General features: G+C 37.3%; 1 protein-coding gene across 5 annotated transcripts; it reads right to left on the bottom strand.

Annotated features, from left to right (window-relative positions):
- Positions 1-27,639: 27,639 nt before the first annotated feature.
- Positions 27,640-80,807, bottom strand: UPL7 (ubiquitin-protein ligase 7). Of its 5 annotated transcripts, XM_090012141.1 has the most exons (14): positions 80,665-80,807; positions 80,299-80,421; positions 76,854-77,094; positions 74,550-75,175; positions 67,504-68,523; positions 67,039-67,373; positions 43,447-43,725; positions 43,102-43,354; positions 40,099-40,269; positions 39,924-40,016; positions 39,205-39,312; positions 38,323-38,439; positions 28,266-28,355; positions 27,640-28,186 (listed from the first exon to the last, which is right to left on the bottom strand). In XM_090012141.1, the coding sequence occupies exons 1-14, from the start codon at positions 80,686-80,688 to the stop codon at positions 28,103-28,105; spliced, it is 3,564 nt and encodes a 1,187-aa protein (XP_089868267.1). In that variant the 5' UTR covers positions 80,689-80,807; the 3' UTR covers positions 27,640-28,102. The 5 variants fall into 5 exon arrangements, 2 of the variants coding, with proteins under 2 accessions (XP_089868267.1, XP_089868265.1); XR_016433037.1 differs by lacking the exon at positions 80,665-80,807 and having other exon boundaries at positions 43,112-43,354; positions 80,299-80,555; XM_090012139.1 differs by lacking the exon at positions 80,665-80,807 and having other exon boundaries at positions 80,299-80,555.
- Positions 80,808-117,769: the final 36,962 nt, after the last annotated feature.

The following is a 117,769-nucleotide window of genomic DNA, read 5'->3' as shown; positions in this document are numbered from 1 at the left end:
ACAAGAATATAAAAAAAACCGATTTCAATCCCATTAGGCAACATTCGACTAGTCATCCCGTTAACGTCACTAGGTTTTTTCTTGGCTTAGCCCAAAAAAAAAAAAAAAAAAAAGTACGTACATTTGGTGCACTTTATTTCTAAATGAGAAAATACGCAACAGACCTTATTAAATGAGAAGTGGAATTCAATGAGGGTTCAGATAGCTGTCGGTGCATAAAAGATGATGAATTTAAGAATGTTCAAACAAGACAAGGAAAATCGAATTCTCTAGAGAAAAAATCTCTCATATGAAAGGGTCGAAAAAACCGGTTTTCTTACCTTGTATCGTTTTTCTTACATCTTTCCTACTTCCAAATGTGCCCTAAGTCAAACTTCACTGAAATGTCTTTTCATATTGTTGGCCAAGATGTCAAGAGATTGAGGATGGACGTCAAGCAGGATATCTCATAAGTGGTTTGATAAAGGAGCTGAGATTAGGAGTGCAAATGGATTGGATTCGGATCAGCTAAATAGATAGAAAAGTTGGATTCAGATGGGGGTTGCAACTACAAAAATCATAAAATATTCATACTAGATCTGGTCCATTTTCATCCCTACCTAAGATAGTTGTGTTTGAGCTCTGAAACCTGATTAGTGTCGGGCTTACATCAATCTTTTTAGTAAACATGTGAGGGTCCAAGTAGAGATAAACTAGAAAATGCATAAACCCATGCTTGGTGTTATGCATAATATATTCCATCTGAGCAAATCCAAATAGGGATAGCCTAATATAAACTGGGCCCAGTCTGATATGACCCCCAATTCATGATCTTTCTTTGGCAAGGGTTGTTCACTGTGATAAAGACGTTGGCCCTCTTCATTTGCAACCTTCGTCTTTTCTAGGGACTCCTTTTCCAATTACCAGAATGATTGGAAAGAGGCAGTTTCAGGCACTGAGGAAGGTTTTTTCCTCAAATAAAAAAGGCTGCTTGATGCGACACTCAGTTTCCTCACCAACCACATCAATTTTTTACAAGTGATTGCCAGCTACAACTATAGTGGGAAGCATGCTTCTCATTCGCTTATATATGTTTGTTACTTGTGCCTTGCTTTCTCATTGCTTCCACCTCACTTCCTATTTGTTTTTCATTCATTTTCACTTTGCTTTCTATTTTAACTTGTAGGTTCTTGTGTGTGATGTTTATAACACAAACACTTGTAAATGCTTTCACATCATTTCCTAGTTCCTACTTGCACATCGCTTCGTATTTATCTCCATGTTGTTTCTTCTTCAAATGGGGCTCCGCTTGTTTGGCATGAGATCTTAGTGTAAGTCACCATGTGTCGGGACGTTGAAGTTCAAAACCCAATGGTATGTTGTGTTACTGGTCGGGGTCTGCCTAACCGCATTAAAAAAAAATATATGCTTTAGGACATCCAAATTGAAAGTAGTTCAGTTTGTAGTCTCGCCTGAAGGGCAGATCAGGTTCAATGTGATTGCACACTTTTTGGTGTGCTAGCTGCTGCACCTGATCACCCACCATCTGCTGTTGAGCCCCCACAGCTGACAGGTAACATAACAAAGATGGTCGGTGATCAGGTGCAAAAGAACACCAAAAGTGTGCAATCACATTGCACCTTATCATATAGTGTGGGCGCCGACCCAAGGTCAATACAACAACAACTACGCCTTCATCCCAAAACAATTGGGGTCGGCGATATGAACCAAAAAAGAAAATCATTCTGGGTCTTCCACATGAATCCTTCTCCTCCAATCATTTTTATCCAATGCTATGTCATCGGTGAGGTTCAAAGCATTCATATCCTTTCCTATCACCTCCATCCATGTCTTCCTAGGCCTACCCCGACCTCTTTTAACTAATATATTTTCCCGTTTCTCCATCCTTCTAACTGGAGCATCATTAGGCCTTCGCCGAATATGTCCAAACCACCGTAAACGATTCTCTCTCATCTTATTTTCAATGGGTGCAACGCCTACCTTCTTATGTATCTCCTCGTTCCGAATCTTATCTTTTATTGTATTTCCACACATCCATCTCAGCATACGCATCTCAGCTACACTCATTTTTTGAATATGATGTCTCTTTGCAGCCCAACATTCCGTACCATATAGTAAAGTGGGCCTAATAGTCATCCTATAAAACTTTCCCTTCAACCGCAATGGCATTCTACGATCGCACAACACTTCGGTTGCACTTTTCCATTTCATCCACCCAACCTTTATCCTATGATTTACATCTCCATCAATTTCTTCATACTTTTGAATGATAGATCCCAAATATTTGAAACAATCATCCACCGGTATTTCTTGCTCACCAAGCTTCACTACACTTCCATCACTACTTCATTGCTTACTAAATCGACATTCCATGTATTCTGTCTTACTCTTACTCAACTTAAAACCTCTTGCTTCCAATGTCTGTCTCCATAATTCTAACTTAGCATTAACCCCAACTCTAGACTCATCAATCAAAACAATATCATCAATAAACAACATGCACCACGGCACATTTTCTTGAATTGATCTCGTAAGCTCATCCATCACTATAGCAAATAGGAAAGGGCTTAAAGCAGATCCTTGATGTAACCCAACCGTTATAGGAAAATTGGTTGTCACCCCTCCACAAGTGCGGACATTGGTTACTACTCCTTCATACATATCCTTAATTATACTAATGTACTTGAGAGAAACACCTTTTTTCATCATTGTCCACTAGAGAACGTCCCTAGGTACTCTATCGTATGCCTTTTCCAAATCAATAAAAACCATATGCAAATCTTTGTTCCTCTCTCTATTTCTCTCAATAAGTTGTCTAAGAAGATGTATAGCTTCCATAGTTGATCTTCCAGGCATAAAACCAAATTGATTCTCCGATATCATGACAATCTTCCTCAACCTAGACTCAATCACCCTCTCCCAAAGTTTCATAGTATGACTCATGAGTTTTATACCACAATAGTTTGTGCAATCTTGTATATCACCCTTATTCTTATATAGAGGCACTAAAGTACTCTTCCTCCACTCATTAGGCATCTTATTTGTCCGCCAAATCTTGTTAAAAAGATTTGTCAACCATTCTAAACCTTTCTCTCCCAAGCATTTCCAAGCCTCGATAGGTATACCATCTGGGCCAACTGCCCTTCTTGATTTCATTTTCTTCAAAGCCTCTGCAATTTCTTTCTTTTGAATCTTGCGCATGAAGTCACAATTCATCTCATGAAAAGGAATGGACAAGTCTCCAAGATCTTGAGCATGACTTTCATTAAATAGCTTATCAAAATAATCTTTCCATCTCTCCTTAATCTCCTCATCTTTGACTAAAACCCTTTGCGTTTCATCTTTGATACATCTAACCATACCCAGATCCGTCGATTTCCTATCTCTCATCTTTGCAAGCCTATAAATATCATTCTCGCCCTCTTTGGTATCCAACTTGTCATAAACCTCCTTATATACCTTATCCCTTGCGTTCTGAACTACTTTTTTAGCTTCCTTCTTTGCTATCATATACTTCTTCAAATTCTCATTATCACGACTCTCACTTAGATATCTATAACACTCTCTTTTAACCTTAATAGCTAATTTGACATCCTTATTCCACCACGATGTATCCTTACCTAGCGGTGCACCGCCTTTAGACTCACCCAATACCTCCTTAGCCACCTTTCTCATGCCACCCGCTATCTTATTCCACATTGATTCTGAATCCTCCTCGAGACACCAATCAACTTCCTTAACTACCTTCTCTACAAACATTTATTGTTTAGCTCCTTTCAGTGCCCACCACTTAATTCTAGGATCTATCATATGTCTATCCCTTTTGTGGCATTTTCTAATTCTAAGATCTAAAATTAAGACTCTATGTTGTGTAGCTACACTTTCTTCCGGTATAACCTTACAATCGATGCAACAACCCCTATCTCTCTTTCTAAGTAGGAAAAAATCTATCTGACTCGTATTAACCCCACTTTTAAATGTTACTAGGTGAGACTCTCTCTTCCTAAACCAAGTGTTTGCTAAGATCATATCATAGGACACACCAAAATCTAAAATCCTTTCTCCACTTTCGTTTCTTTCTCATATACCATAGCCTCCATGGATACTCTCAAATCCATCCCTACTAATGCCTACATGCCCATTAAGGTCACCGCCGATGCAAAGCCTTTCTCCATAAGATATCCCTTGTACTACTCCATCTAAATCTTCCCAAAATTGACGCTTAATGGAATCATCTAAACCTACTTGAGGTGCATAAACACTAATAATATTAATAATCTCCGAACCTAATACTAATTTAATAAGTAAAATCCTATCACCCTTCCTACGGACCTCAACTACATTATCTATAAACTCACGACTCATAACAATCCCTACTCCATTCCTATTCCTATTTATTCTTGTATACCAAACCTTATATCCCCAAGGTTCTATCACTTTTGCTTTCTCACCTACCCATTTGGTCTCTTGTAAACATAAAATATCAATCTTTCTCCTACACATAACATCTACTAACTCTACCAACTTACCAGTTAAAGATCCTATGTTCCAAGTGGCTAACCTAATTTTATGGTCTTGGACTAACTTCTTTACCCCCACCCGTCCAACAAAGTGAGGGAACCCTTGCCTTTTTGACACCACACCCGGGCGCCGGTGTGACGCGTCGCTTCCGGGCGACTACCTAGCAACCCTTGTCCATTTATCACTGCCTCCAAGCCTATAGAGTACAGCGTGTCGCTCAGTAGGGAATGCCCCAACGAAATTCTGATATTGGTTCATATTCATAGGGTATGACTAAGTTTTTATGCTGGCTGTCACAGGCCTACCGCAACCCTCCTTTATCCGGGCTTGAGACCGGCAATGGATAATGTCAAAAAAAAAACAAGGTCGTCAATGTATATGTGCATGCATCTTAGGTTGGATCGGGTAGGTGCCCAATGGATACAAGCAAATTGTTCTATTCCTTGATCGGATAAAAAATGCATTGATCCATATGTGGTCATTTTTTTATTTGGGTCTTCACTTTCCTTGTCATGCAGCTTAATTACTCAGATTTGTTGCCATAGGCTATATCGACCTTTCACTTCTGCTCAACCCTAGTATGAAATATTTTAATTTCTTTATTTTCTTAGGGTGCGTTTGAAACTAGGGATGCAAATGGATCAAATCCTGAACAACTAAATACATTGAGGAGTCATATCCGGATCAGGTCAGAATAGTCAAAGATCACAACACCTCTATCATGGATCTGGCCCATTTGCATACTTATTTGAAATACACAACAAATACAATGGGGAGAGAAATCCCCAATGCAAGTTGGCCCCATAGTGTCGGTCAAACACAAGACAAATACATCTCTTTTTCGCTCAAGCCTCCAACTCATAAATATTTTCTCAAAGTGTATCATTAGGCATTTCAAATGAAAATGCACCTAAAACTTTTATCCTTATGTACCAAAAGCAGTACCACATATTTATACATGTTTCTAGCAACTATGACACGAACAAATGTCATCAGTGTCTTGGTCTTCTCCTATAGTTTCTCAGTCTCACTCAGCATACATGATATGCCATCATCATAGATATCATCTAATTCTCAATTGTTTAAAACAAAATTAAAATTTATTGTATATATCACTTACTTTGCTTTCATGCATGCAATATTCATGTATTTTCAAGATTAACCATAAAAATATAATATTCATCATCATGCATACATCTCAAGCATAAATTACAAAGTCGAGCAACTTGTACATAGCTTTGTCATCTACCCTACAATGTTGAATGTTAATCACATTACGACGATGAAGATCCCTGACATACATGTGGTTTCACATCCTCTTTAGTGATCAACTGATCATGTACAACATTAATTGTTCATTAAAGTTGTTCATTGCTTGCATGTCAAACATTTATATTTTTTAATCAGTTCGGGCAAATGCATGCTTGAGCTCAATATTTATGACATTAATATCATTCACCGTTTGAGATAGTTGAATGTTCACCAAAAGATTGAGCTCGATAGATGGTATCTAAGATAGATGCACATTCTTCACAGGATTCCTATCATTTCATTCATCAACTGCTTCTTGTATATCACTTTTAATTGTTTTTTCAACTTTCTCTTTAACTTTTTGAGCAACTAAGTAAATGATATTACTAAATGACATCGATTCTACATCATCATCATCTAATCCATTTATGTTGCTTATCTAATTTTGGAGAACAACTATACCAGAGGATTATTAACTCTTGTTCATATCCGATTTTATGCAATATTAAAGCTATAAATTCTTTATAACTATTATTTTTGGAGACTATTATAGATCTTTAAATAAGGTGATCAATACTATGGTAGTATATTTTAACCCTTTCAGAGGCTATCATTAAATGTCAACACCAATCACATAACATATCATTTATCTAATAAAAATAACATGTGAGAAAGGTCATCCATATACATTTTATATTTTCAATCAATATAAATACCTACAACAATCACTTTGAAAACCAACTACCCACAATAACCCCCTAACTTCTATGCAATGCATATGCATAGTCAACCCTAGCCCCATTACACCAATATAAAACTATTAAATATTAGCTAAAGAACAAGCAAAAAATATAAAATCATCTACAACACAAACAAATATATATCTATGAAAAAAACTCTAAACATAATAAATCCTAAATTACAAATTGAGTGACAAATATTAAATCAAATATAGAAAAACATACAAAAACATCCATAGCAACAACCAAACACAAATACGTATGAGATTATTAATGCTCATATCTACAAAAAAAAGTTCAGAATGAAACAAAACAATATATATATATATATATATATATATATATATATATATATATATATATATATATATATATATATATATATATATTGTTTGTATGGAACTCACATCTCGATCTAACAGGAAAATCAATGAGAAAGATATTGCAACTTCTTTAGAAATACAATAAATTTTTTTTACGAGAATCACCGCAAGGGGAGAAGAAAATTGTTAAGGGTTAGGGTTCTTTTCAAAAACAAAGAAAAAAATAAAATGAACAAAATGACTGTATATATCATTCAATAAGCATGCAAATTTACAGAAATTTGCATGCTAGTACCTTATTTGCGATGGTAATTTCGAAGTGCAAACTTCAAAAAAAATCTCAATATATTATATGCATAGATCGCATATATTTGGTCATCTTCTTGAAGATTAGTTGTTGAAAGGAGGTTTGCATGGCATCTCATGAATATCGTACTATATATATGAATTTAGTACCATTTGTGATGGCTGTTTTGAAGTATGAACTTCACAAAAATTTATAATATATTACATATGCAAATTGCCACATATTTGCATATCTCCTTGAGGATCAGTTACTGAAAGAAAGTTTGCACGGTATCTCATAAATGTCATACTATATATGCGAATTTAGTCAGTATTTGTGAAGTTACGCATGTTTCACTTATATGAGGTTCACAAATTCGGTTATGTGAACTTCATGAGGTTCGCAAAACAAATCATGTGAATTTATATTTTAGTGAGAGCTTGTGATACTAGAAGAGCTTAACAATATATCATGCGAACCTTAGGAGGTTCACTCGTGTGAAGGGTAAAAAGGTCCTAAAGAAGTTGGTCATTTGTAAATTTGGACATGGGTGAATTTTGAAAATTATGGTGCATTTCTGAAAATGTCATTTTTGTCATACAGTACGACCATTTTCTATTGAATAAATGGTTTTTGTTGATTGAGACATAGAGCAACTACTTTTTTGTTGATTTACCTATAAATTTTGTAGCTAGTTTTCCATTGGAGAACCTCTTCATAGGAGATTGTGTGACAAAATCTCTTCTATAAAGTAGAAAATTAGCCTTAATAAGAGTGTAGAGGCTATTGTAGGTTCCCACATCAATTGTTGAGTCCCCAAATGTTATGATTGTAGGAACTAAAGCGAATAATGCACCACATAGAAAATAACGAGAGCAAGAATGAAATAATGTGAATACACAAAAAATTAATGTGGTTTGGTTCTTATATAAATATGTCCAGGGTTGCAACTCCTCACTTGATTTCTATTTCTCAATGACAACAATCAAAACCAATTATAACCATTTAAAAAGAGACTTAAGAGAGTCCTATCTCTTTTCTAACGTTTTACAATTGTTATCTTGAATGAAAGTTTCTTATTGAAGGACTTTCTTAAAACTTGGACTTTCTATTTCTTGTAGAAGTCTATCACAATAGCTTCTTAACTTTCCTTCTTGATTTGGTTTCCTTCCTTGATCATGCATGTGGCTTCTCAGCTTTTCTTGTTGATCATGGATTCTTTTGGATAGAATTTGTTTATGACAAGCTACCTCAAACTCATGTACTAGATATGGGTTGCTCCATCAAACTTGAATCTATTTGTTCATTAGAATTCACACTCCCCTACAAGCGAATGGGAAAGGTGGCCATATTCTTGTCATGAAAAAAGCAAAAAAAATGCATGGGCAGAGTGATCATGCACAAATTTATGCATATTATATACATGTTTATGTGCATGATTCATTTCGAAAAGAGGTTAATAACCCTTGTTTATCAACTTTTGGCAGGGTACTTTCTATTTTTTCAAATAAGAGAAAATAATGATTAAAGTGAGCCATTTGAGTGTTTTTGAGAATTCTAATTTTTACTAACCATGTTTTTGTAAATAGTTTTATTTTAAAGGTCTTTTGAAATAATTGGGGTTTTGGGAGTGTTTTAGAAATTTTCTTAAACACACCCCAAAACCTAATTCATCATTATAAATAGTAGTGAGTAGAGAGGGGTTGGCGTCTTCCCCCTTGGGATTCACGCCCCCTGCTCTCTCTCTCCTCTCTCTCTCTTCCCCAGCCGGTTTCCCCCTCTTCTTCTTCGTCTTCCATTTTTTCCTTCTCTCACCGGCTACTTCTTGGTACATGTGCGATCTCATAGGAGGACCGCTCTTTTCTCAACCCCTCCATCAAAAGCGGTTGTGAGGTATGCTTCTTCTCCCTTGTTTCTTTATTTGTTTTGCATTTAGTTTAGATTTATTTTGTTTCATCAAATGCATAAAGTCGTGTTCTAGCATCGCATATAGAGTAATTTATTCTCGAAAGTTTTTTGGCATATAGAATAGCATAAAAAATATTTCAGCATCATATAGTTAGTTTTTTTTAGTTTCATAGTGCATGTTGTTTGGAGTTTGTTTAAACACGCCACTGCAGTGTAATCTGCATGAAAGCTGAATCAAAATCGTCATCATGATAGATCTGATCGTTCTTTTGATTAACACATGTCTTTAAGTTTTTTTTAGCACTGAAAAAAAATAGCAAGATCAGATTGTTGATCAGATCGGACATAACACAACTCATTGATCTAATTATAAAGTTTTTTTCTGATCCACCCATTATCAGTTCATCTATTCTGTCCAAATCGAATTTGGACAGAATCGGTGTTTAAAATAACAGGTTAATCTGTGGTTGGGTCAGCCCAATGTAGATCCACCTGTTGTTTGGTGTGTGATCATGTTGATCACGCAGATCAGTTCGACACCTTAGAACTGACTGGCAACAGACCCGACACAATATTTTTTTTCTCTAGATTTGACAAACTCTTATCAGATCTGCCTTCTTTGGGAGATTTGATCAGATACTATTAATCCAAGTCTGATCTGGTCTAAGTAGGCCAAATTGAGCCCAGACCAGCGTGCTGGTCTATTCAGTCAGTGGCAACAAAGTGGATTTGATCGAATTTTTTTATTAACCTGCTGGCTGAGTTTGTCACGCAGACCAGACTTGTGAATAGGAATCAGCCTGATCAATGCTCAATCGGGCCAGACCTAATCGGTTAGCCGAATTCAGTCAGCAGACCTAGTGCTCTGATTGTCGAGCCAAATCCGAAATTATCTTTTTGAACCCTGATTGTTCTAGGTCTTGAGCGGTAGAAAAATATTTTTTTTTACCAAATCAGATCGTAATTTTTTCATTTTAACTTTGAATTCTGCAAGATTCAAATTGTGACTTCTTTAACACTGAAACATTATAAATATGAAATATAAACCAATGAAATACACTTAAATGCATGATTTATATAATAAAATGAATGTATATTCATGCCTTATCAAAACCGAAGAAACGAATGGGTATGTCAAGTTGTATTTTAACTGACGACCCATTCTACATGCTCTGGTCTTTAAAACCAAATCGAGCATCTTTCTTATGAAGGCGATCATCATCATTTATGTGATTTTCTTTTAATCATCATACATTTTCACACTATGAAGTTACCATAAACCTCTAGTCCAATCATCATAATACTAACAAGCAGTGCATGTCTAATAGTACCACTACAATGAGAAGGACATTAGTTTCTTAGAAAGAAACCCCAATATTTATTTAAAAATTTCAATGTTCCATGCTTTATATCAGAGAATATCCGAGTCATTTCGGATACCAAAGAGAAGGACCAGACATATGTAGCACCTAGGGCTACGTAGTTGTTGTCTTTTTGTTATGCAAGTTTGAGGGAAAAACTCAGTTGCGAATACGTAAACGTCAAATACTTGTTTTAGTTTTTCAAGACAACGAATAATACGAGCTTGAAATCTTGCATGTGAAATCCTTTTAAAAATAAAGACTTGTCGAGGATGTGCAAATCTTCATCTTTAAATGCATGCGTAATCTAAAGTAAGCAGGAGTATGTGAAACTGAATACCTTATAAAGTTATATATATATATATATATATATATATATATATATATATATATATATATATATATATATATATATATATATATATATATATATATATATATAGTAAAGCATAAGCCTGTGCACATTGTTGTGTGGTGGCAAAGTAAATGATATAAAGCAAGGCCTGATTTGTGAAACCACACATCGAGCTAAATAAATTATGTAAGTGATACACAATGTATGAAACTAAACATTGGCTAAATAAATTACGTAAGCGATGCAGGACATATGAAACCGTATATCGACTAAGTAAATTACATGAGCGATGCACGAAACCATACATTGGCTAAATAAATTACGTAAGCATGAGCCTATGCACATTACAACGTGGCGACAAAGTAAATGACATAACTTAAATGGACAAGAATATGCAAAATTGTGTTCTTAAGTTAAAAGCACACACACACACACACACACACACACACACACACACACATACACACACACACATATATATATATAAGTTAGAAGTATTACATCATTTGTCCTCGTATGCAAGTTTCCTTTATCTTAAAGATGGTTGGACTTGCTGACGATTTCAAGCGTAGGTTTTTAATGGCTTATAACTTGGTAAGCGTGTCTCATCCATTACACTGATGTGGTGCGCTAAAAGATATTTTATTGTGTTGCAAAAATAATGACACAACAAACTAAATTTAACAAAATAAGAAACATTTGTGTCACAAGGGTCAAACCCGAACCCAATTTAAGCTGACCGGACCGAGCCGGGCTCGGTTCTAGCCGATCTTAGCTTGGCAGCACCTGACCAGTCAGGCAGGGTCAACTGGTTGACAAGGCAAAATTGTGTCAACCTTGGTGCACACGAGTCAGCTCGAGGTACGGGGCTGACTCAGGCTACACTCAGTGATAGTCGAGCTCGACATGACTCGACCAGGCTCGAGACAAAAGCAACCCTAGAAGTTGTTGTTGCTTGAGTGCAACAAAAAGGATGGGGGAAAGAGAGGGCTCGACTACCAGGCTGAGCCGGGTCTGACCCCTAAACAGGACAGGACCGAGCCTAGGCTCAGTCCTTTTATTGAGAGAACCGAGCTGGGCTTGGTTCAAACTAAGCTCATCTCAATAGGCCAATCCAGGGGACAGCGGCAGCAGGATGCTGCTTCTGTCACCAAAAAAGAGGAGGGTCTCCAGCCATGCTACTGCTAGAGGCAGTGGCTATCGCAACTCTCGCAGCTGCCGAGAGCTGAAGGCCCCTGCTTGCCACAGGTGGTGCGGCAGGGCAACGAAACCCGAGCTTGACTCGGGTTTAAAAAGGCCCAAAACATCGACATGGGAAGAAAATCGAAGAGGGGAGGGTGCTCGACACCCTCCCTCCTAGCAAGTCAGAGCCACCATCGTAGGTGACTCTGGTCTGCCAACAACACAGAGAAGAAAAAAAAGGGGAGGGTGCCTTCTGGCAAGCCAAAGCACCATCGTAGGTGGCTTTGGTCTGCTGACAAAAATAGGGAAAGGGAACAGAGTGGAGGGTGCTTATCACCCTCCCTCCCAGCGACAAATAGGGAAGAAGTGGGAGGAGAGGATGGTCGGCACCCTCCCACCTAGTGGGGTCTGGTCTACCAATGACAGACAGGGAAGAAGAGGCGGCACCTAAGTGGTGCTACCACTCCTGAAAAAGGAGCAACAACACATGCATGGTGCTGCTGCTTCTGGCAGGGCAGCAGCATTGAGCAGTGCCACCATCATCAAGAAAAAAGAGGGAGGAGACAAATATAGTGATAGAGAGGGGGGAGAGAGACTTACAGGGAGTCGAGATGAGCTTATAGGTGAGAAGGGGCTTCAGCGTGCCTCCAACGAGGGAGGTTTTGTGACCCAGAGCCGGTCAGATCCAACCTAGATCTAAACATTCTTTTTTTTTTAAATTGAGTCTTACATCCTACCCCTCTTAAATTAATTTCATCCTCAAAATTTTACAAAAGTTAAAACTTAAATTACAAGTCAGGGTATTTCTCCCTAATGTTGGCTTCTGGTTTCCATGTGCATTCTTCAATTCCATGATGTTACCAATGAACCTTGACTAAGAAGTTAGTTTTTTAATATTAGCACTTGGTCTCGTTTATCCACGATCTCCACTGGTATTTCTTCAAAGGTTAAGTCTTCTCGAATATCTACATCATCATATTGAATGATATGTGACTGTCATGAACACACTTTCTTAGCATGGATACGTAAAAGACGTTGTGGATTTGCTTATACTAAGGAGGTAGTGTCACATGGTATGCTGCATCACCAATCCAATCCAAGATTTTGAAAGGTCTGATGTATCTAGGACTTAGCTTACCCTTTTTTCTTAATCAAAAAATACTTTTGGTTGGGGATACCTTGACAAAAACTCTATCTTTGATAAAAAAGAAGTGAGTTCTCTTCGTCGTTGATCAACAAAACTCTTTTGTTGACTCTGAGCAGTATACAACCTTTCTCGGATCAACATGACTTGTTGAGTATAGTATCGTAGTATAATTGGTGAATCTACCGTCCGCTCACCAATCTCATCCCAATAGACCGGCGATCGACAAGGCCTTCCATAAAATGCTTCGTATGGAGCCATCTCGATGCTAGCGTGGTAGCTGTTATTATATGCGAATTCTGCAAGACTTGTATGATAATCCAAATTCTCCTTTCAGTCCATCATGCATGCCCGAAGCATGTCTTTAAGAGTCTGTATTGTTCATTCTGATTGTCCATCGGTTTGGGGATAAAAGGCCATACTGAATTTTAACTTTGTACTCAATGCTAGTTGTAATTGTTTTCAGAACCTCGAAGTGAACTGTAGGTCACGATCAGAGATAATCGAGACCTAAACTTCATGCAATCTCACAATTTCACTAGCATAAAGGTCTTTCAGACTATCCAATGATTAGTTGATGCAGATCAACAGGAAATGGGTAGACTTGGTAAGTCTATCAATGACCACCCAAATCGCATCGTGCTGCTTTTGAGTTCTTAGCACGCCCACAATAAAATCCATAGTAATATCTTTCTACTTCCATTGTGAAATCTCTATTTGTTGCATCACTCTACCAGGCCTTTGGTGTTCTATATTGATCTATTGATAGGTCAAACATTTTGAGACATATGATATTATATCTCATTTCATATTATTTCACCAATACCTTCATTGAAGATCTTTGAACATTTTTGTGCCTCTTGAATGAATGGTGTACTTGGATTTGTGAGCTTCTAGAATTTTGTCTCTCAACTTAGGGTCATTTGGAACCTATAAATGATCTTTCAACCATATACGTTCTTCCTCTTCTGTAACTGATCGAACATATCCTCAATACGAGGTAGCGGGTACTTATTCTTGATTGTGGTTTGGTTGAGCATTTGGTAGTCTATACACAGTTTCAATGATCTAACTTTCTTTTTCATGAACAACACAGGTGCTCCCCAAGGCGATACACTAGGCCGAATGAACCCTTGGTCTATCAGCTCTTGCAACTGCTTCTTGAGCTCCTCAAGCTTAGTTGACGCCATTTGATATGTGCTTTAGAGATTGACGCGATTCTAGGTAATAACTCGATATTGAATTCTATTTCACGACGTGGAGAAAGTCTTGGTAGCTTTTTTGGGAATATATCAAGGAACTCTCGGACTACTTTTAGATCTCTGATTGGTATAAGCATTGGTTCTGATAGGATGACACTAACTAAGAAGGCAGTGCATCCATTCTACAAGTACTTTTGTGCTTTCATTGATGATACAATTCAGTCCATAAGAACAGGCTTAGAAAATTTAAATTTCACCTTAGGAACACTTGGCTGAGACAATACAACTTTTTCATTATGATATAAAACCTTGGTGTGATACTTATGCAACCAATTCATACCTAATATGACATCAAACTCTGTCATATCAAGTAGAATCACACATGCAGGCATATATTGGTCTACCAAAACTACGTCCAGATTTTGCACGTAGGTTACACAAACTATGTTCTTTTTGATCGGATTGTACACATCCAAGACGTTATTAAGAGGTTTTACAGGTATTTGCAATTGGTTAACAAATTTAACAACAATAAAGGAATGTATGGCACTATAATAAAAAAGTACTAAAGTCACTTGGTCAACAACTAGAATGGTACCTTGAATGAGTCCTCCCTTTGTCAATTATTCGACCGCGGTGGCATATACTCATCCTGCCACCCTCTTCTGGTTATTGAGTTATTGTTGTTGTTGAGGAGGTCAAGGGAGCTGGGGTACTTCAGCATCTCTCTTGAGGTCATATGCTTCCTTTTTGCGATATTCCTATATGTAATGGCCCATTTTGCCGCAATATAAACATCCTCTTATCTCACGGGGGCATGCTTGCCCGCTATGCATACGTCTACATTTGGGGCAGACATCATTAGACTGTTGTCGGGGTTGAGGACTGCCTTGTGGTCTCTGCCACTTGGTCAGAGGAAAGTACTTCTTTCCTCCGTTGTTCTGCCTTTGAAAAGGTGGACGCTTAACTTGGCCACTCGAGGGAGCCCTCTTATGATCGCCTCCAGCGGCAGGTGGTTTCTTGCTCAAGACATTCTCAGAACGCTCTCAGTCATTGTTTAAAAGACTGGCTGCTGCAATAGCCACAAAGAAGGTCGAAGGCATATAAGTCAGGACCTGATAACAGAGCCCTTTCTTCAGTCCTCGAATGAATTTTTTGGCCCACTCGTGATCATCTTCAAATAGGCTAGAACAATATCGTTCCAAGTTCTGAAATTTCGTGGTGTAATCCACCACACTTGAGTTATTTTGACATAACTCCAAAAATTCAACCTTCTTTTTGTCTTTTGCATGAGGGAGAAATAGTTTGCCAAAAAAACACCATGAAAAGTTTCCCAAGGAATAACTATTGCTCTCGGAAAATCGATACCTCGGGTCGCATCCCACAATTTGTGGGTGTTATCCTTAAGCCGATAAGTACAAAAAATTGTCCTTTTTTCTTCTGGCACCGACAATACTTGAAAAGCATGCTTGGTCTCCTCAACCCAATTCTTGGCGAGCTCAAGATCGACCTTGCCAGCGAAGGTCGGGGGATCAAGTTTCAAGAAATTTTCATAGGTGATGGAATTATTATAGTTCACATTAGGACCCAACCTGATCTCTTTCTACACGAACTTGAGAATTGCATTAGCCAGAGTGCTGAGGGAATCCATGTTGAATCCCTGTTGTTCAGACCATTCGTTAGTCGATTCAACATTCATGCTTTGCATCATCCTTTATTCATCACAAATGATGGTCAAGTTAGGATTCAAAGAACTCAAAGTAAAAATGACAAAATTCATATATATATTACGAAACATCATAAAAAAACCCCAGCAATGCTGGTTGATAATGCAGAAAGAAAAACTTATCGCATAAACAAAAAAAGTTCATAGACTCTGAAATAAAAACCACAAGTACCAACTCCCCTCAGCGACGGTTTGACTAGTGTCTAACATAATTCCTTGTGTTGCCAGTGCACCTACTTCTGCGTAGAGGAGAGGGGTGTAAATTTGTGTTGAGGGCTCCAGGCCCGTAGGGGGGTGTTGTTGGTGTATAATGTGGCGAGTCCGGTGAATAGAGGGATGAAACCAGGGTGTAGATTGGGCAGTCTTGCGAGTAGTTGCTTCACGTGCTCATTGAGTCCGGTGATACCTCAACATGCCCGAGTATTCTCAGAGCACCATAGACTGAGGAAGTTGCATCCTCAAGTTCCTGCACTGCCAGCTATCTTTTGTCATTACCTTCCTTAAGATGAATGGAATGCCCCAACTCTCCATAGTAAAGACACTCATTTTGGGTGTCTAGGGGACCTTTGATCTCTCGTGTGCCAGATGCAATCTGCTGATCGACCAGTACTTGTGGCGGAACATGGTTGCTCTCCCTAAAGTGCACTGCAGCCCATGCAATGACTAACGGTGCTTGGTAAGAAAAAGGGAGTATGAGCCCCCATAGATCTTTAAAGATGGGTGGGGTGGTATGTTTGTCCAATAATCCGACCAGGTCGTTGGGGTCCATTATTTTCCATAGCAGACCCCCTACCCCTCATTGAGTGATTGTGTGTCCTACGCGCTCCACCACCATGGGTTCTTCACACATTAGCTGGTGGATCCATGCCTTGCATGGGTGTCGTGTGTTCACTTCCAAGTTCATCATCAGATATAAGCTTCAAAAGAATGGAAATTCTTTTTAGTCTTATCCAAGCATAAAATGTATCATAATTTTTTTACTTCTTTGGAAAAAAAAACTTATACTCACAGCGCATTGCAGATGTCGGATGATCAAGAATCTCTATCTTCTCGGTCGCTCTGATAAAAAAGTTGTAACGCCTCAAAATCCCAAACTTGTAATCTTTTAAGAAAAATTTAAAAGTTTGGAAATCAATCATTTTTCAGAGTTTAAAATGGTAGTTCGGCAAAAAAATAGTGTTTGAAATAACAAGTCAATGGACATTGGGCTGATTACAGACAAACTTTCCATTACACAATAGATTTGTATCTCTATAAGCATTAAAAAACCATATAGATTAAAAACAATATCGTTGATAATTTAAAGTTTATACAAAAAAAGAATTTCAAAAAAAATCCTTATACAAAGTTATAAAACGTCCTCAGGAGCGACATAATAGAGAAAGAGTGAAATCTTGATATCATCACAACATTGCGCCATTGTTTGTCGTACCCACCTAATTATCACTTGTACCCCATAAAATGTGTTAGACTTATAAAAATTTGGTAGGTGCATAGATATCAAAATTCAGAACAAGACTAACATATATGTTGTTTCTTTCATGATGTGCAGTTCAGAATAAGCAAAATGAGCATGATAATCTTGTTTCGATAATTACTTGTTCTGAGGGTATGCAAAGAAAAAATATAAAAACAACTGAGACTGCCCGAGGGTTTTTTATTCTATATATTTTGATACTCCGGACAACTAGCTGAGTTTGTTCCTAAGGGAATGACCAAGAGAGAATTCTCTAGAGGCCACTTGTTCAAGGGAATGCATCTGAACTTCTATAGAAGTCATTGAGATATACCACCTAGGATCATTTTTGGTAGTCCAGTCCCCTAACTTCAATGACTGGGGATACCGAGTTATTACTACTCGAGAAGTATAGTTGTTAACAATTTATCCGTCAGAGATTTTATACCATCCTATCATCTCTCTTGACAAAACCAAAGAAACTAATGGGTATGTCAGGTTCTATTTTAACTGATGACTCATTCTACATGATCTAATCTTTTAAATCAAATCGTGCATCTTGCCTGTGAAGGCGATCATCACCATTTATGTAATTTTCTTTTAATTATCGTGCATTTTCACACTATGAGGTTATTGTAAACCTCCAGTCCAATCATCGTAGTACTAACATGTTGTGCATGTCTGATAGTATATTGTGATAAGAAAGACATTGGTTTCTCAGAATAAAAACTGTAATATTTATTTAAAAAAAAAAAATTCTTTAGACCAAAGAATATCCGAGTCATTTTGGATACCAAAGAGAAGGATTAAATGTACGTACCACCTAGGGCTACATAGTTGATGCCTTTCTGTTATGCAGGTTTGAGGAAAAAACTTAGTTGCAAATACATAAATCCCAAATACTTGTTTTATTTTTTTGAGACAATGAATAATACAAGCTTGAAATCTCGCATGCGAAATCCTTTTAAAAATAGAGACTTGGCGAGGATGCATAAATCTATCTTTAAATGCATGCATAATCTAAAGTAGGCAGGAGTATGTGAAACTGCATACCTTGTAAAGTTATATATATATATATATATATATATATATATATATATAGTAAAGCATAAGCCTGTGCACATTGCAATGCGACAACAAAGTAAATAACATAAAGAAAGGCCCAATGTGTGAAACCACACATCGAGCTAAATAAATTACGTAAGCGATGCATGACATACAAAATCGTACATCAGCAAAGTAAATTGCATAAGCGATGCACGATATACGAAACCATACATCAGCTAAATGAATTGTGTAAGCAGGAGTCTGTGCACATTACAGCGCGATGATAAAGTAAATAAAATAATTTAAATGGACAAGAATACGCAAAACTGCATTCTTGAGTTAAAAGAATATATATATAAGTTAGAAGTATTCCATCATTTGTCCTCGTATGCAACTTTTTCCTATCTCAAAGATGGTTTGACTCACTAACGATTTCGAGCATAGGTTTTTAAAGGCTTGTGCCTTGGTAAGTGTGTCTCATTAATTGTGTCGATGCGGTGCACTAAAAGATATTTTATTATGCTACAAAAAGAATGATGCAACAAACTTAGCTAGGCTCGGTGCTAGCCGCTCTCAGCTTGACAACACCTGACCAGGCAGGCAAGGCCAACTAGTTGACAAGGTGAAATCAAGTCAACCTTAGCACACACCAGTTAACTCGAGGTATGGGGCCGACTCGGGCTGTGCTCGGTGGTAGCCGAGCTCAGCATGGCTCGACCAGACTCGAGACAACAACAACACTAGAAGTTGTTGTTGCTCGAGTGCAGTAAAAAGGATTGGGGAAACAAAGGGATCAGCTACTGGGCCGAGCCGGGTCTGGCCCTCAAATAGGATAGGACCAAGCCTAGGCTCGGTCTTCCTATTGAGAGAACCGAGCTAGGCTCGGTTCAAACCGAGCTAGGCTCGGTTCAAACCGAGCTCAGCTCGGTAGCCCAACCCAGAGGATAGCTGCAGCAGAATGTTGTTGTTGTCACCAAAAAAGAGGAAGGTCGGCAGTCATGCTACTGCCCGAGGTAGTGGCTATCACGACTCCCTTGGACTACCGAGAGCCGAAGGCCCTTGGTCGCCACTGGTGACACGACAGAGCGGTGAAACTTGGGCTTGACTCGAGTTCAAAAAGGCCTACAAAGTTGGCAGGGAAAGAAAATCAAAGATGGGAGGGTGCTCGGCACCCTCCCTCCTGGTGAGGTCTGGTCTGTCGGTGACAGCAAAAAAAGCATTTGGTGGGATAGATAATTCACTGTAGTGGAAGGATCATGGCCCTCCTACTATCAGGTCAGATGTTTGGGATGCAATGTGCGACAAGTGGGCAAGGCATGAATTTTGAAATCGCTCAGTGAAGGCTGCATAAAACCAAGTGAAGATGCCTGATGCCTATCTACACATAGGTGGATCTAGGACTTTTGAGAGCCACCTGAAGAAAATGGTAACTCATCAATATATATTATCAATTTTATAAGTATTGTTGCATACCTGTTAAATAAATTTTTTATCATTTAACTTTGCAGGAAGCAGGAAAAGGAGGCATTGTGCCATACAAGGATGTGTTTGTTGAAACACATAAACGTAAGACCACGATAGAGTTCGTATCAGAGAAGGCAAGAACGATAATAATATGTATTTATTATATTAATAAACATTGTAATATATAAGTATCATAAATATTGTAATTATTAATCCGCATTATAATCATTACTTTGTAGGAGTCATACGAGCAACATATGGTAGAGAGATATGGCAATGACTCTACTCAACATTCGCCTTTTGAACCTGCAGCATGAGTGACTGCAACAAGTGAACCCAAAAAGGGTTGTGTTCGGGTTTGAGAGTAATATGAACATCTCACCAGTCATTGCCTCATCCAGTCACGACTCTCAGACTTCTCCTGCCAACATCAGCTCCAAGCATCCGACTGACCCGCCTAATTCTTGGGATGGTGTCCGTCAGCTTGTTAAGGACACAATCCATGACTATTTACATGAAGTAATTTATGACGTTGTCCGTAATGAGTTGTGCAACTTTTTTCGGGACAGAGAAACTTCGTCTGCAGGTGCCTCTCAGGTATGAAAGTTTCATGTGATTTTTTTATGTCGTTAGATTTCAAGCTAGTATATGCATGATTAGAACACATATTTGCATGATTGAATCATTATGATTTTTTTATGTCAACCTTAGAACACATCTGAATTTTGTTAATATCCTTTACTTTATTGCTAGCTAGATTATGTGTAATTCACTCATGTTACTTTGATTGCCTTAACTTAGGTGCATTGTATATAATTTATTTCATTATATTTTGTTTATCAATACTAACCTTTCTTTTCTCTTGTAGGATGCTGAAGATAATCAGCGTAGAGGAGCTGAAGGGGCAGATCGAGACAATAAAGAAGATCACGCACAAAATCTTGGCGATGATTAGATTCATGTATTGAATTTGTTGTACCTTCTTGTTGTTTCAAAAGAAAATCTTTGTAAATGTTCACTTGTAAATAATTAGAACTTGGCGAGGATTATAATGGATCGATAAATTATTTTAGTTGTTTTTTATATGTATTTTTTATGTGTACTTTATTTTTTATACACAGAAAATATAAATTGTATCACGAGAATTTTTTTCTTGATATTTATGTTTTAAACAATTTTTAAATTTTTTTTTATTGTTTGCGATGAATATTATTCGTCGCTATTTAGTATCAGCGTCTAATTTAGCAACGAATTAGGGGCGAATATTTATCCATCACAAAAGTGAATCGGCCAATATTTTTGCGATGAATTTTAATCTGTCACTACAATAGCAATGAAATTAGTGACGGATTAAAATCTGTCGCGAAACCAAATCTTTGCATATTAATGACGGTCTTGCGACGAATCATGGCATTCACTAATTTATCGCAAATTAGCGACAAAACTTGCGATAGATAGTTTCTATCGTTAATTAGCGACTAGAATTTTGTGATGAAAGTTATCCGTCACTAAATTGTTTAGCGACGGATTGAGGTCATCGTTGATCCACATATTTCTTGTAGTGAGGGAAGAAGAGGGAGGAGAGGGTGGTCGGCACCCTCCCTCCTGGTGGGGTTCGATCTGCTGACAACAGACAGGGAAGAAGAGGCGACACCCAAGTGGTGCCGCCACTCCTGAAAAAGGAACAACACCACCCGCATGGTGCTGCTGTTTTTGGCAAGGCGGCGGCACCAGGCGGTGCTGCCATCATCGAGAAAAAGGAGGGAGGAGACAAAGATAGTGGGAGAGAGGGGGGAGAGAGACTTACATGGAGTCGGGAAGAACTCGTAGGTGAGAAGGGGCTCCGACGTGCCTCCGACGAGGGAGGGTCAGGGCTGGTTGCGTCGATGAGACGAAGAACAAGACGAGGTGAGAGAATCTGAAGAAAGAGAGAGTCGAGTAGCGGGAAGGGGTTCTGACGTGTAAAAACAAATCCCAACAAGGGAAAGGAGCTTTGGCAGGGATGTCGGGAGGGTCGGGGTCGAGGTCTCCGGCAAGGGGTGTCAGGTGCCTCGGGGTGAGCAGGGAAGGCGTTGGGGGTTTTGGGTGTTTTAATTAAAAAAGAAAACCCCCTTGTGAGGGGTTTAAATAGAACACGGGGGGGGCTGCATCTTGGATCCGATCGGATCAAAACAATTTTTTTTTAAAAGCTCGAGTCTTACAGTGGATAACGGATAGAGGCATAGACCTTGGGTCGTCGAGTTCCATCCATCGAAGGAGTGACCATAGAGTGAGTGCAAGTGGGATTAGGATCAAGAGGAGCGTCAAGTTCAATGACAGGTATGACAACCGAATCAGAGGCTAAGATGACTGAGATGATAGGGGAGGTCGGTGTGGACTCGGGAGTCGATTCACTAGATAAAGACGCAGAGGGTTGACACATGACAACATAGGCAAACTGATAGCAGGGATTGGAGGACTGGACGTGGGAGGATGAGACTGGGGTGGCAGATTAGCAAAGAAAAAAATGCTCTCATTAAACACATGACGAATCGAGAAACAGGATCTATGCAATGATAAGCCTTGTGATAAAGACTATACCCAAGAAAAACACACTTGCAAGTTTTTCAGTCAAGATAGGGCCCTAAAAAGTGAAAACACAAGCAACCAAAACTATAGAAGCTTCCACCCATAAAAGCTTAGGGACAGAGGCCTCAGTCATTAAGGCCAAACCAATTTCAACGACATGCCTATATTTCCTTTCAATGAGGTTGTTTTGCTCCCGAGTGAGCACAAGAAAGACGATGGTGGATGCCTTTCTGGTGAAGATAACTCTCAAATTGTGTACTTATAAACTCACTTCCACCATCAGTTTGAAAGGCTTTAATGGTTAAAGAAAATTGATTCTCAACAAGTACTTTAAAATTTTGAAAACATGCAAAAGCATCCAGCTTGCGTACCAATGAGTATATCCATGTAAAGCGTGTAAAATCATCAACAAAAAATATAATATCTATATCCAGTATTAGATGACGACAAATATCATTGTAGACAAGCATCAACAACATAGTAGAATCATAAACAACATCATCAAAAGGGAGTTTATGAGTTTTTCCTAATTGGCAGCTCACAAAAAAATTATTGAGTTTAGAAGATCCAAGCACAAAAGAATCATTGGTATTTTTAAAAATATGAAAAATAGTGTCTTCCGGATAACCCATTCTGTTGTGCCAAACTTAGGCCGAAGCACGACAACTCACCAAGGCTTGCAGTATCTTTATTCCAACGCGAACAGGATAAATATTATCTTTAATCTTTCCACGGCATAGAACTCGACTCATGCTCAGATCCTTGATTTCATATCCCCATGGAAAGAATGCAAAAGAACGATTATTCTCTTTAGTAAAGCAAGCATCCGAAAGTAGCTTCTTAAGAATATCTAGCACAATTAACATATCATTTAACGAAAACTCATGATTGTTTAGGATAACCTTACCACTACCAAGTGAGAAATATGTAAGCCACTACCATTACCCACAATAACAAGATCATTACCTTGATACGCCAGTGTCTAGAAACCAATCATCGTCACCTAATGAATCCATTGACAAAGCAACAAAGGTCATCTAGTTGAAGAAACATATTATACTTGTCCTTACAATATAGAGCGGTGTGGCCAGTTAGACGATAAATTTGAACATGGATTTGGCGAAGAAAAATTTTGAGCTTGATTATTATTGTTATTTGAATGCGAATTTTGTTTACGATTTGTGGAACCTCCTTGATTTTGAGAACGACCCCAATTTAAGCCTCTTCCATGCTGGTTCGGACCTCAACCTCCAAACTGGCCCCTTCATTGATTGTTCTACCTCCACGATAAAAGTTTGGACCTGATCCTCTTCCTCTTGAAGAAAAGAATGTGAGTCCTTTTCATTATTAGAGGAATCTCCCTGCATCCTTTCTAGCCTGATTTCATGACTTGGAAGATAAGCTCTAAGTGCATCAAACTCTGGTATTTTATCATTAATAGTTAAATGAGTAACAAAGGATTCATATTCAGGAGGACCATCAAGAACATGATTAACTAGGTATTCTTTAGACATCAGTTTTTGTGAATGACAGCAAGACTATCAACTGTAGACTTAATCCGATTCAAGTACTCAGTTATGAAAGACGTATCTTTCTTGATATCTTGCAACTCTTTTAGTTGCATAAATCTTGATTGAGATTACTCTGCATAGGATCTCCTAAGAGACTCTCAAACTTCCTTAGACGATTCCAATCCAACAACTTTTGAGCTGATTGGTGTTAGGTGTAAGAAGGTAGGGAGAAAGAATTCAAAGAAGAAACATGGGGTGTTTAGAGGAAGTGGTCTTGATGAGGTGGAATAGTCCCATATTGCTTTTGCTTGAGTTTTCTGAGGGCTTTATAAGCAACTAGTGAACTCATACACTTGTTCTTGAGAACAAGGAAGTGGGATGACCACCACACACACATGCGCGCTCGCTTGTTGTGTTGTGTTGTGTCGTGTCGGGCTGGTTCGGGTTTGGGTAATTGGCCCTTTAGGGCCATATCCAATCAAGACAAAGTACCTTTTTACCCAAAGTTTCTTTGGATATTTGGATTCGGTAACAGGTTATGGGAATGGATAACGGGTCACGACTCCTCGGATTCCGTAACGGAGACCGTTAATGGAATCACGTCTCCTCAGAATCCGTAACGGGTCCTTCCTTCCACGTTTCATAACCGTTAGCCTGTTGCATAATCTAACCATGTGACTGTTGTTTTCTTTATGTTCTATGCTTCTGTTTTCTCTTATGCTGTCATCTGGATTTTGGTCTGATGCGGAAAATGCCATGCTTACTCCCTGTTTTTGTTTCGATTGTCTGTTGATCATGAATACACTATTGTATTTGCTGTTTTCTATCGTGTATTATATCATGATGACGATTGTGAAACTGTGTGATCCGAACAATGATCCAACAATTGGTTGAGTGAGGGTGGCGTCGATACAACACAGGATCATCTGGTTGATCTTTTCACTCTTTGAATATTCAGGATTGATAGTGGGAGCCGAGATGAAGCAGTAATCAAACCATCAATGAACCCAAACAGCCCATGAGTTTTCAGGATGGGTTGAGACCGATTCTTCCAAAGAAGATAGTTGTTTTCATCTAGTTTGATGGAAACAAGATTGTTAATATTAAATGTGGGAAACGCGAGGCTAGAGCCGATCGAAAAGCCATGATGGCATGCAACTCTGATATCATAAAGCAAATAATGCACCACACAGACAATAACGAGAGTAAGAAAGAAATAATGTGAACACATGAAAATTTAACGTGATTCGGTTCTTATGAACTACGTCCATGGCTACAACTCCTCACTTGATTTTTATTTCTCATTGGCAACAATCAAAACCAACTACAACTATTTAAAGAGAGACTTAAGAGAGTCATCTCTTTTCCAATGTTTTACAATTGTTATCTTGAAGGAAAGCTTTTTTTTGGACTTTCTTAAAATTTGGACTCCTATTTCTTGTAGAAGAAGTCTATCACCACAGCTTCTTGACTATCCTTCTTGATTTGGTTTCCTTCCTTGATCATGCATGTAGCTTCTCAGCTTTCCTTGTTGATCATTGATTCTTTTGGATAGAATTTGTTTGACAAGCTGCCTCAAACTCACGTCCCACTGAAATGGACTTAGGTTGCTCCATAAAACCCGGATCCATTTGTTCATTAGAATTCACAGGAACAAGTTGTCCATGCACTGGAAGGGCCAGCAAAAAAAACAAAGAAACCAACCCATTTTGCTTTGCAGTAAGCTTGGATTGAAGCTTGGAAAACGAGGGTGGTATGCTTAAAGATCAAACTTGCAGGGTTGAAAAAGTAGAGGTTGGCTATATGGTGCTGTGGATGAATGCATTACCAGACAGCTGAATGGATTTATGAGTAGAAGGTTGCTTGGGTGTGTTTGCTTTAGGGGATAAATGTCCAAGAGACGTACACATTTCCAGCTAACAAACTTGTTAGACACAGCTTTCGTGCTACATTAAATTGTCTACTGCAACAGTTTGTATTGATCACTACTACAGAAGTACAATGATCCATTAAGTTGGCTTCTTTAGTGATAATGAAGGTCACCCCTGTAATCTAAACGGATTTCCCCACATTAAGGTTTTCTAATGCAATGTCATAATGTGATGTGTGTGCGCGCGCGCGCGAGAGAGAGAGAGAGAGAGAGAGAGAGAGAGAGAGAGAGAGAGAGAGAGAGTAGAATAAAGCTTCAGAGTGAATGCTGCATCTTATAAGCAAAAAGATTGGTGGTTGTAGCTCTTATCAATGCATGGAAACGATGGATTTCTTTTGTGGGTCAAGTTCATTTCATTTTAGTAACACTGTTAGCGTAGTTGGTCAGCAAAATAATTCAGAGAAAGTAAGGTTGGGAGATGCAAATTATTCCAAGATATCGTCTGGCCTCACTTCCTTTATGTTGTGGGCTGACCCTTGGCCTTGTCAAGGCCAACTAACACCCAATTGTATTTTTAATGAGCTTGCACATGTAGAATGGCTACCTAAGATTGTACAAATTAACAAGGTGAAAATAGGCAACATGCCTTGCTGAACGAGAAACGAGAAAGAAGAGGAAATTCAATGAGATATGATCCAGTCCTCGACTAAATACCATGCAAAAGTACTCTGCCCAATGACTTGATACCACGCACCCTCTCATCCCTCCCAATGACCGGATTAATGGCATCCAGTGATTGGGCCAAATACCTTGCATTCGATCTTTTGCCAAATTCAATGAGGATTCAGATAGATGTCAATATATAAAAGGAGCTGGATTTAAGGATGTCAAAACCAGAGTTACCAGAAGCTTCTTAGATATGTGAAAAGCCAACTTCCCGAAAACTCGCTTCGAAAGTGTGATACTCTTTGCTTCTGAAACTTGATGAGAACATCGAGGAGCCCACACTTCATCTTTCTTCTTATATGTTCTCTTACTCAACTTTTCATGTTTTTTTATGTGTTTTCTCTTGTCACTCACTTCCATGTGCTTTCTTTAAATTGGTAGTCATCAGTTTTAGATTTTGATAAAAATTTAATTATTACACTAACAAATCACAAAATTTAATATTAGTCACTTTTATTTTAGTTTTTATTTGTATTTCATTTTGATTCTCATTCAATTATTATTATTATATATTATTTCTCGTTTCCCGCTTCCTATACATTTTAAAATGCATCTTCGCTTCCTATACATTTTAAAATGCATCTTGTTTCCACTTCCCATATCGTTTTGTGGCAACCTTGGTCTACACAAGCTAAGCCAAACTCAAGTGTCTTTCTAGTTAGCCAAGTTCCCCAAGTTTCGGTCATGGCTCCTGAGTTAAGTAGGTGTCTTGTGCTGCTTAGGGGTGGACATCAGGCCTGGTATCCGGATGGTAATCTGATACCAGACTTGAGATAGGCTGGGTTTGGACCGTTACAGCAGCCCGAAGCCTGATAAGTGTTGGGCAAACCCAGCCCTAGCCTGATTAGTAAACCTCTGGTTTAGATGCAGAATTGTTTGCCTTCTTCCTTCTCTTTTGGTTTCAGAACACGCTTTTTAATAGGGTATGTCAGGCAGCAGCAGCACAAAGTTCTTTTTTAAACCAATTGTTGCTTACAATGCCAACAGCCAAAAGAGAAAAAGAAAAGAAGGCCTAGAGAATTATAATGATATTCAATGCAGAATTACTTACAGATTAGTACAAAGTGAGAGGGCCCAAATTGAAGCATTGACTAATTCCATAGGTAATTGAAAGTATTTCCACCTTTCAAGCTTATACACACGCTTCATTCACAACATAGCTTGTTTCCAGTAAGAGGCATGACAAACTTGAATCCCATCAAACAAAGCCCTCATGCTTTGGCTAATACCGCAGTTGCTGGCTATGTTCATGCAATGCAAACTGCTGGAGTTGTCATGGTATATACAGTAACCTTATACTTACAAGAATGAATTATCAAGACAGAGCACATCAGACGAAATCCATCCCACGGAGTTGAGCATCACTTCAACAGGTTTTTTTCTTAGCCTTCTGTTTCTTCCAATGCAATACTGGGTTAAATTGAAATGTTGTCTCAATATCACAAACAACCAATACAATTGCTAAGAGAGTTCAAATCCAGCATTGGAACTGATCGCGTAAAGAAGCTTGTTCCTCAAAGTGCTCTGCCGTTTGTAGGTGGGAAGCTGGAGAAAACATTGACTCAAAGCAATCAATCAATATCACATGCAATATTGTATAAAGTGCAAAGAAATTGAAAGGCACCTTGAGCGTGTTGTAACATGTTGATGCAGAGGGTAGACGATCCACATCCTGTCCACCAATTACAGCCCATAGAGGCACATCACATGCAACCTGAATACAACCAGCATATCTCAAAACTCATTTTCCTACATCATATAATATTCATGGATTAAGATAACCAGCTGCAAAACAACCACCACTAACTAGTTATTAATTTTTGCTGATTTACCTGCTATCAAAAGTTTGATAAATTATTATTGAGATTAATTAACTTCTTCTAAGTTACCTGCTATCAAAAGTTTGATAAATTACTATTCAGATTGAAAAACTTTTTCTGAGTTACCTGTCACCAAAAGTTTGAAAAACTATTCTCGAGACTGATTAAATTTTTTGGAATTCCCGGATATCAAAAGTTTGATAAATTACTATCCAGATTGATTAACTTTTTCTGAGTTACCTGTTACCAAAAGTTCGATAAATTATTATCAAGACTAATTAACTTTTTTGCAGTTATATGCTATCAAAAGTATGATAAATTACTATCCAGATGTATTAACTTTTACTGAGTTACCTGTTTCCAAAAGTTTGATAAATTACCACCGAGGTGGTATCCCATGTGGTAAGTGGGGTTCTGTGTCAAGCTGAAGGCCCAGGATCGAATCCCTCTGCCACATGGGGCAGCTGTTATTCTGGTAGGGGTCCGCCTAACCCCAGGTTGCCTTTCCAAAAAAAAAAGTTTGATAAATTATTATCCGGACTGCTTAATGTTTTTGGAGTTACCTGTTACCAAAAGTTTGATAAATTATTATTGAGATTGATTTTTGTTTTTTTTAGTTACCTGTTATCAAAAGTTTGATAAATTATTATCAAGGTAAATTAACTTATTCTGAGTTACTTGTTCTGTTACCAAAATTTTTGTTTGAGAAAAAGGAGTATTTTTTAATCAGTAAGTAATTGGTAGTAGTATGGTTGATATCAAAAGTTGATAAATTATTATTGAGATTGATTAACTTTTCCAAGCTACCAGTAACCAAATAACATCTTCTATTGATTGCTTTTGCCACTCATGATAAAGCAAAAAAAAAAAGTCAAATAATGGGTCTTCTTTTCTAGAATCATTTTTTTCTCCCTATTCCTCCTCTATGTGCTTGATCTGTAGCCCCCAATACCAACGATATTTTGAAATTGCATTTTTGTGGTACATTCACAATAATTTGTGACAATATTTTTGAACATTTTTGAAATTTAAAATTTTTATACTATTATTTATTTAAAAGAACATTTTTCAGGAAAAACCACTTTTTAAAATTCCCCAAGGGAAACTCCTCACAAGATATTTCAAGATACCAATATTGTTGACTTTGTTTGAATCCTGCATGTTCATCATAATAAATGGAAAAGTTTTTTTCATGCTTTTCTTATAGTCAGTACAATAAATTTTATGTATATATAAAAAGTAAACATTTTCCAGTAAAGTTTTCAATTTCAAAAATTTAAAGAGAGCAATCCTGCTCAAGATACAATTATCATATCATGTGATACAGTATGATACACCGCTTTTCTGATACACTGATTTATCACAAAATATCATACAATAAAATGGAATCTTTATGATATACAAATATATGTAGTTATATACATGTGTGTACAGTTACACCTGCACATGCCTATGTCACATAGGTGCGAGTGTTGATACTGGTGCAAGTGCACGTGCGAAGGGCGTGACACGACAATTTAAAAAATCTTGGGTATGGGGGGTGCGGATACACATACATACATATATGTGTGTGTGTGCAATTTTAGACATGGTCAAAGTTGATCAAGTTCAAAATTGGACAAAAGCATCAGGTGTGGGGTTGATCGCACCTGGCACTTTTTGGGTGTTGCACCCGCACCGTGCTGTGTCAATGCAGGTGCTTCAGGGGTGCGGAAGCACTCATGTTACATACACACACACATATATAGAGTAGAGCGTCGGTGCTTAATAGATTTTTCAAGTTTTTTTCATTTTATTTTTAAATTCTGACTGTACAGATGTGATCTATGTACTTGATTTTATAGGGATCAGCTCTTGAAGTGTTTGATTCAGACACATGGGTGGGTTTTTATAAGGTTCGAAAAATCAAGGGTCTAAAATCTTTGTAAATTTTGGAGGCTCCAAATATCATTTTTTTCATCGAAAACACATGATTCAAGTGTGGATTCCTCGCAAATCGACCATGCCCAACACATTTATGGGGTTGAAACTGCAAAAAAAACACCGGAAGAGCAGAAAAGCCCATTAAGCACTTATCATAAAGCACCTACGCTCTGCTCTCTCTCTCTCTTATATATATATATATATATATATAGAGAGAGAGAGAGAGAGAGAGAGAGAGAAAACTAATAGCACCTAAACAGTTATATCTATCACTTACATGCATGTTTTGCTTTAATTTGAACTTGAAATTGTGTTTATCATCATTTATTTACTAACCCCCATTTGGATCACTTTATAAATTGCTCCTTGTCATTTATACTTATTTTAAAGAGCAAGTTTTGGTGTTTGGATCTTTTACTTTTATTTTTTTAATGACATTTTATAATTTTCAACCCTTTTGATAAAAATAAGGGGAGGCCTACTGGTTTTTTTTACTACTACTTATTTTCTTTCATTTCACCCCTATCATCCCCATCAAGTTTTGGTGTTTGAATCTTTTACTTTTTATTTTTTTTAATGACATTTTATAAATTTCAAATCCTTTTTACAAAAATAAGGGGAGACCTCCTGTCTTTTTTTTACAACTACTTATTTTATTTCAGTTCACCCCCATCATCCCCATCACCACCACCATTTCTCTATCATCACCATCACCATCACCATAGTCACAAATCTTGTTTTCGGGATATTCTCAGCAAAGGAATATCTCAGAATATTTTTGAAAAATGAGATTTTCTAGGAAAAAATCAGAAAAATCTCGGTAAGTTAAGAAAATAAGAATATAGGTACATATATTTTGAGAGAGGGGGAGAGCGATTACTTTTGGTTGAGAGAAAGAGAGGATTATTTTGAATGAAAAAGAATGAAAACTCATCTACATTTTTAGGAGGATGGAGAAGAGAAAGCTATGTCACAGGGATTCGGCCAACCAGGTGCCGCACCCGCGTCGACCCAACGTGATGCGGGTGCGGCATCCAGTGCGGTCAACCCGACCCTAGGTGCGGTCAACGCACCCAAGATCATTTATGTCCAACTTTTGGACTTTATATATATATATATATATATATATATATATATATATATATATATATATATATATATATATATATATATATATATATATATAATTTTTTATATTTTTGCCGCCCCGCACCCCCCACCCAAGTTTTTTGAAAGTGCCGCACCCGCACCAATATGACATAGAGAGAAAGTCATGGGGTTTAGTCCCATATCAAATAAAGTAGTAACTGCTGGCCCTCCTTTACTCTATAAAAAGGAGGGCCACTCTCTTTCACATCTCACTACTAAAACATGACTGTCATATCACGTGCACAGAGCAAGCATTTAATGCTTCCTTTTTCAAAGAAATGGAGGCACACAAAAAATTGCTTTCACGACTTCACATGAGTGAGCAGCCATTTTAATGTTTTTGTTTTTTTAAACAAGTGAGAAGCATGGTGCCATATTTATCGTGATTTTTAAAAAAGCGATAAATACACGAGATATTGAATATCTCGAGTTTTAAACAGAAATATCTCATTTTTTGGAAATATTGTGTTATTTTTATGATAATTGAAAAGAAAAGTCGATATTTGTTACTATAACCATCACTACCACTACCATCCATCATCATTGCCACCACCACCTCCATCTATCACCATTGTCACCACCATCTATCACCATTGTCATCACCATCATCACTACCATCATTATCATTACCATCATCACCATTACCACCACCATCATCATCACCATTGCCACCACCTCCATCCACCATCACCATCACCACTACCATCATCACCACCACCTACCACCACCAACATCATCCACCACTTCCACCACCACCATATTCCGCCACTGCCACCATTATCACTACTACCCATTAATCTTCTTTTCTTTTCCATTATAATTTATACAGTTGGTGATCCAAACATTCACTTAATTAAAAACAAAGATAAGATTTTTATTTATAAATAAATTATAGAATACATATGTAAGTTTAAATTAAGAAAACACCTATGGATATGCTTTTTTAAGCTGTTTAGTACAGTTTAGGAGACAGACTATTTAGGACCTACATCTCTCTCTCTCTCTCTCTCTATATATATATATATATATATATATATATGTTAAAATGTATCATTCAACCTTTGTAATCTTATATATATATTTTATATATATAAAGGATAATACATATTCATATATGGTATATATGCATATGTATTATCCTAATTATATATATATATATATAATATATTTCTCTATTTATAGGCATAGGGGTAGTTTAGTCATTTCACAGTTTTACGCATATTCCATTTGGAATATGTTTGTAATTTTTACTTTTATTTTTCTCCTTTTTTTGTGGTTTGCGCCACCTAGGAAGGCTCCCCAAAGAGTCGTTGGGGAGCCCCCAACAGTCACAAATGTGACTGTTGGGGGCGCCCAACGACTCCTTTGGGAGCCCCCTATGTGGCTCCTCTCTTGTATTATAAATAGGGGTTTTTCCCTTGTAATTCCTTGACTCCTTGGAGGAGCTTATGTTCCATTGTATAGGGTTTTTACCCTCTTCTTCCTATTTATTTAATAATATTCAACTTATGACTTTAAGTCATATTTATCCCTTTTATGGGTTTATGTATTAGCACTTGATGTACTTGTGTTGTTCCCTTAAGTGGGTATATTCGCACTTAATGTGCATGTGTATGGGTTCATTATCGAACTTAAAATATTCAAAGCCACTTTCTAACATGGTATCAGAGCCCGGTTACGATGGGGTTGTCTCTTGGCGCAACGGAAAGCGTGGTGCTCAAGAAATGGTGAAGTATTCATTGTTTCTTCTCTTTTTTAGAAGTTTTCGGTATGTATCTCTTTTCTTAACATATTATGCATTATGAAACTATTTTTCTTGCACATTTAGTGTTTTTTGATAGTTGAATCATTTTCTTTCACATTTCGTGTGTTCGTATATTTTAAAATATCTATTTTTAAATTTGGTGAACTTGTTTATTGTTCAAATATATAATTCTTGGCTATCGATTCCTCATCACATATATTCATGATTGACCTATAAATTACCTTTTAAAAAATATATATGATGTCTTGATTAATGATCGTTGTTTAAAACTCTTTTCTCTCATATAAAGTCTAATTTGTTTTGAGTTCCTCTCTTGTTTATGGATTTTAGTGCATGTTTTTTTGAAAAATCTTGATATAATTCTTATATAAGAATCTCTCACATCTTTATCTTTGTTATGAATCATAAGTAGTTCTTGTTAATGATAACTATTTATGAGAACTCCTAAAGATGTTTCAATGTTTTTGGTTTATTTAAGGGATGTTTTAAAAATTGTTTGTGATAAATAGGTTGTTCGAACCATTGTAAAAATCTTTTAAAAGAATTTCCCACACTATATAGAATGCATAGTGTATCTATTGCATCCTTTGGTATAAAAGATTTCATTTATTTTTTTATTTTCTTCTAATGATGCAAACGTATTTGTTTGTATTTTTCACATAAGGTTTCAAAAACCTCTTGATTGTATCTCTAAGGATGCCTACATTGGCCATAATATGGTTTTCTTTGTCTTAAATTGCATTAAAGCTTGAGAGTCTCAAGCATTTGTTCATTTTATGAAATACATGCATTATTGCATGTTTGCTATTTTTACGCTTTTTGCGTACTTTGTTCAAGTGTTGTGAGAGTGCCTTCGTGCACAGCTTTTCTAAAGTATTTATGCTCGTATGCGTATTGTCTTGTCATAGACAATTTTTTTGAAATATTTATGCTTGTATGTGTATTCATAGACATTTTCACATAGTACTCTCCTTTCAATAAAGAGATGTTCTTATTGCCTTCTTTAGGGCTTGTGTTTGTTTTTATCCCTTAATGGACTTGTAAGATTGTTTTTTTTAAAATGATTCCGTAATATCTTAGTACATGTCCTAAATTTGCACATTTAAGATTATTGCTATTTTGCATCTTGGTATACATATAATTGCAAATTATAAAGGCTTGATTTGTTTCTTGGATTATTCCAAATCCTTTCTCACACATGACATAGCTTAAATTATTTCATGTTGTGTTTATTAAAGTTTTTTTTTGTATAATGATCATGATTGAACATAATTTCGTATATATGCATCATTATTGTTATATGACATATTGTTGTGATTAATTATGTTGGACCTTTGAATCGGCCCTCTTTAATCACATATTTGGAAAATGTTTTCCCTAAGAATTCATTGCCTTTTTATGACATTTTATCTTCTATCCATCACATGTTATATGATGCATCAAATTCCTTTTTTATGGCCTTATTGTTATATTAGAGATGGTTGTTAAGGTGAGTTATGGGCACCTTGTGTTATGACATTTTAGATTATCCATTTGCCATATTATAGATGGTGGTTGAGGTGAGTTATGGGCACCTGAGACTCTAGAATGATTTGGTATATGATCTCTAATTATGAGTGTGACACTCTTTGTTATGTCATTTTAGATTGTCCACTTGCCATATTATAGATGGTGGTTGAGGTGAGTTATGGGCACCTTGGGACTCTAGAATGATTTGGTATATGAGTGTGTCACTAGTTTAATGTTGGCCATTGATCTTATGGATGCTCTTATTTATATATAAATGTGATGGATATATGATGTTTGAAACCTTAAAATGTCTTAAGGTATATTAAAATCGAGGTTTTGGGGATTATTGCCCAACCTTTTATTGTTTATGGATCTTATGAGTGCATTTGCACATTTGTGTTTTGTGCTTTTGTGCACAAGTGTTCTTAGTGTGTGTATATTCACACATTTATTTCAAAATATTGTTGTTATGGGTATTCTTTTTTAAGGATATCGTTCTTTTGATTCAAGGTTTTATTTATATGTTTGTCATTACAAGTTTTATTGTCTCAATAGCCTTCTCCTTTTATAACCCTTATCTAAGTGTCATCATATGTAGACAAGGATTTTATTACACCTTCGTGTGTTGGTAGCCCTTTGTTGGCTTTTGCTCTCTTGGTCTAGTAGCTGAACACACTTGTCTTGAGTGTTATTTTATGTAGACAAGGCACGTTGATTCACACCATGGTGTGTGATTTTAGTCCATGTTGGCGTTTGTGTCCTTGTTCTAGTCGCTGAGATGTATGCCCATGGTTGGCTTATTTCACTCATTTCAAGTGTCATCTTATGTAGACAAGAGATGTATTGTGTTTTAGCCCATGGTTGGCTTGTTACTCTTGTTCTAGTATCGGAACATACTTGGTTTTGAGTGTATTTTTACGTAGACAAGAGATGCTTTTGGTCCATGTTGGCGTGTATTCTCTTGTTCTTGTAGTAGATGCACTCATTTCAAGTATTATTATATGTAGACAAGAGGTTCTTTTGCACACCTTTGCACGTCTTTGGCCTTTAATGGCATTATATTTATATTCTTGATCTAGTAGCTTATACACTTGATTTATGAGTTTTGGAGGACTAATGAGGTAGTTGTTTGTAATGAATGAACTATTGTTGAAATTTGCAAAATTTCGTTCATGACTTGTGTTTTAAGATATTCAAGTGAATCATATTTTTGATATGCATATTTTAAAATCAAGTTGATTTTTTAGTATTTAATCTATATATTAAGTGCTTATGATTTTTTGGCCACTTTTGTATGCAACATGTGTTTTTTTTGTCAATTGAGTTTGATTTTCCTAAATGGGTAAGATTCTCTACTCAAATAACACTCTTCGTTTTGCCTCATAAATGGATTTAAAACCTTGTGAACTCTTGTGTTTATTTTGTCTAAAGTATGATTGGAGACTTCGTTTCTCTTGTTTGGCACTTCATTGCATGTTTGAAGCATGTTCATTAATGATTCCTTTAAGTATTAATTCATTTCATGATAATATATGCATATGCTCTTTATGGCCTTTTAGGATCTCATTCAATAAAGCATATTTAACTTATGCCTCTTCGTAGGCTTACTGTGGTGTCCCTTAGGGGACCATTGTGTTATTCCCCATTATGGGGCTATGTTTGTCCAATGTTGGACCTTATGAATGCATTATGCATTCTTGCAATTCATTTTCGCATAATTTGCTTCCGCTCACTCTTTAACATGATGTATGAATTTGAAACTTTGGTTTTCTAAATTTACTTTTCATGCTGAAATAATTATCCTATCATGTGCTTCAAATTTCTATGCATAAGTTATATTTTTGCACCATTGTTTTGCGGATGTGTCATCCGATATGGTTTCAATTAAGCTTGTTAGAAATATTTCATTTGAGTAAAGTGCAAATATATGTTTTACTTGTTTCTTTGTTGTTGTTCCACAGGATCTTGAAGATAAGAGGAAAAGAAGTACATTGGATAGATCATGGAAGGTGCTCATCGTTAATGACGTTGGAGGAAGACATTTGCAATGACATTCGTACTGAAGGCTCTTGAAGCCTTGAGATTCTTCCTCTTGCTTTCTTCAATCTTTTCGTTCCCCCACGCAAAGTTTGAGGGGGGGTGTTAAAATGTATCATTCAACCTTTGTAATCTTATATATATTTTATATATATAAAGGATAATACATATTCATATATGGTATATATGCATATGTATTATCCTAATTATATATATAAAATATATATTTCTCTATTTATAGGCATAGGAGTAGTTTAGTCATTTCACAGTTTTACGCATATTCCATTTGGAATATGTTTGTAATTTTTACTTTTATTTTTCTTTTTATTTTTCTCCTTTTTTGTGGTTTGCGCCACCTAGGGAGGCTCCCCAAAGAGTCGTTGGGGAGCCCCCAACAGTCACAAATGTGACCGTTGGGGGCTCCCAACGACTCCTTTGGGAGCCCCCTATGTGGCTCCTCTCTTGTATTATAAATAGGGGTTTTCCCCTTGTAATTCCTTGACTCCTTGGAGGAGCTTATGTTCCATTGTATAGGGTTTTTACCCTCTTCTTCCTATTTCTTTAATAATATTCAACTTATGACTTTAAGTCATATTTATCCCTTTTATGGGTTTATGTATTAGCACTTGATGTGCTTGTGTTGTTCTCTTAAGTGGGTATATTCGCACTTAATGTGCATGTGTATGGGTTCATTATCGAACCTAAAATATTCAAAGTCACTTTCTAACAATATATATATATATATATACTCGTTTGTAGGTATAGTTGACTTAGCTTTTTAGTGGGGATCAGCATTTGGAATGCTGTATTCCAACATGTGAGCATGGCTTTCTGACAATTCAAAAAAAATGACTGCAGATGCGCCAAAATTTTCATTTAAAACATTTTCTGTTAACAAAATATATGATCCAGTGGTTGAGCCAAGCATATTGACCATCTTGAGCACATTTAAGGTGTCAGATTGAATCAAAACTTGCACCTATGAGATCCCAAGACAATTGTACCTACAATCGAATATAGCAAATATATACATATTTATGCATGTATATGTCACAAGGATAAGACCAAAAGGATACAGGATATATTATTTTTGTGTGGTTTTTCATTAAGAATAATATATAAGACAACACTTACGTGGGGCGGAGGTGTAATTTCATAGTTTATCCAGGTTTCTGGGACAGGTGGACTGGAGATGGCTTTAACCTTCTACTATTTTATTTTGCAATCTCTCAAAACTCAAACCCACATTGTAACATCCTAAGCACGCACACACACAGAGTAATACAAAATAACAATTTTGTCCGATTTTAATGACCAATATGAATAGGTTATAATGGAACAACTACATTTCAAAAAGAACATAGATCTCCATAATGTGATGGCATTGACTCATTTTTAAAGAAAAAAAAAAGTCAAAAAGAGAATCTATGATGAAGCACAATTTTATCAATATCTGAGAACAACTAACAAACAGCTACCTTGTGAATGGTAAAGGATGGTTGCAAGTGTTTGAAGCCTAATAAAGGAGCTCGTGAGCAGCTTGTCACAAACTTCAACAGCATGCAACGCTCCTTTGGCTCAAAACCTCTGACAACCTGAAAGTTTCATATGTAGTAGATTCATAAAAGATACATCAATCTAAAAGCTATCATGGGCACAATAATCAAGGCAGAGCTAGGATGAAAACATTTTTTAGAATAACATGGTAAATCATGATCAGGCAAACAAATCTTAGTCTATGCAGAATTCAGCAATCATATTCATAAAAAAGACCCAATATAGTAACTATTTCATACAAGACCCTGTCATTTATGTTTTGATTGCCAGGACTTCTCCACAGAAGAATATCTCATGAGATCTCAAAAAACTTCCCCTGCTGAAGAAATTTTAAGAAGACATCAACAAATATTAGTGAAAAAGACAAACTTTGCGATATTTTACTAGGACTATATATTTAGGTCTGTTTGGCTACATTTATAACTATTTACGAACCCTGATTACCAAGAGTAGACAATAATGAACAAGCCTAATAGCAAAGACTGCCAAGTAGTTAACATCAGTACAAGAATGAATCTTCAAGTTTCGCATGCAATGAAATCAAATAGTTCTTAACAATTTCTGAGTGGAAGATGTACAAGAGTTGAATAATAAGTAGTTCACATCGATCCCAGTACAAATCTAACAGGTTCTTACTTAAATTGTATCAATTCCTAAGTGTTGCCCATACTTTTTGCTATCTGCTCATTTGATCAACCACACTTTTTATCGGCACCAGTGTGACAAGAAATAGACCTTCTAATAACTGAGAAAAGTGTATCAAAATAAATGAAAGATATACAGATCAATAGTCAGGCATTCACCTCCCAAAAAAGCTTTATCGTCCGGCTCCCCTCGGAATAGCCACCAGTGTAACGAGTGTTACTTTTTAAATCATCAACATCAAAGTCATGTTCCCCACCTGAAAGCAACTATACATGGTACTGAAAATGAACTTACTGAATGAACCAAACCAAAACAACAATAAACCACACACATGAGAAACAATACTAAAATAGTACATTGAAAAAAGAAGAAAAGGGAATGAGAGGGAATGGAGTCTAAGAAACAATGCATATCAACAGAAGAGTAGGAAAGGCACAAACTTTTAGCAGGTAATTAAAAGTTAAATGGAAATAACTGGATATTTTCACTTTATATCTGAAACAGGAATAACAGATACAACATTCCGAACTTTTTTCTGGAAGCTAACCCACACAAATGTTGTACAACTATCAGCAATCCAATTGCAGAAAAGGAGTTTCGATAAGTAGCTCCATGGAAATGGTTACAGAAACATAAAGGTTATGGAGGAATTTTGAATATACTATTCACAAATTAACAGAAATTCAAATGGATGTCAAAAACCATAAATAGTACAAAGGAAACTAATAATCAAGGCTTATAATAGAATGAAAATGCAAGGAGCCATAAAATCAACATGATCAGTAGATCCAACAGTTTGAACTCTTCGACAAGGGTCATTTACTGGAATAATATCTGTAGGAAAAATAGCAGAAAAATATCGGTCGTACGTGCATACCTGATTGAACTCACTTGCATTGAATAAGCGCATCCAAGAAGGTGATATAAGATCGACCAATCCTCTATAAAATGCATTTGCTAAAGGAAAAATCTGCAACCAGAATGTGGCACCATTGGACAAATTAATCACACAAAAAGACAAAAATAACTCTACTATAGAAGACATAAATCACCTGTCGATTAAGTTTATAATCTGCAATTGCATGAACATACTGCAACTTGTTCTCATTCGTAACAATAAGGTTTGCACCACCAGGCTTAAGCTCAGTGACCACCCTTTTGCCAAAAGATTCCTCGGTAACAGTGAAATCCAAAGACAGTTCTCGCAGATCACCATCACAATGCTGCAAGATATCAAAAAAGCAGATGTAATGAAACACTGGTGCAAAGAACAATGTCACAAAGTGACTACAATGAATGCACAAGCACATAAACAAGAAGCCACTAATGGGCAAAATACGATAAGCCACAAAGGGCTAGGCACCAAACACACACAATGTGTGTGTGTGTGTGAGAGAGAGAGCTTAAAATATAAAGAATGGTATATTGAAATGCTCTTGGAAGCATAGGAAAGGAGTGGGGGCAAAAGCCCCTTTTATACACTTTATGGGACCAAGAGGGCCCCCATAGAGTTGTTGGGAGATCCCCAACGGTGTAACCGTTAGGGAGGGTCCGAACGACTCTATGAGTTTGACCCTCTTGCCCCTACACAAATGGAAAAAAAGAAAGAAAAATAAAGAAAAAGGACAAAATGTCACTAGTGAACATGTCTATTTACATAGAAAGAAAAAGACTAAATTGCCCCTAATAGGCATTACAAAAGACATAATATATATATATATATATATATATGTGTGTGTGTGTGTGTGTGTGTGTGTGTGTTTACACACTATATATTTATGTATTTATGATATATATATATATATATATATATATATATATATGAGGAAAACTCGTATCTTCAAATGGGTTTTCCTTCAAACTTGTTTAAACGCGCAGTGTAACGCCGCGTGCCTTTTTTACAAAAAAAAATGATTTAGCTGTAGTTTTTGAATCGCTGCTAAATGTGTGTTTTTTCACCCAGACTTTTAGCGGCGGTCAAGACCGCCGCTAAAAAACTGGAGTGTAAAAAAAAAATTAGAAGACAACGTCGCCATTTGATCGCATGTGATCAACGACGACGCTTCATCCAAATAATCTCCAAACACATTATGTATTTGAAGATACATGCTACTCGTATATATGATATCCATATATTTTAACACCCTCCCTCAAACTGATAGTGAGATCACCGAGAGTTTGCTTAGGAGAAAGTAGAAACGGAGGGATGACAAAGCTTTGGTAAAGAAATTTGCAAACTGATATTTTGAAGTGACATATGGCAGTTGAATGGTGTCACGCAAAAATTCATCTCGAACATAATGCCAGTCGATGTGCATTGTTCGTTCATAGAAGGTATAGTTGCTAGCAATGTAAATGACACTCTTGTTGTCACAACACAGTTTCAACGGAATAGAGATTATGACTCCCATATATTTGAGCAAACTTTTTTATCAGACAAGTTCACTTGTAGTTTTGGTCATCGCCCTATACTCGGCTTTTGTGGAAGACAATGACACCTTTTGTTGTTTCTTACATCTCTAAGAAATTAATGATTCTCCAAGAGTAGAAATACGATCATTGAGGTTATCACCCCATTCAGAGTCAGTATAAGCAACTAAAATGGGAGGTGAAGAAAATGATTAGAATAGTCCTTTTGTTATTGTTTTTCTCAGATATATGATAATTCGCATAACATACATGTGAATAGTAGTAGGGGCATTTTGAAATTGACTTGCATTGTTAATGACATGAGCAATATCTGACCTAATAATAGACAAATATGTTAGTGACCAAATCAATTGACGATAAAAGTGGGATCTTTTAAAAGAGTTTCATCATCAACTCTCGTCTTAACATTGATTACTTCTGGAGTCTCCACTTTCTTTTCGTCACTCAAACTAGACTTGGTAATAATATCTTATGCAAGCTTCATTTAAGAAAGAACATATACTCTAGAAGAATATGCAACTTCAATCCTTAAAAAACACCTTAGAAATCCAAGGTCACATATATCCAAAGTATTTTTAAGAACATTTTTAATAGACTCAATGCCCATTTTATCATTCCCAATGATAATTGTATCATCAACATAATAACAACAAAATAGTTATGTGATTAAATGTATTCTTAACAAAAGAGCAGTATCAGTATAACAAGAAGTAAATCTACTATCAAGAACAACTTTACTAAAGCGGTCATACCAAGCCTTTAAAGCTTGTTTAAGACCATAAAAAGCTTTAAGGTTAAGGATTTTCCTTTTTTCTATCTCAAGACCCAACAGAGGATCCATATAGACTTCTTCACAAATATCTCCATTTAAAAAAATATTTTTGACATCTAATTGGTAGATAGGTCATTGTTTAATAGATGCTAAAGCTATTAAAGTTCTTACACTAATCATCCTAGCAACATGAGTAAAAGTTTCTTTATAATCAATTTCATATTCTTATGCATATCCCTTAGCAACTAACCTAGTTTTATATCTTTCTAATGACCCATCATTTTTTGTTTTGATTTTATAAACTCATCTACACCCAATAGCCTTTTTTTCCAAAGAGAGACTAACAATTTTTCAAATGTTAGCTTTGTTGAGTGCTTCTAATTCTGGTGTCACAACAACTATTCAATGTGAATGTTACTTAGCTTGCTTAGCTTCTTGCAAAAGGCATACAAATACAAGGGGGATAACCCCATATTTATACACAAAAGGAATCACATGAGAGGCCATTGGGGGCTCCCACATGGAGTCGTTGGGAGCCCCAACAGTCATATTTATGACCGTTGGGGGCCCCAAACGACTCTATGTTGGGACCCCCAATGCATTAAACAAAAAAGAGGAAAAAGAAAAAATACAAAAAAATATAATCTACCTAATTAAAATAGTTGTTTCTAGAAACAACTATGTAAAAGGACTAAAATACCCCTATCGGGTATATTGTACATATATATATATATATACATATATATATATAGTACATATATTTTAACAATAAACTTTACCATTTTGAAAGAAAGTATGAATTTTAATCAAGTCTGAAAAACTCAGACACATACGTGGAATCAACCTAATTTACCTTTACATACATCAAGTTCCGGTAAAGTTCTGGATCAAGCCCTGACAGTTCATCAATGAAGCTGTACCGCCCCAAAAGCTTTTGGACAAAAACAAGGGAAAAAGAATAATCGAGGAGTATTCCTTCATAAAGAGCTTTCCCAACAAGCCTTCCCAGGAACTCGATCATATGAGCATTCTTATCTAGCATGCCAGCAACTGGATGGGGAATCAGTAGCCTCTCAGATGTTGATGTCTGAGAGAATAAACCATACCTGTGGTATTATCAGATGAAAATAGCCATTATAATAAAGCAATAATGACTGATTAAGACAATGTATCGACAAAATAATCAGAGTAAGCTTACTCAGGGTTGAAGGCTGTTTTTGCTATATCAGTCAAAAATTCTTTAAATAGGCCACCATAGTCAAGGCCAGCTTCAGGAAGACCACACTCATTCACAAATGAGACATTAATGCATGACTTTAGCCTCGATCCAAGGGAATTGAGCTGCCTAAATCCATCTTCAACAATATGATCCCGGCGAATAGCAATTTCCACTGATCCTGGACCTGGTCCAGCTATTTCTCCAGCCATTCTTCTAGACTCCTTGTCTGACTTGATAAATTCTCGAAACATCTGAACCCTGTCACATCATTTAAAGGCATAAAAAATGTTCCAGCACAAAAGCAGATAGTAAGTTTAGCATACAACTGGTTTCTGTCATCAAGAAAGACAAACAACAAAACAAGTATTGCCGCCAAGGCAACTGACATTTTCCCTAGCAAGCCCGATGTTTTAATATTGTTTTAAAAACATACCACAAATTCTGAATCTGTGCCCCACAGTCATGACCAGTAACATGGTGCATGAACAGAAAATAGAGTATTTGTTTTTGACTTGAGGTAGTCCAGCCTGAAATGAGAGACATACTCAAGTGGAAGAAAACTTAACTGTTCAATACACATGCACACACACACACTTGGGCATACCACTCACATGCACACAGACACTCTCTGTGCACTCACCTAGAAATGCAGCTATTCCTAACAGCCCTCTTCCAGAAGTAAGAACAGTTTTTTTCTTTCTTTCACGACACTTCAGTTTTACCAAAAAATTACTCGCTATCACCAAGCTAGGTCGCAAAAGCACAATAATGAAGCTACTGATGCCAAATAGCTTTTGGATGATTCCAACATTGTGAATGATAAGGAATGTAACAGTTTGATGTTAAAATGTTTCAGCAGTATACTTGCAGAGTAGTCCATAAACCTTCTGAATACCAAACACTTGGTCCCTATCAAAAGTAATCAGTATATGGTTGCAAGCAAGGTATGTTAAAATATATGTAATATATATATATATATATATCATTCACTACCCGATAAGGGGTAGTTTTGTAAACTCGCCCAATAGGGGCATTTTAGACTTTTCCTTTTCTTCCTTTTTTTCCTTTTTCTTTTTCTATTTTTTCTTATTTCTTTTTTGTCTTTTTTTGTTTCTTTTGTGCATTTAATGCACAGCCATTGGGGGGCCCAACAAAGAGTCGTTGGGCCCCCAACGGTCACAATTGTGACCGTTTGTGACCGTTGGGAGCCCAACAACTCCTTGTTGGGACTCCCAATGGTCCCTCTCTCTTGCTTTTCTCTAACTCTCCCTCACTCCTCTCTTGCCTATAAATAAGTGGGGTCTCCCCCTTTGTAATGTGTGGCTTCTTCAAGCCTTTTAGTGCCTTTATAAGATTTTATGCTTTCTAGCCATTATTGGCTTTTGTGTATGTCCTCTTTTGGACTTGTTCTTTGATTTTTATGTGTGAATGTCCATTGTAGGACATACATTTCTTTTCTGCATATTTCATTACATGGTATCAGAGCCTTGGTTGTGCTCTTGATTCATATAGCTAGTTGTCTAGTTTTATCTCTCTCTTTGTTTGTCCTCCATTCTTGATTATATAATGGAAGGAGAACAAAAGATTGATCTCTTCTTCAAGCTTAATGGTACTAACTACATGATGTGGGCCGCCGCCATGGAGAACAACCTCAAAGGTAAAAAGCTTTGGGGATATGTTATCGGCACCATTAGGGAACCTCAACTTCAACTTACGAAAATAGATGGTGATCAAGAAAAAGCTCTAGAAGGAAATGCTCGCATGAAGGCTATTGAAGATCACCAATCCAAGGTAGAAGATTGGGAAAGTAAGCATGCAAAAATTCTTGTATGGTTCATGAACAACGTGGAGCTAAAGATTTGCGCCAACATTGCTAAATTCCGCCTAGTAAATAAAACATGGTTCTTTATGAAAGGTATGTATACCCAAAAAGACCTTGCTCGTCAATTTTTTATCCAAGAAAAAATATGTACCATTAAGCAAGGTGAAATGAGTGTAAGAGATTACTATAACACTCTTGGACCTTTATGGGATGAGCTATCCCTTCTTGAACCCAAATAGGTATCAAGTGAAGATGTGAAAATGCGAAGAGAACAAATGGAGAAAGAACACGTTTTCCAATTTTTACATGGGCTTAGGCCCGAATATGAACAAGTTAGGTTCTCCCTTCTTCATAGATCAAAACCGCTTCCATTGGAAGATGCCATAGCCGAAATATGCCAAGAAGAAACGCGTCTTGGCATGATTAAAGGAGGAGATGAAGTTCTTGCCGTGTCTAAACCCGACAATCATATGAAAGCATATAAGCCTCCACACTTTGGGAGGCAAAATAACTATAATAGCAATTATAGGAAAGCCATTTGCCATCATTGTCAAGAACCGGGTCATATAAGACCTAATTGTCCAAAGATAAATGAACCTCCAAAAGGTAAAGTTGCTATTATTGAAGAAATCGCACAAAAGAAGGAGGAGCCAATGAAAGGGAAATAGTTCTTTTCCCTTGCTCAACTATCTGAAGCACTTCAAATTCTACTCAAATCGCCGTCAACTTCGGGAGCCGCCATTGCCTCTTCTTTTCCTCCAGGTACACCTTCTTTGATTCTTGATTCTGGAGCATCTTTTCATATGACCCCTATTGAAAATGGACTATCCAATGTATGTAGCAACTCCAAAAATTCTTTTGTTTCCACCGCCGATGGTACCTCTTTACAAGTTAAAAGTTTTGGAACCTTAGACTTTTCAAAAGATTTTTTTTGCTAAATGTAAGAGTAGTACCTCAACTTAATTTAAATCTTTTATCTGTCTCTCAAATATGTGATCATGGATGTGAAATCTCCTTCTCAACCAAGGATTTCTCTATACAGGATCTCCAGTCCGGGAAGCGGATTGGGCAAGGCCATAGGAGGGGAGATCTCTACTACATGAACAATTTGAAACTTCCCACTAACTCATTTTGTAATCATGTCCAAGATAAAAATATAGAAACTTGGCATCAAAGACTTGGACATCCAAGCTTCTCAAAAATGTACTCCTTTCCTTTTGGAAATAAATTTTGTAATGAGAAACATTTTTTTTGCAAGAGTTCTATTTTTGGAAAAATGAAATCCACCCCCTTTCCAAAGAAAACATTTGTGTCCAAAAGACCCTTTGAAACAATTCATTCGGATGTTTGGGGTCCTTCTCCGGTCATATCAAAAGGAGGATACTCATATTATGTTACTTTCATTGATGATTTCACTCGATATGTGTGGATCTATTTTTTCAATCTAAAATCCGAAGTTTTTAATTTCTTTAAAAAATTTCATATGATTGTCAAAAATCAATTTTCAACTAATATCTTCATTCTTCGATCCGATTCCGGTGGAGAATATCTATGAAATGAATTTCAAGAATATTTGGAAACCAATGGAATTTGTCATCAAAGGTCATGTCCTAGGACTCCCCAACAAAACGGTCTAGCCGAAAGAAAGCATAGACACATCTTGGAAACCACTAGGACTCTTCTCATTTCCAAAGAAATTTCAAAATGTTATTGAGCCGAAGCTGCCTTAACCTCCACTTATTTGATAAATAGAATGATATCCTCATCCCTACAAAATATATCTTCATATGAAAAACTTTTTGAAAGAACACCCGATTTTAATAGATTAAGAATTTTTGGGTGTAAGTGTTTTGTCCTTACACATAAAAGAGATAAGTTATCTTCCAAAGCTATCGAATGTGTGTTCTTAGGATACGGAGAAAATAAAAAAGGTTTTAGGTACTTCGATCCCAAAAGCAACAAACTATATGTATCCAAAGATGTTACCTTTTTAGAAAATGAGAACGGCTTTGAGAAAAATAAAGATATTGATGAAAGCGAATATGCTTTCTTATTTGATCTTCTTTCTCAAGAAGATGTGACTCCTCACGTAGAGGATGTTCCTAATGATTTAGAGGATACTCCTCTTAGTAATGTTGAAAATGGAAGTAATGATTTTGAAAATAGGTCAATTCAAACCTATGCTAGGCGTGGTCAAGAAACTCCCATAAGCGCTTTAGAAAAATATTCTCAAAGTTCCAACATAGAAGAAACCTCTTTAAGGAGATCTAGCCGAATCTCCAATCCTCCTAATAGGTTTGTTTCCTATGAGTCCCTAACACCTAAATATAGGGCATGCCTAATTGCATTACACTCTTATCATGAACCATCACACTATAATGAAGCCAAAAACATTCCGCAATGGGTTGAAGCCATGAAACTAGAACTTAGTGCCCTTGAAAAGGCTAAAACTTGAGAAATAACTTCATTACTCACTGGAAAGAAGTCTATTGGATGCAGATGGGTCTTCAAAATTAAAACTAAAAGTGATGGGTCATTAAAACGTTATAAAGCTAGGTTGGTAGCCAAAGGATATGCTCAAGAGTACGGAATAGACTATGATGAAACCTTCGCTCCCGTAGCTAGAATGACTAGTGTTAGGACTCTTATTGCGATTGCATCCGTTAAAAAATGACATATCTATCAATTGGATGTTAAGAACGCATTTCTTAATGGCGAACTAAGTGAAGAGGTCTATATGGATCCTCCACCAGGAGTATCTATTGGTGAAAACAAAATTCTTAAACTAAAAAAGGCACTATATGGGTTAAAACAAGCTCCAAAGGCTTGGCATGACAGATTTAGCAATGTAATGACTAGCTTAAATTTTCGTTCATGTTATACTGACACTGCGTTATTTGTGAAAAGTGCAGGGTCCTCTGTAGTTATTCTACTACTATATGTTGATGATATGATCATCACTGGAAGTGATGAGCAAGGAATCCATGATATTAAGAAAATTTTAAAAGAAAATTTTGACATGTCTGACCTTGGTTTCTTAAGATATTTTCTAGGTATTGAAGTTGCATATTCACCCCGAGGGTATATTCTCTCTCAGATGAAACTTGTTGCTGACATTTGTTCCACGTCTGGAATTTCGGATGATAAGAAGACAGAAACCCCTGAGGTTATCAATGCAAAGCTAAGGCTGGAAGATGGGATACTTCTTGAGAATCCTACTCCCTACCGTCAACTCGTTGGGTCTCTGACATACTTATCCATCACTCGGCCAGACATAGCTCATGCAGTTCACTCCGTCAGTCAGTTTCAACATGCACCTACAACTGTGCACATGAGTGCAGTCTTAAGGATTGTCAGATATATTAAAAACACCATAACTAAGGGAGTTTTTCTTTCCTCATCATCATCCCTTGATTTAATTGCTTATACAGATGCTAATTGGGGAGGAAACCCCAATGATAGAATCTCAATCACTGGTTTTTGTGTTTTCTTAGGTGACTCTATGATTTCTTGGAGATGCAAGAAGCAGCATAAAGTATCATTGTCCTCAACTGAAGCGGAATATCGTGCAATGGCCACTACAACCATGAAGCTTGTGTGGCTTAGAAGTCTCCTCTGTGATATGGGCATCGTCATCTCAATTCCTTCGAAGATGTGTTGCGATAACAAGAGTGTTATCTATATTGCAAGCAACCACACCTTCCATGAGCGTACTAAACACATTGAGATGGATTGCCACTATGTTCGAGATGAATACCTAAAAGGAACCATAGCACTGCCCTACGTCACATCCGAGTACCAATTGGCGGACTTCTTCACCAAAGCTCTTGCTGCTCCTCGTTTCATGTTTCTTCTCAACAAGCTTTCCGTTGTATCCCCGTAAAGCTTGAGGGAGGGTGTTAAAATATATGTAATATATATATATTTATATATATATAAATATATTTATCATTCACTACCCGATAAGGGGTAATTCTGTAAACTCGCCCAATAGGGGCATTTTAGACTTTTTTCTTTTCTTCCTTTTCTTCCTTTTTTTCCTTTTTCTTTTTCTATTTTTTCTTTTTTTGTCTTTTTTTTTCTTTTGTGCATTTAATGCACAGCCATTGGGGGCCCCAACAAAGAGTCGTTGGGCCCCCAACGGTCACAATTGTGACCGTTGGGAGCCCAATGACTCCTTGTTGGGACTCCCAATGGTCCCTCTCTCTTGCTTTTCTCTAACTCTCCCTCACTCCTCTCTTGCCTATAAATAAGTGGGGTCTCCCCCTTTGTAATGTGTGGCTTCTTCAAGCCTTTTAGTGCCTTTATAAGATTTTATGCTTTCTAGTCATTATTGGCGTTTGTGTATGTCCTCTTTTGGACTTGTTCTTTGATTTCTATGTGTGAATGTCCATTGTAGGACATACATTTCTTTTCCGCATATTTCATTACAAGGTAAACAGCCCACACTGATTCTGGGAATAAACAACTGGATCAGTTTTCACCATCTAAAGAGAACTGCTTTTAAATGGTAGTTTCAAGAACAAATCTGCAGTTTATCCCTCAATTGCAATATCAAATTCTCCTATAAAGATATCGCACAGTAATTGTCACTAATGGCATGGAACCCAAGGCACAAGAAACACAAAAAATGACAACATAAATGAAGTCCAAATGCATTTGACTAGATACAATAAACCATGTATAGCCATGAAGAAAAACAAGACATAAAAAATTAAATATTTTATTAATGAAAATTGTACAAAAAAAATATATACAAGAACACCTCACTACAAGACTCATACACACACACTCTACATACATATATCCTCCCTCAAGAGCACATAATAAGGCATATGCCTCATATAAATAACCTACCAAAAGACTAGCCGTGGCTAGTTTGACTAGCCATTAGACTATCCTAACAGCTAGAAGATCCCAACAGCTGGTCCAATGGCTAGTTGGACTAGCTACCAATAATACAAAAAATAAGAATAAAAATAAAATAAATCCTAAAACTAACCTACAAGTATACATGAGTATACTTATCCTAAAAAACAGAAGAAAAGGTATACCTAAAGTATACCTTGAATACAATAAAATTTAAAAAATGCAAGAATACAAACAAAAAAGAGAAAAATGCCTAAAGTACACTTGGGTTTACTTTGAAATATACAAGACAAATAACATAGGGACTTTTTTTTTGAGAAAAAAGGCAAATAACATAGGAAAATGTTACATATCTCTTAACAGTAATAAATCAGTGTTATAGGAAATTATGGCCACCTACGGCTAGGCATCGAACCAGCAGCCCGTGGTCCACAAGTGCTATGTTTGGGCTGCTAATTTGGCTCTTGGCCTGACCCAACCAAGCTTACGCCCAGCATGCTGAAGGATCACAAGTAGGTCAAGCCTGGCATGGCCTGTTCCCCACACATTGACTTGGATCAAACAGCAAACCACAGGTGGCTGGACCTGGTCGGACTTTAGGCCTTTTCAAGTCACCTCAGCTAAAAAGGTGGCATTGACTTCACTAAGAACATAGTACAAACACCACATCCCAATCACAATCACAAATATTGATTGAATCGGATCTAATGACAATGTTTAATAACAGAAACAAGAGGAATAGACACAATTTACAGGGTCGACCAGAATATATTCTTATGTCCATGGACGGCTGACAATCTTCATCTTGATCATCCAAAGATGGAGGTTAAAAATGAGTCATCTAAAAATGAAGAGTACTTATCTACTTATCTCACAACCCCCTCCCCCCCCCGGCCCCACTCATATATATATATATATATATATATATATATATATATATATATATATATATATATATATATATATATATATATATATATATATATATATATATAGAGAGAGAGAGAGAGAGAGATGCTTATTCCTTGTTGGATGAGAGCAACAAAAATGGGGTCATGTTTTTTTTTTCAATTTTCTTGTCAATATTTGGTTGAATCAGGGTTGTTGACCGTCATTACTTGAGGCCAAAGCAAGTCACAAGCTTGTGTTTCATGCTCCTCAACATGCACCTCACCTTTAATATGGTATGATTTTTCACCTAAGAACTGGTCCTAGAAAAGGTTTACCCTAGGTTGCTCTATTCTGTGAATGATTACCCATGGTTGCATTCGATTGTAAAACCTTCAAAAAAGTATGGGTTGATAGACATGATGATGAATTTCTGTTTAGATTTCTGTCTGCTCATATTTATGTCCTTTGCAATAGAACAAATGTTGATTGGAGCTTAAGGTGACTCTCTAGATTATTCACACCTAACACAAAGAGGGGACTGTTCCCCTGATCTAGATCATAATAGAAACCCACCCTAAAGCAGCCTAAAAGTAACAACACGGTTTCCTACTTAAGCAAAAATGAGGTTTCTGCCCGTCTTAAGGAGGACACAATTAAGAGAAAGGATTAAAATTTAAGACAAAATCTAGAAATAAACAAGAAACATTTCTGTGAAAAAAAATCACGTTTTCCAAGATCATGGATGTTGACCTGTGGTCCCTATTTGACAGTTTCCAGCAAAAGTGTGGCCCATATCAGGAAATTCAGAAAAGTCAAACCCGTATCTAGAATTAGGAGTGAAAGGTTGGCCTCTAGATGGAATTTTTCCTTAATTATTTGTTCATGAAGCTTGTGCTTCACCATGAAGGATTGATTATTCCTCGCCTCATGGATTCATCTTAATCACTTTTCACAACAATGCCATAGCATTCCTATGTCAAGCCTTATATGGCTTTGGTTTATATATAGTGTTTGGCTTCATTTACACTAGCAACTGTTGGAACTATGTACAGAGAAGTGAAATCTCTTTGGTTGCCACACAGGAATGAGGGCCTCAAGGAAGTTTAAAGAAGTTGCATCAATTAAGCTAACTACACTAATTGACAATGCTCAAGTTCAAGGGTCACTTATTATTTTGCTCTAATATTTACACTGAAAGAAAAGATTCTCAAGACTTGCTTTAGTCCAAAATGTGGTATATTTCATGAACCTACAGCAGCACTAATACTTGTAAATCTAGCTTAAATCATTTGTGTCAAAAGCTGCAAAATCGATAATATGTCTTGACGCAGAGCAGGCTGTACCGTGTGACCCTGGCACGGCCAGGGAACCCGACCCACCACAAGGAATGGACGATCGGATCCAGCAATAGGATCCGACCACAGGTGAGGTGACCCAATGCAGAAATGTGGTGCGCACCTACTCCAGAAGAGGGAAGGCCCTGCTCGCCGCCGATCCAGCTCCAAATTGAAGATGTCTCGGGTCCGGACCCGAGACCCGGATCCGGGTCCGGACCCGAGACCCGGATCCAGTGTTCATCTTTAAAAAGTCCTGTCTAGGGTTGCGTGAGGGACCTTTTTTATGAAGAAGAACATGAGCTTTCTTTTCAGCATCATTCCCATTCCAATTGTTTTCTTCATTTCCTTATTATTGTTCGTTGTTTGTCTTTTCTTTCATTTTATTCAGCACCCTGTTCATTGACATTTGAGAATGAAATAAATAAATTTAAGCCTCACCGTCGTGGTAGGCATTGTTTTACCAGTCTGTCCAGTGCACGACCGTGTAGGGTCATGCCTTCCACAGCCTCCAACAAGAAGACGTGAGGGCTGAAGACTGTGTCAGGTGGTCGTGCCCTCACTGCCATCAGCAAAACAAGTGAAGGATGCATCAACGTGGTAGCAGAGCCTAGGCGTCCTCCTTCGGCAGCAGCATGGCTCAAGAGGCGAGGAACGATCCGGCACGCGGCAAGGAACGGGAGGAGATCGGTACCGAAGACCCAATGATGTGCATGATGGAAATGATGACAAAAATGCAAGAGAACATGTTGCGCATGAACAAAGAAATGGCTGGGATCACAAAGAGGTTGGATGGGATTGACGGTTGACTCGTCGCCATAGAATCACCAGCAAGGTCGAACCCGGCGACAACCCAACAAGTGGGTACCACAGTGGGCGACGGTGCAGTAAGCATCGTCACGGCTGCAACGATCGACCCAGCCCAACTGGGTCATTAGCCTGCGGTACTGCTGGAGGGCATTGGGGAAGGTTTGCGCAGGACTACCAACCGAGAAACGCTCCAGCAAGGCACGCCAACGCTGAACCCTGGCACAACTGCGACACAGCCGACCCCAGGGTCTATAGGAGATCCTCCCATCATCGGTGTGAATACGCAAGTCTGGCATCGACCCACGCAACAAGGGCTGCAGGCCGGACCCGGCCTGCGTGGCCCGAGTGTGACGCCGGATCAGACTGCGGGTGCGCCAGCATCAGCTCGAGCCGGGATGGGTCTATCGACCCTCCCAGCGCCCGCGCGCGGGAGTTCGATCGCAGGCCGCTCGCAAGCTAAAGGGATCGATCCCCTGTGGTTCGGACCTGACCCCTCAGGGTCCGGTCAAGAACCCATATTAATCGGCTTTGAACCCGATTACCGAGGACCACCCTTTGGGTTCTCGAGAGCGGGTCCGGGTCTTGCAGCCCCATACTCAGCCTACCCAGTTGGGTTTGGTTCACAGTTCGCTCTGAATCTGACCCAACCCGTTAATTTTGAACCCCAAACTGGATCCTATATCGACCCAAACTTGTATCGGACCCGGACGGAGCTCCAGCTTGATTTTGAGCTAGGTCAAAACCGAACCCATAATCAAGTGGACCGTGGATCGAGTTCAAACCAAACCTTTTATCCCCACAACTCGATCCTCGATCCAACCTATCCAAATCTGGGTTCGACAAGTAGTTTAGGATTAGGCCTAATCCATATCCAATCGGATGAATCATCCCAATCCTACACCAACCCAACCCGATACCCGAACTCGAACCAACCCATTAACCCCTTCCCGATCCAAAACCCAATACCTCACCCGATCCAACACCACTATCATAACCCAAACCCGTACTAGCCCTTTCCTACCTACTTAGTGCCAGAGACCCAATAAATTCGTCCACCTTTAGTAAGACCTCCTTACATACCAGTGCAACAATGTCAGCCACAGATGGCCCCTACCCGCGGGCAAGCCAGACCGCGACAGAATCAGCAGAGACCGACGCGACCGAAGCGTCGACCACCCATCGGTGGAATTCGTCAGCATCAGCATCCAGGCGAGCAGTACCGCACAGAGGGCGATGAAGGAGTATGGGACGACGATGCTTTTGAAACGAGTATCCTGCAGGAATGGTGGAGACTCGGCAGCAGAGAGCACCCCTCCACTTACGGGGTGAAGCTGGACCTTCCGGAGTTCGCGGGACAGTTCGATGCGGAGCAGTTCTTCGACTGGTCTTATGTCGTGCTATTCTTCTTTGACTACCACATCGTCGCTGAGCACCGTCGTGTCTCTCTAGCGTCTACTCGGCTAAGAGGTCTAGCACAGATATGGTGGGTTGAGCTGCAGAGGTCGAAAGAGCGGCAGGGGCTAGAGCGCGTGCAATCGTGGGAGGATGCAGAGATTGATGCAGTCAAAATTCGTGCCTTCAGATCACGCTGAGAGAGCCTACAAGGAGTACCTGACCCTGCGTCAAGGCACCTAAACTGTGGCGGAATACACTGTTGAGTTCCATCGTCTTTCCCTACGTGTGCAAATTGAGGAAACCACTCGCCAACAGGTCACGAGGTACATTTTTGGTCTCCATCCTACTATTTCTGATGATTTTATTTGTATCACAGTTGAGACATTAGATCAGGCAAGCAGTTATGCTATGAACGTCGAGGAAAAGTTGAAAAGGAGGCAGAAATATAGGACCTCCCGTAGTGAACAGTCCAGTCAACCTAAGTCGAGTTTCCCAACCAGGGGAGCAAGCTCCCTAGGAAGGACTCAAAGTTTACCCTTAGAGCAGAACTTAGCAAACCTGACCCGTCCGGACCCGCATTCAATACCCGGTCCGAAGCCAAACCTAGTGAGTCTACCATTTGTTGCTTTAGGTGTCAGGAGTTAGGACATGTCGCGTCTAAGTGTCCCACTGTGAGCAAGAACACCCATCGCGTTGAAGGTAATGTGGAGTCAGCATCTGAGAGTGGGAGTGAGTCATTGGTTGAGGACGAAGATGAGAGGGAAGTCGTAGAGTTCGACGACAACGTAGAGAATCTATTGTCCATCCGTCATGTTTTGACCGCACCCCGTGAGTCGACCCCTACAAAATGGCTGCAAAACAACATTTTTAGAACCTGATGCAACTGTGAGGGTCACGCGTGTGATGTTATTATTGACACCGGTGCTTGTGAGAACATGGTGTCCGAGAGCGTTGTGTCTACCTTGAACTTGAAAACAGAGAAATTGTCTCACCCTATGTAACAGGGATTCGGCTAGCAGGGTGCTGCACCCGCGTCGACGCGACTCGATGCGGGTGCGGCACCAGGTGCGGTTAACCCGACCCTGGGTGCGTTGACCGCACCCAAGGTCATTTTGGTCCTTTGTTTGGATTTTTTTTTTTAAAATTGCCCTATGAAATGGGCTGCGGAATTTAAAAAAAAATCGGGGGGGGGGGGGGGGGCACTGCCCCCCTATAACCCCCCGCCAGGAGCGCCCCCCCCTGACCCCCGCCCGTTGACCGCACAGCGGGACCCGCGCCGGGGGGAGCCCCGGGACCCCCCTTCCTGCAAGGGCAAAAACAATGAATCAAGCTCCACAACTCATCACCTTATCTTTGGGGACAACCATATAAGATAAAAAAATGGTAAAAAACAAGTTGGGCACACATTCAGATATACATCTAAAAAAAATCAATGTCTCTGCAAATATGAAACAAAAGGCTTCTCATGAAGAGGGATCAGTCTAGGAAGTTAATAAGTATGTTGACTTCCATAGCCATCTGCAGGTGTTAACACATGACCATAAAATACACCCTTGAAGTTTAAAAATGACTTGGCGGTTCCATGCATTAATGGACACCAATAGCTATTTTTGCAATTTTGTGTAAAAATAAGTTACACACTTATTAGCTGTGCATTCAAAATGCACAATTATTAATATGTTTTCCTAATAAAAATTACTAAAATGTCCATAATTGTGACAATTAATACACCTAATCACCATATCAATTTTTAAATTTGTTAGGGGCATAAAATTGTGGTGAACGTGCTAACATGCATAAATGCCATGGGCCTTAAAAGCTACCATACATTCATACATATACACTATACATGATATATATATATATATATATATATTTACATTTTTGCCCTTGCCGCACCTTCGCACCCGGGTTTTTTGGAATTACCGAATCCTCGCACCCGCACCCACACCCATGTGACATAGGTCTCACCCATACAAGTTGGTGTGGTTCAAAAAAGGAAACGAGGTTCCCATCACCCAGCGTTGTTTAATTCGATTCTCCATGGGGGAACACTACCACGATGAGGTGTGGTGTGATGTAGCCCATATGAGTGTGTGTCACATCCCTTTAGGTCGTCCTTGGCAGTTTGATCGCAAGACCATTCATGGTGGCCGTAGGAACACGTACTCGTTCATATTTAAAGGTTATAAGATAGTCCTTCTCCCCATCAAGGAGACAGGGTTTCCCACGGTAGATAAGCTTGAGCGAGTTCCCCGGCTTGCAGACCTATCCTACAGGTCTTTCTTGAACCATTGTCAGGAGGATGGTTATTGTTATGCCTTAGTGGCTAAGCCATCGATGAGTACGTCGTTACCAGTTCCTACGGACATCGCCCCCCTTATTGAGGAGTTTAGCGACATTATGTCAGATGGCCTTCCTTCCATGCGTGTTGTGTAGCATGCTATTGATTTTGTGCCAGGGTCGAGTCTCCCCAATCTCCCCGCGTATCGCATGAGCCCCTCCGAGCATGCCGAGTTGTTGAGGCAGGTCCAGAAGTTACTACAAAAGGGCTTTATTCGTGAAAGTGTGAGCCCATGTGCGGTACCCGTCCTGCTCACCCCTAAGAAAGATGGGTTCATGCACATGTGTGTAGATAGTTGAGCGATAAATCGCATCACTGTCAAATACCGTTTTCCCATCCCTCGTTTGGATGATATGTTTGATATGTTGGCTGGTGCTTCCATTTTCTCCAAAATCGATTTAAAAAGTGGGTATCACCAGATTCGTATCCGGGAGGGGGATGAGTGAAAGACGACATTCAAGACACGTGATGGGTTGTATGAGTGGTTAGTCATGCCATTTGGGTTATCTAATGTCTCAAGTACTTTTATGAATATGATGACCCAAGTGTTGCGCCCTTGTATAGGGAAGTTTGTCGTTGTATATTTTGATGATATTTTGATTTATAGTTCGTTTTTGTCTGATCATTTGAGTCACTTGCGTCAGGTCTTTGAGATTTTGAGGAGAGAAAAATTGTATGTCAATGCAAAAAAGTGTGAGAAAATTGTATCCAAATACCCAATAAGGGTATTTTTGTCTTTTATCATATAGTACAGTCCACTAGGGACTGAAATGTAATTTAACATTATAATAAATAAATAAATTGTCATACAGCTTAGGCACAACAGTCAAAAATATGACTGTTGTGCACAATAGTCAAAATATGACTGTTGGGCACAACAGTCAAATTATGACTGTTGGGCAGCAGTCCAACTAGACGTTGGACTGCCACCCAACAGTCATAATAATGACTGTTGGAAGGTAGTCTAAAGAGCTGGACTGCCTCCCATGTGTTGGAGTGAGGCTCTATAAATAGAGCCTCACTCCCTTGTTATTCCTCAATGCTTTTAGAAGCATTTGAGGGTTTTTCTCTAGAGTTTTTTCCCATCTTATAGGCTTGTATGCCTCTTGTGCTGTTTGGTATTTTTATCTCTTTTGAGATTGTATTTGGTCCATTAGTGACCAACTTTAAGTGAGTTTATTAAAGCCCTTTGTTGGCATTATGTTTGTTTCCCTATTGTTCTATTGTACCTTGTTTCATTACATGGTATCAGAGCGAGGTTCTTGAAAGGAGAATCTCGTGAAGGAAGTGTTTTTCGATCATTGATCATTCACTATCTTCTCTAGTCTAAACTCAAGTATTCATTATGGGAGAAAGAGAGTTCGCCACCGTCATCACCTACAAACTCAATGAAAACAACTACTTGATGTGGGCGACGGCTATGGAGAATCATATCAAAGGAAAAAAATTGTGGGGTTTTGTTAGTGGTTCTACTAGTGAACCACAACTCAAATTGACTAGAAGAGAAGGAGATCAAGTCAAAGCCTTGTCCGAAGAAGAAAAAGAAAAAGCCTTGGAAGAATTCCAAAATAAATTGGAAGATTGGGAGACAAGCAATGCACAAATACTCTCATGGTTTATGAATACCATGGAGTTCAAGATCGCCACCAATATCATCAAATTCAAGAAAGCATGTGACGCATGGAGCTTTCTAAGAAGTACTTTTATCCAAAAGGATATGGCTAGACTTTATTATCTCCAAGATAAGGTACGTAATTCAAAACAAGGAGATAAAAGTGTAAGAGATTTTTACGGTATTTTATCTCCTATTTGGGATGAATTAGCCATGTTGGAACCAAAATGGGAAGGTTCGGCTATTGATATGAGAAGGACCCAAATCGAAAGAGAAAATCTTTTCTCCTTTCTTTATGGCCTTCGACCGGAATTTGAGCAAGTAAGATCTTCCTTACTTCATAGGACCACTTCTCCTTCTATAAGTGAGGCCCTTGCTCAAATTTGTCAAGAAGAGACAAGACTTGGAATGCACAAGTCTAATGATGAGGTCCTTGCCATGGCAAGGCCCGGAAATTTTGTGAAAACATATAAACCACCTCACTTTGAGAAGAAGTTCAATGGAGAAGGACACAATGGAGGAGGATACAAGGGAGGATACAAAGGAAAAATTATTTGTCATCATTGTAAGGAACCCGGACATATAAGACCGGAATGTCCCAAATTTAAAAAGGTGGCCGCCTTTAAGTGAAGAACCTCAAGAATCAAGAAAAGGGGGCAGCTTCAATGAATTAAATCTTGCTCAAATAGCAGAAGTCGTCTCACAACTTCTTAAGGCTGCACCTTCTACATCCGGAGCTGCCATCTCTTCCTCGTCTCCTCCAGGTAAGACCTCTTGGATTCTAGACTCAGGTGCTTCTTTCCACATGACTCATAATGAGTCTCTATTATCTGATTGCACTAAATCATATTTTTCATGTGTGTCAACTGTCGATGGTACCTCTTTAAAAGTCAAAAGCTTAGGAAACCTTGATGATATTTCAAAAAAATTTTTTGTTCCAAAAGTGAGAGTCATTCCCAAACTGGATTTGAATCTTTTTTCGGTCTCTCAAATTGTTGATTGTGGTTGTAAAGTATTCTTCTCATCTAAGGCGTGTTGGGTGCAGGATCTCCAGTCAGGGAAGGTGATTGGGCAAGGCCATAGACGAGGAGACCTTTACTACATGGATTTCCTGTGTTTACCAAAATACTCGTTTTGTAATCATGTCAAAGACATTAATATAGATCTTTGGCATAAAAGATTAGGACACCCAAGTATATCCAAATTATCTTTTTTTCCATTTTTGGAAAAATTTTGTAAAGATAAAAATTTTGTATGTGAAGATTGTATACTTGGAAAAATGCAAATGATACCTTTTGGCTCTAGAACCTCTGTGACACATAAAATTTTTGAATTAGTGCATTCGGATGTGTGGGGTCCCGCCCCTGTTATGTCAAAAGGTGGTTATTCGTACTATGTTACATTTATAGATGATTTTAGTAGACATACTTGGATTTACTTTCTAAAACTCAAATCCGAAGTTTTTTCATGTTTTAAAAACTTTCATAATCTAGTTAAAAATCAATTTAAAACAAATATTAAAGTCTTCCGCTCCGACTCTGGGGGAGAGTTTCTTTCAAATGAATTTCAATTATATCTAAAAAATCACGGAATTGTGCATCAAAAATCATGCCCTAGGACACCTCAACAAAATGGGATTTCTGAAAGAAAACATCGTCATATCATTGAAACTACTAGAACCCTACTTATTTCAAAAGAAATTCCAAAGCAATTTTGGGTTGAAGCTGCCCTAACCGCAGTCTATCTGATAAATAGAATGTCTTCTCAAACTTTGGAAAACAAGTCTCCTATTGAAAAACTCTTTAAAATTTCTCCTGATTTAAAAAGGCTAAGGGTATTTGGTTGTAAATGCTTCGTGCTTCTTGAAAAATATAGCAAACTCTCTCCTAAAGCCATAAAATGTGTCTTTCTTGGTTATGCTGATAATCAAAAAGGATATCGATGTTATGATAAAACAAATGATAAACTCTATGTTTCTAGAAATGTTACCTTTCTAGAAAATGACAGTGGATTTGATTTTGAAGTTCCTAAGAAAGAATCCGAGTATGCTTTCTTATTTGATTTGTTACCCAATAAAGGTATTAGTAATGATATTGAAACCTTCGAGTCTATTAATGACTCAAGTAGTGAACCACCTCAAGATCTTCTTCAATACTCTAGACGAAATACTGGGGAGCATCCATGTGCCTTTGACAGATATAATCAATTAACAAATACTGAAGAAACTAGTGTTAGAAGGTCAGAACGAACACATAGGCCTCCAAGTAGGTTTGTCTCATAGGAATCCTTCTTACCAAACTACAGGGCATGTCTTCTAGCCATTCATTCCTATCATGAACCATCCAACTATAACGAGGTCAAAAATATAAACGAATGGGTTGAAGCCATGAAAATTGAATTAGATGCATTACACAAAGCTCACACTTGGGCAATTCAACCTCTTCCTATCGGAAAGAAGACAATAGGGTGTAGATGGGTGTTTAAAATTAAAACAAAAAGTGACGGGTCTCTTGAGATATATAAAGCAAGACTTGTTGCAAAAGGATATTCTCAAGAATATGGTATAGATTATGAAAAAACCTTTGCCCCAGTAGCTCGTATGACTACAGTTAGAACTCTAGTTGTTGTAGCATCCATTCGAAAATGGCTGATATATCAGTTAGATGTTAAAAATGCATTTTTGAACGGAAACTTAAATGAAGAAGTATATATGGATCCTCCCCCTGGTCTGTCTATTGAAAAAGGCATGGTCCTTCGTCTTCAAAAAGCCCTATACGGGCTTAAACAAGCCCCTAAAGCATGGTATGATCGGTTCAGTGGTACGATATTAAAACTTGGATTTAAATCTTGTTACACTGACACTGCTCTTTTTGTGAGATCTACAGGTACCTCATTGATCATTCTTCTTTTGTATGTTGATGATATGATCATCACAGGGAATGATCAAAAGAAAATTGAAGATATTAACATTTTGCTTAAAAAATCTTTTGATATGACTGATCTTGGTTTTTTGAGATACTTTTTAGGAATTGAAGTAGCCTACTCACCAAGAGGATATATTTTATCTCAAATCAAGTTTGCAGCTGATATTGTTGAGCGTTCAGGAATCACAGACACAAAATATGCTGATACTCCTGAAGTAATAAATGCGAAAATGCGAGCTGAAGATGGAGTATTATTAGATGATCCAACCCCTTATCGACAACTTATTGGATCGTTGATGTAACTGTCCATTACAAGGCCAGATATTGTGCATGCCGTACATTCCGCAAATCAATTTCAACATGTGCCCACAACCGTCCACATGAGTGCAGTATTAAGAATAGTTCGATATATCAAGAAAACTATATCTAAAGGACTATTCTTATCCTCTTCCTCATCTTTAAGTCTTATTTCTTACACTGATTCTGACTGGGGAGGAGATCCCAATAACCGTCACTCAACTACTGGCTTTTGTGTATTTTTAGGTGATTCTCTCATTTCTTGGCGATGCAAAAAACAACAGAAAGTGTCTTTATCCTCTACGGAAGCTGAGTACAGGGCAATGACTACCACAACCACTAAAGTTGTGTGGATGAGAGCACTACTTTCCGATATGGGTGTTGATGTCTCAGAACCTTCAAAGCTATGCTGTGATAATAAAAGTGCAATCTATATAGCCAGCAATCACACATTTGATGAGCGAACAAAACACATTGAGATGGATTGTCACTATGTTCGCGAAGAATATTTGAAGGGGACCATTACATTGCCATATGTCCAGTCCAAATTTCAGATTGCAGACTTCTTCACCAAAGCTCTTCCACTACCTCAATTTTTGTATCTTCTTAGCAAACTTTCGGTGATTTCCCCATAAGTTTGAGGAGAAGTGTTAAAAATAAAATTGTATCCAAATACCCAATAAGGGTATTTTTGTCTTTTATCATATAGTACAGTCCACTAGGGACTGAAATGTAATTTAACATTATAATAAATAAATAAACTGTCATACAGCTTAGGCACAACAGTCAAAATATGACTGTTGGGCAGCAGTCCAACTAGACGTTGGACTGCCACCCAACAGTCATAATAATGACTGTTGGAAGGCAGTCCAAAGAGCTGGACTGCCTCCCATGTGTTGGAGTGAGGCTCTATAAATAGAGCCTCACTCCCTTGTTATTCCTCATTGCTTTTAAAAGCATTTGAGGGTTTTTCTCTAGAGTTTTTTCCCATCTTATAGGCTTGTATGCCTCTTGTGTTGTTTGGTATTTTTATCTCTTTTGAGATTGTATTTGGTCCATTAGTGACCAACTTTAAGTGAGTTTATTAAAGCCCTTTGTTGGCATTGTGTTTGTTTCCCTATTGTTCTATTGTACCTTGTTTCATTACACCAGTGTCGTATTCTTAGGTTTTATTGTGTCATCTGATGGAGTTAAGGCAGATCCCGCGAAAGTTAGTGCGATTGTCGATTGGCCTACACCAAAGACTATAGGAGAGATCCGTAGTTTTCACGGGTTAGCCACTTTTTACCGACGTTTCGTGAGAAACTTCAGCACCCTCATGGCCCCCATCACGGAGTGACTAAAGGGTACTAGTTTCCATTGGACGCCTGCTGCGGGAAAGGCTTTTACGATCATCAAAGAGAAAATGACTAGTGCCCCTGTTTTAGCCCTTCCTGATTTTAGTGCAGTCTTTGAGGTTGAGTGTGATGCCTCCAAAGTGGGAATTGGTGCAGTCTTGAGTCAGAATCGTAGACCTATTGCCTTCTTTAGTGAGAAGCTGACTCAGACCAGGTACCAGTATTTCACTTACGATGTTGAGTTTTATGCTGTGGTACAAGCCCTTCGTTATTGGAGACATTATCTTATTTATAAGGAATTTGTCTTGTATACGGACCATGAGGCGTTGAAGTATCTGAATAGTCAAAAGAAGCTAAGTGCTCGTCATGCCAAGTGGGTTAGTTTCTTGCAAGAGTACACTTTCACGATTCACCATCAGTCTGATACTCTAAACAAGGTCGTTGACGCTCTTAGCATAAAAAATAGCCTTCTGATGACCATGTCAGTGCAGGTCCTTGGGTTCGAGCAGTGTAAGGAGTTCTACCCGACGGATCCGGATTTCCAGCAAGTCTGGGAAGGGTGTCTCTCCTCTGACCACACACTCGACCACGATTAAGTATACATAATGGTTACCTCTTTTGTGGGAACAAGTTATGTGTGTCTGATTTCTCTCTTAGGCTTTAGTTGATTTCTGAATTACATGAGGGAGAGTTAGTTGGGCATTTTGGACATGATAAGACGTTCGCTTTGTTAGATAAACGATACTTTTGGCCCAAAATGCGCAAAGATGTTGTCAAGTTCGTTCAAGGTTGTCATGTGTGTCAAATATCAAAGGGTCATTGTCAGAATAATGGTTTGTATACTCCGTTACCCATCCCTGAGCGACCGTGGGAGCACGTATCCATGGATTTTATCGTGGGTCTTCCCAGAACCCCACGTCGCTTTGATTCAATTTTAGTCGTTGTTGACCGGTTCTCCAAAATGACTATTTTTGTCCCATGTAAGCAAACCATCGACGCCTCATTAGTAGCTTCCTATTACTTCAAGGATGTCGCCCACTTCTATGGTTTACCCCATACGATTACCTCTGATCGTGACACGCGTTTTATGAGCCATTTTTTGAAATCGTTATAGGCCTTATTGAAGACCAAGCTTCAGTTCAGTAGTGTGTACCACCCCAACTGGTGGTCAAACCGAAGTTGTGAACCGCACCTTAGGAAACTTGTCACAGAGTCTAGTAGGGAAAAATGTCAAAACCTGGGACCTAGTCTTACCTCAAGCCGAGTTTGCATATAACAGTTCCATCAATAGGTCCACGGGCAAGTCTCCTATTCAAGTGGTTTATGGTCGGTTGCCCACTCATGTCGTAGATCTAACTCCAGTGTCCAGTCTTCCTGACCCAGCCCCAGATGCCTTTGATGTCGTTGAATACATGTGTGATATACATAGGCAAGTCCGAGCCAAACTCGTTGAGAGTTACGAAGCGTACAAAGCTTTCGTTGACCAAGGTTGTCGCGACATCCAGTTTCAAGTTGGTCAGTTAGTTTAGGTTTACCTACATCCTGAGCGTTTCACAGTGGGTACGTATAATAAACTGAGCCCTAGGAAATATGGCCCATTCAAGGTCCTTCGGTGACTGGGTCTGAATGCCTACCTCCTAGAACTGCCCGACGATTGGAACATTTCTCTGATTTTCAATGTGTCTGATCTATATGCTTACTATGGGGACAACAAGTCGTCAGAGCTGACTTCTTCTGAACCAGGGGAGAATGACACAGAGCAGGCTGTACTGTGTGACCCTGGTACGGCCAGGGAACCCGACCCACCACAAGGAATGGACGATCGGATCCAGCAACAGGATCCGACCACAAGTGAGGTGACCCAATGTAGGAATGTGGTGCGCACCTACTCCAGAAGAGGGAAGGCCCGGCTCGCCGCCGATCCAGCTCCAAATTGAAGATGTCTCGGGTCTAGACCCGAGACCCGGATCCAGTGTTCATCTTTAAAAAGTCCTGTCTAGGGTTGCGTGAGGGACCTGTTTTTGAAGAAGAACATGAGCTTTCTTTTCAGCAGCATTCCCTTTCCAGTTGTTTTCTTCATTTCCTTATTACTGTTTGTTGTTTGTCTTTTCTTTCATTTTATTCAGCACCCTGTTCATTGACATTTGAGATTGAAATAAATAAATTTAAGTTGGGCATTGTTTTAACAGTCTGTCCAGTGCACGACCGTGTAGGGTTGTGCCTTCCACAGCCTCCAACAAGAAGACGTGAGGGCTAAAGACTGCGTCAGGTGGTCGTGCCCTCACTGCCATCAGCAAAACAAGTGAAGGTTGCATCATGTCTGAAACATAGTCACAGACTCACAAATATCTCTGCAAGGCTATTTTTCGCGATATTATAGATTTGGTGATAAATCTTGGGAAAATCTCGGGGCTTAAAAAAATAAAAATATATATAAATAACAAAAATAAGTAAGAAAATGTCATGTTTAGATAATAAAATACATATATAATAAAAATAAAAAATAAAAAATGCAAAATAAAGAAGAAAAACACATTTAAGATTTAGAAAATAAATACAAACAGTAACAATAATTGATAATATTGCAATATTATCATGAGAATATTGCAATATTCTTGTGATAATATCGTGATATTATCAAATTGGCGATATTTTCAAAATATCATGATATTTTACCTATAATATCATTTGCTAAAAATACAGTGATAATATCATGATATTTTGAAAATATTGCCGATATCTGTGGCTATGGTCTGAAATAATTCATACGGCATCCATGTGAGCCAACCATGCAAGTCAACCCATTTGAACTCATAATGCACCTGATCACCAAGCACAAGCCCATTGAGCTCCTATAAGGGTTCAAAGTGTCTGTTCCATTCTTCTTATTTTTGGCTCTTCTCAAAAGAATCCTGTCACCCTAGTTCCCTTAAAACTTAATGCCTGCCCGGCATGATGACTGAAATTTATTTTAGATCACTGTTCTTTTTCAGTAAAAACAATCTAAAACTTGTCATTAGCTCATATAATATATATTCACAGCATATACCAATTGGTTTACATTACCATGCTGTGCTGATTTCTAAACTCTAGAATTTCCATGATAATTAAGAAGCATATGAGTTTGAAGGAAAAAACCTTAAGAAACGCATTAGATTTAGAGAACAATGATAGATTACAACAATATGATCCCTTAATTGAACAAGCACATCATCTATGAAAAAAATTCTAAGATTGGCAACTTCCTATAATCATCCAGTTCACTCTTTAGGCTATTCATAGAATTATCAGATGCAAAACAAGTCAAAAAAGAAAAAATGACAAAGGGAAAAAATGATGTAGAAATTTTCTCAGAGTTCCTAAATTAAAAAAAAAAGAGTTAATATTCAGTATCTGATGTGGACAAATAAATACAAACAAATAACAGAATTATAACCTCAATCCAAATCAGGAAAACGAGCCTTTGGATGTACTCTGGACTCTGGAGCCATAAGATGAAAGAGAAACATAAAATGTTGATAAAATCTAATCTCACTAAATTGATGGAGGCAATAGATGCCTATATGCAGAATATGTGACATAACAAACTGAAAAGTTAAACAGCCTGTGGACAAATCAAAGATGCAAATATTTGACAGTATCAAAAGGCACAAAATACTCGGTGCTTTTTATGTATTCCAGTGAAGCAGCTTCCTATGTCTCAACTCCTAAAAGCTAGATTAAAGCTCCTGAAATAGTAATCAGCATACACGCCAACATCAATATGAACCAATAAAAGGGGACACATAAAACCAGTGTCTTTAAGTTCATTTATAGACGTACATATTGCCACCAAATGGGTCAATGCTAAATGAAAGCACTATTAACGTGTTCAACTAATGGTTTAAAATTAAATGGTCAAATTCAGTCGCAATACTCTATATGGAATCAAATTACCTTTCTTCAAATGGAAATACGTGTGGAATAGTGTTAATGACTGAACCCATACTTTGGCCCATCAGAGCATCCCCAGACCTCACTGCATTTGACAAAGCCTCATGAGCTCGGGCAGCTGCTGCAACTGGTGGCCTGTTTTCCCTAGCTGGTGCAGTCCATAGAGAATGAGGGCAGAACCTGCGCCTGCAATCTCTTTCATACAACAAATGAAGGCATCTGACAGCTGCACCCATCAGAATCCTATCATTGTGTCCATTGTTGTAGATAAAACCATTATAAACTGCAGTATTAAGCATCGCTGAAATCATTCGCTGCTGCTCAAGTGCAAAAGGTACCTACAAATAGATTGTATGCAAAATGATCAAGATGTATCAAAGGAACACAAAAGCAAGGGAATGAAATTGCTCATTTATGGAACCACCTACAAAGATGAAACACTAAGGACATTGAAGAGTTCAAGTGTACCTGTTTTTCATAAAACTCGATATCATCAAGAACCAACAGCAGATGTGCATATGTAGTACAAAAAAGATACAGCATACATGATGCACCTTTTGAAATGCCATGAGGACCTCTCTTCAAACATTCAACATCCCAATTATTGGAAGCATGTTCACTAGTGCAACCAAAAGTTTCAAAACCAAGAGAACCCCTGCCCAAATTGTTCGAGTCTGTGTCCGATATTGATTTTCCAGTGAACTTTTGCAGGACATTTGCCCACTTATTCCCTGAATCCTTCATGGATCTGCTTTCCTTTTCATCCAAAGTTTCCTTTTTAGGGTTCATACCATATCTATTTGCATCGACTTGCTCAGTTGGCAAAGAAATATTGCTGTCTTCAGATGTCAAAGAACTTTCCAGCCCTTGCCAAAGATCAAGAAGGAATCCAGGAGTGAAGGCTAGCACATTAAGTATGGGCAAGGATCCATTGACAAGATTCAATAATGAGTATATTCTCAGCATGTATGAATAGAAAAATACAACATCAAGCAATCCCAACTTGTTTGCTAAATGGCAAGAGCTTTGAGCTGCAGAATTACTCTCCTCAATGATCATATTACTCTTCCTAATCGCAGTTAGAAGCTTCATAAGATGCCACTGCTGTTGAGCAGGCTTGATTAGAGTTACCAATGAAATACTTAAATATTCAAAAGATTCTTCCTTTCTCAAATCACTAGATTGATCTGCTTCTATGGAAATTTCATCAAATCTCATGTCTTTCTCATTATCCCTCTTTATATCTCTAATCATCTCTAGGTAAGGCAACAAGATCTCTGAAATGCAGCAGACAGCACGAAGGTACAACTTGTAATCTAGAGATTCAAGAAACCTTCCAGAATCAGTAAATTCAGAATCATACTCTGTTACTAAGCTCATAATGTTCCCCAAAGCCCAAGCAGGACTTGGAATCATGACATGGCCACAACTAGATAGCTTTTTCTTGTCTAAATTTGTCATCTGAGCAAATATATCATCCTTGGATATCTGCCACCACCTGCGATTCCTTGGTTAGTCATTGCACCATTAAGATTCAGTCCAAAAAGCTCATAAAGATGGACATAACAGTTGATGCCTAAGAGAAATAACTGGACAAACATTACACAAATTTCAGGGAATTTGTCAACTACAGATCTTGACATCCAAGTAATTTAAGCAGACATGCATGATTATCCACAAGATTTGAACCAAGGAGAAAATGATGATGCAAGAAAATGCAGGAAAAAGTATTGATGCTCAAAGAACAAAAGCAAGCATTTAGTCATGATCTCATACGAAATCATATCAATGCAACATCATCTTGATCCGATGAGTATCACATTTTTCATATTCTTTCTCTTTAGAGCATTTTTTTGTTCAGTTGTGCTTGATGGATGAATAATAGGAAGAAATTTACCCCATCTTCCTCAAAGGTTATTCTTTGATATGTGTTTGATGGTACGCAATTTAACAAGTGATGTGAGCAAGATAATTTTGCTTCGATAGTAGTTGTCCGGCGAGTACGCACAGACGTGAAACGTAAAAACAACTGAGACTAATCTAAGAGTTTATTATGCCATGTATTTTCGATACCCCGAATAGCTAGCTGAGTAGACTCCTAAGGGGACGGTCAGTGACCGAGAGAGAATTCTCCAAAGGCATAATTGACAACAGATGCATCTAACTTCTGCAGAAGTCCATGAGATCTACCACCTAGGATAATCTCTAGTAGTCCCGTCCCCTAACTCTGATAACTGGAGACACCGAATCATTTGACCAAGGGGTGGTTGTTAACAACCTATCCATCATAGTTTTTGAACCGATCCATCCTCTCCCTTGACGGAAATAAGAGGTGAATGGGTGCTTCAGGTTTTATTTAACTAACGATCATTCTACATGCTCTAGTCTTTCAAACCAGCTTGAGCTTCTTGCCTGTGAAGGCAATCATCACCATTATGTGATTTTAATAATGTGTCATTCACACGCTTCAAGGTTACCACAAACCTCTCATCCAATCATCGTAGTACTAACATGTCGTGCCTGTCTAAAAGTACGACTACGATGAAAGGGGTATTGGTTTATCAAAGAAACCCCAACTCTGTTGTTTCGTAAAAGAAACGATACAACTATATTTTTGGGTTTGACATGCTATAGTTTTTTTAAAAACACTTGTATATCCTTGTGCAATTTGCACGATACGAGATCGTCATAGATCTCTCATCCATTCATCGCAGTATCAGCATGTTGCGCATGTCTTGCGATACTTTTTGTAATAAACGGGGTATGGGTTTCTCAGCAGAACCCCGCCCAAACACATGCTCATGCCCCAACGGAGTTATTCGAGTCATATTGGAAACTCAAACCGAAGTTGTAAAATATTTCTCCCAAATGCGCCGACTTGAGAAAGCTTAGTTGCAATTTCGCAACCTATAAGCGTACAGACTTTGCTTTGCAAAACTGCACATAAGGAAAGTTGGATTCTCGCAAGGAATCCCTTTTCTTTAGAACTTAAGCACCCATGCGCAAACCCGCGTCTTTTGAAAAAGAGCAAGTAGAAAATAGGATACGCTTTTGTGTGTCCCGTGAAGTTGCATCTATATAAGTACATGTATTACAATGCAAGCCTGAGCACATTACAACACGACGACGAAGTAATAAGCAAGACTCGATGTGTGAAACCGCACATTGAGCTAAAAAGTGCATGACATAAAGCAAAGTACGCAGTGCGCGAGGTATAAAACCGTACCTCGGCTAAATAAACGTGTACGCAGTAGCCTGTGCACAATAGTGTGGCGGCAAAGTAAATGACATAAAGCAATACTTGATGTGCAAAACAAGTCAAATAAATTGTGTAAGTAGTGCGCAAGGTATAAAACCGTACCTCGGCTAAATAAATGCGTAAACAGTGCATGAGGTACGAAACCGTACCCCGACTAAATAAATGTGTTAGTAGCCTGTGCATAATAGCATGGTGGCAAAGTAAATGACATAAAGCAATAAATGCGTAAACAGTAGCTTGTGCACTAAAGCGCGATGGCAAAGTAAATGACATAAAGGAAAGGACAAGGATAGCAAAATTGTGTTCTTGAGTTAAAAACATATATATATATATATTTATTTATTTCCGTTTAAATGTTATATGCTTAGTGTAGTTCATCCAATGTCCTTTGCGCAACTTTTCCCCACCTCGGAGTTTGTCAGAGTTGCTGACGTCTCCGAGCGTAGGTGATCAAAAGTGTGTACCTCGGGGTGTATGCAGAATCCGTTGCGCCGATGGGGTGTGCTAAAAGCCTAAAAGACTCAAAGTACTGCATAAATGGCACAAGTAAGCTTCATTATCAAAAATACATGTCGACACGTGCTAGGGGCCAAACCTAAAAAGAAGGGAGGGCAGGTTTGCGCCCCTGCCCACCGTCCTTGAAAGGAAAAAGGGAGGACAGGGGCCGCGCCCCCGCCCGACAGCAGCAAAAGAAGAGAGGGGGCAGGGGTTGTGCCCCCCTGCCCACTGAACTGACCGAAAAGAGGGAGGGGGCAAGGGTTGCACCCCTGCCCGTCGGCCTGACAGAAACGAGGGATGGGGCAGGGGTTGCACCCCTACCCGTAGGCCTGACAGAAAAACATGGAGGGGGCAGGGGCCGCGCCCCTGCCTGACAACCAGATTGAGAGGGAAGGGGAGCAGGGGTTGCGCCCCTACCCGCCGACCAGAAGAAGAGGGAAAGGGGTGGGGTAGGGGGTCAATGCCCTCTGCTGGCACCCCTCAGGGAAACAGAGAGAACGAGCAGGGTGCCCCCTCCTCTGCCATAGGGGCGAAGTAGGGAGGGCAAGGCGCCCCCCTGCCCGCTGGCTTGCAAGAAAAAGGGAGCAGGGAGGGGCAGCGCCCCTCCCTGCAAACGAGGAGTCCGAGAGAGGGGGTGAGGCAGGAGGGTCGGTGCCCTCTTGCCGGTGCCCCCATCGAAGAATAGAGAGAAGAGAGAGCAGCGAGAGAAGAGAAGGAGAGAGAGAAGCCTGTGTACCTGTAGGGGGTCGTCGGCAAACCGAGGGAGAGAGCGGCAAGAGAAGAGCGAGGTCGTCGGCGCTGGGTGGGCTCCGACGAGGTGAGCACTGCAAGGGGGGGAAGCTCTGAGCAGGGAGAGAGATAGACAGCAGATCCTGCGTGCTTTACTTATAAGCACGGGGGGGGGTTAAAGTCGGTTCCAGATCTGGGTTGGATCCGGTCAGATCCAACCTGGATCCGAACCTCTTTTTATTTGTTCTTCACAGGTTTTACAATTTTTGAGAGAAATATCTTCAAGGAATCATTGATCTACCTACCCATGTCACATCTGAGTACCAACTGACAGACATTTTTACTAAACCTCTCTCTGCTCTTAGGTTTTACTTCTTTTTAAGCAAACTTTTGGTCATCATACTGTAAGCTATGTCACAAGGATTCGGCCAGACAGGTGCCGCACCCGCGTCGACGCGACGCGGATGCGGCACCCGGTGCGGTCAACGCACTCAGGGTCATTTTGGTCCATTTTCTTTTACCTGGTTATGGCCCAGTTTGATCAGAAGCTGAGTAGAACCGAGAACCGGCCTCGAGACGCTCTGTTGAACCGGTTTGTTGGCAAAATCGATTACCTGAAAACTGGAGTAGCTAAAACGCGTACCCTTCATTGCTCCTTTGGGGCTTCACCTGAGGGAGAGAGAGATCAGTACCTTCAAACAACAAAAACGGTAGTGTGAGAGAGAGAGAGGGGACGTTGGGATTTTACTTGAGATAAGGGGTTGAGGTGGGGAAGAGGGTGGGGAGAATGGTGGTGGGAATCATCCAGAATGGCAAACGCAAGTGGGTGGGCGAGCTTCTCCATGGAGGACGTGAGCTCGCAGAACTCTGGCTCGAATTTGGAGGGAGGGTGACGGTTCGGACAGTAGATTTCGTTCGGGAACACATCGGACGGCAGTCAGAGCTCTCCGTCCTCCATATTAGGAGCAAAATCTGTCATCCCCCCAACCCCCAAGACAGAGAGAGAGTATTAGGGCTTGGAGGGAAATTTAGGAGGCCGCGCTCTCTTGATTATATGGGGTCAGGTAGGCATCGTGATCGAGGGGTTTTTTATGGCGTCAAGTGAGTGATGCGGTAAACAACGATTGAACATAAAAGTCAAGACTTTAATCCGTAAACTACCACCTTTATAGAATTTGGTATAAAAGTCATTTTCGAAATAAATCTAGCCATTCGATTTTTGCTTCAAAGCCGTCATGACTTAACTTTTAAATGGTAATGGATGTCAGAGGAAGTCAGTGAAATGACGTTCCTAACTTTAAACAAGCATAGTAACTATTGAGTATTGAGAAACAAAGAGGCGGGGTTGCGAGGGGAGGAATTTTGGCGCATTCGGAAATTAAAGGGATTGTGGTTGTTGATGTGACCGCTAAGTCACGTGACCGCCTGTTGTCCTTCCTTCCCGCTCGGCTCCTACCCGTCGGACGGTCTATACGCTATTGTGTGTCCAAACCAAAGTCGGGTCCAAAAAAAATTAACCTCCCGTGTCGTGTCTGCTTGTATTTTATTTTAGTAAAAAATACACAGCAAGGTCGAGACCCGCGCTGGGGGAACACTCGGACCCTCCTATATATATATATATATATATATATATATATATATATATATATATATATATATATATATATATATATATATATATTTGCCGCACCCCCCCGCACCCAAGGTTTTTGAAAGTGCCGCACCCCCGCACCCATGTGACATAGACTGTAAGTTTGAGGGGGAGTGTTAAATTGTACATATATATAATTATATATATTTTTATGTATATAATATAGTATGTACGTATATGTACATATATACATATATATGTATTTATATATACATATTATATATTGAATAAATATAATCTTTTTTTTTTATTTTTTGGACCAAGTCAACCTTTCTTGACTTGACCCAACGGCTAGAATTCTAGTCGTTGGAAGGGTCCTTTCTCTCTCTTTCTTTTATTTCTTTTTCTCTCCCTCTTGCATATATAAATAGGGGTTCTCCCCTTTGTAAAAGTATGTTTCTTGCACACTTGTGATATTGAATGAAATATTATTTTTTATCCCTTTGTGAGATTTATGAGTGTGTTCCTTAGAGAACACTGTTGTACTTGTCCACCTTTTTGGTGGACTCAGTGTTTATGATTGAATGTGCTTTGATTGTTTACAATTTTCAATTTAACGATATTTTGAAAATATTGCGAGATTTTCTCAATATTATCGGCTACCTTAAAATATCAGATTTCCTCGTGATATTTTTAAAATATCGCCAATATCAGTGGCTATGATATATATATAACAACAATTCTAAATCATTATGAATGAGAACAACGAATAATGAAACTAAGTTGAAATTGAAACGTAATGTCAATGATGACAAATTTTAAAAGAAAATGATGAATACAAATTAAGTAATTAAGATTATAAAAGAAAATAGATAAAGTTAATGATACAACATTGACTGTGTCCGACACTGGTTTGCTACATTCATGAAGTGTCATGGAGTGTTTGAGTGTCATATTGTGTCGACATGGGATATGCATGCTAAGTGAAGTGTTCATGCAACATAAATGCACATGCACACGCACACATGCCACAGCCACACACACACACAAGAACAAAACATGAAGGTTTGTATCATATACCTTGATTTGCTTACAAAAATGAATTACAAGGAAAAGTGTTTATTTAATTGATTGTTATTTCATTTAATTTCTTACTATACAAAATTGTTCAATAATCTAGTAGGACCAATCGCGTTGACATTTTTCAGATTTGTTTTCTTATAATTTTCCATGATTTTGGGTGTTATATACTACGTCACTGAATTATTAAAAATCAAACCAAGAAGTGCAATTGCCATTAAGCAAGACAACAATAAAAAATTGCAAGGTAGAAGAGATCTTCACACAAATATTCTTACCCATATTGCAAGTGCTTCTCCAATGATTAAAAAAAGTCATTAAAAAATAAAGAAAACTTATTATGTTCCCTGTACTTACCAATAGAATCTTGAGACAAGGAAACAAAACAGAAAAGTGTTTTAGAGCAGGTAGGAGAACTCCAGGAATGCGTTCCTTAAACCAAGGAATTGTAAGTAGAAAGATACAGAACTGCTCAGCAGCATCCTTTATTTCTAGAAGAAACTTCTCATTGGTGTTCAATTGGTCAAGAAGCAACTTCCTATCATCTGCTTCAGGTCCAGTGACCTGGAAAGGCCGCAAGGCCAAAGTTATAGCACTTGCAATAACCATGAACTGGTCATCGGTTTGTATAATTTTAATACATTGCTCATCCAGAGAAGCTGGTAATTTCATTATATAACTCCTTATGCAACAATAAAGCCCACTGCTTTTATTTGATATGAATTTAACTAGGCACCTTGTAGCAATCTCCCCATCACTAGCACTAACATTGTGCATATTCTTCCATACTTTAATATCTGTTAGTGCAATCATCAGTCGCATGCATAATGCAGTAAGAAGGTTTGTATCTTTGAACTCCCTTGAATACTCACACTTAGAAAGAACATTTGAACAAACTGAAAACAGCTTGCGAGATTGATAAAACCATGTACTTTTTTCTTCAGATGTACCAAGGGCAAGAGCACAAAAGTTCTTCTCAGAATCTACATATAAGAGAGGAATTGTTAGAAAACTAAAAGAAAATACTTGTTAATTGAAAATATCAGAGTATTAGCTTGAGGTTGTGAAATTACCCTTGATATGTCAGGTGCGTTAACAGTTTAACATTATGGAGAAAATAGATATGTTGCTTCTATTTGATATGAATTTATGTCCTCCAGTAATGTGTTCCCACATGGAAAACAACCTTAAGACACGAGGACATGGCCATATACACAAAGATTTATGTATGTATGTACGTATGTATAGGGTAAATATATAATACTAATAAAGGTACAGAACTATTTAGCAGAAATCACCATTTTTTCATAATGTTTTGACCTATGTAACATGAACACTCCTAAAAGGTCATTGCACTGGTGTCGCACCAGTGTTGATGTGGGTGACACACTTGGACATTCCGCAATGTTGAGTGCAGTCAACCACACCTGGATCCATTTCTGTCTGAAACAGGACTCAATCAACCCTGACTGAGTCCAGTTTTGTGTACATTATACACACACATATTAGACTTTTAGTTCGTTAAGTCATTTGTATAATTATTTTACATACCTTATAAATTTTGCTTTAGGGTATGCTTGCAAGCACCAGAGAAAGTGGACTTGCTCAGGTTTCTGAGAAAAGGATGCTCAACCGAGCCATTTTTTTCAAGTGCTTGCAAACCTGAGAAAGTGTAGCCTGAGAATGCACATACCCACTTTCCCGAGTAAGGGAGCCACAGGCATAACCTTGGGCCTCCCTTTCACAGGAAGGGGATTCTCACACTTTCTAAGGTTCATTAGTACCTAGGTTGTTGCATGCATGCCCTTAGTCTCATATTGACACAGGGGAATGAAGGCCCATGTTACATCTATAAAAGAGTGTTTCTGCCCCTCTCATCCTTCTGAAAAGGTTATTATACTTAGATATAATGGGTATATATTTAATAGAATCATTTGTACCTACAATATATTTGGAATCTCACAATCCAATTTGTTTTGTCTCAATCTAACCTTATAGATGTGTTCAGCATGGTCAATTTAGTAGGAATCAACCCTCAGATCATGTTTTATTGATGAAAAAACATGTTTTTTTAATCGGGAGAAATTGATGCATTCATAGCCATTGATTTTTGGATTGCTGGAGAAACCTATATACAGGTCAGATTTTGGCGATACAAAAGCCGGTCCCCATTAATAAAGACATGTAGATCACATCTACGGTGTTAGATGTGAGGAAAAGAAAAAAAAGGTGTTTACAATCGACTGTAGCAAACATTAACCCAGATATAATATTGTAATGATTATATATTTTGTGATGTGAAATTATTTTAGCATGATTTTGTGATAAAGTGGCAATAATATTGCGATAAATTTGATAACAGTGACATTTTGACTAATATCATGATTGAAACCCTTTTCTCCCTAGTTAAGAAATTATCACATTTATTTGCAAAAAAAATCAAAATATTGACAATATTTGTGACTAATGCAACAGAAAAAGAAATTCAACATAAATGAATAGTTGACAAGGATCCTTGAATAATCTGTAATTCTCAGTACCAAGAAGGATAAGAAAGCTTCAGATGTAATTGGAAAAGGAGATATTTAAGATATTGTCTAAATTTAAAAGATAGAATGTTTTCACAGCCAAAGGATTAACTATCAGCATGTAACATGGTACCTGTTGAATTAATACTTTTTAGGAGAATTTTGAAGCATTTGAGCATGCATTTGTCATCTGTAACTTGTGGTTTCTGATATAGAGTTGCTGAATAAGTAAGAAAGAATAAGAACGGCCCCAGCAATATGTTGGAAACCCACGAAGAACTCAACAATTCAGCATCTTGACTGACTTGGAAGTCCCATTCCTCCCGAAGCTTCGCAGCCACCTTCTTGGTCACATTGTATCTCCTCCACACTCTCTAATAAAACAAAAAACCAATCGGTAAGTTCAAAAGCATTAAAGTTACTATTTCTCACATAAGGATGACCTAGTGGGAAGGAAAAATTAGAATCCACAATTGGAGCTGAACAAAGTTTATTCAGTAATTTAACTATGTATGAATATGAGAATACTCAAAAGGAACAAAAGGCGACATGAAAACCCAGCTATAGGCAACAATGGAAGAAAGGTACAAATAATAACTAATTTTAACAAGTGCAAGTAGATTGAGTATTTCATCCAAAAATAGAAACAAAGTCAACATCCTAGAATACTAGAAAGTAGCAAACTCATCTGCTTAGACAAGCATCAAACCCATCGTGTTGAACTACAACAGTTTCTGTGCATTTATACCAACTGCTCAAGGAAGGATTACAAATAAGAGCAGTGACAGGGAAACCACGAATAAACCTTAAAAATTAACCCCATAATGTCATGCTAACACATTTACAAAAGCAGGCATGACTGCGGAATTAATTCAAGATTGATTTTGGGGAAAAGGCGCCAACTTTACATAGCAGAAGACAACTACAAGAAATTATTTTTGTAGTATCTCGTAAATTTTTGGAATTTTTAAATTTCATAAATGTCATTTTTACTTAATTAATCATATTTTTTGCTGTTTTGGTTTAAAATAAAAAATAATATCGTTAAAGGGGTTGGCACAGGCTGTGGACCCTAGTTAGATCGTGGACCCAGTGAATGGGATCCATGGTCCATAAGATATTTAGAGTTTTGAAATTTTAAAACCCATTTAAGTAAATTTTATCAAAATTATTTTATATCAAGTAAACTTGTAATTAGGAAAGGCATCTTTCCTAAGTTTTCTTTTAAAAAAAAGGATGTCGGCTCTCTAATTAAAGAAAAGGGGATTCCCCTTTTATAAATATGGGTGTGACTAGAGTGTTACCAGTCGAGGAAGCAGGAGCGGGAAGCGATACGGGGAGCGGGAAGCGATACGGGGAGCGGGAGCGGGAAGCGAGGCACTTTCAAAAATTTAGGAAGCGGGGAAGTGTGGGACCACTTAGAAGAAAATTATGAACCGTCTTGGAAGCGACCTAGGAAGCGAGGGGGAAGCAAAAAAAATGGGGAAGCGGGGGCGGGGGCGGGGGGGGGAGCATGTGGAATCGCGCTTCCCAAAAAAGGGGATGCTTCCCCACGCGTTTCGGAAGCACGATGTTTCGCGCTTCCGAAGCGCATATCGGGGAAGCGCGCTTCCCCATACACCTAGGCGCTTCCGGTAACTCTGGGAAATACCAAACTATGATGGCATTTGTGAGGATAATGTTTAGGTGGCCAAGCAACACTATTCCACCTACACCAGAAATGTAAATAAAGAGAAATGCCATGAAAACCTTTTAGTCTTCAAGGAAGATCAAATCCACTTGTAGTTCTTAAGATCATGCTTTCAATAGATATAGAACTACAGAATAAAAAAGAGAAGAACGCCCATATCCACTTGTACCACTTAGGGCCTAACTGCAGTCCCAAATAACATGTCAGAATGTAACATCCTACCCAATTTTATCGGAGACATTTTTAATTCTAAGTTTTTACTAGAATTAGGATGATCAAATCCAATCAACTCTCAAAGATCCAAGGAAGCTCCATGATAAGTATTATATAGGACCTTCTACACGTCTGCATTTGATTCAAGGAAACGCCCTAGAAGTTTTTTCACATTAGAGGAAAGCACTCTAGAATGTGGAACTGATAATTGGGTGACCATATTTCAGTTGATGGGGAAATGCTTTACTGTAAAATATGTTCATGAAATAGACTGTTTTGAATCTTGGAATGTTATATTCATGAAACAGGTTGTTTTGAATCTTGGAATGTCTATTGCAGCAGATCCATGGACATGATCATTGTGTATGAATCTAAGCTCTTGAAGAAATCACTGACACCAAAAGTTGCCCAAATATGCAAAATGTCCCAAGGCTTGCTGTTTTGGACTTGGTGATTTCCACAGGGTAAAGAATAAAGATAGCCTTCCAAAGAATGTCACTCTTGGGCACCATGGTGAGGAGAATTTTAGAAGACATTCCTTCATCTGTATTTTTTCTTTACAAAGTTCCCCCTTATATCTTGTCTTGGATTAGTATAAAAAAAAAATATGTAGCCATTTTTGTTCCTACCTAATGTATATATAGTTCATAATTGATGAAAACAGCCAATTCAAACTATGTGTCTACGACTCTACATGATAAAGCCTCTATATCACTCTTTTTTCTCCTTTTGTTTCTCCTAAAGGCTTTCTCCTCTCACCATCTTTATCTACTTTTTAATCCTACTGAGTTTAGTTCAATCAACATGGTATCAAAGCTGCTATACCTCTGACAACCATATTCCAGCTACATTTTTTCATTATCATATCAAAGGAATGACAAAAACAAGAGCTTAAACATAAAACAAATGATAGTGCAATGGAACAATAGGAAATACATGATTTTCAAGGTTTTCTAGTGATTTTAACTTCTCTCGTGAATCACTTGGTTGAGTAAAATATAGGACAAATGGGAAACAAGAAACATGATTTTTCTTTTCCTTTTTTCTGCTTTTTGGAGGATAACATCATTAACTCTTTGTTCTGAAAAGAATGCACCATTAGATCTAGGGTCTAGCTTTTCAAACAGATACAATCCATCGCAATGAAAGCATAGGGTCGCACTTTAGCTACAGCCTTCTTTCCCACAAACCCATGAGAATCAACATAACAAAGTCACGGGAGCTATGGTATTAGTGAGTTGCATAACTCAAAGCTAGTAGGGAAGCAGCTCAAAACCTAACACGACATAATTTTTTCTTATACTTTAAGTCAAGAATGTGGAGGCCGCCTAAGAAGAGTCAAATGCATACGAAGTACACTTTCCGAGCAATGATGAACAACTTAGCTACATTGGTCATATTCATAGTGTAAACAACTTATTCAGAAAATCAGGGCAAGTTGGGGATGTTGGATTCTCCTTGATAATGTAATATGACAACTTGTTCAAGGTTTGACGACAGACGACTCGCCCAAACACCTTCCCTTCTTCGATTAAGCCGAAATAAAGCTATAAAAAAGGCATCGTGCAAACTAACAAGACCACCAAGAATTCAGCATTCGGTAGAAGATCACAATTATGCTCAGAAAAAAAAAGGTGGGGGAAAATAAAACTGGAGGATTCGGCAAAGTGGCAACCTGAATAAACAGAGCAGAAGCAGCCACTCTTCGATTGTGGATGCGGAGTTCCCTCTCCTTCGCAACCTTCTCAAGAAGCGCATCCCTGCTGATCGCTCTAGCACTCGCCCCCCGCAACGAGACCTGCGCCAATCGATCGAGACACACAAAAATCACCATCTTGGTCATCAAAAAAAGGCCCTAAAAGCCATCATGGGCACAGCTCGATTTTCCTGGTTTACGATCTCCGGCGAAAACTCAACAATTTAAAACCCAAAAATTTTCGCCTTTCCGACGGCGATTTCTTCGCACTGGTTAAGACGAAGGACCGGAAAAGAAAACGGGGCAAATGGAAGAAGAAAGGAACAGTGGAAAGAAGAATCGAACCTGTTGTTTTCTTTGTGAATCCATGAGCGAGTGAACAAGAAAGTAGAAGCTTCAAGAGCAGGATTGCTCATGGGAGGGATCAATGAAGCAATTCGATCATCGGATCTCGTTGGTTGTTCGGGACGATGCCGTCAAACGTGCTTTTTACCGATCCCGTGTGCCGTCATAATGAAGAAGACGAGACGTTGCCATCGAGAGTATGAGGGTCTGTCACAAAGATACGGGTACGACCCGATACGGGACTCGAGTTCGACGTGGAAGTTCAAAATGTTTTTGAAAATGCGAGACGAAGACACTCGGTTTTTGAAAATTTTCAGTAACAAAAAATATTTGTGGATATATATATATATATATATATATATATATATATATATATATATACATAGATATATAGAGAAATGCGCAGGAGTGCAATCCTCGTATGAGCAACTTGAGTGCAATGTTTTTGGCCGTTCGATCTTAATAAGATCCAACGGCCAGAAATAGCCCTACTATAGGGCAGTTTTCCCATTTTCGCCGCTCTCTCTCTCCCCTTCCCTCTCCTTCCCTCCCACCTCGCCGGAGCACCCCGTTCTCCTCGCCGACGACGACCACCGGATTTCCTCCTGATCTCTCTCTCTCTCTGACGATGACCAATGGCCATCTCTCGTCGCCGTCCCACTGCTTAGTCCCTCTTGTCGCCGAGCCGCCTCCATCATCGCCGTCCCAAGTTCCTTTGCCGAGATCCGGTGAGTCTCTCTCTCTCTCTTTCTGTGGTAGGGTTCCAAGAAACCCATAGAGAAGGCAATGAAACAGAGAAAGTCTGTGTGTGTGTGTTCTAGGGTTCGAAGAAACCCATAGAGGAAGAAATGGGGAGACAGACCGTCCAAAATGTTCGATCTCTCTCTTCTTTGTCTGCTATGGGGTTTGAATAAACCCAAAGGGGAAGAAACCCCTACTGATCTCCCTGTTTCTTCCTCTGTGGGTTTCAGATTTGGGTTTTTTATTAGGGGTTCTCCCCAGAGAAATTTTGGGTATGTTGCTACATTTTCAAGTTGGAGGATGGAAATGTTGCGACGTTATGTATCACCAACATTAAAATGACTTTTTGGTTATGCTGATAGAGACTGCATCTGCATATATGTTTGGATATTTAATAGTTTTTTGATGATCAAAGAATATATTGTCATGGATCAGAGACGAATTGCGAGGCACCCTTATCAGCAAAACGGAAGCGAGTGAGGTACTCTGTCCTATGATCAATAGCAATTATCTTTCCAACGAGTGCTTCTTTCTTCTGTTGTCAACTTCTTTGCTGGGAACATGTTATAAATTATATGATATGCATAATTATTAGTTTGGTAATATACATATATCTTGCTAATGTACCACGGGCATACTTATGGTTGTAGCTGTTAAAAATCTATCCACAGCATTTTCTGTGCAATGTTGTTGGCCGTTGATTTATGGCACCCATGTTCATATGCATTTTGTTTTTGTTTGTTTGTTCAAGTTTGTTTACTCCTCTCTTTGATTTTCTGCTCTCCTTGGTATTTTCATACCAAGTGTTTGATGTAATGACAGCTCTTCAATTGTGTGTATCTTTAGTGTATTTTTGGTAACTGTTTGATTTTGTGCTCTCCTTGGTGATTTGCATACCAACTGTTTGATGTATATTCCATGCATAACCAATATGAAATTAGTAACTAAGCAAATGCACTTTTAAACAAAGAAAACACAGTGAGCAAGACACAGAGTGCAGCTCAACAAGAATGTAGAAAAATACATAGTAGCTGTGACCAGGTAAAAGTTGTCAACAAGGTGACACTGTCTCACTGTGCACATATGGTTTGATTGGAAGTTTCATTGAGCTGTTCTATGGGTTACTGAAGCATTTTTTGGTTATGTACACCTCCCTATTTGTCATTCTGTGTGTTATGCCTTTGCAGGAATTTTTAAATGACTTTGGGATGTTTCATCTGCACTAATAATTCATGGTCTTTTTTGCTTCTTGTTTCTTTTGTTTAGTTTTCCTATACTCACAAGTCTTTTATATCAGCTTCTTGGTTACCTTCAAATAATTACATCATCATTTGCAGTCCTTCCATGTTTAGGTTTAATTTTGATATACATGTATCAACAGTATATACTTAAATCATCTGTTGCAGAGTGCTCCTGATATTCAAACAGGTTTGACTATTGTCATTCATCCAAATGCCAATGTTAAATCAAGTTTTTTCCTGTGTAGAGAAACTTCGTAACTGTGCAATCCTTATTGTTGTTGGTGGTGGTGTTAAACAACGTTGACTTTTTGTTTCTTTTCAAAGATGATTATTACGCATGACAGATTGCAGTGGTGAGCAACAGGCGGCCCAGAACAAAATAGGAACATGTCTTTTCAGTGAAACAGCTTGAAGCTAAGTATTCTAAATTTTCAAATTTCCTTGTTACTAATAGGAGTTCAAAGGATACGTTTTGGCACCTCTACTATTTTTTTTAAGACATTTATCTAGGAAATCCTGTGTAATGAAAAATTGCATATTATTATACATCTGTTTGCCACAGCTTTGGAACTTATACAACTTGCAGTTTTTTTTCCAGTTGCAGATCTAATTATTTTAAGGATTTTTTTGCTCTATAACTTGAAAAGCATGAGAGAGACAGCGTCAGTTCTACATCGGGCAGCAATTTTACCGAATTTGCCCTAGCAGTTTTATCTACTTTATGTATACGTTCATACTGGTGATCATTCTGAAGTGTGGAGATGAAGTGGTGATGGTAATGGGATATTAATATTGAGGATGTACTTGGTATTAAAACGAAGATATTAATATTGAGGATGTACTTGGTATGATAAATACTGCAAGTTCTTGCATTCTTATGCATGTTTGATGTGTATCCTTAATGGTTCTCATGATGAGCCGGTTATGTCATCAGATAATGTGTATCCCTAATGGTTCTCATAATGAGCAGGTTATTGTGCACATATTTGTCGTTGCCAAAATTTGTGACATTGTTCTGCGAATCTGCAGAAGTGTCCAACGATATTTTGACCCCCCATGCATGTCTGTACAAGGGTGAATCAAAGCTCATCTCTTTTGGGAGTACAAGCTGTTCCACTTTTGTTGGCAGCCCTTAATCCCTTGCTTTGGCCATATTCTGTGGGGATTGGTCCTGTGTGTTTTGAAACGGGTCTGTGAGGCTTGATTCTAACCTATATCTGACCGTCCTACATATTTTTTACTTTATTTTAAACATGATCCAAAAGACCCAATTATCTATTCTATATGGGTGCAGTTGCATCCAAGAAAACACGGTATGGAAAAAAAAACTGAGTTTTAAATTGAACCAGGTTTTCTCGTTCTCAAACTAGAGTAAAAGATTAAAGATCATATGTCATATAACCGAATGGACAGTTCCCATTTTCATTTCCAATTGCCGCCATCATGCTACAATCCTGAAACTAAAATCCTTCAGTGCGGTAGCGGCTCATTGGCTTTTTGACCTGATTGCACATCATGGGAGGCCCCTTCTGTGGGGAAGTTCCAATAAGAAGCTGCATAACTAGTAAAAAGAATAATTACATGTACAAATTTACTCTTGGGTCCAAAATTATAAAGGTTCAAAAATTCCAGACATACATATCTTAAGGCGTCCAAAGAATAAAAGCCATTGAGAATATAGGCGAAGCTTGGGATGGGAGGTAGGGCAACAGCTCATGCTCTTTTTTATTTTTTGAAAAAACATATTTACAACAATAAGAAAAACAATACATATCAACATTTCCAGATGTGAAGCTATGTTCTTCATGGCCATAAATTAATGCACTCAGCTGCAAGAATGGAAGCAATACATCACATCCTTGAAAATGTAAGCACATAAAAAGCTTATCAACTCATATTTAGTATGAATAAAATCAGCTATTTTTCATTCCAAGGATGAGCAATACATCTTCACATCCTTGAAGCTGACATTAACATCCTCATAATACATACAGATAAAAAGGCCATCCCACATTAAATCTCTCAATCTGAGAAGACGATCCCTCTGCTTAATGGTATTCATGTCATCAGCAGATATCTCGAAATCAAAGGCTTCAATGTTTTCTTTCAATCTCTCAATCTTTGAAGTCGTGGGAATGACAACATTGCTCCGCTGTATGCCCCACCGAAGCGCCAACTGAGCCGCAATCTTATTCTACTTCTTGGCTAGATCCTGGTCTCACACACATGGCATGCAGAAATATTAGCAATTTATCATTATCATGAGGGCAACCACAAAGATAAATCATAAATACAAATTACGAAAACAACTAACCCATATGTTTTAAATAATTTTTCAATGCCCTCAAATTGCTGGCCGTTGGATATTGCACTCAAGTTGTTCATATACGGATTGCTCTTCTAAGCATTTCTATATATATATATATAATAGGAGAACTAATGTGTGAACCGTGATTTTTGTGGATTTTTTATTCTTTTTTCTTGAATCTAACCATATAGATGTGATCTGCATGCTTGGTTTTATAAGAACCAGCTCTTGAATTGTTTGATTTTATGCATAAATGAGATTTTTTTATGACTTTAAAATCAATGGCTCATAATCTTCATAAATATTCAAGCATTCAAAAATTGCATTTTTTATAGAAAATACATGATCCAATGGTTGATTTCTAGCAAAATCACCATGTCAAGCACATCCACATGGTTGGATTTGCAAAAAAAAGTGTTGAAAATGTCCATATTTCTAGTTCTCATATTTAAGTTCTTATATTCTAGTGACTCTCTCTCTCTCTCTCTCTCTCTCTTCATATATATATATATATATATGGGTAACTGGAATATGTAAACCAACAAAATATTTAAACTGGTATCCACCGAGATTTTTATAGGTCTTTTTTATTTTTCTATAATTCCACTATACAATCTACATACTTGGTTTTATAGAAAAAGACTGTTACATCATCTGATTACGATGCATAAGAAGGATCCTTTAAGGCTTGAAAATAAATGGCTCAGAATTTTTGTAAATATTCAAGCATACAAAATCACATTTCTTGATCTGATTATAATGATCCAATAGTTGATTCCAAACAAATGGACTATGTTGAATGCATCTGCACCGTTAGATTTGGAAGAAACCCTATGAAAATATTTGTTCATACTAGTTTACATATTTTGTTGGTTTACATATTCTAGTTTTCCTATATGTATATATACATAGAAAGAGAGAGAGTCACTATATTACGATAACTCAAATATGAGAACTAGAAATATGGGCATTTTTAACATTTTTTTTTTGCAAATCCAACCATGCAAATGTGCTTGACATGGTGAATTTGCTAGGAATCAACCATTGGATTGTGTCGATGAAAAAATGTGATTTTTGAATGCTTGAGTATTTATGAAGATTATGAGCCATTGATTTTTATGCCTTACAAAATTGAAAATGACCGTATTGTATGGCTAATTTGACCTGATTTCCTAGAAACCCTATAATTTTTTATATTCTCCCATTGTCCAAAATCGCAAATATCCAACATTGTTAGGACCCTTTTTACCCTTCACAATTGTGAATTGAGGCCTTATTGCAATAAAATTGTATTGTCTGTCGGCTAGGTCCAACTCACTTAAATCTAGAATCATAGGTTTTTTTATGTGAAACTCATGAACTCGCATAAATTTATTTGCAAATTTTTTGTGAAACTAAAATTATCAAAATAGCAAATATCTTACACGTTTGCATATACATCATTATTTTGCATAAATATATATGTGAAACACCTCCCACAAATATCCTTATGTGTGAAACTCCACTTAAAGGGAAACAACAAAATCACAAATCTCCTACTTAAATATTTACAAAAGTTTTATTATGTGTTTTTTCTTAATATTTGAGATTTTGTTGAATCGTATATATACTCAATTTTTATTTGAGGGTATCTTCTTCTTGTTTGTGTCTTTAAATAACTTCTCTATAGAACCCTTGCGTCGATTCTTGCATTGTTTGGAGGTTATTGTATCATCCTTATGATTGACTTTCCCCTCTATAGGTTTGAAAGGTGAGTTTCATGCAATTTATACATGTGTATATCCATGTGTATTTCTATTCAATATGGTCGCCTATAATGTAAACAACCTTGATTTATAACTTGATCTTCTTGTAAATTTAAAAAAATAAAATTGGCAGAAACATAAAAAACAGGATTATCACAGTTATCGTACCAAACCATTCACTAATCAAATTGCAAAAATCAAAGTACATCAATATAAATTGAATTGAATAAACATTCATATTATTCACAATCGTCCAAATTCGAAACCATCCCTAAACACAATGTCAAAGACAAGACCAAAATTCTCCTAACACGTGGAACCAAAATACCACCTTGACAGATAGCGAGCAAAGTTCAAGAACAGTTGAACAATATAGGATCACTTGACCTCCTTAGAACCTAAAAATTGTTCAAGGGGTCAGACTACCCGAGTCTGAGTAGGCAATAACATACTTGCAATAATGTACGATATTAAAATATATTCAAACACAACCGCATGCATCAATCATACAATATATATCTTAGCAGATAATAAATATAAAATTATGCTAAATAGCAAAATAGCAGTCAACTTAATGCACATTCATCCATGCTAAGATTTGCAACAAATTATGCACATGCATGAACATTTACAAAAATGCATGGATACATATAAGATGCATGAACTTACCATTTCAGTGACGTGAGTCCTTTATGCATGAGTAAGTTCTTATCTTCAATTATCATTTTCTTGCTTATATGATGCATGCAATGTATCTTATTAACTTGCCTTATGCCCAGGTTTGTATATTCAAGCAATTGTATCTTATTAACGTGCATGACACGCCAACTCTTCTATCTCTAAAGAGAAAAATAAAAATTTAGAGAGAGTTTTTAATCTCATGTAACCTGATATATCAATTTTTCTCATGAGTCTTATCTACCATACCGCAGACAAGTTATGATAGTTTCCTAGGTTACAGAACCTGTGGGTTGGGGGACAAAGGAACCTTTCATGCTAAAACAATATCCACATAGAGTCACTAAGTATCATGCTTATCTCAATAAGCCACAAGAGAATTAATTTTACTTTGATTTCTTAATTAACTCTCTTGTTAATCATGTCAATGCAAACATGCAACAACATTCTTGGTTCATATGCAAATATTTATGGCACTATATGCATACTTTTGATTTGTCTCTACCATAAAAATTATATAAGTAATGCAATCACTATGTATTTACACATTCAAGGTAGACTAATCATTCATATTTATGCAGGCACAATTCAACATGGTAATCATTCATAATTCACTTTATGTATGCACTTATGCATTTTCAGATCAGACTATCATACAAGTATATCATATATCAATTTGTGCATACATTCAATCGCAGGCTTATCAATTACAAATTTCATGCAATTACATATGACACAAGTACATTCAAATATTACCAATTTCATGCCTCATTAGGCTTGCTAGATAATCAGTTTACCTGCATCAAATATCATAATTTATGCTTCATGTATTATTTAACATGAATTGTCAACTGAAAAAGACTTAGGCATATGCATAAACAAGTGAGGTAAATTCAGACCTCTATTTGACTGTTTTTATAAAATCAACCAAAAATCACAAAAACAGATTCAACTATCATATTTTTAGTGAGTATGCCTTAATATGTTGAAAAAATAACCCAAGAAACATATCTTGAAAATCAATTATATAAAAATTATAAAATTTTTGTAATCGCATACTGTTTTAAAAAAAATAACAGACCAATCTCTATAATTTGTAGAAAATTTTCTGTCTTGGGGATTTTTTATGGATTTACAAGCAACTCTTTTTACAAAATAATTTGTACAGTATCTTCTACTATATGTTGGATTTATCACAAAATTTTCATGATTTTATTTGATTTGTTTTGAATAGGTTTTCAGGACTTTCAAAATAACAAGTTAGAATAGTCCTCCAACTAGAGCAAAATAATGGCCTCTATTATAGTGAGTGTTTCTTCCTCAAAACAGATCCAAATCAAAATAATAACATGCTACAATTAAACCCCAGATGAGTAAAAGATCATGGCATTTTTATCTATTTTTTTTTATCAGTATTCTATGAGAAACAAAATTATTTAAAAAACTGATCAGGTCACAAACAAAAAAAATAGTCCAAGTTTATAAAAACTCAATAAAATTATAAATCATAGGCTAAACGTGGCATTAAAACATGATTCATCATCATGGATGATATTCTAACATGATTACAGTAAATACACAGCAATATTTACCCCTTTTTCATGTTGACCCACCATTAAAAATTCTTAAATCTCTTTGATAAATCATAAAATAATATAAATCTAATATTTAATTCATATTTAACACTAATCACATGATAAATAAATTAAATCATGATATTTCAGATTATTGCAGACATGATAACATCAATATTCTCTTTTCTAGCATGATATAATCCATTAACATGCTTACAACAATCTAAATCAAACAAGAAAACCATTCTACAAAAATCGAATTTGCTTCTTTGAAACTAGCTTCCTTCAAAAATATTTTTTTAAAATTGATTCACCCAAAACACCATTTTGGGTTTTTTGAAAACCTTTTTCATGTAGATCCAATAGCCGTAGACATTCTAGGCATAGATCATATATAGATCCAAGCTCTAGATAAAAAAGAGGGTACGCTAATGCATCCTGAAATCAAATACCATATAAGTAGAAATTTTCTACCGAAAACTCTTTTCTCGCAATGAAACCTTTACGTTTTTTCACATGTACCTCCTTTCGAGCTAGTTTAGACCTTCACCAAGATAGTTGTAGGTCTCTAATAGGGGTTTGAACTATCTCAAAGGTTGGAAGAAAGAAGAAAATGTAAGAAAGAAAAAGGAAGAGATGCACCTCAACTAAAATAGGTAGCTTAAATAGCTCCATAGGGGTGGGGCATCCCCTCCTATTGGACTTCCATCAAGCTTCTAGAGATATACTCTATCTCAAACAACTTTTGGTGGGCCCCACTAGGGGGGTGGGGGGGGGGCTTCCCACCTAGAAGGCTCTCAGCATAAGTTTTCAAACCATATTGAAACTCCTTTCTTAAAAGTCTTTTAAAACTTTAGGTTTTTTAAGAGTTTTTCTAGAATAATTTTCTTATCTTTAATTAAATGTAGGGTCCACTAGGGGGGCATCCCACCCTCTCTAAAACCCTCTCATATGGTTAGAGATCCTCTTTCACGAGGTCTCTAGAATATCAAGTGGGCCCCCACCTAGGTGGTGCCTCACTTGAGTCCAATCCATATGATCCGAATATGAAAACTTTAGGCCGAATCCAATTCAAGTTGGATTGGATCTAGGTACCAAACATCAATTTTAGATCCAATACTGAAATTAAAGATCCATATCCATAAATGAGATCCAAATCAATATTGAATCCAAATACTAATGTTTGGATCTGAATATGACTCATCCAAGATCCATAAAGGTCATCGATCACCCTTGAACCTCTGTGGGCCACCACATTGACATATGGAACCCTATTGGGCTGGGCGTGACCCTCTGGGTCTCATAAAGAACTCGGTTTGAGTCCAAAACATAGCTCAGTCATTTTAAAACAACCAAATTTTGAATTGTATCCAAGTTAGAAAAACCAAAATGGAGGCCGGTCAATTTTAAAAATTATATTTTTTGAACCAACCCACAATCAAAATCACCAAATCTGATCTCCTACAAGATCTATGACTTATAACAGACCTAATTAGTGTCCTAGTTTAACTTAGACTCTTGAATTTTGCTTGAATTTAACTTGATTTTAACTTAAAGTTTGCTAAAATTTTACTCAAATTTAAAGGTTAAAATAAAACAAATTCACAGATATTACATTCGACCCTCCTTAAAGAAATTTTGTTCGTAAAATTAACTAAGGTTACTTACCAAACAAGCTCGAATATTTCTCCCTCATAGCTTCTTCTGGTTCTCAATTGCATTCCTCGTTCCCGTGGTATTGTCAACGCACTTTCACCAAAGGAATCATCTTTGTTTGCAATACTTGATCCCGTCGGTTTGAAATTTTCATCAGGCGCTTTTTTATCGTGAGGTCATTTTGCACTTCTAGATCCTCATATTGTATGATATGTGTCGGGTCTGGCACATACATCCTTAATATAGATATATGAAACATATTATGAATGTTTGAGAACTGAGGAGGAAGTGATAATCAATATGATGCTCTTCCAACCTTCTCAAAAACTATAAAAGGTCATACATACCTTGGGCTAAGCTTTCATTTCTTGCTGAATTAGAATACACTCTTTGTTGGCGAAACCTTGACGAATACATGATCTTCAACTTCGAAAGTAAGCTCACGTCGCTTTGTATCTGCATAACTTTTTTTATGACTCTGAGTGATAAAAAATCTCTTGTGAATAAACTGTACCTGATCGGTATAGTGTTGTAGCACTATCGGGGATTCGATAGACCGATCACCAACCTCACTCCAACAAACGAGTGATCTGCAGGGTCATCCATAAAATGCCTCATATGGAGCCATACCTATGTTTGAATGATAGCTATTGTTATATGCAAATTCTTCTAACTTCAAGTGTTTTCTCCAGTCACCTTTTCAGTCTAATGCACAAGCCCGCAACATGTCTTCAAGTGTTTGGATCATCCTCTATGATTGTTTATCTGTCTGAAAATGAAAGGTTGGGCTAAACTTTAACTTTTTCTCTAATGTCTTTTGCAATTGTCCCTAGAACTTTGACGTAAATCTCGATTCTTTGTCAGAAATAATCGATATGAGTACTCTGTGTAACCTAACGATCTCATCTATGTATAGATCCATAAGACCCTCCAAGGTCTGACTGATCGTGATTGATAAGAAGTGCACCAACTTTGTAAGGCGGTCGACGATCACCTATATAGCTACTGATGTCTTATCTTGGGTAGTCCCACCACAAAGTCCATGGTGATATCCTCCCACTTTCATTGGGGTATCTTTATAGTCTGCATTGGTCCTCCTGGTTTCAGATGCTCAATCTTGACCTACTAGCACACTAAACACCTAATAATATACTCTACAATCTCTTTTTTCATCCTGTTCCACCAAAAATTCCTTTGTATATCTTTGAACAACTTTGTGTTGCCAGCATGAATGATATACATGGATCAGTGTGCTTCATCTAATAGCTCTTTCTTCATTTCTGGATCATCTTCCACCCATAATCTATGTCCATACCATATGCTATCATCTTCTTCTTGGTGCAAATTTGACTTATTCTGCTGACATGCTATTATCATCTTACTAAATTATGGATCCTCCTTATGCTTATCAATGACACTGTCATGAGATCGATCATAACAACCATATTGGTGATCAAGATCTTGCCTTTCTCATATCTAAAAGGACTCTACTGAGTGAAGTCTTCTAAAAGCTTCTACTCTCTGCAAATTAATGAGACATGACATTCTACTCTCTTTCTTGCTTAGGACATCCTTGTGCTCTCTACTACTACTGGCATGTATTGCCTCCCTGCTAGTATTATAGTTTCTTGGCAGTTGGTCCCCGGTTATGTCCTTCAGTCTCTCTTTAGGTGTTACTCCTGTTGCCACCTTTCTTTTGTGATGGTGGAGGCTAGCTTCTCTTCGTAACCTCCCAATCTTTGTGTAGCAATATTGCCATCTTGATTGCTTGGTTCAGACTCTGGGATCTACTCCCAAGCACTCTACTCCTCAGATCATCTTTGAGTTCTTGCACATACTTTTGGGCATGAGCTACATTAATGTGTAAGTATTCGGGCAATACTTCTCGAGATGCCTGAATCTCGTGGTATACTCAACAACCAACAATCTGCCTTGCTTGAGTTCCAGAAATTCCTGAATATTCTAGTTTCTCACAAATTAAGGAAAGTAGGTCACCATAAAGACCTCAGTGAACTGCTCTTAGGTCAAAGCCCATAGTTGTTTTGGGGTGTACTGAACTTCCTTGACCGTGTCCCACTAGCTCTTGGCATCCTCCTTCAGATGGTAGGTGTCAAACCTAACCTTTCTACCCTCCGGAACCACCAAGATCTTAAAGATCTCAATCAACTGACAGATCCAACTCTTTGTAGCGTCTGGGTCCTCCTTGCCCATAAATGATAGAAGGTTCATATCCATAAACTGGTTGAAACTCACACCCTCACCAGGGTTCTTGTAGTTACTCTCGTTATTACTACATCCATTGTCATTCCCTCCATTATTGGCGAGGTTCTGACATGTCTATGTCAGCGTGTTAAGAGCTCCCATCATGAAGTCTCTCTACGTTGTCCAACCCTCAAGCTGACATTCGACCATCTATAAAATTAAAGTTAACAATATCATTCAATCTATAAATCTTTAACTATATACTGGACTTTGACTCTCTTGTTTGGCTTGACATTGATCAATTTAGAATGACTTTAATACCCAAAACCTGTAATGACCCCGATTTATAACTCAATTTTCTTATAAATTTTTTTAACTCAACGAAAACATACAAAGCGAGATTGTCACAATTGTCGTGCCAAACCATTCACTAATCAAATTATAGAAATCAGAGTACATCATTATAAATTGAATTGAATTAAATAAACATTCATATTATTCATAATCATCCAGATTTAGAATCTTCCCTAAACATAATATCAAAGCCAATACCAAAATCCTCCTAACATGAGGAACCAAAACACCACCTAGATAGATAGCGAGCAAAGTCCAAGAACAACTAAACAATATAGGATCACTCAGCCTCCTTAGAACATAAAAATTATTTAAGTAAAGGGGTTAGACCACCCGAGTCTCACATGGCATAGTTATTCCTAAAAGAAAAGCTCTTTGTTTAGATATGGTCTTGTATGGTCTTAACAAGCAGCAAAGGCTTGGTATGACAAGTTTAGTCAAGTTATGCATGAATTTGGCTTTCAATCTTGTTTAACCGACAAAGATTTGTTTGTTAAGATTTTTTATGCAGGTATTGTTATCCTTCTCCTTTACATGGATGATATGATTATCACTAGAAGTGATAAACAGCAAGTTGAGAACATTAAAAGGCTTCTCAAAACACATTTTGAAATGACTGATTTGGGTTTTTAAATTTTTTTTTTGTATAGAAGTTGCTTATTCTTCTAGAGGTTATCTGTTAACTCAATCTAAGTTTATTTTAGATATTGTTGATAGGTCTGGTATCTCAGATAAGAAAAAGGTTGACACTCCCAAAGTTGTCAATGTCAAAATGAAGATTAATGATAGAGAATTACTTAAAAATACAACACCTTATAGACAACTTGTCAGGGCACTGCCATATATCTCAATTAGGAGACTTGACATTGCGCATGCAATTTACACAACAAGTCAATTTCAGCATGCTTCTACCACCGTCCATATGAGAGTTGTTTTGCGCATTATTAGATATATTAAAATTTCTGTTTTTCGAGGACTTTTCTTGTCTGCTTTTTCCTCCTTAGATTTAATTGCTTATATTAATACTGATTAGGGAGGAGATCCAAATAACTGACACTCAACTACTGGTTTTGTGTATTTTTAGGTGAATCATTGATTTCTTGAAGGTGCAAGAAGCAGAAAAAAGTCTCTCTCTCATCAACTGAAGCAGAGTACAGTGTCATGACTACAACCAATATGAAAGTGGTCTGGCTAAAGAGATTGTTGGATGACATGGGTGTTCAGAGTAAAGGAGCATCACGACTATACTGTGACAACAAAAGTTTCATTTATATTGTCAGCAACTAGTTCTTTCACGAATGAACCAAATACATTGAGATTGATTGTCACTATGTACGGGAGAAATTTCTATACGACACTATTGATCTTTCCTATGTTACTTCAAAATATCAATTGATAGATTTCTTCACCAAACTTCTCGCAACTCTTAGATTTTACTTTTTCTTGTACAAACTTTTGGTTATTCAACCATAAGTTTGAAGGAGAGTGTTAAAAATGTAAATATATAACATGTATAGTAACTAGGTTTTTTTATTTTTTAGCTTTTTTAATTTGTTTGGTTTGTATTGAACTAGTCAAAGCATTGACTAGTCAATACAAAGAGAGCCCAACAACTCTCCATATGCCCCTTTTCTTTTGTGTATAAATATGGGGCATTATCCCGGCTCATCGTATGATTTTAATGTGGATTACAATCAATAAACTTGTTATTTTTCTCTTGTTCTTAAACCTAGTGGGTATTTGTGTGTGAACCCTTTTTGTGGTTCTTTTGAGTGTTCATTTCGGTATTTTTAGTGGAACTCTTTGAGTGTCCATTGTTGGTGATTTAGTGAACATTTTTGAAGGAGCTCGTATTCTTACAATCTCATGTGATCATCTATACAAATGTCAAGTTCTATCCTCTGACAATGCTGTCTAGCTTCCTGGGAAATTTTTCCATGTTTCTGTTAGTGTGCCTTCTCTGGGATGACTTTGAGAACATGGAACTCCTGCTATCCTTCACAACTGTTTGTTGTTGACAGATGTGGTCTGTGTGCAGGTGGGAATGGTGGAGCAGAAGCCGAACTGACAAGCATGCCAATATATCCCTGCTCAAAGACCACTAATCGCCTCTTTCATCTCCGTTTATGTTGCCGCCTTGAAAATATTCATGTCACTTTCTTCTTCTTCTTTGAATGGCCTTTCCACCCCATATCACTGCTTTGACTATTCAGTATTACTTGGTACAAATTTATGAATGATACCTCCGCTTCCCTTTCTTATGGTCCTTCACAGCTAACTGTTCATTGTTGGTTAAAGTAGCTTGTCACTATATTGAGACGGTGGGGGTCAAACCTGCCAACTATGCTTCCTACTACTTTACTGTTAATTGCTTTTTGTTGGATAATGTGCATTCTCACCACCTTGAGATGGAGGGGGCAAAACTTCCAACTATGTTTTACAACTTTACTAAGATTTCTTTGCCCTATTCTCTGCCTTGCAACACCACCTCATGTGATCATCTATACAAATGTCAAGTTCTATCCTCTGTCCAATGCCTCGTTCCTAATGACCTGTTGTGCCAGACTCTATTATGACCTATTCTGTGTTTAAGACCCAAGTGCATTCATTGTTTTTCCCTTTGAGGAGGACCATAAACCAGGTTTGGAACGGGGAGCCTCTTTGGCTTTATTCAATCTATTGCTCAAACAACTGGATACTGGGTCTATAGTTAAACACAACTAGTATAAAACATTTTTGGGCACACTGCCGAAGTTGCCACTGGATGAGCTTGGTCCCTTTCTCTAGCATATGTATTCAGAGGCCCAAGCTCTTTTCCAGCAGATTCCATAAGGGCCCAGGCTACATGAGGATGAGATTCTTAACGTCCAAATTTTCAAGTAAATTTCTCTTAGGAATAGTCTGAACTCTAAATTATACATATCTTTTTTCCTATATTTTCTAAGGAGGGATATCTTCTACACCATTAATCCCTATGTCACACAGACAACTCACTTAACATGTAGCACATCAAGACACGTCATGGACACAGACAAACTGGTGTAGGACACAGTCAACATTGCATCATTAACTTTATTTATTTCCTTTTATGATCTTGGTTAATATTTTGTATTCACTTGTATTTTTTTTCTATTGAAATTTGTCATAATTATATTGCATTTCAATATCAACTAGTTGTATTATTTGATGTTTTAAGTATAGAGATTTAAAATTGTTATTCAAGCTTGCAGTTAAGGTCATATTCATGTTTTATTGCTTTACATTAAGGTCATGTTTGTGACACCCTGCGATTCTTGGATTTTCTCAAGATCTTGTGATTGCAAATCACAAGCACACCACTTTCTCAAGTTTACTGAAACATAGAAAGGTGTACAGCTGTGATTGTGATTCTCACTTAAGAATGAGAATGCTCATCCCTTGAAACCTGTGATTCTTGGTCACAGGATTGACCTTGTGACCAACAATCACAGCTTCTACTTTCTCAGGCTGTGATTGTTCATTCCTTAAGAGTTATATATATACATATACATATGAGAGATAGAGCATGTGTGTACGACCCTAATTTTTTTAAACTGCCATGTCATATCAAGTATATCTGCATTGTCTCCTGTTCCTGCATACCTATCCGTGTCATATTATTCCTAGGTTTTGTCAGCTTCATAATCAGCAATAGCAATCTTGAGAATATCATGTGTGAGGGCTTTTATTAGGTAAATTTAATAATGTGTGTTTCCTTGGGAAAATTAAGGGAGATCTTTTTAAATGTATAATAACAATACAACAACAACAACAACAACTACTACTAGGCCTTCATCCCAAAAAAAATTGGGGTCGGCGATATGAACCAAAAAAGAAAATCATTTTGGGTCTTCCACATGAATCCTTCTCCTCCAATCATTTCTATCCAATGCCATGTCCTCGGTGAGGTTCAAAGCATTCATATCCTTTCCTATCACCTCCATCCATGTCTTTCTAGGCCTACCTCGACCTCTTTTAACTAATATATTTTCCCATTTCTCCATCCTTCTAACTGGAGCATCATTAGGCCTTCGCCGAATATGTCCAAACCACCGTAAACGATTCTCTCTCATCTTATTTTCAATGGGTGCAACGCCTACCTTCTTACGTATCTCCTCGTTCCGAATCTTATCTTTTATTGTATTTCCACACATCCATCTCAGCATACGCATCTCAGCTACACTCATTTTTTGAATATGATGTCTCTTGGCAGCCCAACATTCCGTACCATATAGTAAAGCAGGCCTAATAACAATATACATACAAAAAAATACAATTTCTCAAAATAATATCATGATAATATGAATATTTTCTTTCTTTTTTAAAATTTGTGATATTATTTTCCTTCTTTATAACCTTTAAAATCCAATATTTCAAATATTCTGGCAAATTATATATGTTATTTCTTTTTCTTTTGTCCAGTAACAAAATGTGTAAATTAAAGACCGTCATACATCTAGTAATGTTGGTCTTTACAAGTACTGAAGGTCATATTTGTAGCGTATGGTCTCTTGGATGTAACTTTTCACAGCAAGACCTGTCCCATTTGCTTCTAGTGCCAAATTGCCAATTCTATCACCAGGTTCTTGCATAGTCTCCTATGCTTTAAAGTTCAAATTCATGAAAATATGTGCCTTAGTTTATTTTGTTCTTTAAACCTATTACACATGATAGTCTCTTGAAAACTATAAGATTAAACATTCTTTTGAATGCTGATTGTGAAAACTTGACATTGGGGACTATATCTACTGCTGAAACAGCTGGTGAATCAGCACCACTCCAGCTATTTATGGATGTTCACCCACAGAATTTCAGATTCCATTGCAAGTGGGGTTAGTTTCCCATTCACAAGCTTTCCGCTTTTTGATTGGTCGATACCACCTTGAGATGGACTCAAGGTGGATCCCTCATCTCAATATGGACGCTGTCATCAGTATCCTCTGCAGCTCATGAACATCGAAGTGACTTGACCAGAAAATAAAGTTTAGAGTGTTGGGCTCTAACAAAGCCTTATGAATTTGATTTTGCATCCTAGAGTGCACTATTACGTGCAGCTATCTAATTGTGCTATCTTGTATTTTCTGTGCAAATTGATTATGAAACTATATTAATTAACCTTTTGGCCATCTCTTTTGATTGATATCAAAACTAATACATAAATAACAAGATATATATATATATATATATATATATATATATATATATATATATATATATATATGGATAATCAAACACTCATGCTAGCCATTATCAACAAAAAGAACAATTTCAGTTGGCAACCATTATAAACAACAGGCAAGTGGGTGAAATTGCCCTATCAAATTTCTAATGATCTGTCAGGTCATTGAGAAGCACAATCTTACAAGTCACGGCACCTTTTCTGATCTAATTATGATAGGATTTCCTCATCTAGTGAGTAGTGACTTCATAGGCTTTAATAGGATTCTGTGGGCCATTTGCTTGTATAATAATCAGGGTTACCAGAAACGCTATAGGACTCGGGGAAGCACATTTCGGAAGCGTGAAATGCATCGTTTCTGAAACACGCTGGGAAGCAACCCTTTTAAATTGGAAGCACACTTCCCACTCGCTTCTCCGATCACTTCCCACTCGCTTCCCAATATCTGGAAGCGAATTTTCTTTTTTGGAGGGCTTGGAGCCTTTAACAATTTTTTTTGGCCCAATATCAGGAAAATTCCATTTCTATTTGCTTCTCACTAGAATCCTAGGTTGCTTCTGAGATGATTCTTGGTTTGCTTTCAAGTTGTTTTGCACTTCCCGCTTCCTAAAATTTTAGAAGTGCCTCGCTTTCCGCTTCTGCTTCTCGAATTGCTTCTCTCTCCCACTTCCTCAATTGACAACTTTGGTAATAATTCATGTTCATCTACTACTTCCAAATGCATCTGTCTGCCTGCCCACTACTGAAGTACATTGGAGAGAGTATCATTGAAGGTAGAGTTGCCTTGGTGTTGGATTTTTTTGCATACTGTCCATGAGATATATGATGAACTTGAAATCATGCAAGCACTTGCTTCCTTTGCAAAGAGATTGTAATTCATGATATGAAAATCCCAACAAACATAATTCTGGTGTACACATAAGATATTGTGCTCATCAAGGATTGCAAAGATATCTAAGATGATTGCGCTTTTTTTTCTTTTAGGTTCACAAGATCGTTGATTTATCACATCAACCTGATCGAGAAGCAATGTGGCATTTAGAAGTGATTGAGGCTTATAAGTTGTTCTATCAATCATCATTTGATGAATGAAACATTCACTCGATCAATTCTCTTCTTCTGGTTTATTGCCATGTGAGGAAAATCTAGGGGTTATAGTGCCTATGCTCATTCATTCAAATGTCATTCTATATATCTTTATTTCAAACAGATATTGAGGTTTTCCAACATCATTGCACTGAAACGGTTGATGTTCTGAACAATAAAGTTGATACCCAATATTTTAGCAGCAATAAAGACAAACTCTATCAACCTTATAGCAGAAAGATGGCTGAGAAAAGGCGAAGATACATGATGCACTCCACCAATTCTGCATTTTGCTGCCTCATCAGGCTTCCAAGTATTAAAAATAAAATAAAGGAAACTGTGACTAGACCAAGGGTTTAGGTCCATGGTTTTCTTAAATCGGCATTTTTTAACCGTGGGCTAGCAAGAAAATGGCCAGATTGGTGCTGCCCACCATAGACTCTATGCTGAGAATGTGGCGTGTTGCACATTATGCTTGGGAACGCACCACCCATTGCAACCCCAAGCTTCCACACAGACATGGAGGCGAGCATCAGGCCAACCACCAACTGTTAAAAGCATTTTCAAATTCCTTTTAATTAAGCAGCTCCACTTGAATTATTGCAATGTGAAAATAACAAGAAAGAGAAGAATTTTAAAGATGGATGTATATATTTTTTTTATAGGCAAGCTGGGGTTAGGCAGACCCTGCCAGTTATACAACTATACCATTGGGATTGGAACTTGCAACTTCCCAACACAAGGTGACGTGCACTAGCTGCTCTTACCAGACAAGCGAGCCCCCTGTTGGAAAGACGGATGTATATTTGCTACGGTGGATTGTACATACAATTGAACAATTGACTAGAAAGTACTATATTTATATTTCTTTATTTTCTTGGTGAATCAGACCCCGCAGATTACGATCTACATGGTTTGCTTGATACAAGACGGATTTATGAAGTATTTGTGATGTGTAAGCAGGTTTTTCAAGGGCTTCAAAAATCAATAATTTACTATGTGCTGAAATTTACTACACAAATTGCATCGGAAAAACGAAAAGTAATACGATCCCTTACAATAAAACCATGCTGTAAACATCTATACGAGGTCACAGTGACTGGATAGAGCTTTACCTTGGATTTTCCAGCTTGATTATACATACAGTCAGCTATAGCAAATATATATCTCTTTAAAGATATCTATACCTAGAATTGGGAGTAAAGCAAACCAAACCTAGTAGAAAGTAGAAAAACTAAAACATAGAATATATCACCATAAACAAAAGTATGATAGCTTTCTGTTAATACCTTCAGAAAACAAAAAATGGAAAGATATTAAGTCTTTATATATATATATATATAGCGAGAGAGAGAGAGAGATGTTCTAGTTAGGTCCCAGCAAAAAAGGTTGTTGCATGTAATTTTTTGTTGAATCTGAACCTATAAATGTGTTCACAATTGTTTATTTACTAAGAAGCATGCTTTGAATCAAATCAATTTATCAAAAAAAGAAGAAAGAATCTTCTATTCTCAAGTTTTAGCACAATATGAGCCGTTGATTTTTTCACTCCTCCAAGAAACACGTATGTGCATGAAAAATACCTAATTTAATGCATATTATCTATCGAGTTAACTATGATATACACATCTATTGGTTTAGATCACGTAAAAATCAAGTGCAGCTATGCTTTTTTGTGGGGACCTGATTAAAACATTCTTCATATATATATATATATATATATATATATATATATATATATATATATATATATATATATATATATATATATATATACAGTTTTTTTTTTCATGCAATGCATCCATTTATTTATCTAGAGACTTTCACTATTTCGGAAACTACAAAAGATACGTTTCCTTCAACTGAGATGGTTGGTTAAAAAGAAAGAAAAAAGGAAAAAAAGGGGTGTGGCCTTGAAATTTAGAACACAGAGAAAAGCATAATTATATATGGTTATTCAAATCCTTAGGCATCAAGAATGAACTCAGCATGTCAAAACACGCATGCATTAGGCAATTTAATACCAACATTTCCAGCTCAACAGAGTTGACAAATTAAAAATGAAAGATGAATAAAAAATGAAAAAGGTGAGAAATGATCTTATACCCTCCAAGGTATAAGAGCTATTCCACCTAGGGATGTCAACGATCTGATGTTACCCGACTCGAATCTGATTAGTTGGATTCAGTACCCAAATCCGGATCCAATTAAAAACTCAGATTCTTATTCGGTATTAATTTTTCATTGAATTCTGAATCTGAACCCGATTAAAACATAAATCCTATTAAGTGCAAATGTCGGGTTTTGGACTATTCGGATTGGGATTTAGTTCTATCTTTTTCCATCCGACTCCAAATCTGAATCTGAATCCGATTTGTTTAGATCCTATTAAGTCAAATTCAATAATGCTTAGATCCAACCCAAATCTGACCCGTTGACATTCCTAATTTCACCAATCAATATGTTGCATAGAGCTGTCAACTGGCTGAATGTGTTTCGGGTACCGAGTCCACCTGAACCCATGGACATAAAACTTGCCCACCTGAATGTTATTCGGCTTGGCCTGAACCTGATCTGAGCAACCTGCAGGCAGGGTTTTGGCTAAGATTTTTTCTGGATATACAAGCAATGCAGCTGATACAGCTGCTACAAGTCTTTTCATATATATATTTTCTATGTAAAAAATATATTACTCAAATTATATGGAATTTGAAATTCCATTCTCATGACCAGCTATACTAGTGATCCAAGTACTTGTCATGACCATTGACATCCCTAGTTGCATCAGTGCAGAATGGGGTGACCTGATTAAAAGAATGCAAGGCATTGGGCCCTAGTGATGTAAACAGGTTAGATTCAGTTTGGACATGGGCTTTACTAAATCGAAACAATCAGATATTGCCTTATCAAATTTGGGTTTAGATTCAATTTTAGATGAAATATTTTGTATCAAATCCAGATCCAACTAGCTTAAAATGCTAATTGGATATAATATTATGCAATTTGATTCAGATCCTGTCAAGCTCAAGTTCTGTTCAGATTCAGATGTAAGACCACACTGAATCCAAATGTGATTGTTAATAGGATGCACTTTATTCTATTTAGGGTTGTCAATAAGTCAGGTATCCGGTCCATCAGGGTGTACCCAAACTCACCAGTTTTGGGCTATGTTGGGTCAAGAAAACAAAATCTAAAACCCGGATCCATATAGTTTGGGAGCTTATTTTCACTAAAAATGCATATAATATTCAGGTCAAGAGGGTCAGGTTGGATATCTGACAAAAGGTATAGCCTAAACCCGAACCCATCATATTTATGGTTTAAATTTGGCTTGACCTTAATAATATTTGGTTTGCCATTTCTTATGCCAATATATCCAGGATTTGGGTTTGTGTCAAGTTGGGTATCTGATACAAATCTGACTCGTTGACAGCCCTAGCTCCTAGTGAATAAATATATTACGGAAAATGACTGTACTGTACGGCAAAAATGATGCATTTTAAAAAAATGCCTTCAATTTACCAAATCCTCTTAATGGACAATATCGCAGGTTCTTAATTTTTTTGGGCGCTTTTACCCCTCGCAAATGCAACTTCTCGATTTTCTGCATCATGACACTAAAATAATACACCTATGGAACCCACCAACAAAATCGCATGATGGTTGCAAAATTCCAAACAATTTGTGTTCGATCACCTGCAAAAATCATAAAAGTTGCAAAAGTCCGATTATTGTGAAATTACAGACGAGTATCACATTAAATATTGCAAAATTCCGAAATGTTTGTGAAAGTTCTATATTTTTGTAACTTGTGAAATTTTGAAAGAGTATTGCATGATGTATTGCGAAATTCTTTTTTCTTGCAAAATTTTGTCTCATATAAACAACGCTTCGTTTCTCAACTCATTTTTTACATCTGGATTCCTTATTTTTGTAGAGTTCTTATAGTCCCCAATCATTTCAACAATTTTTTTATGACATTCCAATGACATTTAGGTAAATATTTCAGCAGGCGATGACTTTGCAAAAATTTCTCATCGGCATGTCTATATCTGGGTTATGGTCATTGAGATAATAAGTAACAACATGAAGGGGATGGTTGCCGAGTCCACCTATCATATATGAGGTTTCATATAGGCATGCTATATCCTGGGTTATGGTGATTCTATTGATTTTGCTTTTTTTTTAATTGTCTCTGGAAAGTTCCTCTGCTTTGTCCATTGCTTCGTAGTTCTTTTTTCCTCTTTTGTTCCCCTAAGGAAGGAGGTTGTTGTAAAAAAAGGGAACAAAATAGCATATGCAAGAGAACAAATAATCTCTCTTTTTCCTAAAAAATTAAGATAAAAATAGGTGTATGATCTCTCTTTACTTCCCTAATGTTCAGCACATCTAAAAAAAGTACATAAATGTCCCTTGTCAAAGCAAAGAACTACATGACATTATAAACCAAAAGGGTTCTTTAACAAGAGCACACAAGTAAGTACATGCATATATATATATATATATATATATATATATATATGCGCCAAAAAGGTGTCACCAAGGTGAGGTAGAACACAAGAAGCTCATACAAAGTGATAACATCGATGAGATTCGAGTTTACCTAAACCATGAAATAGCAGGAGAAGATGTAAGGTTTCATTGGTTTTGGATTTTCAAGCATCTATTATGGGTTAAAGCATAACTAAAAACAATAATATATTACATGTGTTTGATTCCCAATAGACAGCAATTCACCGACTGTGAAAAAACTTGAATTTTGGCCCCTCTCCAATGGATCTTCTATGAATATTTCGGTAAAACCATCTGCACTGACTTCGTCAACGTCCCTCAATTGATTTTTTTTCTGGTAAGGTTACCAACGACTAGATTTTTTGGTGAATAATTTTTCATTATTGTTTTACCCATAAATTGTTTTTTAAATTGGTTGTATGTGTCAGTTATGTCCCTCGATTGGTTTGTTTTTGTATGTATATTATCCAGTTTAATAAGTTTTTTTGGGGGGTTTTTTTGGTGTGTAGAATATTGCATGTGAGTTTCCTCAAATTTTTTTTTGCAAGAATATTATCAAGTTTACTGTTATTTGAATTATGAATGTGCCCCACTTGTTATCATGGGAATTAAATTTTTTATTACGAGATGGTAGCAAAGAAGAGAAAAAACACATAATTTACACCCATCATTATAAAGAAAAATAATAATACTGAGCCTGAAAGACTTAATGATTTGAGAGTTACGTGGTGTTTCATGAGACACTTTTTGACACATAAATAGGCTTGCCCTTCTGATAGAAAGGGATCTTGCTCTAACACTAAAAATCTTGCTCTAACACTAAAAATTTGGTTGTTAGATATTGTTTATCAAAAATATAGCCTAAATGATCTGCAACATAGAAATCTGCACTCATTTAAGTAGTTTTATGCACTTCCAACAAATCATTTGCTAAAATTTTTAGAATGCCCCATAAGTCCTGTTGATTATGCAAGAAAATGCTGATATTGCAGCTCAATATTTGTCTCTCATCCTGAAAGCATCGACAGAGGGGGAGGGGGACTTATTGGTGAAGTAGTTTAAGCTATTGGCTTACGTTGAGTGTAATAATTATGATTTTTTAATGTAAATAATCATGAATATTTATATAAGATTACGTAAGTTTGGATCTGAGGATGACCCAAAATCAGGAAATCTAGTCTAAACTGAAGATAGAGCTTTACAGACTCTAAAAAATAAATCCGAACTGGATTTGGATTGATTGAAACTCTAAAAAACCCAGTTTAATGAATAACGGATCAGATACATGAGTTCAGATCTAAATCCAAATGCCCAAGCCCAAAAAGGTAGTTACAAAATAAAGAAATAAAGAGGGGGCTAAAAAGAGAAAATAATAAGAAAAATGAGATAATAAAAGAAGAAGACGAGGGGTGAATTGGGGGATTTCCCATGGAAGGAACCCCTCATCTTATAGGGAGCTATCACATGGCAAAAATCTCTCTCTTCTCTCCCCTCTTTACATGATACCACCCACCCTCCCTCCCTCTCTCTCTTCTCTCTCCCCTTTAACCGACACCCACCTCCCCTCCCTCTCTTTCTTCCTTAACTCTCTTCTCTCTCTCGAGTTCTCTCTCTCTTCTCTCCCCACTCTCATGTATCTCTCTCTTTTCTCTTTTTGCTTTCTCTCACTCTCATCTTTTTCACTCTCCCTCTCTCTCTCTCTCATTTTTCTTCTTCTTCATTTCTGCGGTGAAGGAGGACAAGAGAAAGAAGGGAGAAGAAAAGAAGAAAGAAGAAGAAGAAGAAGAAGAAGGTGGAGCTGACCCTAGCCCCACTGTCGCTCTCTCTGTTCTCTCTCTACACCATTGTTGTGCCCCCCGCTGACGCCAGGCAGCAGTAGATGTTGCCCTTGAGCCGCCATTGCAGCTCTCTCCCTCTTTGTTGTACGCATCCGCTGCTCACGCTATCATCACCTAGCACCTCACTCGTGCCCAACCCATGCATTGGCTCCTACTGACGCCGAGACCATAGTTGTTGTCGTCGCTGCTGAGCGCTGCCACAGTTGCCATGCCACCCACGTTGTTGTCACACCCTACATGCATGTTGCCGCATGACCCGCACCACAACCACCCCTGTTGTCGTTGTTGCCCCCCCTCCCGCTGTCGATCCTCTATTGTAGTGAGTGTATCGAGCTCGGGGAAAATATTCGTGCGATGAGAAGTTCAAAAAATATCAAACGTAGGACATGACTATAGAGGTATGATTCCTCTATCCCTACTAGGGTCCTACTTACACAATTGTGCCTAAGTAGATAACCATGAACGAAAATAGGGCAAAACCTGCCCTAATTTTTTACGCTTTTTAGAACTCAAAAGCAGTCATTTTTTGAGTTCATAAGTATGTTTAATTATTTTATTGGACAAACTAGAATTGTGATTGATGGATGAGGTATTTAAAATTGGAGAGTCAACTGTTAGAAGTGCTTGTTTTGCAGGTTGAACTCCTAAAAATTAAAAGATAAAATCAGCATATAAAATTGTAAATTTAGTGAATTTTTGTATGTGCTTATGTTATGACATATGAATGGATATGTTTATATGTAAGCATCTGATTGCAACATATGAATGGATATATGTTTGTGCATGCATGTGATTGCAGCATATGAATGAATGGATGCATGCAGTTGTTCATGATTATGAGTATATGCCTGAATGAAATATATACATAATTGTATGTATGAATTGCTTGCAAGCTTGATTGTTTGTTGAATGAATTATATGCCTAACCATATGCATGGGTTGCTTATGTGTCTAGTGGTAGGCTTGAGTGAAATGACTGCATAATTATATGCATAAGTTGCATGTGAGTGTAAGTGTACACTCAAATGACTTGTGCACATAATTGTATGCATAAGTATATGTACATATGATTATATGTTTGAATTTCATGTGCGCATAAGAGTATGCATGAATTATATGTTTATTTACACATAAAGGTATGTGTAAGTTGTATGTTAATTTATGCATAAAGGTGCACATAAATTGTTTATTTATATATGCATAAAGGTATGAGTGCATTGGCATGCATAAATGATTTGTTTATGTACACATAAAAGTATGCATAAATTGTATGGTTATCCATGCATAAGGGTATGCTTGATTTGTATGCTTACATCGTCATAGGATGACATAAATGTTATGTAAGTTAAATCATAATCATTGTATTGTTTGCATTTTAGAGACCTAGTAAGGGTCTGCAAAATTGTGCTGAGGCATGATGTAGCTCACACTCCGTACTTTATGTTTTTCAGATATGTAAGAGTAGGAGGATGAATGTCACAACACATGAGGACTTCAGATGTTGGGATAGACTGGACTAAACTGCTATTTTGATTTTTGGTTGTAAACTTTGAAATTTCATTTATGGAATAAATGAAATTATTTTGATATGTTAAGTTGTAAATGGTTTGATTCTAAACTTGTCACATACCTGAGTTTGAGGGTAGTTTCAAAATGATTAGATAAGACTTCGGTTGTGTTAAAAAAGAATTATAAAAGAAATTCTTTACATTTTTGGATTTTGAGTTTGGGGTGTGACAATGAGGTTGTTATTTGATACCCGACTTGAATAAGATGAAGACATGAAAACTTGTAGTGACTGTGGTGAGATAGAGATAGAGGTTTACAAATTAAGAAAAGTATGGGCCTAGATGTAGAGGAGAGTGAAAATGGGGTTGAGGAAATTATGGAGGGTCCACAGGTAGTAGATGTGATTATGAGCCCGATAGAGGAAAGTGAGGGCTAAAGGTAGAAGAGAGTCATGTTGGGCTACATAGTGCACAGGAGGTTCCCCCTCCCCCTCCTTTGACAAGAGTGCATGCCTAGAGTAGGAGGTTGCAACAACAAACAATGTCTGGTGCTGAGGGATGGGTATTTTTCAAAATTTAGTTTGTATATTCATTATTAATTTTACATTCAATAACTATTAAAATTGTCATATATAACTGCCATTTGATGTTTGTGCGTGTATGTAAGCATTGATGAACCACTTGATGTTTTTATATGTGTGTAAGCATAATTTATGAACATAAAGTTTAAAACATCTTAAAATTGTCTTTAAAAAAAAAGTCTTGGAGTCAACATTATAGTTGTTCAGTACTCTAATACTACAAGTTATGTAAATCAAGAGTATATCACTATAATTCATGGACATTTGGTACCGATTCCATACCTTTATTAGTGCCAAATATTGGTAATAATGAAGGTATATAAATAAATCATATTTATTTGACACTTCATATAATCATCACTATTTTGTGTATATGCATCATGCATGCTATGCATAGTATTTATTTATGTGTTTGTATACATGAATTTCAATGTTATAACTACTAAATATGTGCATGTGAGTGAAATAACCACATTCGCCTCTAGTACCCCATGTGTATCGATTCTTCTAGCACAAAGCACACTCATTGTTTCTACACTGACGGAGTCCCATAAGGATTTTCTAGATCATATGCATTTTAAAAAATTCTTAGAGAACATGCTATGAAACATCGACCATAGTCTCATAAATTGTATTGTATAGTTTTGGAGTCTGTCGTCAAACACATTAATCTTCAAATACATTAAGATGATGATTATGTTGAAGGATGTGACACGAATCACCAGATTAAAGTGTCATTAAAAGACAGTGACTAGATGCCAGTGGGGAGAATTCAAAGATTTATGTCATGTATAGCACAATTACAGAACATCATTGAAACACATGTAAGTTTTCTTTAAATAATCTGTTGGAAGTGTTCATTCTTTTGTTGGAGATGTTTATTCTTTTGTTGGAGGCATTCATGATGTTTGTTACATTTTAGGTAACATAATGCTTCTATGCAGACGCAATAGATAAGGACCTTGAGGATGTGGTTGTGCATGTGAGAGACCATGAAAGGAGTAACATTTTGTTGCACAATATTGTAAATACCTCAAATTTTCCTCATTCATTTTCAAACACCCCCTTTTCAACAGATGCTAATCCCCTTAAATCAGTCTACCCCTAAGTCCATTCTAGTTTAGGTGTCATTTTGCCCCTTTTATCGGTAAAATTATCATTTTACCCTTAGGTCACCTTAGACCTCCACCGATTAGGTTCAACCAAGCTCATTTTTAAGTTTAGAACAGTTAGAATGACTGTCATTTCTAGCTCTCCTAAGCTCACGATAAGCGAATCCTATTCATTTCTAACCATTTCAGTTGAATCTGGTTCATTTCTTGAGAAATGAGCTTATATCCAGTTCAAATCCTAGCAAACTGTTTCTGAGTCAATAATTTTCTGTTGATCCTATTTCCATGTGTCAAACTTGAGCTCACCAGGAATTCAAGTGATCTAATTCCAGTTCAAATCCATTTCCCATAGTCTTGGAATCCATTTTAGCTCACTTCAACTCATTTTCAGCTGAAATTGGGCCAAGTCTAGTCAGCCCAACTAGTATTTGAGCTTCAGATTTAGTTTATCTCAGTATAACTGACCTTCTTTCAGCTCAAACCCAATACAGTCTCGTTACTCACCTCACTCTAGTGTTTATTTCATATCATTTCACTGAGAATTATGTCATTTCTCGATCATCCAGTCTGAGAGTTTAGTTGAATCAGTGTCTTTTTAGTTCATCTGAGTTTAGAAACCCTAGAATCCAGTTCAATTTAGTTTAAACTAGTTCAAACCTCATTTTACAGTGTCACCCTTTACCCTGTAGAGGCAAAATCATTTCTGACATTTTCTCAAACTGGTACAATTGCCAATCTGGGCTCGGATCAATTCCTTCTCCAAAATTTTAGCTATATTTGAGATCCAATTCACATTTGGATCGGATCTGATATTCAATATCCAATTTCTATCCTGAGACAAGAATTGTCAATTCCTTGTCTCTGCCAAGGGTCTGGAACTTCAAATCCCCCATCCAGGGTATGTATTTCGCATATCATTTCATGTCATTTCAGGTCATTTCAGGTCATTGCATGTCATTTTTGAGATCCAACACTCTTGTTTTCAAAATATTAAATCTAGACCCGATTTTAAAACCTTTCTTTCGAAATCAATTTTAAAAACCTGAGTTTTAAATCGATATTTTCCATTTGGCCAACAACTCCCACGGCTTTACATTTCTTATTTTAAAGCATTTTTCCTAGAAAAATGATCTAGATTCATTTTAAACTTGATTTTTAAACAATTCTTGATTTTCACCAATTTTCCTCAAGTGGGGTCCACCCTACAAGGGTGCCAAACCCTAATTTTTCCATCTTTATTCAATTTCATCTCATTTTTATATTATGCTTATTTTAAAAATACAAAAAATTTAGTGGATCTAGGTGTCTTTTAAAGTTTCTTGAAAATCTTGTTTTTAACCCCTTTATTTTCACCATTTTAAAATCATTTTTGAAAACCAAATGGGGCCAACATTAGGTGGCACCACATTTGAAAGTCTTTATGTTAGTTTAGATTTTCATTAGAGTTTTAACTAAACCGAAGTTTGAAAAGTCAAAAACCAAAATGTGAATTCAATTAGGACTTTGATTTTATTTTCAAATTTATTTTTGTTTTAAACTTCTTTTAAAAACCTTTATTTATTTGTTTTAAAAAAACCAAATGTGGGGCCCACCTGGGTGACACCACATTTGGAAGTTTTTCAAACTTCCTTAAGACTTCATTAGGGTTTTAATTAATGCCAAAATTGAAACTCTTTTCAAATTAGAACTCTTTGGAAAAATCACCCCCTCTAGAGTTATTTTTTTTTAGAATTCCGCCAAAATTGAAACTCTTTAAACCAAAGCCCCAATTTCCTTCTATAAATAGCACTCCATAGGGGTCAACCCTCTCATTGTTCTCTCTCTCTCATAAACTCTCCTTCTCCTTCAGCAGCCTCCTCCATTAATCCCAAGGTGAGCTTCCTCTTCTTCCTTGTTTATTATTTTTATTTTTTTATCGATTTCCCTTGAATCCACCATAGTCGCCCCCCTTTTCTTTGCTTTTCTTTATTGTTGGAATCAAGAAATCATGTGAGAGCTTCAATAAGATGATCAATTGAGTGTTCAATGTGTTTTACACATTTTTGATCCATGAATAATACTTATAATTCATTTATTTTGTTAAGGCCTAAAAAAAGATCGAGATTCGACCCTTTTATGGACCGAATCCCTCTTTTAATGGAGAAATCAAATTCTTGATCATGCTTTCCTATGTTTTTATTTTTGTTTCATCATGTTCATATTTATTTTCAGTTGTTCATGCATTTAATCATGATTCATAGCTTTATTTACACGTTTTATAGTTTTTAGTATGCTTAATTAGATTTCTTTTTGTTCTAGGGTTTTAGTTTTACAGTTTTGATTTCTAGTCGCCTATTAATGATATTATTTTACTAGTTTATACTCGTTGCTTAAATCTAATTTTTTTATGATAGAATCATGTATATACCCCCAGTTTCTAATAAAAAAAATGATTTTTTTAGTTTGTAACCCTATTTTATAAAATCAAAGTCAGAACTTGTTTCCTGCATCGTTAAAACACTATGCAGAAACATGAGCAACTTGTCGAGGTCATATCTCCCTCATCAAAGATTGTATTAATGATCTTTAAAAATCAGCATTCTCATCAGAGTGTCTAGTTTATTTTGTAAAATTTTTATGATTTTCTATAATTGATTGCTATTTTTCTTTAACTCGATATCAGAATCTATGTTTCTTGAACTGATAGGCACGATTCAGATCCAAGTTCATCTTGCTGGAGGGATTTCTTCCTAACCGAAGATCGTATTGATGATCCATAAAAAGTGATCGATTCGTCTGCATGTCTACTTTTTGTGGTGTAATTTTTATAATTTTTTACCGTAGTTATCTATTGTTTTGAAAGTGGAAATCAGAATCTGTGTTTTTTTATCGTTAGTTTTGATTTGAACCCTAGGTCATCTTGCCAAAATGATTTCTCTCTAACCGAAGATCATATTTTTGATCCGTAAAAGGGTTTTTCTCATCATGATATCTAGTTTGTCTCTGAAAAAAATTATGAATTTTCATGGCTGTTTTCTATTTTTCTTTAAACCAGAACCAGGGTTTGTCTTTCTTGCATCCTTATATGTTGGCCAGAATCAAGCGCATATTGTCAGAACGGTTTCTCCCTAACCAAAAATCATATTACCAATCTGTAAAAAGGGTTATTTTCATTGGTCTGTCTAGTTTATCTTTGTTGAATTTCATAATTTTTTATCTCTATTTGATATGTCGTTTTGGTCTGACACTGTGAAAGGTACAAAATAATAGGTAAAATAACATATTTTTACATTTTTTATTCAATATTTATATCCAAAATAATCAATGTCCAATATTTATTTTTTGATTGCATCTTATTTTTTGGATTATCATTAATGTCCATGTAAATTTTTATGATTTTTGGAATTCATTTAACGTGTTATTTAGTTATTTCATGAAAACAGGATGCCCAGAGAGTCTTGATTTAACTGAAATACAGACAAAAGTCAGTCTTTTTCTATTATTTCATCTTTTTCATAAAAAGTTTGATATTTATAGAGTTTGATCATCTTCATAATCATACCAGGGTGCTCTCCACCCGATTTGGCATCATTTTGAATTTGTTTAGTCTTCAGATTAAGCGTATTACAAAAATCTTTTCTGAAAACCCCTCTTTTTAACACAGTTTTGTAAATAATATCAAATTTCAAGGGTATTTTGGTCATTTTTCCTAATTTCAAATTTTTAAGTTTTTATTCTTAGTATTTATTTAGTTTTGTATTATCCTTTATTTTATTTATTTTACGAAAGCATTGGGAAATTCTTATATCCAGATAAATCCCTTAATTTTGAGATATTATTGAAAAAATCCAGAAAATCCTATATTTTTCTACTAACATGTTTGCTAATTTTGTAGGAAAATTCAAGATTATATTATATTTTATTTCTCCTTTTTCTTTATTCAATTATTGATGTAAATTATAATTATAATATTGGAATAAAAAAAATTCTTCCTGCTTAGCTTAGGCTGCATTTGCATATAGTTTGATTTTAATATATTGCTGCTATTGCTTGTCATTCATGCATATATTTCAAATCTACAATGGTCAAAATGAATGGCACGTGCACCTGCTTCTAAGGAGTTGGTAAACTCAGTGGAATTCGCATTTGTGGCCATAGTCAGAATACGAACGATACTCAGATTTATCATCTTCTTTTAAGTTACAAACGCCCTACACTCTTAGGCCATCTTAAAAAATCATTGCATATTTCCAAAAGTTTTTCCAAGTATTTTTCCTTTTAGAATAAAATGAGATATATTCAACACATATTTGTGGCCATAGTCAGGGATATGTGATGAATTTATCCTATTTAAATTCTATAAGGCACAGAAATCCCTTTTATAAATGATTTTCTTAAATTCTTTAAAAAAATATTTTCACAAACTACATCCATGCATCATCTAGGTTAAAATTCCATCATAAAAAACTTCACAGGGCCAAGCGCCCATCCCTTTTGATCTATTTCAGAGTTCCATCTCAGAAAAATTGATTTTCTCAAAAGCATGAGGATTTTTCTGCTTCAAAAATCGATTTTCTCAGAATAGTTTTCCTTTCTTCAAAAGTGTTTTTCAAGTTTGAATTACGATTTTCAAAGCATCTCCTTCTCCAAGAATTTCCAAAATATTCTAAGCACACCATGTTTTCAATCTGCATTTTTTCCAAAGTTTATAGTACATGCTTGCTTCTTCGTGCATTTAGGAATAGAATAACGATTTAGACAGCTGAACAAAGCAAAGCACAAGATTGATCCTTGGTTCGATTACCCCTGGTTATGGCGCCAAGAATGGTTGAACCTCGTACCGATAGGCGAGTCCCATTCTACGAAATTTTCCCGCATTTTAAAACAGAGGTGAGTTATTTTCAAAACTTTTTCAAAAGGTAAGTTTGACTTGCGAAAGTAAAATTTTGCAATAATAACAAACATGAACGAAGTTGAGTGGCAACTAGCCAGCCAAGTAGTCTGATAGTTTGAATTTCTTTAACAAACACCACATTGCTCTGAAGTAGTTAGTAAAAAAATCCATGGCACAATAAAGGATAAAAAGAAGGATTACCCACTTTGTTTGAAAACAAATTAGAAGACTAGTAGGACAGTGAAAAAGACATCAACATGGAATTTATGGCGGATGTACATGAGGATGAAGAGGAAGATAAGGTCCATATCGAGGAGAAAGTTGGGGCTACAACAAGTGCTACTGGGGCAGATATAAAAATACTTGTTTAAGGAAAGAAGTTGCCAGGTTGATGGAGATGCTTAACTATCAAGGTGGTCTTATCGCTCATTTGCAAAATTACAAGGAGCTACAAAACCACCTAAAGCGAAAATGAACAGTGATTTGTAGCTTGATCCGCCACTATATCTCTCCCCCTCTTGGCTATGTGCATTTGATGTGCATGCTGCTGTCGTCTAGCACCTCACCCACAAGTAGCCTTGGTGTTGTTGTGCCCTGCTGTTGTGCCCCTTGCTGATGTCAATATCATAGTTGCTATCATCATTGTTGAGCATCGATGTTGTTGTGCCACCCATGCTGCTCTCATGCCCTACACACATGTTGTTGCATGACTTGCATCGCAACTGCCTCCGTTGCCACTATCCCCCTCCCGCTGTTGATCCTCTACCACAGTGACTGTACCGAGATTAGGAAAAATATCTGTGTCAAGAAGTTCAAAAAATACCAAACACAGGACACAACTATAGAGGTACAATTCTCTTATGCTTATCGAGGTCATACTTACGCAAGAGTGCATAAGCAGATAACCATGAACAGAAATAGGGCAAGCCATACCCTAATTTTTGGCGATATTTTTATAACCTGAAAGAGGTCATTTTTGGGTTCATAAGTATGTTTAATTATTTTATTGAATGAATCAGAGTTGGGATTGGAGGATGTGGTATTTAAAATGGAAGAATCAACAATTAGAGGTGCTTATTTTGCAGGTCGAACTCCTAAAAATTAAAAGATAAAATTGACATGTAAAACTATAAATTTGGTGGATTTTTATGTGTGCTTGTGTAGGGGCGACATACAAATGGATGTATGTTTGTGTAAGCATGCGATTGCAAGATACAAATGTATATATGTTTGTTTGCACATACAATTGCAGCATACAAATGAATGGATGCATGAAGTTGTTTGCAAGAATGAATATATGCTTGAATGAAATATATATGCATAATTGTATGCATGAATTACTTGCGAGCCTGATTGTTTGTTAAATGAATTATATATCTAACTGCATGCATGAGTTGCTTGTGAGCCTAATGGTAGGCTTAGGGATGGCAGTGGACCAGAGGGAAACAAGGATCCGTTCGAACCCGTCTCATTTGAGGCAGGGATGGAGGACATGAAACAAAGAATATACCAGGGATGGAGGTAAAAATCAAAACCCGTGTAGGGATGGAGGCGGGGATGGACTTACTCTTTCTCCTGCCTTGTCTTGCCCTGCCCTACCCCATCCCATCCCTGATCTCTGCTAATGAAATTACTAATATACTTTTATTATATTATAAAATAACATTTAAATGCTATATATATATATATAAAACCCTAAGTTTCTACTTTCTAACCCTAAATAAGTCTCCTTTCTCTCCTTTCTCCTTTTATCTCCTTCCTCTCATGGCTCTAAAGAAGGACTATTTAAATCATGTACTAGTAGAAAACAGGGATTCGTTCGAACCTGCCCCATTTAGAGCGAGGATGGAAGACATAAAACAGGGAATGAAATGGTCATGGAGGTGAAAATCAAAACCCACAACAGGGATGGACGACAAATTTGAGACATGCTGGGGGTGGAGAGCTTGTCCCGCGCACCTTCCCCCATCCATTGCCATCCCTAGGTAGGCTTGATTGAAATGACTGCATAATGTATGAGTTGCATGTCAGTGCAAGTGTACACTCGAATGGCCTGTGTTCCTAATTGTATACGTAAGTACATGTACATATGATTATATGTTTGAATTTTATGTACGCATAAGAGTCTGCATGAATTGTATGTTTATTTACACATAAAGGTAAGCGTAAGGTATGCTAATTTATGCATAAAGGCATGTGTAAATTGTTTGTTTATCGACGTATAAAGGTATTTGTGCATTGTATGATTGATATACGCATAAGGGCATGCATAAATGGTTTGTTTATATACGCATAAAAGTATGCATAAATTGTATAGTTATCCATGCATAAGGGTATGAGTGATTTGTATGTTTATATCATCAGAGAATGACATAAATGGTATGTAAGTTGAATCATAATCATTGTGTTTGTGTTTTAGAGACCTAATAGGGGTATACCGAATTATGTTGTGACATGATGTGTCTCACGCTCCATACTTTATGTTTTTCATATCCATGAGAGTAGGTGGATGAATGTTACAACACACAAAAACTTCGAAAGTTGGGATGGACTGGGGTTGGGAGAATTGTGGAGGGTCCTTAGGCAGTAGATGTGATTATGAACTCAGGAGAGTGAGGGCCGGAGGTAGAGGAGAGCTATGTTAGGCTACATAGTACATACAAGGTTCCTCCTCCCCCTTTCGGCAAGAGTTCATGCTTCGAGTAGGAGGTCTCAACAATAAATAATATTTGGTGCTAAGGAACATGTACTTTTCTATATTTATTTTGTATATTCATTGTCAGTTTTACATTCTATTAACTGTTAAAATTATCATATATAACTATCACTCGATGCTTGTGTGTGTATGTAAGCATTCAGAAACCACTTGATATTTTTATGTGTGTGAGTGTGTATACACATAATTCATGAAATAAGATTTAAAGCAACATCTTCGAGTCATCTTAAAAAAAAAGTCTTGAAGTCAACATTATAATTGTTCAGTACCCCAGTACCACAAGTTATGCAAATCAAGAGTATATCACCATACTTCATGAACATTTGGTACTGATTCTATACCAAATGTTGACTTAAACCATAATTCATAATATTTGGTACTAATGAAGGTATAAAACTAAATCATTTTTATTCTGCACTTTATATAATTATCACTATGTGTATATGCATTATGCTATGCATAGCCAATGTGTTTATTTGTGTGTTTGCATTTCAATGTTATAACAATTGAATATGTGCATGAGAGTGCAACAACCACATCAACCTCTACTACCCCACATGTATCAATTCTTTTGGCATAAAGCAGACACATATTTTTTTAGCACTAATAGAGTCCCATAAGGATTTGCTGAAACATATTACATGAATTTGTTCATGTGGAGGATGATGAGTTTTTCTTATGAGACCTTGCATGGTCGAGGTTCCCATGAAGCAACACCTCTCTCTCTCTCCTAGTCTTTTCCATTGCAGCAACTGCAACAACTTATCCTCTTGTGCCTGTCTTGTAGCAACAACAATGGCATGACACTCTGTGGTTGCCTTGTATCCACAAGGCATGGATTTTTATTTTTCAATGTGATTAGGCTAAGGCAAAAAACCCTTTATCATCAGCCGCACATTGGCAGGCCTCTGGTTCATAAAACCTTTAAAGTCAGTTTGATCAATAAAGTCCTCAAGTAAATAATCAACATTTTGTTTAATACATCCAATGCAATGAGATGGAGCAAAAATTTTGTTAAAAAAGAAAAAAAAATTCCAATTTTTAAATTATGACTTCTTTAAGATTGTAAATTAGTTAGCCAAATACATACACACGTGTGCGCTCCTGATACCTTAAGTAAAACACCATTGATTTGTAGTACTAATCTCCAAAAGCAAAGCTAGCCTTTGGACATGAATCAGAT

This window comes from Nuphar pumila, chromosome 7 (genome assembly GCF_984573655.1).
Source record: "Nuphar pumila chromosome 7, dmNupPumi1.hap1.1, whole genome shotgun sequence".
In the NCBI taxonomy this organism is placed as follows: Eukaryota; Viridiplantae; Streptophyta; class Magnoliopsida; order Nymphaeales; family Nymphaeaceae; genus Nuphar; species Nuphar pumila.
Note: the sequence above shows the minus strand (reverse complement) of the source record. Positions and strands in the feature narration are given on the sequence as shown.

What these genes read in the sequence shown, in the direction of transcription:
- UPL7 (XM_090012139.1), bottom strand. Translation starts at nt 80,466, where the DNA reads ATGACCAAGATGGTGATTTTTGTGTGTCTCGATCGATTGGCGCAGGTC. An exon ending in TCGAGTTTTATGAAAAACAG is followed by an intron (nt 67,374 to 67,503) that starts GTACACTTGAAC and finishes ATCTATTTGTAG; the next exon opens with GTACCTTTTGCACTTGAGCA. An exon ending in CATGTTACAACACGCTCAAG is followed by an intron (nt 28,187 to 28,265) that starts GTGCCTTTCAAT and finishes TGTTTTCTCCAG; the next exon opens with CTTCCCACCTACAAACGGCA.